Source organism: Eretmochelys imbricata, chromosome 3, assembly GCF_965152235.1.
Source record: "Eretmochelys imbricata isolate rEreImb1 chromosome 3, rEreImb1.hap1, whole genome shotgun sequence".
NCBI classification, from domain to species: domain Eukaryota; kingdom Metazoa; phylum Chordata; order Testudines; family Cheloniidae; genus Eretmochelys; species Eretmochelys imbricata.
Window position 1 is genome coordinate 7,789,119 of NC_135574.1, and position 144,179 is coordinate 7,933,297.

The window sequence follows — 144,179 nt, forward strand, 5'->3', positions numbered from 1 at the left end:
GGAATCGATACCCCAGTGCCCGTGAGCAGCCGATAAACCCTGACCGCCATGGAGGCGATACCCCGAGCGCCCCCCCCCCCGGGATATCGATGCCCCCTGGCGGGGACACGCCCCGCCCCCGCGCTCTCACCTGGCCTCCTGTGCTCCGGAGCCGCGCCCCGCGCCGCGGCCCGGTCTCCTCTTCTCCCGGCAAGTTTATTCCGTTTGCCATGGAAACAGCTTCGAGCGCCCTGGGAGAAGCAGCCAATCAGGGCCGGGGCCGCGGGGCGCCGGCTCTTCTACCTAGCAACGAGCCGGCTGCTTCTGATTCGCCGCTCTCCGGGGCGGTCCGACGGGGCGGGGCAGGGAGTGACGGAGCGAGAGGCGGAGGCGGGGCCCGCGTTCTATGCGGGGCGGGGCTGGCAGGAGGCCGCCGTGGGGGGCGGGGGAGGGGCTGCTGGCGTTGGCGCTGCCGCGGGGGTCTGGGGGGCGGGGCGGGGCGCGGCCGTTACCGTCTTCACCTCCTCGCGCTGCGCCGCCTCCCGCTCTGGGGGCGAAGCGAGGCCGGAGAGGCAGCAGGGCGGGTGCTGGGGTAAGTGCGGTAGTACTGGGCCTCGGCGTGGGGAGCGGGCGACTCTCTCTCTTCCCGCTGGAGCTGCCGCCTCGGGGTGGAGGGGATCCGCCGAGGTCAGAGCCCACAAACTACCCCCGTGCAGGAGAGGACCGGGGCAGGGGGGAGGGACAGCACCCCAGTGTAGGAGGGCGCTGGCAGGGGGGAAGGCCCCAGTGCAGGAGAGGGCTGAGCTGGGAGATGGCCGAGTCAGAAGCTTCCCCATCCCCAAAATCCCGGGGGAGTGAAAGAAAAGAAGAGGGCGAACCCCTCTTTCTGCAGGCTGCCTGTGTGTGAAGGAGCGGTTCCCCCCCACTCCCCACCTGGACCTGCAATGGAGGGTGGGGGGAATATTGTGTGGTTCCCCCCCCAATCTGTGTTTGAAGTGGGGTGTGTGGGGAAAATATAGTTTGGTTCCCCCCTTCCTTCCCCTCTTTCTGTCTGCTACGAGAATTGGGGGGAAGAATTGGGGGGGGGGTTCTCCTCCCTCCTGCTGTCTATAACTACAGTGGGGAAAGCTGCGTGGTGTGCGTCTCCCCAGTGTAATTGAAATGGGGGCAGATGTGGTGTGGTTTCCCCCTTAATCTGTAACAGAAACGGAGTGGGAGAGAACTGCAGTGTGGTTTCTCTGCCCCTGACTGTAATTGAAGTGGAATGTGGGGAGTGTCCCCTGCCCCATTTCCCCTGTATCTGGAATGGGGGGGGGGGTTTGAAGTTGCTGTCTCGTTCCCCAACATCTATGCTTGAAGTAGCGTGTGTGTCTGTGTCTGTCGGGGGAATACAGTTTAAGTCCTGGATCAGAGTGGAGTGAGGAGTACTTAGTGTTTCTGTGTTAAGTCAGGACAAGACCTAATGTAGCTTTGCAGACTGCAGGGTTCTTAACTTCCTCTGAAGCATCTGGTGCTGGCTGCTGCTGGAGGTGGGATACTGGACTACAAAGAGCTTGAGTCTGATCCAATATGACAATTCCTAAAGTACTCTTGTCTTGGGCTTTGTCATTTGCATTGTCCATGCCTAGACTGAAACAGGGTCACTAATGTAGTTAGGGCAGGGGTGGGCAAACTTTTTGGGCCGAGGGCCACATCTGGGTGGGGAAATTGTATGCAGGGCTGGGGCAGGGGGTTGGGGTGCGGGAGGGAGTGCGGTGTGTGGGAGGGGATGTGGTGTGCAGGAACGGGCTGAGGGCAAGGGATTGGGGCAGAAGAGGGTTGCAGGGTGTTTGAGGGGGCTCAGGGAAGGAGGTTGCGGTGCAGGAGGGGTGTGGAGTGAAGGGCAGGGGTGCAGGAGGGGTGTGGAGTGCAACAGGGGGCTTAGGTTTGGGGGGTGGGGTGCAGGAGGGGTTTGGGCTCCGGCCCAGGGCTACTTACTAAAGTGGCTCTGGGGGGGCAGTGGCATGGACAGGGGCCAGGGCAGGCTCCCTGCCTGCCTGCCCTGGCCTCATGCTGCTCCATGAAGCAGCAGGCACCGCATCCTAGCACGGCCTCTGGGGGGTGGGGGTGTCACAGGGCTCTGTGTGCTGCCGTTGCCATACCTCCAGGTAGCTCCCGCAAAGCTCCCATTGGCCATGGGTCCCCGTTCCCGGCCAATGGGGAGCTGTGGCAGGCAGTGCCTGGAGGTGAGGGCAACACATGGAGCCCTCGGCCCTCCCCCTCGCCCGGCTGCAGAGATGTGGTGCGGGCCGCTTCTAAGAGTGGCGTGGGGCCTGCGGCACCATGGGGGGCAATCCTGCGGGCCGGATCCAAAGTTCTGACAGGCCATAGTTTGCCCACCCCTGAGCTAGGGTTTGATCCATTAATAGTTTGTGAAGATTAGAAACGAGGGCTCAGGTTGCCATCTGAAACTGACTGGGAGCTAGTGAAGGCTCTTGAGCAAGGCCTGTTGTGCTCATGGTGACCTGGACCATGGAGGTGGGTAACAGCATTTTGTACCAGCTGACACCTCCACCTCAATAACATAATGGTCTTGAAGTGACAAATGCATGGATTACTCGGTCTAGGCTCTTGTCCAGGAGAAAGAGGTGAAATTGCCAAGCAAGTTGGAGGTGAAAAGGCATGTTTATACACTGATGTTTAGGTGACCAAGTAGTGTCGGTGCGTGGATGAATACTTGGTCTTGCAAGAGTAGTGAGGTGCCACAGGACCCTGAGGTTCAATCCACTTTGACAAATGGGGCTGTACACCTTAAGTAGAAGTTGGGGATGGTGTCTGGTTAGTTCTTCAAAGCGTTTTATGTAGGGATTGTCCAGTTTGGCTGATGTACATAGCAGAGGGGCATTGCTGTACATAGCACATGATGGCATATATTACATTGGTGAACGTGCAGGTAAATGTACCGGTGATGGCGTGGCTGATCTGGTTAGGTCCTGTGATGGTGTCGCTGGTGTAGATATGTGGGCAGAGTTGGCTTTGTGGTCCATGATTCTGCTACTTAAACTGTGGGAGTGTAAAAGGCTCTTTAGGCTTCCTTTACTGTGATGGTGTAGTTCTGTTAGAATTGTTGGTGGACAGATATGGCATATTTCTTGTGGAAATCTATTGAAATTCAGAGTCTTTACCTGTGTACTTCATCTGCTCTAGTTAATCTTCAAAACATGGTATTCATTTCAGTCAGTGTGGGAGGAATGGGCAGCGTGGGGACAAGGTCAGTTATTTTAAAATTATATTTTTATGATTACCATCTTGTCTTTTTTCCTATTTGTATTTTCATGGCTTCAATGGCCACAATCTCAAACAGCTAGAGGTAAAACTACTGCCTTATTCCATCTTAAAGCTTGAAATACATACATTTACTTGATATTTATTTTTTCTCACTTACAAAATGAGCATATTGGAAGCTTTTAAGTGCATGTACACAAATCCATGGCTTTAAATTTAACTATATTCATATAATGTCAATCAAATATCTCCACATCCACAGCACTCACCCACTTTCTAATACCTTTAGGTGAAAGAATAAGGGACTTAACCTTTTGCCTTTCTAATGTATAGAATGCTCTTACAGTCCACCACACCCAAATTAATGTAAACCCCCTCTTGGTTGCAAACCTGTTATGTTTGTCAGTTCTTTGATTCTTCTCTGAAATATTAACGTGACACTTGAGGTTCTCTTGGAAGTCTTGTTTGTACCAACAGTTATCTGGGTGGTGGCCTACATTGAATCTTTTGCAAATAGCAATTTGGTTAGAGGCTTGAGTTCTGTGCTTTAGGTTTCCATTTCTAATATTTTTTAGAATAAAGTGGTAGTGAGAACAGGGGCCATCTAGACCTGTCTTGTAGCTCTCCTACTTCATTTTTTTTCCACTTTGGCCCTCATTCTCAAGGCTCAAACCTTTGATGGAGGAGGATTGGCATACTGGATCAGACTTTCCATTTCTGACACTTTTACATCGTGAAGGGAGAGAAATAGCCCCAGGGAATGACAGCTGCATAAAGGGGTTCCCCAGCCAGCGTAAAACTGTCTGAAAACCATACACTCTTTCTTTCACAGCTCTCAGCCTCAGGATATTTTGGGGACAGGGATGGGTGGAGTATGTTGTGCTCTGACTTATTATCAGCTGTTGCAATGGTTTCTAGAGGGTCAGCAACTTGGTGCACTCAAAGCAAAAAGGAGGTGTGGAAGGACCTGGGGACCATTGCAGAGCAGGGCCTGATTGGGAGAGGCCTGAGCAATCTGGGTAGCCTGGAGTATATAGGAGCTAGCTCCTCTATGCTGAGGTACTTCTTGAACCAAGGAAGCAGCACTGGAAGAACCCTTTAAAGTGCTGATACTTGAAGGCAGAAGCTTTTGATTTTCTGCTCATGCCTCCCTAGTCAAACACACTAGTCCCACTCACATATATCACTGTATCTTCTTTCCTGCTCCCATACTTTGTTGGAGGTGGGGTAGGGTGAGTGGGGGCTATAGGATTTTCAAGAGACTAGTTAGGATGTGGTGACTGTGTAAGAGAATGAAGTCATGTTGGGAGGCCTTGGCTGGGGGGAATCCATTGCTTCTGTGCCTAGGCATCAGTGCTTGCAGTAGTTCCCTGATGCTGCTGCCTTGGTTCCCAGGCCTATTGAGGTAGCAGCATTATGGTATCATTTGATATGCTTCAGAGTAGCAGCCGTGTTAGGCTGTATTCACAAAAAGAAAAGGAGTACTTGTGGCACCTTAGAGACTAACAAATTTGTTAGTCTCTAAGGTGACACAACTACTCCTTTTATTTGATATGCTGATGCCTCAGAGCAGAGGCTCTTGCCTAGTCTGATGCTGCCTAATGTGCTGGTTAGCAGAGGCAATGGTGCTAAGGGAGCTGTTCAAGTGTCAATACTCCTCTACTTTCTCATTTACTTGTTCTCTTCTAAAGCTCCTGTCCTCCAGGACCCTTTCATTACGTCTGCTTTTTTTTATATTCCAGCTCATCTGCCCAGCCTGCCTAAAGGTTTACCAAGAGAATAGGCAGATGTCTCAGAGGCAGGCCAGTATAATCTGAAAACAAAAGTAGATGATTTGAGCAATCCTGCAACAGCTAATTTTGGCATAATTCAATTAGAATTATTCCTTATTCAAGATATTTTTTTTCAAAATTTGCCTTTTTGAGATTTATCACTGTATTTGTGTGTGAATTGTTTAGAGAAACAAAAAAGCAAAACTTCAAAATAAAAAACTTTAAACATTCAATCTGAACATTTGTAAATATTCCACTAAAAATAATTGCATAGAAAACTCAGTTGTAATTCTTCAAACGGCAGTTCCAAATTCGGAGGCTAAGTTCAATTGCAGGTGGAAGCTCCGTCTCTGTAAGCAACAGTAGCAAGGCCAATGGAGATATTCTTCCATAGACCTAGCTGCAGCTATGCTGGAGGTTAGGTTAGCATAGCTGCGTTCTCAGGGGTGTGGATTTTTCACATGCCTGTATGCTGTAGCTATGTAGATGCAAGTTTTTAAGTATAGACCAGGCCTTAATGTCTCTTTGATGGAAATATTTAGGATTCATCACATAGAAGCACTGGCACTTCCATTTCCCTCCTTCCCTATAGGAAGAACAAGCTATTTTTGGAGCACCTAGCCCTTTCTGTCTCAGAGAGAGACTGAAAAATCAGAACTGAAAATTGATTCTGAGTCTCTTGATTTAATCACTTGGCTTCAACACTTACAAATTACCTTAAATATTTATTGTGCTAATATTGTTCTATATTAACTATATTTTTAATTTTGAAGTTAACTATAGTGGTTTTACTGTTTTTGTTTTGTTTTAGGCTGTTATAGAACATATGTTAAAAGAAGAACATAGCTCAGCTACTGTTTTAACAGGATGGGTTCTATCGTGTGGGAATGTGGTTAATCAACTTGACACGTTAACCTAATACAACCTATATAATGTGAAAAGAAAAGACAAGATGTCCCATCTGTCTCGAGTGTTCTGTCGGACTGAGTGAATAAGACTCTATCAGCACAAATAGTATTTCAGTTTTTGAAGACTCTTAACAAACAAGCAGCAAAAATACTGGCATTAAAGCCAAACCTTCGGTACATGTATATCTGAACGTGTGCATTGGATAATCTGACAGGCCTCCGTGACTGGCTCATATTCACATGTGGAAGGATGGCTACTAGCTTGATGTTCTGCTCTCTTTTGTTCTTGGATGTTTTGGTGGGGCATACAAGTGGACACAGTTTATTTTCTTGTGAGCCAATCATCTTAAGGATGTGCCAAGACCTGCCTTACAATACCACCTTTATGCCTAATCTTCTGAATCATTATGACCAGCAAACTGCAGCATTAGCAATGGAGGTAAGAATTAATCTGCTTTCTTTCAAAAGTATGTATTTGATAGGCCTTTAATTGACCACGAGATTATTTTTGGCTATTGGGAATTAAGGAGAAGGATGGTTATATAAAGGATATTTATTACAAAGTTTCAGTATTTTGCCTGTTGTCTTATTGTTTGAAAAGTGTAAAGCGCCTAGATGCCATTTGCCTTACAAATCATTCCATAAAATATACTCTTAAGAATTACTACAAATATGTAACCACATTGTGTGTGTGTATATATTATAATATATAAAATGAACAATAAGTACAGCTGTTTACGTTCAAAAGTATTCAAGGGTTCCAGCTTTAAATATTTTTGGCTGATGGAGAATGCATATTTGGAATAATATGTCAGCAAAAGTTAGTTTAAAGCACTTTTCAATAAACTAATTTATACAGTAATGCTAAACAATCAATGGAGGACTTAGTTATAAAACTATATCCTTCTGATGTTTTGTGGTTGGATGGAAGAATATTTTTGCCTCCTCAGTTATTACAGATTGTGTTGTCTTGGTGTCCCACTAGTCTGATAGAAAAATATATGTATGTGCTTTCCCAGGTTACAAGAATATCGGTTGGCGAACCATTCCTTTAAGCTGCTTCTATTCAGGCAGGTGAATTGGTGAACTTAAACTTTCTTTGTTGTTGTAATGGTACCTTACTACTCTTTTTATATATAGAATAAATCCAGATAAGACTAGTTCAGTTATCTGCCTTGATTTCCGTTTCCCCACTACCACATTTTGTAGGACTACAGTACATCATCCACTTTATTCATTTATAGTATAATAATAATTCCCACTAATATATCTGATCTGTTCTTGAATATCTCTTGTGATGGTCCTTCAGTCACCTACTTGGGAGTCTTTTCTACTGGCCTCTTGTTTGTATACGAAGAATCTTTGTCCTTCCATTTACAGTGTCTGAGTAATTCCTTTTTGTAGAGCTTGGCTGTGATTTGACTAAAGCCAGTGGGCGTTTGACTGCTCAGCAGCTCTCAAGATTTGGCTTTCCAATGCAACTGTGAAGGAGTTGCGCACACCAGGGGTTCTCAACCCTTTTCTTTCTGAGACCCCCTCAACATGCTATTAAAAACTGCAGGGCCCGGTGGCAGGGGGAACTTGGGGCTCTGGGCCAGGGGTGGGACCCTTGGGCACAGGTGTAGTTTGATTTCTATTTTGGGCGAGAGGAGGCCAAGGGCCGGCAGGGCTCAGGCTAGCTCTGCACAGCAGGGTCCAGAAAGGGAGTGCTGCACCTCCCCCCCCGACTCACCTCAGCAGGCCACCGACCTGTTTGGGTCCGTGTGCTGGTAGCTGCTTCCTGAGGGCTCTCCAGGTCCCTGCCTGGGCAGCTCTGACCGGCTGCGTGAGCAGTCAAAGGGGTCTGGGAGCTGAGGAGCAGCCGCAACCCTGGGCACCAGCAGCAGATGGGGGAATGCCATAGCTGCCCACTCCATGGCACTGCCTGGCTTTGGCTTCCCACCTAGGATCTGGCCAGAGGGTGGGGCCTGAAGTGGGCTGAGAAAGAAGAGGAGGTGTGTGTGTTGGTGGGAGGGAGGGTGTGGAGCTGCCCACAGGACGGTCCTACTCTGGGGAAGGCACTGCAGTTTTGGGGGGCAACACCCTCATGCCCCCTCAACTCTGCTCGTGGGCTCAGGGCTTCTGCCCAAGTTGGGGCTTCAGCCCTGCTGTTCGCAGCTTCGGGTGGGAGAGGGAGGAGGAGCTCGGGTCTGGGTTTCATTTCCCTGCTGCTCCGACTTGAGGGGGGAGCGGGGAGCTGGGGGCTTCAGCCCCATGAGTGAGGGGCGCCAGGGCTTGGGGTTTCAGTTGTGGGGTCCCACAGACCCCCAGTTGAGAGAACCACTGGCGCACATGATCATGTGTCTTCTTCCTATATCCTAGAAATATAGTTTCCAAGTCACTGTATAGTTTTTGTTCCCTTTCTTTTCATATCTCTAGCTCTCCTATGTCCTTTCTAAATGGTGGGATCATGAGTTCTGTGTGTGATGGACACTGGTAATGTTAATGCTTTAATCTATAATATGGAATTTTATTCCATATTTTGCCTCTATAAATGTACAGTGTATAGCTAGTGCACTTTAATGACTGTAGGTGGGCACTGTGAATAAGGGTTTGTCCCTTATGCATTCTCCCCATTTCTCCCATGAGATAGTGACAATCTGGTATTGATGTTATGCCCAGTTACCAGCTGTTCAAACAACAAACTATATTGATCCTGACTAAGATTAGGCTACTGTTTTGTCTTCATAGCTGGTGATCTGTTAAGGAAATACGTTTTTAGTAACATGGGTTTTCTTAAAGAAATCCTGTTTGGCAGTGAGTTGAGATGTTGATGACATAAGACAAGACAGTTGCACGTATCGTACAGCATAATACTTGATACAGAATAATAAAGAGGGTTGAGAGGTGTTCGAAATGAGATAATTACCAGTTGCCCACCTTGGCTCAATGTGATAGCCTTGCAAATGAAAATAGGTTGAATAAAATAGCATTTTCATTTCCAAAATGTTTTTAAAATTTATATTATGTACTGCAAGACAAATACAATAAAGAAGAAAAAACTCCTCCAACAACATACTCGGAAAGTGATAATACCAACTCAAATCTCTATTGTAGAGTAAAAATAGTGAACGTTAAGCTGAATGCAGCTTTTCCATCATTCTGCTCCACAAAACTACCAGTACCAACTTCTTACCTTCTGATCAAATTCTGAGCCAATAAGGAGTTTCAGTCTTTGAGGTCAAAATCTTACCTAAGGCTTGAGAATATTTTAGGTCGGTCTTACTCTTTTTGTGAAGTTGTAGATGAGGATCTGGCTTGGGTGGTTTAGTCATCCAGACAATTTGAAATGGAGTATACGTTATTTACCTAATTAAACAGGGTACTTAGCTTGTGTGGCATTAGGCAGGAAACAAAACTGAGTCTCTGAGGGAGAGATCCTCTTTCTCTTGAAGAGGAAAAAATCCCTACTTAGACAGTTGTTGTTCCAACAGATTCCTTTTAGAAATTGTGTACAAAAGGGTTCTATCTGGTACATAGGGCCAAGTTCTGCTCTGTTACACAGTGAAACTCCAGAGTGACTCCACAGAAATCAGTGGAGTTATATTAGGACAAATGGAGAGTAAATAAGAGCAGAATTTACTTGTCTGAAATCTTTTAAAAATTATTTTCAGATTTAGGCTCATTAGAAAAACTTGCTTTTATAAACTGGCCAGAGTAGAGACTTTCACAAAGAGTTTAGACCAAGGATTTCCTCCTTTTGGTTTAGCTAAAGAGTTTTTATTTCAGATCCAGCAAACTGACTTCAGCCAGAGGAAGCTGAACAGTCTTAACTTGAACACTGTCTACATTTGAAAAACTGCACTAATCTATCAACATCAGCGCAGTTACAGTGATGTAAATTTCTTTTAGCCGTTTTCTGTCACAAGTTACAGGGATTAATTTAAAAGTTGAAACAGTTAAGCGAAATCAGTTTGTGTGAACTCTTGTATTAATTTTGAAGTGCAAGCTAAACTGATATAGGCAGCTTAAACTTATATAAGTGTTGTACACAAGTTATACTGGTTTTAACTAAATAGGTATAAAATCGCACCTTTAATTGGTATAACTTTATGGGGAGACCAGACCTTATGCAAGCAGGGCTTTGGAGTTTCTGGTGATAAATACAGCCTTCTGGTAGGGCTAAAGCAGTCTCTCGGAGCCTCCTTGCTCCATTACCTCTTTGTACTTGGAAGCAGATACAAGAAAACACTTCATCCTTCACTTTGAGCCTCCTAAGCTGATTTCCCTTCCTGTTCATATAGCAGCTTTTGAGCCCAGGTGGGAATTCTGTCTTCTGACCCAGCAGACTGAACACCATCCTCAGGGTGGGACAGCCACCTGTCTGGTTCCCTTTTGAAGGGAGTTAACTCATTCCCTGTCTGTTCTGCTGTGATGCATGTATAGCTAATCCGTGCTCTCATCCAATTAAAAAAAAATTGTCCATTTAAGTAGTGATCTTATTGAAAGCACACTATGCCTCTGTTCCATGATCCACACTGGTTACCACAGTGGCAGCCACATGGAGCAAAGTGAAAAAGTGGGTCAGTCTCCCATTCTGGGCTCTTCTGTGGAACACCAACGTAGTACTCTTTCTTGCCTAGTAGACTTAGTCTGTAGAATAGTAGGAGTTGTTGGTTTTATTTATTCCCTATGTTGACCTAGCCTAAATTTTAACATCTGCACGTAGCAAGAAGGAATTACTTGCTTTTTTGTATTTAGCCTTAAATAGACATTACAGGAATGATATTCTAGTAAAAACATGAGGACATTCCAATATTTGAATTAATAGTTTTCAACCAAATAAGAGTATCTGCAGCAGATATTTATAGACCTCTCCTTTCTTGAAAACTTCTTCACCTCTTTCTGATTTTGCGGCTTTGTTGTTCAGTGTTCTGCAGTGCTGTAACTGACCTTATGTACAGTGGAGTTGCATCTGATGCGGGGGTTAGGTTCTAAAGTCTGCACATAAGGCAAAAATCGCATATTGTCAAAATTATCCTTGAAAATCCCTTAAATCGCCCATAAAGTACAGTATACTGTATATGGTTTTGTGTATACAACCCTGTACAGTAATATGTATAATGTATACAGTAATGTACAGTATATAAAGAGTACATATGCAAAATGTAATTTTACAGTACTGTATTTTTAATTACAGGGGGTATTTACGGAGGGTTGTCAGGGCTTGATGTCGATCCAGGAGACAGGGGATGGAGAGCAAGTCGTAGATCAAGTGGTTGGCTCTGGTTCAGCTCAAAGTTGATTGCATAGGCTCATCTGCTGCTGGTTGTCTTTCCTTGAAAAACATGGTGATTGGCAACTGTCGTTGTCTCTTGAGCTGCTCAAACATTTCTTGATACGGTTTTAAATCATCCGTAATACTAAGTGTGACTTTGAGGCTTCATTCCATAGAGGGATCATATTCAGAAATTAAATAATCTAAGTGTTTTGCTGCTTGGAACGCTTCAGCAAATTTATGAAGATTCTAACTTGTTGGCTTTTCCTGTTCGTCGTCGTCAACTGTAGACTATTTTATCAGTTCCTCTAAATCTTTGTTAGTCAATGTTTTTCTCTGTGGCTCTCAATTAATTCTTCAATTTCTTCCTCAAGGACGTCGACGAAGCCATCGCCACCCACTTGCCTGGCCTCCTGAAAAATGCGTTTCACTCCTTTGTCAATTGTCGGGAAACCCTTAAAATCACTCACACATTTTCCAGAGGTTTCGCCAACATGCATTGACTGTTTCAGGCTTGATTGCATCACTTTTATATTAAACAGGCAATGGATGCAATCGGCAATGTTGAAGGACTTCCAACACTCCATCACATTAAAATTGGGATCAGCATCCATAGTGCTACATATCCGTGAGAACGTAAGCCTTGTGTACGTGGCCTTGAAACAGTGAATCATGCCTTGGTTGAGAGGTTGGCGGTGGTATTGGGGGGGAGAAAGACAACTTCAACGTCGTTATGCACAACCAGAGTGCTGAAGGGTGGCCAGGAGCATTGTCTACCATCAGCAACACTTTAAAGTCAAGTCCTTTCTCTTCGAGGTACCACTTGACCTCTGGAATGAAACACTTGTGGAACCAATCCAGATATAATGCTGCCGTCACCCAGCCTTTTTATTTGATTGCCAGAACACAGGCAGGAGATTTTTGTTCTTGCCTTTTAGGGCATGGCGATTTGCAGCCCTGTAGAGCAAGCCTGGCTTTATTAAATGCTCAGCCGCATTGCCACAAAACAACACAGTCACACGGTCTTTAGCTGCTTTGAAACCAGGGGCTTGTCTTTCTGATTTCGAAGTGTAAGTGCGGTTGGGCATCTTTTTCCAGAAGAGCCCAGTCTCGTCAGCATTAAAAACTTGTTCCGGAAGATAGCCCTTTTCTCCTATGATTTTCTTTAACTGTTCGGGGTAGGCGTTTGCTGCCTCTTCATTGGCAGATGCAGCTTCATCAGTCGTCTGCACATTTTTGAGGTCGAAGCGGTTCCTAAAACTGTTTAAGCCAACCTTGGCTGGCTTTGAATTCCTTCTCATCAGAAGGCTGTCCCTCTTCGGCGGGAGGTTTGAACAGCGCATAGAGGCTAAGAGCCTTTTTCTCGCAGCGTGTTGCCATCGATAGGCACACGTTTACTGTTCATGTCTTCCAGCCATAAGTTTAATGCCTTTTCAGGCTTCACTAAAGTCTTATCACGCACCTGGCTCGTCACCTTAGCAGTTATTGGAGCACTTGATGCCATGGCTTGACGAATTTCTCTCTCTCGAATCTTGATGGCACGGATGCTAGATTTGTTGCAGCCATATTTACATGACACGTTGGAGACCGACATGCCGTCTCTCAATAAGTCCAACACAGCCAGTTTTTCCTCCAGCATTGGAACAGATCTCTGTTTCTTCGGTTGAGCACCAGATGAAGTAGCTGGCTTGCGTTAGGGGCCATGTTGTATGAAAAATACATACAGTATCTTTAAACACTAGAATCACACTCAGTATGGCGAGATGCTCACACTATGAGAGGCATGCAGGAACTGAGACTGACTGAGGGAACAGCAGATTCACGTCTCCCATATCATGCTCACTCTGGGGCATATGCTCATTGAGTGGAATGGTGGGCGGAATCGCCTGCCCTATTTACAGGTATCTTGTTGTTGTTGTTTTTTTTTTTTTTTTGCCGAGCATGTATAGTTGAATTCGGGTAAGTTAAATGCGCATATGATGCAACTCATCTGTATTTTTATGGAGGGCTTCTCCACAGGATCTTCTTTAACATCTCTACATCTAATCTTACTAGCATGTGAAAATCTCAGGATGCCCCAAACAAAATGAAAACTCAAATCTTGGAACCTGGCAGTCACTACAACTGCCAGATATACAATTTTTGAAACTATTATTAGTGAGACTTTGTAGGATTCTATGAATTACAAAGGGAAAGGAGAAATGTAGGCCTGGAAGGGCCCTTGAAAAGTCAACTTGTCCAGCTCCTGTGCTGCGGCAGGACCAAGTATACCTAGATCATCCCTGACAGGTGTCTGTCTAACCTTTTCAAAAACTCCCATGATCAGGATTCCACAACCACCCTTGGTAGCCTATTCCAGTGCTTAACTGTCCATAGTTAGAAAGGTTTTCCAAATGTCCAACCTAAATCTCCCTTGCTGCAGATTAAGCCCATTATTACTACTTCTCCATGTTCACTGAATGTAGGACAATTGATCGATCCTCTTTTTATAACAGCCCTTAATATGTTTGAAGACTATTGTCATGTCCCCCCATAGACTTCTTTTCTCAAGGCTTATATCATAGGTTTCTGTAACCCTTCATCAAAGGTCAGGTTTTCTAAACCTGTTATCATTTTTGTAGCTCTCCTCTGGACTCCGTTTATCCACATCTTTCTTAAAGTGTTGTGCCCAGAATTGAACACGGTACTCTAGATGAGGTCTCACTAGTGCCAAGTAGAGCAGGACAGTTATCGTCTGTGTCTTCTGTTCAATCCTCCTGTTAATATACCCAAGAATATTATCCTTTTTTGCAACTGCATCATGTTGTTGACTTGTTCAATTGGTGATCCACTATAACTCCCAGGTCCGTCTTAGGCAGTACTACCACCTAGCCAATTATTTTCCCATTTTGTACTTGTGCATTTGATATGTATATGTTTTTGCTTCCTATGTGTAATACTCTGCACGTTTTACTGAATTTCATATTGGTAACTTCAGACTAATTCTATAATTTGTCAAGGTTACTTTGACTTCTAATCCTGTCCTCCCCAAGTGCTTGCACCCTTTCCAGCTTGGTGTCATCTGCAAATTTTATAAGCACACTTTGTACTCCATTATCCAAGTAATTAATTAAAACACTATATAGTATCAGACCTAGGACAGGCCCCTGTGGGATCCCACTGGATACATCTCTTTCCCCCTGTTTGACACCAAACTATTGATGATTACTGTGTGTACAGTCTTTCAATCAGTTTTGCACAAACTGTGATGCTTCTTGGAGTACCCAGGTTTGAGGCACCTTGCTACCACCTGCCCTTAGTGTGAGGAAGCCTTGTCTGTGCCTGCCAAGAGTCAGCTCCCTGACTCCACCAGCTATAAGTATCATAGAATATCAGGGTTGGAAGGGACCTCAGGAGGTCATCTAGTCCACCCCCCTGCTCAAAGCGTGACCAATCCCCAGTTTTTGCCCCAGATCCCTAAATAGCCCCCTCAAGGATTGAACTCACAACCCTAGGTTTAGCAGGCCAATGCTCAAACCACTGAGCTACCGCCCCCCCCCCCCCATACAGGCTCCCATCTCAGCCCATACAGGCTCTGTTTCCCTCTGCAGGTAAAAAAAATAGGCACACTCCAACCCCTAAGCACTCCAATCGTCCCCCTTGGAGTGTCCAGCCCTTGTTCTACTGGACAGGCTCAGAACTTGCAGATCTGCTGCTCCTAAAGGAACAGTATGCCAGCTTAGCAGTTTCACCTCCCACATCACTTCTCTACTCAATTCATAGTGTTTAGATTTGTGTATAGTGAACATAAGTGTTTAATAAAGAACAGATTCAAGAAGAAACAAGTAAAATTAATGGGAACGATTACATATATTTCTAGATCCTGAACTTAACAAACAAGACTTCTCCAGTTTCATAAAGGATAACTTGCCCAGAGTTGTTTTTTTTGATACCAGCATTAAACGGGCAGACCAGCTGTGATCCTCTGTTCATAAGACAAGCTAGGTGGCAGATTGTCACCTAGGTGTACCTCTGTACCTGCAGATATAGTTCAACCTATCCATTGTCTTCACTTGTAAACAGGGTATCCCCTGCTGTTTGTCTTTTCCTGGGTGGAATCTCTCCTGAACAATCACTTGATTAGCATTTTGTTCAGACTGTAAATAAGCGTTCATTGTAACGTATTCAATGCTCAATATACATGTAACCAGACGAGCAAATAAATTTCTTTCAGGCAGGAGATGATTCTCCTCTTCTGATGACCAGCCTCAACTTAAACATTAAAAGAATAACTTCTCTGTGTATACTTACACATTTTGCAGTGACGATCGGTGTGACACAGGCTTTCAATGGCAACCTTACATGGCATCCTTTGACAAACTGCCATTTGCCAGTGGGCACCAAGTGGTCCCTGAGTCACATCCACCTTCTAGTAATTTCCTCTAGACTACATTTCCCTGGCTTGCTTATGAGAATATCATATGGGACTATGTCAAAAGCCTTACTAAGATTAGGGGTATATCATGTCTGCAACTTCTCCTCCTATCCACTAGGCAAGTAACGCTGCCAAAGAAGGAAGTTAGGCTGGTATGGCATGATTAATTCTTCATAAATCCATGTTAGCTATCACCTATCCTCTAATGCTTACAAATTGATTGTTTAATAATTTGTTCCAGTATCTTTGCAGGCATCAAAGTTAGGCTGACTAGTTCTTCAGGTCCAATTTGTTCCTCCTTTTAAAAGATGGGTACTGTTTGCCCTTCTCTTGTCCTGTACTAAATTGTAAACTTTTAAGCAAAAGAAAATAGAAACAGCTGTCATTTCATGGGTTAAAAATACACTGTGCTCTCCTTTTCATATACTGCATATGCTCGATGAAAATGTTAAGTTCTTCCAATGAAGTTTCCTTATTTATATGCTTTCTAACTCAAAGTATTAACTATTGTCATTTCAGTTCCATTCTTTTAGTAGCCTTTTTCTTAACCATAAAGTGAAGACAATCCATATTTTCATGATGGGTTCTGTCTCTCTCTCTATTTGCATCATCAAATCACCTTGACTCAGCAAAGGAAAATGGAAATATTACGCATAGGATGCTGAATGAAAGCTTAAGAATGGGAACTGTAATCAGATCCACCCCCTCCTTCTTTACTCTCAGGAAAGATAAAGCTTTAGGTTTCCGACTGTGCTCCCTCAATATGGCCTGTTCAAATCTGAAAGGCAGTGGGGGGAGGACTTCATTCATTCAAGGGGTTAGAAGGTCATTGGGTCCTTGAGGATCTCTTAGCTGAATTGCTTCTTTTGACTGCTGACAAATGCCAGTTATTCCAGTAAATGTCATCCCAAATCCACTGTTAAGTATTAGACCATGCTGAAAGCTGTTACATCTCTTCTCTCCCTAAATGGAGCGATGGTAGATTGAATAGAATTTTCTAAATTTGTATACATTGTGTAGTTTAGTAATTTGCAATATTAAGAAAACTAATTCTATTTGTGGGGCATTGGATTATGCACGTAACTGGCAAACACTTTTCAAAGCACATTTAAACTACTACTACTAATAAAAACCCTCTGATGTGCTGCTCTGGATTAAATCATATTAGTCACATTGAGCTGTCCAAATTGTTGTGTTGTCACTAGGAGCTGTCCAGCACTGATCAGTACTAATTATTCATGCACAAATTATAAATAAGTGTGTGCCATTTTAGGAGGGTTAATATTTTTATATATTTAAGGCTTTTGTGTGTATAAATGCAGAAAAGGTGTCTATGTACACAATCTGTAGATATCTTTTTTTTTTTTTCTCTCATTTGTAGCAGTTTCTGTAAGTGAAATTCTGGCAACGGATCCATGTTTTAAGGCAGACTTTCTAAAACTTTTCCCCAGTGTGGCTCAGACTAACATAATATATCCCAGATGATCACTGTACATGATAACATGGACCATCTCATTCGGAAAGGTATTATCTTATGGCAATTACAGCAGGTGCTCACACATAAAAGTGACTGTAGCAAAATATTTACTATAATTTAGCTATCTTTTAATACAATTCAGTACCTTAGACAAGGATAGTCAAATCCATGCAAGCATCCTTATCCATAACCCTTAGGGACCAGTGAAGATGAATGGATCACTGGTAGTTCACAGGGATCCATAAATCCTCACTGGTCTTCATCCTTATCCTTAACCAAGCTGAATCTACATCCTTCAGTTCACATATTACACCGTCTGTAATATGACATGTACAAAATTAAATTTAGGGTCATTTAATCGAAAGTTGCCCCCAGGTTTCTAGTGCCATTCCAGAATGTGCAGTGTGGCTAGCCTTAAACCTCTGAAAACCAGGATATACAAAGTTAAGTACAGCCCATCCTTCCAACACAACCTTAACTCAGCTCTCATTTGAGTAATGCCCCCAACATACCAGTAACACGTTAGCACTCTATCTTCACAGATGCACAGAGCACATGAGTACTGTAGGACAAAGCCTAACATCTTTTCTCCGCTAAGACAAAACTTGAATGTTAGGTATAGCAAACAGAAGCCATGGATGCTCAAACACTAAGTCTACTCCACACAAATCATCCCACATGTGCTAAATATTACCACCCCTTCATCCTTGGCTTGAGGATTCTTTCTGAGACACTGTCTTCACTTATCCCCCACTAAGTCCTGGAGACTGCGTTCATGTATGCCAGCAGAGTTCTGACAGTCTCCTTGGCAAGAAGACACCCTCGTCCACCTCTGGCAACCTACAACGTTCAGTGCTGAAATGAGAGATCAAATATACATCGGGGTATACATACACCTATTTATATCATAGTCATAGCTCTGACAAACTAGTGTACTAATCTTGCTACCTTTCAATACAGTGACACCTAACCGTGCATGCAGAAAAATGCTGAAATTCAAATGTGAGGAACACAACACAATGTTATGTTCTTAGTCCTTCCTCAGTCTACTTACTGTAGATGCATAGCCTTTTTTTATACAGAACATTAAATTGTCTTGTCTGACCTCCTGCATAATGCATTCCTGAGAATTACATCCAGCTACTCCTGGATTGACCCTAGTAACTTCTGATTGACTAAAGCAACTTCCCATAAGACGTCCATTTTTGATGTGAAGACAAGAGATGAAGAACCTCTTCTCTTGATGGTTTTGTTAACCTTTGCCACCACTGTCACTGAACCATTTCGAGTGGATATTGCCAGCTCCAAGGAGGGCAGAGTTCAGGTTCCATTGCAGGGGTGGCATAAGAATTGCCATACTAGGTCAGACCGAAGGTCCATCAAGCCCAGTAACCTGTCCTCTGACAGTGGCCAATGGCAGGTGCCCCAAAAGGAACGCACAGACAGGTTATCATCAAGTGATCCATGCCCTGTCACCCAATCCCAGCTTCTGGCAAACAGAGGCTAGGGACACCATTCCTGCCCATCCTGGCTAATAGGTCCATCAATGGCTATCTTCCATGAATCTATCTAGCTGCCTTTTGAACCCCGTTATAGTATTGGCCTTCACAATACCCTCTGGCAAGGAGTTCCAGAGGTTGACAGTGTGTTGCGTGAAAAAATACTTTTTTGTGTTTGTTTTAAACCTGCTACCTATTCATTTCATTTAGTGGCCCCTTGTTCTTGTATTATGAGAAGGAGTAAATTACACTTCCTTATTTACTTTCTCTATACCACTCATGATTTTATAGACCTCTATCACATCCCCCCTGAGTCACCTCTTTTCCAAGCTGAAAAGTCCTAGTCTTATTAATCTCTCCTCATACGGAAGCCATTATATACCCCTAATAATTTTTGTTGCCCTTTTCTGACTCTCTTCCAATTCCAGTATATCTTTTTTGAGATGAGACCACATCTGCATGCAGTATTCAAGTGGGCATACCATGGATTTATATAGAGGCAATATGATATTTTCTGTCTTATCTATCCCTTTCTTGATGATTCCCAACATTCTGTTAGCTTTTTGGACTGCCACTGCACATTGAGTGGATGTTTTCAGAGAACGATCCACAATCACTCCAAGATCTTTCTTGAGTAGTAACAGCTAATTAAGGCAGCATCATTTTATATGTGTAGTTGGGATTATGTTTTCCAATGTGCATTACTTTGCATTTATCAACATTAGATTTCATCTGCCATTTGGTAGCCCTGAGATATGGGGCTGTGAACAGGAAGGATCTTCCCCTACACCCCTCTACCCATCCCCCCCCTCAGCCAGGACGGGGGTGGGGTGGGGTGGGGAAACATGGGGCTGACAGGCTCCCATCCTTATTCCAGTTAATTTCTCTCCATCTCATAACTCCCGCTCCTCTGCTCCCGAGTTCCTCCCATCCCTGGACCCTCCTAGCACTACTCCATCACCTCTTTCCATGTTTCCCCTCACCACTTTGACTCCCATATTTCCTGCTCTGCACGAGAAAAGTTTTAAGAATCTGAAAATGTTATGAGCATCTATTCTATATTAGGGGAGCTGTGTATAAGAAACCCCTTGACCTGATGACTGAGCGATTTGCTTTCCTTTGATCATACTCCGTTCCATTGTTCTGGAAACATGGTACATTATCCTTATTGTGTACCAGTCTTCCCTCTGTTTAATCAATGCAACTTTCCTTGATGATACTTTTAAAGTAAAATCTGAGTTTACATATTGTGTTTTTAACACTTTAAAAATCGCTCTTAAACCAGGTATTTTGGTCTCTGGGCAAAACTTGCAAAAGGAGTCCCTGCACAGTGCTGTCAGAAAGCAAGGAATGTGTACAAGGCACATTATCTGGAAAGTGCCAAGGGTAGGGCTTGAACCTACAGTGCAGAGTAGAACTCAAGTTCAATGACCACACCATGACAACAGCCTGCCTGGGGACCTTCTTGCTTCAACAGAGCCACTCTTGAGTCAGCATGTGGATTGTAGAGCATCTGGTATAGGTTTTGGGGGGGGGGGGGGCGTTAAACAGCAACGCTCATCCTAATGTAAGCTTAAAGATCAAGACAGAAAATACATAATGAAAACCCAGATTATGTGGCTGGATTCCTAAATGAGGAGCAAAGGGGAAAGAGGTGGACGGTTTCAATTGAAAAGCTTTTGTAGGTTGTTGTAGGCCACAAACAGAGTAAAATCCAGGCATAGATTTAAACTGTAATATGTGTGAAAAAAGCAGCTATTATGCTGCTGGATGCTGCCTTTTGCCTGTTCGAGAGAGAGGCTTGTAATTCTGCAGACTGGTAAATAGCAATTCATAGAAGAAGATGGAAGCAGTGAAGAACAAGAGGTTATTACTGAGGTGGTAACATAGGAGCCTACCCAGAACTGAAATACTAAACCTGATGGAACTAGAGCACTCTACAATTCAAGGAGGACTTACATGAAATTCTATGGCTAGAGCTGTTTAACAGCCACAGGAAAAGTGAAGGTTACCTTAAATTGAGATTCCACCCGTCTCACAATGCAATATGAGCAGTTACAGTAAGTTACGTGGAGAGCCATGACCGGAGGATACCAGTATAATTCAGGGAAACTGGGGTATCTAAAGCGAGAATTTTCAGGGCTGCAAGGAAGAATGGTAGGGTGGTGAGGAGCAATCCTCTGTCTTAGGGACAAACTAAAGGTTTGTCATTTATATTTACAGATTGTCAGGTGCTGTGATAACCTGAACACTACAAAACCAGGCAGGTATTTTTAAATGGCCTTGGTTTCCTTCTCTTGACTAATCAGCATTCGTCATCCCACTGAAATGCAATAAATTTTTCTTTAAAAAGACTAACTTAAGCCAATATTGTGTTCTGGTCTCTTGGATCCTCAAGTTGGGAGGGTAAAATTCTGCATAAATTCTTCTTGCACAACTGATAAAAATCTTCAAAATACACACAATAAGAGGCATTGTGGAAAAGTTCATTTTAAGAATTTTTTTTAAATAACTGCACTATTGTCTACAAATAAATGAAGAATGGAAAACATACTCCTTTTGGCATGTTTATGCCTTCCCATATACAAAGAAAGGGACAGAATTCTGCATTAAGATTTAACTGGAAATATGGAAACAGAATTTGGGTCTTAATGGGTATAAGATCTTTTGGACTACAATTTACTAAAAGCACATGAAGATCATTGGTTTTATTTAAGAATGCAATTTAAAACAGAGCTGCATCTTAATCAACCTCTATTTACAATAGGCTTATTTTCAGGGTCATGGATGGAGGCAGATGGGTTGGCACTGAAGCTAATTCTGCAGCATCTGTCAGAGGCTTAAAGAAGAATTATTGGGGAAGGTGGAACACATACACTAACTTATTACAAATAGTCAGATGACTGCTTAACTTAAAATATAGTCAAATTGTGCTAGTCATGGCCTGTCTGCATACAGATATCTCTGTTTTATTTATTTTTTTATTATTGCTTCAATCAATGTCATGATGTCTTGCAGTGTTCCTCCCAATTGCCGTAAAGGATGGTGATCCTACCATACTTAGTCTTATTTCCCCCGCCTCTCCCCACACCACACTCACAGCTTTTCCTGATCAGGAGAGAATTTTTTTTTTTAAAGTTGAGAGTAATATCAAAGTCAACAGTCTGAATCTGTCTTTTAAAAAAAAAATCCAATTGCTTCCGCTTCTAGAGTGCAGGGGGATAACTTGTTGGGTTGCACTCTGCCTTCCTGAACACTTGTGGGAAAACCTTGCTTTGGTGAGTTTGTAAATTTCTTTTTGTGTCTTGCAACATCAGCTAAACATACATGATGTTGTCTTTAGATCGTTGGTATGCTAAGAGCAAAAATAAAATTTAAAGCTGCTATGAAGACTGGAAGTCTCTCTTTGGTCTTAAAGAAAAATCTATAGCTCACTTAAAAATGTGAATGAATATCTGAGAGACTACACCCTCTCACTCAATAAAGGGCCTGCATGGGGCAACAGTACAGAATTCATTTTACAAGTTTCTTGATGCTGTAGTTAATATTGTAACTGCCTGGTCTTTCCTACTTTGTTAATGAGATGATCAGTATGTTCCAGACTTACTCCAAAGATTATATTTTTTACTAAACTTTCTTAGTATCCAAAATGGAATGTTATGCAGCACTTCAGATTTTACTTTCTAGATGAAAAATAAGCTTGGCTATTTCCCTTTTATGTCTGAGATTAAAAGAAATTCTAGTTACTCAGACAAGAAGACTTGTACATATGTTTTTTCATAGTTTACTAGCATTGAGAAGGACTGTTTAAAACAAAACCCTGAAGCTATCAATATAAATAATACAGAACCTGTTTGTGTTTAGCTTATTTTAAAACCTTATTTAGAGGGATTTTGTCATTTATGATAAAATAATTTCTTTGCTCAGTTTGACTTACTTTTTTTTAGTTTACAAATATATCATTCCACTAATTACCATACTAGACATTTTTCATGACAGCTGCCTCAAGAAAATGGGCATAAATTGACCTACCTAACCAACTCCTGAGTTTTCTCCCATTTTGCATTTTAATCCACTTCAGGTTACATTCATTATGCTGACTAGACAATCTTAGTCTTATCTCCAACAATATGTGGAATTTAGATGGGATTTTTATCAAGTTTTTCACACTAGATTAGAACTGGATTTCTTATGTTTTGGTTTCCCGCCTTACTCTTATGATGTCCAAGTATCCGATTCTGTGCACCCCTCTTTCCCGTCAAGTCCCAGCTATTTTTAGTCCCAGCTACTGTAAGACCATACCCTTTTCTGTACATATCCTCCTGGCAATTAAGATTAACTAGAGTCCTCAGGTTTATTCTGTCAGCAGGTCATTTGTAGTGGAGGATCTGACTCCTGAAACTCTCTCCACTTGGTATTTTACTGGAGCCTGAGTTGGTTGTCCTTCAAGGTATTGTGTAAGGTCCATGTTTACCTAGGCCTTTGCCTGAGTATGTGGCTTGGCTATGCAATTACGAATTGCTTGCTTCTAAATACTTTTTATAGTTTCAGAACTTTTTCCTGTTCAGTGAGAGAATTTCATAGACTCTTAAAGTGCCGACGAGAGACCTCTTAGGTTGTCATTGTTAGCACAATGATGCTTCTAGGTGCAACCACAACATAAATGATTAAGTGCTGTACAAACCACAGATCTTACAGTCTAAAACAGATTCTCGAACTTCATTTTACCATGACTTCCCTTCCGACAACAAAAATTACTACATTACCCTGGGAGGAGGGACCGAAGCCTGAGCCCTGCTGCCCTGTGAGGGGAGCAAAGCCAAAACCTGAGCCCTGCCCCCTGGCGGGGAGGGGGGGTGCAAAGCCAAAGCCCATGGGCTTCAGCCCCATGCAGGGGGCCTGTAACCTGAGCCCCGCCATCCACAGCTGAAGCTCTCTGGCTTCAGCTTTGGTCCAGGGTGGCAGGACTCAGGCTTCAGCTTTGGGCCTGGACCCCAGCAAGTCTAATGCCAGCCCTGACAACCCCATTAAAAAGGGGTGCGACCCACTTTGGGGTCCTGACCCACAGTTTGAGAACCGCTGGTTTAACATGATCCACAACCAGTGAATGAGAAAGAAGTGGCTTGGATAAGGAGACAGGGTTACAAATAAGAATTGCCTACATCTTAGCCAGTCAGAAGTAATCATGACTTGCCATCTGCCTTGCCATTATCCGGTTGTAGTTTACTGTATGCACCATCAAAGAGATGAGTTTTGATGGACTTCGAGGCAGACAAGATGCTCTGATGGTGGCTTTGAGGATTTTGGTTTTGAACAAATTTTGTACGAGTGCTGTTGTGTGGCTGCAAAATTACTCTAATCTGTGGCAGCAGCAGGAAAATGGTTTTGACAGGAGTGCATAGTGTGGCAAATTGCCGGCACTACTATGATGGGTCTTGCACTTTCTCTTCTTGGGGGTGGAGGGAGGTTCAGGGCACCATTTCTTGCCACTGAACTGGGCTGTTAACTGCCCCACTAGACTCCTTGAGGAGGGGAGTGGAGAGGGAGGGACCCGGGCCTGCCCTCTACTCTGGGTCCCAGCCCAGGGGCCCTAGGGTTAGCAGTAAACCACTTGAACTAGCAGTTCCTTCCCCTGGGCTACTTCCCTCTTCTGCCCTTCAGCTTGTGGGGCTTCCTACCCTCCCTCTGCACAAACTAGGTGTCCCTTTACATAGGGTCTTGGTCTTCTTCCAAACTCTCCTCTGCTTCCCTCCAAACTGCTCTCTGCTCCAACACCAATGCACTCTGCTTCAACTCCTCTTGTCTGATTGAAGCAGGGGTCTTTTATCAGGTGACTGGCTTCAGGTGCTCTAATTGGCTTCAGGTGCTTTAATTAATCTATAGCAAACTTTCTTCCCTCTACAGGGAGTAAGGCTCCCTTCGAACCCTCTCCTGCTGCCCTCTGGTCATGCTGTATCACATACCTTATTAAAATGCTGTGGATTGTGCTTGAGTTCTTGTCTCAGACATGCTTATTCTTCACCTATGCAGCCCCTCAGACCCCACCCTCACAGCTCCTCTTTTGTACCCTGCCCACTTTCAAGAAAAGAAATGAGTGTGTAAGGGACTTGTAACTCTACTCATTGAGGAGACTATGCCTAACTCCCATCCTTCCTTGCAGACCAAATATAGCACCTACATGCTTGGGCGTGCAGCCTCCTATGTGGGGGATCCTGTGTGACACCTGTGCTAGATTCTTTGAGGTGCTGAATACCCTCTACTCGGCCACTGAAAATGGAAGAACTCTGCACCTCTGAGCAGTGTGAAACTCTTTGCAGGGTTGAACCCTTAGCCTCTTGGAATGCCACACTTTTTCTATCTATAGAATAAGTTTATTATTATTTATTTAAAAGTGAATTTTATCAACTACATAAGATGTGAACTTGGGAGGGGTTGGGCAAATATGTCACCAAAACAAGTCACAAGAAGAAAGATGTGATATAATTAAGTGTTTTTATATAGAAGGTCTAAATGATCATTACACTGATCACATTTTAACATACCATATATGAACCCAGCCAGTCAAATTACTCCAAGAGCAATAAGGATAAAAGAAAAAACTGGACCCTTGATCTTATGTTCTGTATTCTGTGGGGTTTTGTGTGTTGATTAAATTAGTTGTGCAAACTCAATCTTTATTTTAATAGGATTCTCCTTCAGGCAGTCTATGCCTATGTACGGCCCAATTCAACAGTGTTCTGAGCTCCTCTTGCAATACTAATCAGTCTCAGCTCTCAATGAAGTCAATGAAAGCAGAGTTCTCAGCATCACGCAGGCCCATAGGATACTGAGATTTATTGGATCTTATTTCTCCACTCTTATACCAGTTTCGTATTGGTACTACTGTAGTTAACACCATAAATATATGTTGACCTAAAACTTGTATAGTAAAGTGTATATTTCAGCCTATAAGCTTTTTAAGTCGTGTTCAAAAACATTTAAAAAAAAATATCAGAGTGAAGCTTGAAGTAAGCGTGTGTGTTTTAATGTTTGCGTATTTAATAGCACCTTCCACATCTTGTTTCCCATAATGTGGATTTGGCCATGATACTCCTACCACTTTCTCTGTTCTGCAGAGCTCAGTTCCTATGGTTACCCAGCCCTTTGTGGTGTGACAAAGGTTGGCATTCTGATTCTCATGAGCCAAATTCTGCCCTTTGACTCCCCCCTTTTCACACCCTTGCTAAGCTTGGCCTGTTGCTAGGCTTTAAGGCCTGACAGCAAGGGGGTTCCCATGGTAACAGGAATGAATCTAAAAGGAAGGAAAGAGTGAATAGAAGCACAAAGGCCTGGTTAATTTGAATTTGAACAAGGAAGGAAGGCTTCTTGTAGTTCATCTTTGTGTATTGAAGGAACCTGAAATTTATCTTTTTTAAAAGTTGCTTTTCAATTTGTAAACTTGTTTATATTCCCTGTTACTTGATCTATAGAACAAAAGTTGTCATGTTTGAGGCATTGAGCAACAAAAAACATCTTTCTCTTTAAATTCAAGGACAGGATTCTGATCAAATACGTTTTTTTCTTTTTTCCCTGTAGAACCAAAACATTCGTTTTGTATCATCTTTCTGCACCATTATATTCATATATGGCTTTTGATTCAATATCAGTTTAAATGTTTTTGTTTGAGATGCTTTCAACATAAATTTTTGTGCAGCTTTTTTTTTTAAAGGTCTGTTTTTGTTTATGAAGTAGTAAACATCAATAGTTCAGAATCTGTAGAAAGTTACAAGTAAGGTCCCACATAGCTGGATCCCTCCAGGTGCAGAATCATTTCCTGCTGTACATCTAGTGTTTTTTTTGGTCTAATCTAGACATGTGTAACTCTGTAATATAATTGCATGGAAAAAAGCCAACAACTGGATTTTGGCCTCAAGCTTCTGAGGGTTTATTGTGAACAATTAGGAAAAATATTTTTTAAAAATTATGAAACATCAATTGCCTTTGAGACTTATTAGCTGCATATGTGTTGGAGATGTTGGTTAACAAGTCAATAGTTAGTTTGTGTTGAGATTTGTATTTAAAGCAGGACTAAAATCTGCTATGTTCTGGGCATGTTTTTAACCATGTTGCAAAACTAGTTGGTGGTACTTTTTTTTTTTTTTTTTTTTTAAATCTAAAGAAAACAAGCATTATTTAATCTAAAAGTATGTAAACCACAATTGCCTTTAGCCTTAATACTTCTCTTTGAATAGCAGCCACTTTTTTCAGTTTATATATTTGTTTAGTACACTGAAGACCTTCTCGGTCAACATCTCTGGTATATCTCTACTCGCTGAGGCAAAGAGGCCCATTATAGGGAATGGCTTCTCTAATTGTTCAGTAATTAAATACTTTAAACGGAATTAAAAATTTTATTAAAGCTAATGTTACTAAACTTGATCTTGGCTCTGAGGAATGTGTATCATGGTGGACTCCCTTTCTTTTAGAAATAGAAAGTAACCATTTAAAGTAAATGGGCTCTGTTTTCAGCTAGGACGTTTAGGCTGACTTGCAGGGAGTAACAGTCTGCAAAATTCCTTCTGACTAGAGATTAGGGATTAAAATTTTCAAAACTTCCATCTCTTAGGCATTCTTGAAAATTTCATCCAGTGTCCTTGTGCTTGCCTGTACAGCACCTGTTGCACAATAGGCATTACTTACATAATAGCAAGATTTGAAATGTTGATCCACAGATTCAGATTGCCAGATCAGTTGTCTCTATTTTGGATTCCATGCTTATGGGAGCAACCAGTCATATTGTATTCTGCTATTGTAAGTAGTGGTTCTGTGCCAGCTGCACTATTCAGCATAACCTCTGTTATTACATGCTCTGCACATATGGACGTCTAATGTTTTGTCAGAACATAAGCCCTTTGAGACAGGACTGGGCCGTCTTACAAGTTCCGTTCAGGGCACAGCATATTGCCAACACTCAATAAAATAGTGACAATGATTTGTATTCCCTTATTTTTTGCTATTGATATAATTTTCCTTTGTCTTTCACCTGATGCTGCAAGCTTTAATTTGAGCAACAGTAGTAAAACAGTTTTTGTCCTTTTGAGGCTTTTATGTCAGAAAACTATGAGGAAAACCTTTATATTTAATCACTGTTAAAATAGCACGGGCATTTAAAATAATGTGATAATGGCCAGTCAAAGGCTGTATAGCCTACTGCAGGATAGTATACTGTGTATGGAGCCCCTCAGTGGACGTTGGAGGATGCAGTTCATTACATAGTTTCCCAACCTTTCCAGGTAAATGTACTAGTTTACTTGAGTACCAGTATGTGCCCACTTCCTCTCTGTGTGTGGTTTCTCTTTTTCACCAACAGAAGTTGGTCGAAAAAAAGCTATTACCTCACCCACTCTGTGTCTCTAATATCTTGGGACCGACACAGCTACAACTACCGTGCATACAAAATTGAGCTAGGCTACTTACAGCAGTACATATAGTCCTTGTACCAAAGTCCTTACAGTCTAAGTTTAATATGACACAAATGGTCATAGTTAGTAATATTACTGAGCTACTCAATAAGACTTGTTTCAGAGTAGCAGCCATGTTAGTCTGTATCTGCAAAAAGGAAAGGCGTGGCACCTTAGAGACTAACAAATTTATTTGAGCATAAGCTTTCGTGAGCTACAGTTCACTTCATCGGATGCATGCATTGGAAAATACAGCAGGGGAATTTTATATACACAGAGAACATGAAACAATGGGTGTTACTATACACACTGTAATGAGAGTGATTAGGTAAGGTGAGCTATTACCAGCAGGAGAGAGAAAAAACCTTTTTGTAGTGATAGTCAAGGTGGGCCATTTCCAGCAGTTGACAAGAATGTGTGAGGAACAGTTGTGGGGGTGGGGGAAATAAACATGGGGAAATAGTTTTCCTTTGTGTAATGACACATCCACTCCCAGTCTTTATTCAAGCCTAATTTAATGGTGTCCAGTTCGCAAATTAATTCCAATTCAGCAGTCTCTTGTTGGAGTCTTTTTGAATTTTTGTTTTTGTTGAAGAATTGAGACTTTTAGGTCTGTAATCGAGAGACCAGAGAGATTGAAGTGTTCTCCTACTGGTTTTTGAAGGTTATAATTCTTGATGTCTGAGTTGTGTCCATTTATTCTTTTACGTAGAGACTGTCCGGTTTGGCCAATGTATGTGGCAAAGGGGCATTGCTGGCACATGATGGCATATATCACATTGGTAGATGTGCAGGTGAACGGGCCTCTGATAGTGCGGCTGATGTGATTAGGCCCTATGATGGTGTCCCCTGAATAGATATGTGGACACAGTTAGCAACGAGCTTTGTTGCAAGGATAGGTTTCCTGGGTTAGTGTTTTTGTTGTGTGGTGTGTGGTTGCTGGTGAGTATTTGCTTCAGGTTGGGGGGCTGTCTGTAAGCAAGGACTCCCAAGTCTCCCAAGATCTGTGAGAGTGATGGGTCGTCCTTCAGGATAGGTTGTAGATCCATGATGAAGCATTGGAGAGGTTTTAGTTGGGGGCTGAAAGTGACGGCTAGTCGCGTTCTGTTAATTCCTGCACTACAGGACAGGCCCAACAAAGAAAATAACAGAACACAAATCAGACGTCAAGAATTATAACATTCAAAAACCAGACGTCTCTGGTCAGTCGATTACAGACCTAAAAGTTGCAATTCTTCAACAAAAAAAACTTCAAAAAGACTCCAACAAGAGACTGCTGAATTGGAATTAATTTGCAAACTGGACACCATTAAATTAGGCTTGAATAAAGAATAAAGATGCTCAAATAAATTGGTTAGTCTCTAAGGTGCCACAAGGACTCCTTTTCTTTTTGCGAATACAGACTAACACGGCTGTTACTCTGAAACCAGTGGTACTCAATGGTTCCAGTACTCAAAAGTTTGCTCTTTAAAGGGTCTCTGGTGGAAAAGCAGTGTTGGAAGTTGAGTAGAATTTAAAGATTCTCAATTGCAAAGGATGAATATGGTTCTAGCCTAAAGATTCAATGAATGACAACTTGCTTTTAAAATATTTGTTCAAAATGGAAAAACGAATTGCTACCAGTAGCATTCCAGATGCGGAAAACAAAGTTGCTGACTCTTGTGATATTTGTTGTTTTAAAGCCCCAGCCCCTGCAGTCAGATTGATTAGGTTGGTTAATTTTAATGCTGTCAACTGGACCGCATAGAGGCCACCAAAAGCATTGTACCTCCATGATTATCTGTCCTGAGCCAAATTTGGTGCATTATGGGGTAGGATGCTTGTGAAGGACAGATGTCTGGAAGGTGTCAGACATCAGGTTTTAAGTCTTCCCATGGGGGCTGGAGGAACATGGGCTTCTTCCATCCTGTTTTCATTGGGCCAGAGCTGAAGATTCTCACAGTGAAGTTGGTAGGCATTTGGAGTACATGGCCATACCACCTTAGATAGCATTGAGTGGCTGGTTTGAGAGTGAGAGACCTGTTCAGTTAGAAAACTGATCTTTTCCTTTGACTTGAACTTGTACCATTTGATTTTGATCATTTGGAAATGCTTAATCTGAATGATCATTGAATTGTAGGACTGGAAGGGACCTCAAGAGGTCACCTAGTCTGGACCCCTGCATTCATGGCGGGACTAAATATTATCTCTAGACCATCCCTGACGGGTGTTTGTCTAACCTGCTCTTAAAAATCTCCAATGATGGAGATTCCACAACCTCCCTGGGCAACTTATTCCAGTGCTTAACCACCCTGATAGTTAAGTTTTTCCTAATGTCCAACCTAAACCTCCTTTGCTGCAATTTAAGCCCATTGCTGCTTGTCCTATCCTCAGGCTAAGGAGAACAATTTTTCTCCCTCCTCCTTGTAACAACCTTTTATGTAATTAAAAACAATTGGGTTTGTTTTGTCTGGAGAAGAGAAGACCGGGGGGGGCGGTATAAGTTTTCAATCTTCCTTCATAGGTCATGTTTTCTAGACCTTGAATAATTTTTGTTGCTCTTCTCTGGACTTTCCTCAGTATGTCCACATCTTTCCTGGAATATGGCATAAAGAGCTGGACACAATCATCATGAAGTAGAGCAGAAGAATTACTCCTTGCGTCTTACTTACAACAGTCCTGTGAATACATCCCAGAATGTTTGCTGCTTTTTTTCCACCCTTTTTTCCAACAGTCAAAGTCTCATATTTAGCTTGTGATCCCTGTAACCCCCAGACCCCTTTCTACAGTACTCCTACCTAGGCAGTCATGTCCCATTTTGTATGTGTGCAACTGATTGTTCCTTCCTAAATGGAGTACTTTGCATTTGTCCTTAATTTAATCCTGTTTACTTCAGATGATTTCTCCAGTTTGTCCAGATCATTTTGAACATTAATCCTATCCTCCAAAGTACTTGCAACCTCTCCCAGCTTGGTATTGTCCACAAACTTTATACTAGTGTACTCTCTCTACCATTATCTAAATCATTTGATGAAGATATTGAACAGAACTAGACGTGGGACTCCAGTCAATATGCCCTTCCAGCTTGATTGTGAGCTACTGATAACTACTCTCTGGGAACAGTTTTTCAACCAGTTATGCACCCATCTTATAGTAGCTCCATCTAGGTTGTATTTCCCTAGTTCATTTCAGAAGGTCATGAGAGGACACTATCAAAAACCTTACTAAAGTCAAGATACACGGCATTTACCGCTTCCCAGCCCCCATCCGCAAGGCTTGTTACCCTGTCAAAGAAAGCTATTAGGTTGGTTTGACATGATTCGTTCTTGACAAATCCATGCTGATGGTTACTTATTACGTATCCTCTCAGTGTTCTTAATTATTTGCTACATTATCTTTTTGCGTATGGAAGTTAAGCTGACTAGTCTGTAATTCCCTGGTAGTCCTTATTCCCCTTTTTATAGATGGGCACTATATTTGCCCTTTTCCAGTCCTCTGGAATATCTTGTGTCTTCCATGACTTTTTGAAGATAATCGCTAATAGCTCAGATACCGCCTCAGTCAGCTCCTTGAGTATTTGAGGATGTATTTCATCAGGCCCTGGTGACTTGAAGACATCTACCTTGTCTAAGTAATTTTTAACTTGTTATTTCTCTATTTTAGCCTCTGATCCTACTTCATTTTTACTAGCATTCACTGTTAGACCTCTAATCTCTTCTAACCCTTTTGGTGAAACCTGAAACTGTCATTTAGCACTTCTGGTATTTCCATATTTCCCCCCTCATTAACGGCCCTACCCTGTCCTTGATCTTCCTCTTGCTTCTAATGTATTTGTAGAATGTTTTCATATCACCCTTTATGTCTCTAGCTAGTTAAATCTCGTTTTGTGCCTTGGCCTTTCTAATTTTGTCCCTACATACTTGTGTTATTTTTTTATATTCATCCTTCACTTTTTGTAGGATCTTTTGAGTTTCAGATAATTGAAGATTTCCTGGTTAAATCTAGGTGGTCTCTCGCCACACTTTCTATCTTCCCCATTTCTTTTCAATCTTGGTAGAGAGGAGCCATGTTTCAATTCCTTCCTTCAGAATACTGACCACCAAAGTATTGTGTTATCCTCAGCTTTGTCTCTCTACTTATCAAGGTGTTCGGTTTGCCTTAAATGTTCTTAACAAGATGCCCCATTACTGATGATGCTTTTGCAGTGTGGGCTTCAAGTTTTCTCAATTTCACCCATGTTATCAACAACATATCTGAGGTGGGTGAAATCATCAATAATCTTGACTGGGTGGTCAATAAGATGCTAGAGCTTGTAACATGTTCAAAATTACCAGCTGGAAGAATCTTGGGTCCCCTTCCCCCCAGTTAATTTTCAGGTCAACTTTTGCCACTGATCTTTCCAGGGCTTTAAGTGCCACATCTGACCCATCCCTTGATTTGAGAACTAGCACGATGATATTAGCGAAATCAGTGTTGGTGAGGTTCTTATCATTAAGATGTATGTCTAAAATGCATTTACTGTCTGGTCAAGCACATAGGGTATGATGGTACTAAAATATTCTGAGGTGGCAGTGCATCTTTGTTAACCATGTGACTAATTTGGAAGAAGACAGTTCTTTACCCATTTACAAAACCACAGCTTGAAGAGTCCTTATTAAAAATATGGAACATTGTATAGAGCTTGTCAGGAAGGCCTGCATGTTTCAGGATCAGCCAAAGCAATTCCCTGTCAACAGAGTCAATGTGAACTGGGTACTTGAATTCTTGTGCCTTCTCAATAAGTTGGCGCATTGTAAAGACCTGCTCTGTTGTGGAGTGGCTGGGAGCGAGGCCAGCTTGTTGTAGTCTTTTCTTGCTCCTTAAGTTATTAACAGCTTGGGCCAACAAGATTAGAAGATTTTTTTTTTTTTCCCCCCTGGGATGGATAGAAGAATAATGCTCTGATAGTGGCAATAATATTGCTCCTTTTACATTTTCAGAATGGTAAAATAATACTTGGAGTCAGGTGACTACACTGGACTTTCATCTTACATTTTAACAGTCAGTTGCAGAGAGAAATTCAAAACTAATAAAGAACCCCAATTTTTTTGTTTAAAATCTCATGATTTTCAAGCCAATCTCATGAGTTTTGGAGATATGACACATGACTTTGGGATTCTTGGGGTTGGAAATACCAAAAAGAGGGATGTTCAACCTTCCCTTAGTGTCATGGAGAGAGGTGTGAGTGAGAGAAATGTTTCAAAATGTCTAAATTAGAAAAACTTCAATTCAACAATTTCTCTTGAAGTTGAGCTATTGGGTTTATATACTTTTCTCAAGATGCCCTGGTTACTATTTTCTTGCTACAGATGACACTATTATCCCACACACATCATACAAATTATATAAAATAAAGTGAGTAACAGGGCTTTGATTTGATAGCTGTCTCCAGTGGTCTGCTTCTGCCACCCTTACAATGAATAACACCTTATTCCAGAAATAATCTTATCGATTTTAGTGAGACAACTTGCAGAGTAAGGTATGCAATGTGAGGAAAAGTGTCAGAATCTGGTCTTAAGTGTCTAAGTTCGCAACTGGCCTGTCACACTCTCTCTGGAGTGGTTCATGACTGCGAGTGCCGACCTCAGAGCAGGCTTTCATCAAGGCAGGGCAGGGACCCAAAGCTGGTTATATGTTCTATAATTAGATTTCACCAACCCAATAACAAATGTGAACTCCTGAAGCACTCTTAACAGTCTTACCATGGAGTCACAGACAGTCCCCTTGGGCTTTCAAGTCTAGTTGGTTGCTATGCACCAGGGTGGATAAAAATCAATGATTTTGTTAAAAAAATTTTAAAAAATTAATTTTTTTATTTAGATTTTTTTGATAAAATGCTTTTTGAGGAAAAAAACATCTAAAGATAGATACATTATAGCTCAAAGATATCTCATAGTGGAATAGGGATTATACATTCTAATTCTATAATGAGAGACAATATATTTGTGTAATGTTTTAAGAAAACTTTTGTAAATTAGTTCGAATAGTTCATGGATTAGGGACTCAATTTTATGGGGTTCCACAGGCTTCTGTATAGATTTAGATTAATCTTTCTGTCTACCCAATGGGACTCAGTGCTCAGTCTAGAAGATACCATCAGAGATGCTTAGTTTTGCAGTTCTCAAACTGTGGATTTGTGTCTCCAGAGGTAACATGCCAGTTAACAGCAAAAATGTTTTAAAATAAATAATATATAGAGGTGAGAAATAACAGACCTCAACTTTATTGTCCCTCTGCAAATTTGTGTACAGAGTCAATCCCTTATCTCTCTCAAAGTGCTAAGTTTCAAAAAGTTCAGTGAATAGGTAGTTGGGGTGGAATAGGTTTGGATAAGGAGAAGAAGTCTGGAGATAAATGTGAGAAGCGAGGGACATATGCTTGTTTTGTTAAAATGTTATATGTTTGCTGTTGAAGAAAAAATCCAGAATACTTAATGTTGCTGTTTTAGTTAAATAAAAGAATTTAAACGTCTGTCTGGTGGCGATCTCCTCCTAATACAGCATGGCAAGAAAATCCTCCAACTATTAATGATTAACCTGTTGGGGATAGTTCACCTCGCAATGACTTCATAAATAACTGCTTCAATTACCTTTTGTAAATGAAGTAACCAAACAATCATTCATTTTCTGATATAGCTGTCAAACTAATCTGAAAAGTTTTTTCAAAATAAATCACTGTTTAAAAATGTATAGTGTGTACCTTCTAAAAATGAAACCTACATCTATCTCAGAGTTGTGAAGAATATGTATTAAGGTTATAACCAACAAGAATGCACTTTTATATAGAAAACCATGATTAAATCAAGTCTTCCTGACTAGTGATTTAAGTCATGTTTTAAATCAATTTGACTTAATCCAATCCACCCTGCTATACAACAGAGATCACAAAAGGTTCAGGTTGCTTCCATTCTCAAGAGACCAGTCATGTACCCCATGTCAATTTGTACCTCAGAGCATGTCTACACTTACCTCCAGAGCGATCAGTCCAGTGTGGGTTGATTTATCGTGTCTAGTGAAGACTCGATAAATTGACAGCTGAGCGCTCTCCCATCAACTCCAGTACTCCACCGGAGTGAGAAGCGTAGGCGGAGTCGATGGGGGAGCAGCAGCAGTCAATCTACCGCAGTGAAGACACCACGGTAAGTACAGGCAGGTCTCATCTAACGCTCATTTAACATGCGTGAATTCAGCTTTGCGTGGTTGGCAAAAACAACAACAACAAAAAAGACAAATAATTTAAATACTGTACCTGTAGTGCAGGCGATTCCACCCGCCATTACACTCAATGTAATTTTGACTATACGCAATTTTCGCTTTGCGCACTGACTGTGGAACGTAACCCCAGCGTAAGATGACTCACCTGTAGCTTGAAGTACATCGACTTGAGCTATGCTATTTTCTTTGTGTACATAAATGAGTTAGTCTATCGTTTCAAAAGGTGAAAGAGTTGTGGTAATCTGTAAGCGCTGAATGTCTTTTAGGGCTAACCCATGTTGACCCCTTGGGGTCTCTGCATCTGTTTTGTAGCTTTGGCCCTGAGACAGTCCAAACAGTAAAAAAGAGAGAAATTTTCTTGTCATATTCTTGTCATATATCCTTATTTCCCTCCAGAATTCAAGCCGATGGGACAAGCCCTTTTTGTATGTAGCTTGTTCATGGGTGCACAGGGGCAAATAGCAAAGTCTTTGTATTGTGATGTCCCACAATGTCCATTTAGTTTTGATAGTTCTTCCTGATGGGCAAGAGGTAATTCCTTTAATAGGAATTTTGCACTAGTAAATTTTTTTTATCTTGTTTTGAGCTGTAGTTCAGAACAAACATTTTACAGCTACATATCAAACACTGAAGTATTACCTTATAGCAGGGGTTACAGACATAAGTAGGGTTAATACATGCAGCAACTTACAAGCACTTCATAAAGTCTAAACACCTTGTTATAAGTCCAATACCGATCTCTTAACCGTACTAACACACAGGTGAGCTGGACTGGTTTCCCGCAATGAATTTCCGTGCTTTGCCAAGGCCTAAAGTCTGGCCTGGTTTGCCAGGGCTATGCCTTAAATGTCTTAAGTTCACATCTGGTCCATCTACTTTCACCCTTGTGTTAATTGTTCTTAATTATGTGCATTGAGGATGCTATGAGATCATAACTTTGAATTCATTAGGCCAAATTCATCACTTACTGACTTAAGTGGGAATAAAAGTGTTCAAAGTCAAGAAATTAGCCCTTTTTAATTTCTCTATGCTTATATATGTTAACCATAAAGTAGCTATTTGAAAACTCCTTATGTCCTAAACTGTGGCGATTCATACTTTTGAAAACTTTATATACAGCTTGAAATATTGCATATTAGGCAATTTTTATTTGAAATACAGTATACTAATGTGTTAGCCTTCAAGGTGAATCACTTCCTGTGAGATTGGTACTGCATAAATCATCTTTATCCTGTCACTAGTGAAAAGCTTTGGTAAGCAAACATTTTCAAGTGTATTTCTTCCCTAACAGCTTAACCAGGGGCTTGAAAAAACACGAACTAGTTCGTGGACTAAGCTGGTTGCCAAACTGAAATACACTAATTCCCCTTCTGGCCCATCTCCTTCTTTCTAGGCATTCCTTGTTCCTTGGTCCTGAAGACTTTTTGTCCTGTTGGCTGAACTGTGCCCCAATTTAATGCCAGCTTTCCCCTTCCTCACCACACTTCTCCCTCCCCCGCCTCCCCCAAAAGAAACACCAAATAAGTCATGCTGCTTCCTTCCTCAACATAATATTTATTTTATTTTATTTATTACTGGGCATCCTCCAAAAATAGACTAGCTTATGCTACTCACCCCTCTCCTCCCGCAAGTCCATAGAATCCTTTGCTGGGTGGCAGAAGTGGAGTACATGCTCTCTTCTGTGGTGGGTAGTGTTGGTGGATGGCCATGGTATGCAAAGCTGTGTGCTGGGGTGATTCCAGGGGTGATACCTCCTCTTCCTCCAGAGATTGAGGATAACAGCCTTTGCTCCCATTGCCCCCCAGCACTCAATTTCTGTAGCAGATCCCATCTCCCAACGCAGCAGTCACTGCATATTGGAGCTCTCTCTGCAGACATGATGCTGGTTACACACAGTTCATGTTTGGAAGTTACCTTTACAATCAAAAGGCTAGAATTTTTTTTCATTTAATGGGAGTTTTGATTCTGCAGAAGTTGCTTGCTCTTTCCCAGGAAAGATTCTTAATGGTCCTGGGCAAGTAGATTTTTCAAGCCCTGGGTTTAACACTGTATGAAATAATACCCAGTGGATACTAATTTGATCTTAATTGGATGCATTGATTTCCACTCCCCCCCCCCTTCCGTATTCGAGAAATTCTCATGAGCCCATCACAGCATGGGTGTAGAGTGAGAAGAGGAGTCTCAGCTGGCTGATCAGAACTCTAACATCTTTGCAAATGAAAATCGTTACCACGACAACACATCGGCATTCATCAGCTCCTAAAACATAAAGACCGTATTTAGTAGAAGTGCAAATTAAAAGATGAACAACTACCCTTTTCAGTACCTCTAACCAGGACTGAAGAATTAAAAATTAAGTGAGAAAACCATTCTGTTGTGAACAGATGGCTTTTCTTTATAGTCCTATAGACACAAATTTAACTTGCATTTGCTGCCTTTTGACCACTTTGATCTTTACACTTTCTTTTCAAAACCGAGAAATTGTGCTGTATACAGCTGTCTTCAAAAATTCCCCATAAGTTAGAGCACCAGTTTATTGTGAGGCTGCTGCCATGTATTGTGAGATGCCATCACTCCTCTCAGGAAATTGTGGGAGTTTGGGGGAAAATTCCCAAAAATCCCCTTGTTCCATCCCATAATCTACTTCTTTTTGCAGCATTTTTCTTTCTCGCTGTCCTCTTACTACCAGCCACATGGATGCCTTACTAATTAGCAGAGCTGTCCTGTCCATTTTAAGTACAGGGCAGGGCACTTTTTGGTGTTTGCACAACCAAAGTGGTAGTACTGAGTATGATTGCGAGAGAGAGACTCCAGCTGGTAGGGTTAGAAGCAGCCAAAGAAGGGACTGGTGCATTGGGGAGGGAGTAAAATGGTGTCCAGCTGTGCTCACCCATTCTGGACTTGGAACTGTGCAGGGAAGACACTCAGGGGGCACGGATTCAGATGGGGCCTCCCACCCTGTGGACTTGAGAGAAAACTGCAGAGTGGAGCCATCCAGACACTCCAGCTGGTAGTGGCAGAAACAGACAAAACAGGGGCCTTTGGCCCTTTGGATATTTAGAGAATTTTCTACAGTTTTGACTTGACCTTTTTTGCCCTGTGTTGGTTGGCTGTTTGCTCTCCCTCCTCTTCTCTCAGAGTCTCTTTACCTCACTTTACTCCATACCTGCCTTTGTTATCCTCTTCTACCCTGTTCTGTCCTCCTCACCACCTTTCCCTCCCTTAGGTAACCCCTCTCTTCCTTCCCAAAAAATTGTGGAACTAACATGACATTTTGTCATCACATGGTTCGCTGTGCTTTTATGTTGTACTCTTTCTCCACCCTACGTCTGTCTGGTCTATCATAGATTGTAAGCTCTTTGAGGCAGGGACTGTGTACTAATGTTTGTATAGTGCCTTGCACAGTGGGGCTCCACTTTTGGTTAGCCCTTAGGCAGTACCATAATAAATGAGAGAATGAACAACTGGAATACCTGAGGTATTTGTTGACCAACTGTACAGGGTGGAGCAGTGGTTTGGGGCCCATTCTACAAGCATCAAGTGACAGATCTGGATTGTGATGCAGGTCTGGGAAAACCAACAGTGTCTCAGAGCTTTTGAATACAAAAGGCCACATTCCTGGAGTTGTGTGATGAGCTCACCCCAGCACTGTAGCGCACAGATAACAAAATGGGAGCGGCTCTTTCAGTGAAAAACTGGTAGCAATCACTGTCTGGAAATTTGCAACTCTGGATCACTTCCAATCAGGGGCAATCAGTTGGGGGCTGGAAAATCGCTACTATGGAGGCAGTTGTCAGCCAGGTGTGTACGGCAGTTAAGCCCATGTCCTGCTCCTCAGAGTTGTCATGATAGATGATGACTAGGAAATAATAAATGGATTTCATGCAATGGACTTCCCTAACTGTGGTGAGGTGCTAGATGAGATGCATATTCCGATATTGGTCCCCTGACCTCTCCTCTGGGTACATAAACAGGGGTACTTCTCCATGGTTATGCAAATATTGGTGGATCACTGTGAATGATTTACTGACATCAGCTGGAAGTCCACGGTATTCACATTTTTAGGAATACTGGACTTTTTGGAAAGTTGAAAGAAGGGACCCCCTTCCCAGACTATCCTATTGACATTAATGGGATTGCAATGCCAGTTGTGATTCTCAAGAGTCCTTTGCTTCCCAGGCTCATGAAGCCATATACTGAGCATCTGGACAGAAGCAAGGACAGTTTTAACTATTGCCTGAGCTGGTGCAGGATGGTTGTGAAGTGTCCTTCTGGAAGACAGAAGGAGATATCTCATGAGGAGTGTGGACCTCAGTGAAGAAAATTTTCCTTTTTTATTGATGCATATTGTCTATTGCATAACATCTGTAAGGCCAAAGGTGTGGTGGGTGGGGGGGCATGCTTTTGCCAGAATGGAGGGATGAGGTGGACAAGCTGTCTGCTGACTTTGAGCAGCCTGATACAAGATGAATTTAGTGCCACCACAGGTGCTGTGTGATCGAGGGAAACGTTAGAAGCACACTTTAGCAGTATGCAGTAATCACACAATTGTTACTTTTGTGGTGATGCATATACAGTCATTGGTTTATCAATGAGTTTTTTTATCAGTGTGGACATTGCTTTGGGGGATTTTCATCTCTGTTGGGAGGCAAAGAAAATCTGGGGGTTCACAAAGCAACTTTTTTAAAGCATTTACAAAAATGTGTTGTGTTCTTTTTTTTTTTTAAAGAAGTGCAAGCTGAGGTCATACAGCTGCATCACAGTGAGCAGGGGTGTGTGTGTGTGTGTATGTATGTGTGTGTATATGTGTGTATATATAGTGGTTTTCATTATTGTTCCATGGCGTTGAATGCCAGGGATACTGCTGTTGGAAGGATTGGCGTCCTGGGGCCCTTGGGGCAGGGGGAAGTTAAGGGGTGAATGGCACCAGCCAAAAGGAATTGTTCTTTAGGATGTGTAGTGGCTGCTGGGTTGCTGACCGTGTAGGTGTTTTGATCAACTAGGGGCTTTAGCATCTGGGTCTGTTTCAAGAGCATCATGATGTCTTCGAGCACTCCTTGCTCCTTCTGTGGTTTGAAGCAAGGAAATTTCTGGTGGTGTTAGGTTGTGTTTTTTTTTTTGGGGGGGGGGGGGGACTGTTGCCTAGTACTGCCATTTCATGCTCTAGAAATAAAGCTGCTAGTTCAAAACATTGCATGTGGCCATGTGTGGCTGCCATTTTGAGAGGGGGAGTTGGGGGAATGGAAAGGAGGAAAGCCCTGTTTCAGGGGCAAACTGTGGCCAGCACTACTGGGGCAGTCCTACTAAATTACATCTACCTGAGTCCCTTTTATCAGTATTTGCTTGGTTTTATGGGTCCTGCTGTGTCTGAAAGAGCACCTGGTTCTTGATCAGAGCCAGAGTCTGAAGCTGAATGCCAGGGCTGAGAGTCAGAGCTAGAATCAAATTCAGAGTTTTGAGCTAAGTATCAGAGCTGGCGTCTGAGTCGGAGAACAGGTGCAGGGATCAGGATCGCGGCTGGAAAGCAGGCCTCAGGAGTCAGGCAAGAAAGCAGGGTCCAGTATAGCAGGACCAGTTGCATGGACAACTTCCTATGCCCCCTTTCTAGCTTAAATAGAACAGCCAGAGTGATGGGTGGGGCCAGGCACTCCTCCAATCAGGACTGCTCTGGGCAGTGCCTCTCTTAGGGTTAGGGTTCCATTAGCCACTGAGCCCGCCAGCCCCTGGCAACTCACCGGATGGCATTGGGGATACAGTGATTGCCTGGAGATTGTTCAGGATTGTTCAGGACCCATGGATCCTCTCAATAGGGCATTTATCTTTTCTTTCTGTAAATAATTTGTGGTATTTGTTAGTTAGATTAGTATAGATTTCCTTTATTTCTTGGAGTGTTGGTTCCCTCTTATTTACAGGTGCTGACACCTGGTACTGAGTTATGCCTCATCTTAGTGTTTAAGCCTTGTGCGAGCTGTAAGAAAGCTATGCTGGTGAGTGACACTTATTCTGCCTCCTTTAAGTGCCTTGGAGAGGGTCACATTAGAGACTACTGCCAGATTTGCAGGATTCCAAGCCCCAGACAAAAAAGTACAGAGAGATGGCACAACACCAACATGAACATAAGAATGGCTGTACTGGGTCAGACCAGTATCCTGTTTTCCAGTAGTGCTTGGTGCCAGATGCTACAGAGGGAGCAAACAGAGCAGGGCAATTTATCAAGTGATCTGTCCCCTGTCATCCAGTCCCAATTTATAGCATGCTTCTGACATGGTTAGGTGACTCATGGTCATCCTTGGAGCCTGAGGTAGGCTCATATGCCCCTCTTGAGGCAGATGGCAGCACTCTCATTCTCCTTCAAGGAAATTTAGTTATTGGTACCCACCAGATGGACAGAGATCGGGACCCTTGGAGCAGTAGTGGCCAGAGTTCTATGCTATACCCATGGCCTTACTGGAACCCATGGGACATGCCTCCTATTTCCAGATCCTCCCTGGTTCCTAAGACTTCTAGATCTGTGGACAGCAGGGATTTGGAGCAATCAAATTTTTGAATTGCTCCGCTCCAGCTCCGCTCCGGCACCAATAGTGACTGCTCCAGCTCCGCTACAACTCAGATTAATTTTTAACTAAATAAAAAAGTGTATACTGTAATTTTGAAAAAACATTATTTTTGTTCAGACTTTTAAAACAATTTAAATGTCATCAACAATGATACAAACTAGAATCATTCATAATTCATTCTGTAAAAAAATTATTGCACTAATTAAGTCCTCTTTCATAGCCTGCCGCAAATCATTTAAAATGAACTTTAAAGCCGAAAACAGTTGCTCTACACTAGCTTGAGTTGTTGGCATGCTCGAAGCAATTCTACAGGCAGCCTGAATGTGAGGTAAGTAGCTGTGAATGGCCTCAAAAACAGACTTAACTTTTAGCCTACCAATAGACTCCATCACCTCACAATCTTCCTGAAAGTTTCTCTCGAATAATGCTTCATTACAATTATGAATCACAGAAACTCGCTGGTGTCTTTCTTGTTTATCCAATTCCTTTTCGAAGGCATCATCTTCTGAAGAATTGGTGCTTGAATTATCTCCGTTTCCCTGTGTGGTGGTTGAAGACGTCTCAGGGATGGATGCTCAAACAAGTTCGGAGTGGAGACAGAAGTTTGAGAACAGCCTGCTATTTCTGAAGGATGTGAACTTTCCGAAACCGCAGATTCAATTGTTGATGACTCCTTTTGTTGTGTTTCGTTTTCTTCAACATCTTTCACAGAGTTCGAATGTAGCAATAGATTTTGTTTTTCGAGTCGTCGAGCAATATCAAGGAGCCCTTCCTTTGCCTTTGGTATTTCCCTTGAGGTAAGAAGAATCCGATACCGTGGGTCAACATAACTCCAGCAAGGAAATGAATATTGTCAAAAAGCTTCTCTTTGCGTTTCTGCATGGAGGACAGAATTCCTTCTGCTATTTGTCCACCATTTTCTTGCAAGAATTTTGACAGTTTTCGCTATTCCTTCATTAAAACTCCCAGGGTTACATCGACAGCTTGAAGATTCATGGTTGTTTGGTTTGGCTTTGCCAAGAGGTCTCGCAGGTTCTTCGCTTTGTCCCATTCAGCTTTTGTTAACTTCAGTTCTCTTGTTCCAGCTGCAACCACTTGTTCACAGTAAGATTGAAAAACGAGAAGCCAATCAATCATCGCAAATGTTGAACCCCAGCGAGTCAGAGTATCCAAGCAGAACACTTTTTGAATACTTGGGGTTCGTAGTTTGACAACGACTTGTTGAATTTTTGCCAGAAATTTCTTTGCATGTTCTTTGTTCAATCCATCCCAGATTGCCAACTGAAGAGTGTGAATACTATACCTCATCAATTGGACTTTTGAGTCGTTCTCATGAAGCCATGTTGGAAGTATGAGGCTAGGGTTATTAACCCATTGCACAGCAGCATTCATGTTGTATAGGTTATACAAGATAGAATCTATTATTTGCTCTATCATGTATAATGTTTCCAGCCTGATGAAGGAAAAACATATTTCTGAAAATGTGCTCTCTTTACTAAAAGGACTGTGCTTGCAGTTTTGAATCTGCTTTCCCATTAAAGTTTATTTCCAACGGTCTATCATACAACATCATTCAAATAAAATTATTTAAACAGGCGTCGTGAACTGTGGGGACTGGGCCAATTTTATTTAATATTTTTTAAATCTTCAACTATTTAACAGATATGACCCTGGAATATTATTTAATGCTAAAACATGCATTAAAATGGTACTCTTAATTTTGTATAATTAACCGTTTCCGAGAAAACTGTTTAAAAACTTTAATCTGCTTAGATACTTCAAATGATACAAACAATTTTACTTATTACTTATTTTTCAATTTTGGAATCATAAATTTTAAATGTAATAATAAATAACCAAAATTAACTTATTATGGTACATAATATTACCGCTCGTAGCCGGGTCAGTCGACAACAAGCCTTTCTTGAAATATGAAATAAAAATGACCAACCGCCAGTTCGGGATGCCTATGGTTTAAATAATTTTGGATAATGTAATATGGTAGCACATACTCACGCTAAGACACAGACATAATTTTATTACTTTATATTAAAGCGTTTTTGAGATATTAATCAGAAATTAAGTTTTCATCACCTCCTTGAAGGGATTGTAGCTCCCTTAGGAAGAATTTTAAGACACGTGTTGACAAACGTTTTTTCTTAGTGACCTAAGGATTCACCCCCAAAGTTGTGTTGGACATTTTCCAATCACTTTATATATAGCACAAAAATCACTCCTAATTTATGCAAAAATGTTTACTGTATATTTATATGCCTGCTGCATGTGACTTTTTCAGTAAATTTAAAGTTACAAACAAAGCTACCAAAAGACCGTTGAACAGATGACCTATAAAATAAGTCCGCCAGAGTGATACAGGAGCATGTACAAATGAACAAATGTACCAGTAACGGGAGCCCGTGTGAGAAATGAGCTTAAGTGGTTAATATCTCTTGTGATACATAAAAAAAAATGTTTTTGTTTATTGATATATTAAGGTATTTGAGGGGTAGCTGTGTTAGTCTGGATCTGTAAAAGTGGCAAAGAGTCCTGTGGCACCTTATAGACTAACAGACGTATTGGAGCATAAGCTTTTTCGGGGGGGGGCAATATACCTGTTTGTGATACCTTAAATGTTGCGTCTTGCGTCACACTTTTCCGTATTCGCAGCACTCAGTGCGTCTCGTTGATCAACCCTTACAAAAAAAGTATCCACACATACTAATCTAACTATCTAACTAATCTACGTGAGTACGTACTCACCTAACCTTGGCACAAGGTGGGAGCAATCTACAGTGTTGCCGGATGTCTCATAATTATCTGATTCTTTAATAAAACATATCTCCAAAAAAATTTGGTAATTTTGTATCTGTACGTTAAATCTTGATTTTGGCCAAAGTGAGAATAACTGTGACATATTACGTAAAGTAGATGTTAATATCAATTGTTGTTCAGTCTGAAACTTTTTGGCACCTTTAAGACTTTATTGCTAAATATCATTCATTTTGGATTGAAAATGGAAAAAAAAAACTGGCGTAGTCGAGATTTTCTGTGCTCCGGCTCTGCTCCAGCTGCGGGCAAAAACCTGCAGCTCCACTGCTCCGGGCTCCGCTCCAAAGCCCGGTTGGACAGGATGTATGAGCTCACATGAGGCAATCAAGGAGGTTGTCGTCCATACCAATGTCAGTATCAAACAAACCTCCAACAATTGCAAGTTTAGGAACCTCCACCCACTATACTGCAGGAGGATCAGCCTCAGTCTCCTTTGCATTCTTCCTCATCATCACCTGATGAGACTATAGCTCCTTGGGATACTTCATCTGTCCAAGATGACTATATAGGGCTTACCAAGATCTTTTAAAGAAAATAGCTACATGTCATAACTGTACAGCTAAGGGTAGCCTAGAATTCCTCCTTACCTGTAAGGGGTTAAGAAGCTCAAATAACCTGGCTGGCACCTGACCAAAAGGACCAATGGGGAAAGAAGATACTTTAAAATCTGGGGGGTGGGGGAGGAAGGCTTTATTTGTGCTTTGTTTTTGTGTGTTCTCTGGAGAAGCAGAGAAGCATCAGGTCAGAAAACTCCTCCTAAAATCATCCTAAAATGAGTCTCAATATTGCAAAAAGAGTAAGTAAATAAGGCAAGGTGCATTAGATTACCTTTTGTTTTTAGCTTGTGAATTTTCCCTATGCTTAGAGGGAGGTTTATCTGGTTTTTTTGTAACTTTTAAAGTTTTGCCTAGAGGGGAATCCTCTGTTTTTTAATCTGATTACCCTGTAAAGTTACCTTCCATCCTGATTTTACAGAGGTGCTTCTTTTACTTTTTTTTCTTTATAATGAAGTTCTGTGTTTTAAGAATCTGGTTTACCTATTTGGTTGGTATATTATTCTCAAACCTGTAAAGAGGCTTGGGGGGATATTTTAGGGAACAGGAACTCCAAGTGGTCCTTTCCCTGAATCTGTGTCTAACTCACTTGGTGGTGGCAGCAGTACCCATCCAAGGACAAGGAAGGATTTGTGCCTTGGGGAAGTTTTCAACCTAAGCTGGTAAAAATAAGCTTAGGGGGTCTTTCATGCGGGTCCCCACATCTGTACCCTAGAGTTCAGAGTGGGGAGGGAACCCTGACACTACATCTCATGATATCCCTGTTGAGGTGTTCCAGGAGAGTTTTAAAATTTGTGAACATTCTGGGTTTAGCAGGGCCTCCTAGAGTGGCTCTGCCTATCCTTGATGCCATACTAGAGGCTACCAAATCCTTGTGACAAAGGCTGTCCTTTCTGTCTATAACAGCTAAGAGAACTGAGAGAAGATATCAGTCCCTTCTCAAGGCTACGAACATTTTTATACCTATTCTTCACAAAGTTACTTCATTGTCTTGGCAGTCAATGAAAGAGCATGTCAAGGTTGCCCCCCTTTTGCCCCCAAAGGACAAGGATGCAAAAAAAATCATACATTTGGTAGAAAAATGTATTCCACACCTGGTCTACTATTTTGCATTGCTAACCAACAAGTTATTGGTTATTATAAGTCTGGTTATTGGCCAGATACAACTTCTCCCTCTGGAATAATAAGCTGAAATTCTTAGACAAGTAGCCAGAGGATGCCAGATAGGAATTCCAGGCTCTGTTAAATGAGGGCAAGGTCATGACTTTCACCTTTCTGCAAGCATCCTTAGATGGGCAGTTTGGTGGCTAGAACCATGGCATCTGTGATACCTATGTGCAGATGTTCATGGCTTCAATCCTTGGGTCTTCCACAGAAGGTCCAGCAGACAATACCTTTCAAAGGTCCTACGTTCTTCTATCGGACGGATGAGATACTCCATGCCTTTCCATACAACAAAGCAATTCCTTCCTCAGTTTCTGTAGAGATATTTGCCTTTCCTACTGGGGCAGCCTGAGCAATCTAGAAGATGAGGCAAAAATCGCCTCCTCCTTAGTTCTCTTCTTCGGTGGGTTCCTCCAGACAATCATGAAATCCCAAGCAGTCTGTTTGACTACCTTATTGAGAACAGAGTTCCAGATCAAGATGTTTCAGTTTTTACATCCCCAATTTTCTCAAACAGATTATCTCACTTTCTATGTGCTTGATCCCATATTACCACTGATCAGTGGGTCCTAAGTACCGTGGAACAGGAATATACCTTGCAATTTATTTCCATTCCTCCTCCCAACCCCCTTGTCTGTCCCTCTTCAGGGGCCACTCTCCTGAGGATGTCCTCTTCTAAGAAGTATAGAGTCTTCTCCATTTGGGCACTATAGAAGAGGTTCCCTCTTCTTCAGTGAGGGAAGGTTTTCTATTCATGCTACTTCCAGTTTCCAAAGGCAAAAGGAAGTTTCAGATCCATCCTGGACTTGCACAATTTGAACAAATATGTAAGAAAATACAGTTTCACATGGTCACCCTAGCCTCCATCATCCCCTCCTTTGATTCCGGCAACTGGTACACTGCCCTTGACTTGAATGATGTGTATTTCCATGTGGCAATCCATCAAAGCCATAGGAGATTCCTAAGATTTCTGGTAAACGACATCCTTTGTCAGTTTACAGTCCAACCCTTCAGCCTGTCTCCTGTCTTGTGGGTTTTTGTAAAATGCATGGAAGTGATAGCTGCATTCCTAAGGAAAGCAGGTGTATGAGTATTTCCTTACTCGGACAACCTCTCTGATACAAGGTCAATCCAAATAGAAGTCAGTTTATCCAGGATCTGAGCCCTCTTCAGTGTGATAGGTCTGATTAATGAGAACAAGGCAGTCTTTTCCCCTGTTCAGAGAACAGAATTGGTGGGGGTGATTCTGAATTGTTCCACAGCCAGAGCATTCCTACTTTGAATCAGATTCCAGTCAATGTTAAACATTTCCATATATCTTAAAGCCCATCTGCTTTTTACATTAAGAAGCTGCCTCACACATATAAGGTTTGGCATGCCAGATCTCATTTGAGGATGTTGCAGGGTTAGTTCAAGTCTGCACACACCCTGGTTTGTCACCCATTTGGCATGCTGATTCCAGTTCCTGCAGGAGTACTAGCCTCACTGGACTGGTTGATGGATCCAGCTAACTTATATATGGTAGTTCCATTCGACCCACTCTTACCCAGTTGACTCCGGTTATGGACATGTCTTTTCTAGGTTCAGGAGCTCATCTAGGAAACCTACCAACTTAGTCTGTGGCTTCATCAAGATTTGGCTCTCCACATAAATGTGTGGGAGTTGTATGCCATTCATCTGTCCTGTTGGGCTTTTCTCCCTCACATCATGGGAGAGACTCTGCGAGTCCTCAGACAACACTAGGGTAATGTTCTGTGTGAACAGATGGGGAGGGGCCAGATCATCTCTGTCAAGAGGCAATACATCTTTGGGAGTTTTGTATCACCAGTGTAATTCATTTAAAAGCCTCCCACCTTTCTGGTATTCAGAACAGCTGGCAGATTGCCTGAGCAGATCGTTGAGCTGGGATCTTGAATGGTCTCTCAGGTGGGCTATCGTGAGATTCATTTTTCAAAGCTAGGGGAGTCCCTCACATAGACTTATTTGCTACTTGTTTCAACAGAAAGTGCCAACTTTCTTATTTCAGGGCAAGTCTCAATCGGGAATCTGACGGATGCTTACCTACTGTCAGGGAAAGACAGACTGCTCTATGCCTACCCTCCCGTTCCTCTCCTTGTTGGTGGTCAAAATCACGAAAGATCACATTTGCATGATTCTCATAGCGCCCCCAGTGGCCTTGCCAACATTGGTTCTCCAGTTTGCTGAGCTTATCAGCCAGGGCTTCTTTGATACTACCTTCAGAACCTGATCTGATCTCCCAGGATCACAGCTGCCTGCTACATCCCACAACTCTCCATTTTACGGGTTGGTTTACATCATGGTTAATGCCTCAAGAGGTGGAGTTTTAGGGAAGTATAAAAAACATACTCCTGAATAGCAGCCATCTACGAGATACGCTTACCTGTTAAAATGGAAACTATTCTCCTTAGTAAAAGCCAAAGGGTGTTCCAACAAGTTTGGGATTGGTTGTTCCATCTGAAACAGCAAGGCCTATTGGTTACTTCCATCAGCATTTTCAGGGCAGCTATCTTTGCTTTTTACCCACCAAATGTGGGCCATTCAATGTTTTCTAATCTTCTTTCTGTCAGATTCTTAAGGGTCTGTTGTTGGTTATATCCCAATACTGTGATTCCAGTTTCTCCCTGGAACTTTGTCTGGTGCTAACTAAGTTAATGGGTCCACCTTTTGAACCAATACAACTTGCTCTTTGCTGTATCTCTCTATGATAGTAGTGTTTTTCGGTAGCTATTACGTCCTTGAGAAGGGTGGCGTAGTTATGAGCATTGGTAGTTGACCCTCATTACAGTTTTTTATAAAGAAAAAGTATACTTACATCTGCATCTGAAATTTCGGACTTAAGTAGTATCCTAATTCCACCTCAATTAAACCATATACTTACCAACGTTCTTTTCTTAAGCCCCATTCTCATAAGGATGAGGAGAGACTACATACCTTGGATGTTAGAAGGGCATTGGCTTTTTCCTGTGCCAGAACTAGGTCTTTTAGATTGTCATCACAGCTGTTTGTGTCAGCTGCAGACAGGACGAAAAGCCTTCCAGTCTCAACGCAGAGGATTTCATCCTGCATTTTATTTTGCATACGTCGGTGCTGTGACATTGCCAGTGTACCATCTCCAAGATCTTAAGCAGTTTTTGCAGCTTTTTTTTTTGCTTAAGTACCTATATCAGACATTTGTAGAGCTGAAACTTGGTCATTGGTGCATATCTCACCATTGCAGAGATGATGCCAAGTTTGGACAAGTGATTCTTCAGTTATTGTTGAGGTAGATTCCAAAACCCATCTCCTGATTGAACTGCTTGTTAGTCACCTGAAGCGAAATGGACATATACAATCACTCAAAGAAAAAAAACCGTTACTAAGCTGTTCTGTAAGTTTTTGTTCAAGATATGTTGCACATGTCCATGCCATGACCCACCCTTCTTCCCCTCTGTATCAGAGTTGGTCTGGTAAGAAAGAACTCGGGGGTCCAGGGCAGCTGCATTTCATACTATCATGCATGAGAACAAGGCAACTGGGCACATGCAATGCCATGATGGAGATTTTTTCCCTTGTGGTACCCAACTCTAGTGCACTGGGTATGCACACACTTGAATGGATGTGTGCAAAACATCTCGAAGAACAATAGTCACAGTACAGGATAGTAGCAGTGTCCAAAGGTCCCATGAGTGCCCATAGTGCTAGGTGCTGTACAAACATAATTAGATATGGTTTCTGTCCTGAAGAGCTGGGCACCTAAATAAAGACTAGCCATAAGTGAGCATAAAAACAGTAGCTGAAAAAATGAAGATGGAAGTAATAAGATCATGTAGTAACACAGGTTAATAACATTTGCAACTTTGGTTCTGAATCCATTTAAAGTCTTTTAATAAGCCATAACCCCCTTGTTTTCCGTAGTTATTTCTGTTCCTTCCAGCTTCCTAGGAGGAAAAAGATGTGCGGTCCACTGCCTGTTGTTTTGTAGCCAAGAAAGCAAATAACTTGTCAGGTTTTCAACCTTTCACCTCTGAAATCTACTTTGACAGCCTTGTGTTGGGTTAATTGTGATAGATTTCCTTTCAGTGCTGTAGTTAAGCATTGCTGTTAGTCAGCATTACTTATGCCTGTCATGAGGTGATACAAGAAATTAAACATTGTTGGATTTGCCCCCTACTTTCTTATTTTACCCTCTAGTTCCGATTTCATGGCCTTACCACTTATTATTAATGCTTTCTCTCCCAAAGAAACTTGAATACTTGGCTGGTCAGCAATTGTGACACATCTCACATGGCTTCACAATATCTAGATTTACTTTTTGAAGGTTAAAGGAAGTTAGCCTTTTCATATCCACTGGTGAATTTATAGGAATGACAGTGACTTCAAGTCATGCTCAGCCCAGTTCCCATCTAGGGATTCAGTTGTGATGACAGCTGAAATTCCAGCTGCCTGGCCTAAAGTGTGCATAGTTGGTTAGATAAGATGAATCGGAAAAATAGAATACAAAGTATCCTGCATGTGTACTTCGCAAAAGCAATAAAAATGCAGAGTCCTTTTCTGTGAAAGGAAAGACTAAGGGAAGGAATTCAGGACATGAGGATTATTATATCAGAGATAATCAGCTTTTGACTAGGAATAATGTCTTTAAAATCACACTATAAAACCATGTAATGTGTCCTTACCCCAAAAGGCAACCTGCATTGTTCAGCACTCTTGAAGGTGGGTGGGACACTACGAGTAGAATTTAACATAGGGGATCCTAGTAAGTAGGCAGCTAGCAATATGTGGTGGATCTGCACTTTATAGACAAGCAAAAGAAGAAAGCAAGTTTTTTTTTGGAGGGCAGGAATGTTAATTTCTTAGAAGAGCAGTGGTAGTCACTTAAGCCATGTCTGTACTACGGAAGTACTCCGATGTTACAGAAGTCGATTTTTGGGAACAGATTGTATAAAGTCGAGTGCATGCGTCCACACTAAGCACATTAATTCGGCAGTGTGTGTCCACAGTACCGTGGCAAGCGTCGACATTCCGAGCAGTGCACTGTGCGTAGCTGTCCCGCAGTCCCCGCTGCACATTGGAATTCTGGGCTGAGCTCCCAATGCCTGATGGGGCCAAAAATTTGTCACGGGTGGCTATTGGTAAATGTCGTCAGTCAACCCTCCCTCCGCGTAAGCAACAGCAGATAATCATTTTGCGCCCTTTTCCCTGGATTGCCCAAGCAGACGCGGTAGCACGGCAAGCATGGAGCCCGTTCAGCTCACCACAGCAGTTATGACCATTGTAAACACGTTGCGCATTATCGTGCAGTTTATGTAGAACCAGCACCTGAAAAACCAAGCGAGGAGGCGTTGGCAGCGTGGTGATGAGGACATGAACACATATCTCTCTAAAATCGTGATCCCCAGCAATTTGGAGATCATGGTGTTACTGGGGCAGGCTCACACTGTGGAACGCCGATTCTGGGCCTGGGAAACAAGCACAGAGTGGTGGGACCACATATTGTTGCAGGTTTGGGATGATTCCCAGTGACTCCGAAACTTTCGCTTGCATAAGGGCACTTTCTTGGAACTTGGTGACTTGCTTTCCCCTGCTCTGAAGCGCAAGAATACCAAGATGAGAGAAGCCCTCACAGTTTACAAGCAAGTGGCAATAGCCCTCTGGAAGCTTGCAATGCCAGACAGCTACTGGTCAGTCGGTAATCAATTTGGAGTGGGCAAATCTACTGTGGGGGTTGCTGTGATGCAAGTAGCCAACACAATCATTGGGCTGCTGCTATCAAAGGTAGTGACTCTGGGAAATGTGCAGGTCGTACTAGATGGCTTTGCTGCAATGGGATTCCCTAACTGTGGTGGGGCTATAGACAGAATGCATTTCCCTATCTTGTGACCGGACCACCGGGGCAGCCAGTACATAAACTGCAAGGAGTACTTTTCAGTGGGTGCTGCAAGCACTGGCGGATCACAAGCGATGTTTCACCAACATCAACATAGGATGGCCGGAAAAGGTTCATGACACTCGCGTCTTCAGGAACTCTGGTCTGTTTAAAAGGCTGCAGGAAGGGATTTACTTCCCAGACCAGAAAATAACTGCTGGGGATGTTGAAATGCCTGTAGTTATCTTCAGGGACCCAGCCTGCCCCTTAATGCCCTGGCTCATGAAGCCGTATTCAGGCACCCTGGGCAGTAGTAAGGAGCTGTTCAGCTATAGGCTGACCAGGTGCAGAATGGTGGTAGAGTGTGCATTTGGACGTTTGAAGGGTCACTGGCTCAGTTTACTGACTCACTCAGACCTCAGCGAAACCAATATTCCCATTGTTATTGCTGCTTGCTGTGTGCTCCATCATCTCTATGAGAGTAAGGGGGAGATGTTTATGGCGGGGTGGGAGGTTGAGGCAAATCGCCTGGCCGCTGAATACGCGCAGCCAGACACCAAGGCGGTTAGAAGAGCACAGCAGGAAGTGCTACGCATCAGAGAAGCTTTGAAACCCAGTTTCATGACTGGCCAGGGTACTGTGACACTTCTGTTTGTTTCTCCTTGATGAAAACCCGCCCCCTTGGTTGACTCTAAATTCCCTGTAAGCCACCTGTCCTCCCCACTTCGATCACAGCTTGCTTGCAAAGGAAATAAAGTCACTATCGTTTAAAAAACATGTATTCTTTATTAATTGATTATAAAAATAGGGAGATAACTCACAAGGTAGCCTGGTGGGGTGTGGGAGGAGGGTAGGAGGGAAGGAAAAGGCCACTTTAAAACTTGTTGAATGACAACCTTCTGTTGCTTGGGCTGTCCACTGGTGTGGAATGGTTGGGTGCCTGGAGCCTCCTCCTCCTCCCCCCCCCCCCCCGCATTCTTGGGCATGTGGGTGAGGAGGCTATGGAACTTGGGGAGGAGGGAGGGTGGTTAAACAGGGGCTGCAGCGGCAGTCTGTGATCCTGCTGCCATTCATGATCCTCCACCAGACACCAGAGCATGTCCCTTTGATCCCGCAGTAGCCCCAGCGTTGCCTCATGCCTCCTCTGATCTTCCTGCCGCCACCTCTCCTCACGTTCATCGGCCACTTTCCGGTACTCTGCTATTGTGTCCCTCCACACATTCTGCTGAGCTCTGTCAGTGCCGGATGACTGCATGAGCTCAGAGAACATTTCATCGCACATGCATTTTTTCGCCGCCTTATCTGAGAGCCTTTGGGACAGACGAGGGAGGCTTGAAACATTTGCAGCTGCTGGAGGAAAAAGAGTGAAGTATTTAAAAAGATACATTTTACAGAACAATGGCTATACTTTTTCACGGTGAACAACACTATTCACATTACATAGCACGTGTGATTTTGGTACAAGGTCACATTTTGCATCTTATATTGAGTGCCTGCGGCTTTGGTGTTAGAGATCACACACGCAGCGCCGGGCAACAGAATTCGGCTTGCAGGCGGCCATGGTAAGCCACAGTCTTTCAGCTTCTGCAACCTTCATAATGGCAGCACCCTCCTCTCCCATAGCAAGCAAAGCACGTTGAGTTGGCCATTTAGTGCTGAGGTTTTCCTGTTAACGTGCAGCAGCAGAAACCAAACTACGCCCCCATCCAATTCTCTGGGATGATTGCTTTACCCCTCACCCCACCACGTGGCTGGTATCAGGGAAGATCCCTGCTAGCCAAACGAGAACACCTCAGCGCCAATGCCCCCCCCCCGCAACTGCATGGCTAACTGCGGGGAGGATTTCTTTTTGGCCACAGGCAAACGGTCCAGTAGGAACAGCCACCTCTGAATGTCCCCTTAATTAAATTCCCCTATTTCAACCAGGTTACCATGAACGATATCACTCTCCTGAGGATAACACAGAGAGATAAAGAACTGATGTTGCTTGAATGCCAGCAAACACCGGAGCCATGTGCTGCCAGGCTTTGTCATGCAATGATACCAGATTACTTGCTACTAGCATGGCGTGGTAAAGTGTCCTACCATGGAGGACAAAATAAGGCTGCTCTCCCCCAGAAACCTTCTGCAAAGGCTTTTAGAGTACCTCCAGGAGAGCTTCATGGAGATGTCCTTGGAGGATTTCCGCTCCATCCCCAGACACGTTAACAGCCTTTTCCAGTAGCTGTACTGGCTATGAATGCATCCCAAGTCCTCAGGGCTACTTAATCATTAAAAAATGCTTGCTTTTATATTTATTATTACATGTATTATATTTTAAAAGATACACTTACCAGAGGTCCCTTCTCCAGCTTCATTGGGTTGGGAGGGTATTTCAGTCAGGGTGATAAAAAGATCCTGGCTGTTGGGGAGAATGGTGTGCTGTGTGCTCTCCTCAAGCTCATCCTCCTCCTCCTCATCTTCCCTATCTGCAAAATTCTCAGGTATGACGGAGAGTACCCCATCATCAGAGTCAACGAACAGGAGTGGGATAGTGATGGCAGCCGACCCCCTCTGCCCCCCGTAAAATTGCACGCAGCTCAGCGTAGAAGCAGCATATCTGGGGCTCTGTCATAGAATCATAGAATCATAGAATATCAGGGTTGGAAGGGACCCCTGAAGGTCATCTAGTCCAACCCCCTGCTCGAAGCAGGACCAATTCCCAGTTAAATCATCCCAGCCAGGGCTTTGTCAAGCCTGACCTTAAAAACTTCCAAGGAAGGAGATTCCACCACCTCCCTAGGCAACGCATTCCAGTGTTTCACCACCCTCTTAGTGAAAAAGTTTTTCCTAATATCCAATCTAAACCTCCCCCACTGCAACTTGAGGCCATTACTCCTCGTTCTGTCATCTGCTACCATTGAGAACAGTCTAGAGCCATCCTCTTTGGAACCCCCTTTCAGGTAGTTGAAAGCAGCTATCAAATCCCCCCTCATTCTTCTCTTCTGCAGGCTAAACAATCCCAGCTCCCTCAGCCTCTCCTCATAAGTCATGTGTTCTAGACCCCTAATCATTTTTGTTGCCCTTCGCTGGACTCTCTCCAATTTATCCACATCCTTCTTGTAGTGTGGGGCCCAAAACTGGACACAGTACTCCAGATGAGGCCTCACCAATGTCGAATAGAGGGGGACGATCACGTCCCTCGATCTGCTCGCTATGCCCCTACTTATACATCCCAAAATGCCATTGGCCTTCTTGGCAACAAGGGCACACTGCTGACTCATATCCAGCTTCTCGTCCACTGTCACCCCTAGGTCCTTTTCCGCAGAACTGCTGCCTAGCCATTCGGTCCCTAGTCTGTAGCGGTGCATTGGATTCTTCCGTCCTAAGTGCAGGACCCTGCACTTATCCTTATTGAACCTCATCAGATTTCTTTTGGCCCAATCCTCCAATTTGTCTAGGTCCTTCTGTATCCTATCCCTCCCCTCCAGCGTATCTACCACTCCTCCCAGTTTAGTATCGTCCGCAAATTTGCTGAGAGTGGAATCCACACCATCCTCCAGATCATTTATGAAGATATTGAACAAAACCGGCCCCAGGACAGACCCCTGGGGCACTCCACTTGACACCGGCTGCCAACTAGACATGGAGCCATTGATCACTACCCGTTGAGCCCGACAATCTAGCCAGCTTTCTACCCACCCTATAGTGCATTCATCCAGCCCATACTTCCTTAACTTGCTGACAAGAATACTGTGGGAGACCGTGTCAAAAGCTTTGCTAAAGTCAAGAAACAATACATCCACTGCTTTCCCTTCATCCACAGAACCAGTTATCTCATGATAAAAGGCGATTAGATTAGTCAGGCATGACCTTCCCTTGGTGAATCCATGCTGGCTGTTCCTGATCACTTTCCTCTCATGCAAGTACTTCAAGACTGATTCTTTGAGGACCTGCTCCATGATTTTTCCAGGGACTGAGGTGAGGCTGACTGGCCTGTAGTTCCCAGGATCCTCCTTCTTCCCTTTATTAAAGATTGGCACTACATTAGCCTTTTTCCAGTCATCCGGGACTTCCCCGGTTCGCCACGAGTTTTCAAAGATAATGGCCAATGGCTCTGCAATCACAGCCGCCAATTCCTTCAGCACTCTCGGATGCAACTCGTCCGGCCCCATGGACTTGTGCACGTCCAGCTTTTCTAAATAGTCCCTAACCACCTCTATCTCCACAGATAGTCCCGGAGCATCTGTTTGATTCTTTGGTTTTCTGGTACGCTTGTCTGAGCTCCTTAAGTTTCACGCGGCACTATGTTGCGTCCCTGCTGTAGCCTCTGTCCCTCGTGGCCTCGGAGATTTTTTGAAATGTTTTCATAGAATATCAGGGTCGGAAGGGACTTCAGGAGGTCATGTAGTCCAACCCCCTGCTCAAAGCAGGACCAATCCCCAATTTTTGCCTCAGATCCCTGAATGGCCCCCTCAAGGATTGAACTCACAACCCTGGGTTTAGCAGGCCAATGCTCAAACCACTGAGCGATCCCTCCCCCCATTGGCATTTGGTGTTTTGGCATTTTGTCTTTTGGAACGTAGTTCTGATAGCACAGATTCCTCTCCTCATACAGCCATCAGATCCAGTACTTCCCATTCGGTCCATGCTGGAGCTCTTTTTCGATTCTGGGACTGCGTGGTTACCTGTGCTGATGAGGTCCCCTAGCCAAACAGGAAATGGGATTCAAAAGTTCGCGGGGCTTTTCCTGTACACCTGGCCAGTGCATCAGAGTTCAGAGCGCTGTCCAGAGCGGTCACAATGGGGTAGCTCCCGGAGGCCAATACCTTCCAATTGCGTACACGCTAACCCTAATTCGAAACAGCGATGTCGATTTCAGCGCTAATCCCCTCTTTGGGGAGGAGTACAGAAATCAGTTTTAAGAGCCCTTTATGTCGAGAGAAAAAAAAGCTTCGTTGTGTGGACGGGTGCAAGGTTAATTCGATTTAACGCTGCTAAATCCAACATAAACTCGTAGTGTAGACCAGGCCTTAGATACTGTTGTGTAGCATGGGGTCTCTTTCTCTCTCTTTTTTTAAATGCTTATATTTGCGTTAAATGAAGGCTGGGATATGAGTGTTGATGTTCCCAACTTCTTCCATAAGGAAGCTCTTGGTTGGGAGAATGATGGTAAAGGCCAGAATGATTTAAGACAAAGTATGGCTTACTGCTGATGTTTTCCACAAAACTGCAGTCTGCCGCTATTTAATTATTTTCTTTTCTTTTCTAGCCGTTTCATCCTATGGTCAATCTGGAATGCTCCAGGGATTTTCGACCATTTCTATGTGCCCTATATGCTCCAGTCTGTATGGAGTATGGACGTGTCACTCTCCCATGTCGCAGGCTTTGTCAACGTGCATACAGCGAATGTTCCAAACTCATGGAGATGTTTGGCGTCTCTTGGCCAGAGGATATGGAATGCAGCAGGTTAGCAAATCTGTTTTTTCAGAACCACCATCTAAAAAAATTTAATGTGTTCCAGGATGTTTTAAACTGTCTCTTTTCCAGTCCAGCAGTATGTTTCCACTACAGACAATAACCCTATTTTTCCTTCCTTTGTTTAGTGTATCTGCCTGTTTCCTGGGAAGGAAACTACTTTCATATTTCTCTCATTTCCCCACACACGCCCACATGCTGAAAATATTTATATGTGATTAGGTTAAATTAAGTGTGATATTTTAAAGGGAATTAGTATGCCAGTTGCATTTTATTTTCTTCCCCCACACTGTTTTGACCAGTGCACCAGTCTGGTTAAAGCTGTACTAGATAGCCATAGCTAACATTTTATACTTTCTAAACCAGTCTTGTAAAATTGTACTCAACTGAAGTGAGTACATTTTAACCTTTTATGTTTAATGAGAGACTAAAATGTCACTTACAAGAAATCCTTATTTCAAAAAGCAAACACCCCTGGAGAGAATGCAAACAAAACAATTCTGTTTTACTTTAAGGCGGTAGCTTTGTGGCACATTGAGCAGATGATGATCACGCTCTGCTTCAGAGTGAAGCTGAAACTTGCCTCCTTCCTGATTTTTGATTTTTATTGGTCACTCCAGTGACTATAATGAAACACGGGCACAGATAAAAGGAAATGGCCCCTGAGTGGAGTGGGAAGGGAGCTGACCTTAAAGATCTGTAGATCTGTGGTGAGGTTAAAATTTAAGGCAGACTAGAGCTTGCTTTTTTTTTTTTTTTTTTTTTTTGCCAAAGCATTGCTACTGAAAGGGCTCCCTTGTGCTGATGAGAATCCAGGGGAGACTTTGAGACCCTAATGGAAAAGACTGCTCCAATTCTAGACTCTGAAGAGAGGTCTAGTCCCTCCAAGTCATCCTATTCCTCAGGTCCCATCCTAAGAATATGGGCATCCATTCCCTAACTGCTGTGTCCAGAAAATGCCACGCACTCCATCTGCTTTCACTTTTGGCACTAGGGAAGAGAGCTCAGTGTCAACATTACAGAAATCCAATGGTAACTCTTGTTTGAGCTACTTTTTAACAGCATGTAACCTTTTTCTCTATCCTTTAGTTCTTTTAAAAGTGGTATTGGTCTACACATGGAGTCCTACTGAGCATTCTTTGCCAGTTTCAAGTATATGTAAAAGTTTGGGGGGGGGGGACTGTTTTTGTTCGGGACTTATTCCTAATTTTCCAAAAAGACTGTTTTTTAAATTTAGATCTTGCCTAATCTAACTTTCCCATTACAAGTACAATAGTACTGTAGACAGTGTTGTTAGTGCCAAGCGTTCAAAAGTCATGAGTCAGACCCTCAAACTGTGCGTCTTTTTTTTAATTGTTGTCTTCCAGTTTTTGAACCAACCCACAATGTGTGTCTGTCTCTCTCTCTCTCAGGTTCAAAATGGAACCTTAAGCACATAAAAATTGGACCTCCTTGCTGGCTGCTCAAAGGAGGACTCCACTTACTCTCTTGTAGCCTCTGGGGTTGGAAGCTGCTATTCTATTAGCCTTCCCTCTTCCTCTATAGCTCTCAGCCCCCAGCCTCATTCTCCTCTTGTACCTCTTCAGTGTCCCTCCTCCTTTTCATGTTCTCATGTTCTACCCTATTTTTCCCCTGAATCCCTTCAACCTTTTTCCCTACACATCAGTATTTCCACTGCACTATGCATTACCCTGACCTATCCCGCGCTCTCCTATGCCTGGCTCTTCACATACCAGTATCTCCGCTCAGTCTCTTGCTCACCATGTTCTCCTGCTGCCTCTGTTTGGCTTTTCTACCAATCCTCGCAATTCCTTGTCTCCTCAGTGTCTGTTTAGGTACCTAACCATAGTGGCTTTAGTCTTACTGAAAACTATGAGAGTTGGTGACCATATTACTAGACAGCTTTACTCCCAGAGAGTCTACCGTCTGCTTGCAAAGACTCTCATCAAATGGCAATTGCCTTGCCCAGTATCCACCTCATTGAAAGAAATGGGAGGTGTACACCTTGGATAGGAACTTTCATGAGAGAAGGCAAGAATGGGGCAATCAAGTGACAGATTTAAAGAGTTACAAGACTTGCAATAAAATTGACTTGGCAACACTGGGTAGAGAAAAGAATATACTTTTTGTTTTTAAGAAAGGTGTATAGCTGCCATCAGATGCAAAACTAAAGCTCTGCCTTAACTAAGGTGCTCCTGGCACACTACCATAATATTTTGCTTGGCAACTTTTTTAAAATTAAAACATGAAATCTATAATCTTGTTTTATGGCAAATTAAAGCGGTCATTTTTACCAACACTGTAAACTGTTCATGTTAGGAGACTTGGCATCTTTTGTGTCTACAGCACTAAACGCACTGACAGAGCTTAGGTCCTAATTCAGCAAAGCATTTATGTACATACTAAGCATGTGAGTAGCCCTATTGTCAACTTTGTGAGACTACTCACCCTGAAATTTAGGCATCTACTTAAATGCTGTGCTGAATCAGGCTTTACTCAGTAATACAGAGGGAGAATGAAATTATGTCCATATGATTGATGAATTACCTTTTTATGTTGATTTTTAGTTTTCCATCCAGTTGTTTTCTAAAGCTAGAGACATAAAGCAGAACAGGATATCTAGAGTATGGGTAAATATACATACATAATTCCCATATTTATTTATTTATTTTTTAGATTCCCGGACTGTGATGAGCCTTACCCTCGTCTCGTAGACCTCAATTTAGCTGGAGAGCCCACAGAAGAGGCCCCAATGGCAGTGCAGAGGGACTATGGCTTTTGGTGCCCCCGGGAGTTGAAAATAGACCCTGATCTGGGTTATTCTTTCCTGAGGGTACAAGACTGTTCCCCTCCTTGTCCAAATATGTACTTTAGGCGTGAAGAGCTCTCCTTTGCCCGATATTTCATCGGAGTGATTTCCATCGTCTGCCTTTCTGCTACCTTGTTTACTTTTTTAACTTTTCTGATTGATGTCACAAGATTCCGCTATCCAGAAAGACCCATTATATTTTATGCTGTCTGTTACATGATGGTGTCATTAATTTTCTTCATTGGCTTTTTGCTTGAGGACCGAGTAGCGTGCAATGCATCTAGCCCTGCGCAGTACAAGGCTTCCACAGTGACACAGGGCTCTCATAACAAAGCTTGCACCATGCTTTTCATGGTGCTGTATTTCTTTACCATGGCTGGCAGTGTTTGGTGGGTCATTCTTACCATCACATGGTTCTTGGCAGCTGTGCCAAAGTGGGGCAGTGAAGCAATTGAGAAGAAAGCATTGCTCTTCCATGCCAGTGCATGGGGCATTCCAGGAACTCTAACCATCATCCTTTTAGCAATGAATAAAATTGAAGGTGACAATATTAGTGGCGTGTGTTTTGTTGGCCTCTATGATGTGGATGCATTACGATATTTTGTTCTTGCCCCCCTCTGCCTGTATGTTGTGGTTGGAGTTTCTCTGCTGCTCGCTGGCATTATCTCCCTCAATCGGGTTCGCATTGAAATCCCATTAGAAAAAGAGAACCAGGACAAGCTGGTGAAGTTCATGATCCGGATTGGCGTGTTCAGTGTTCTGTACCTCGTTCCACTCTTGGTTGTAATTGGCTGCTATTTCTATGAGCAAGCTTTCCGAGGTGTGTGGGAGACAACATGGATACAAGAACGCTGCAGAGAATATCACATCCCATGCCCATATCAGGTGAGGAAATTGATACGGGATATTCAGGAATACAAAAAAATGAGAAGTGAGGGGATTCTGTAGGGATTTAACTATCTATTGCTGAAAAGCAGCTGCTCTTCCTGGTGGGGAGGGTTATTGCCATTATTTGTTGTATTAATCAATGCATTTGATCTTCAAAAAGGCTATTACAGAACAAATCTGTATATGCAGCAAATGTGCAGTGCACCTTTTTGACAGAGCCTTGGAGCATTATGACCTTTTTGTTATAGTCAATGAGATTTATAATGCTTTTCTCTTAGTTTCTTGGGTTTTTTGTTTGTTTTTTTATTTATGGCACCCACAAGAGGACAGAGGAAGGAGCCCTTTTATACCAATTCCAAGAGCAGGGTCATGGGGCTTGTCTTTTGAAGGGGTAATCAAGTGTTTGTTTCAAACCTTGCCCTAAAGGGAGGTCTGATGTGCAACTGAATTTCATCAATGGTCTGCTTATTAACAATTTTTAAAGGTTTTGTGGTCTTCTGTACCTGTATCTAATGATGTTTTAGTGATTCTCAACTAGGGGTACACGTATCACTGGGGGTATGCAGAGGTCTTCCAGGGGGTATGCTAACTCATCTAGATATTTGTCTAGTTTCACAATGGGCTACATAAAAAAAACTAGCAAAGTTAGTATAAACTAAAATTTCATACAGACAATGACTTGTTTATACTGCTCTAAATATTATACATGGAAATGTAAGTACAATATTTATAAATCAATTGGAATATAATTATATGATAATGAGAAAGTAAGCAATTTTTCAGTAATAGTGTGCTGTAACACTTTTGTATTTGATTTTTTAAGTGAGGTGAAACTTGGGGGTACGCAAGACAAATCAGACTCCTGAAAGAGGTACAGTAGTCTGGAAAGATTGAGAGCCACTGTTTTAGACCACAGTTTTCCATGTCACTTTCAGGAAACCTACATATGTGTCAAACAGTTGCGTAAAATCTTATCTGAAGTAACCTGTACAGAAAGTCAGAGTTTGCAGTTCATCACGTTTATTTTTAAAGAATAGGTTTGGCTTGTCAGTGTTTGATACAGTTACCATGTAAGCAAATACCATAGCGAATACTAGATGCCAGACTCTCCACTGTGACAGGTTTCAGAGTAGCAGCTGTGTTAGTCTGTATCCGTAAAAAGAAAAGGAGTACTTGTGGCACCTTAGAGACTAACAAATTTATTAGAGCATAAGCTTTCATGAGCTACAGCCCACTTCACTGTCCACTATGTTACACCAATTTGGTGGTGGTGTAATTAGATTTAGAAAGGAGAAAAATCGGACACACAGAGAGTAGTTGATCATATGAAGCCGAATTTCTTTTATTGTGCTAAAGTGGTTGTGGCAAAACATTGAGTTTCTAAAGTATTCAGATTTGTTAGTTTCTAGGGCATGATCTCTGTTTTGCATCTCAATGGAAAACCTTTCAAACAATACTTTATTTGAAGGGGGTTGTATAACAACATGAGTTCCATTAGGTGTCTGCGCTTACACTGGTATAAATACCATGGCAGCGTTCAGCTCTAAAGCAAAGTTCATGTTTTAGTGCCGTAAAAATATCACTTAAAGGTTCGGAATACTTTGTATGGCTTGATGATATTCCTTTCTGACTTGTAACCCTTTATTGTTTTTTCTTACTTACTCAAAAAGTAATAGAAAGTAATAGAAAAAAAATTAAGTACATCTGAAGCAGGAAGCCTACTAAAAAGCAATGGGGTCACTGGACGATTGAGATGCTAAGGGACCACTCAAGTGAATAAAGCCATTTGAAGGGCCCTTGAGAGATCATCTAGTCCAACCCCCTGTGTTGAGGAAGGACCAAGTATACCAAGACTATCTCTTACAGGTGTTTGACTAAACTGTTGTTAAACTTCCAATGACAGGGATTCCACAACCTCCCTTGGAAGTATATACCAGTGCTTAACTGTCCTCATAGTTTAAAAGATTTTCCTAATATCTAACCTAAATCTCCCTTGCTGCAGATTTAGCCCATTACTTCTTGTCCTACCTTCAGTGGACATGGAGAATAATTGATCCCTTTCCTCTTTGTAACAGTGCTTAACATATTTGAAGACTGTTATCCAGACCCCCCTCAGGCTTCCTTTCTCAAGGCTCAAAATACCCAATTTCTTTTAACCTTTCCTCCATAGGTCAGGTTTTCTAAACTTTTAATCATTTCTGTTGCTCTCCTCTGGACTTTCTCCATTTGAGCCACATTTTTCCTAAAATGTGGCACCCACAGTTCGGATACAGTACTCCAGCTGAGGTCTCACTAGTGCTGAGTAGAGTGAGACAATTGCCTCCTGTGTCTTACAAAGAACATTCCTGTTACTACATCCCAGAATACTAGCCTTTTTTACAACTGCATCACATTGACTCACATTCAGTCTGTGATCCACTGTAATTCCCAGACCCTCTTCAGCAGTACTACCTCACAGCCAGTTTTCCCCCGTTTTGTAATTGTGCATTTGATTTTTTTCCTTTAAGTGAAGTATTTTGCACTTGTCTATTGAATTTCGTCTTGTTGACTTCAGATCAATTCTCCAATTTGTCAAGATCGGAGAGTAGGATTAGAATTCAAAACAAAGTGCTTGCAGTCCCTCCCAGCTTATCTGCAAATTTGATAAGCATGTTCTCTGCTCCATTATCCAGCTCCTTAATGAAAACATTGAATAGTACTGGACTCAGGACAGACTCTTGCGGGACCCCACTGGATGAGTCCTCCCAGTTTGATAACAAACCATTGATAACTACGCTTTGTAGTACAGTCTTTCAACCTTTTGTGCACCAACTTTATAGTAATATCATTCTAGACCACATTTCCCTAGTTTGCATGAGAATGTCATGTGGGTCTGTCAAAAGCCTTACTAAAAATCAAGATATATCCTGTCTACAACTTCCCCCCCATGCACTAGGTCAGCAACCCTGTCAAAGGAGGACACTAGATTGGTCTTGTATGATTTTGTTTTTGACAAATCCACGCTGGCTATTCCTTATTACCCTATTAGTCTCTAGGTGCTTACAAACTAATTGTTTTATGATTTGTTCCAGTATCTTTCTAGTATCAAAGTTAGGCTGACTGGTCTGTAATTCCCTGGGTCCTCTTTTTTTTTCCTTTTTTTTTTTTTTTTTTTTAAAGATTGGTTCTATGTTAGTCCTTCTCCAGTCCTCTGGGACCTCACCCATCCATGAATTCTCAAAGATAATTGCTAACTGTTTTGAGATTGCTTCATCTAGTTCCTTAAGTATTCTCTGGTGAATTTCATCAGGCCCTGCTGAACTGAATATATCTAATTTATCTAAATATTTTTTAATCTGTTCTTTCCCTATTTTGGCTTTGTAATGTATAAAATTGGATGGGATATTGCTTACTCAGAATTCATGGAGTATTTTAAAGATGGAAATGTGTAGCATCTTAATGAGCAAAATCCTGGTTAGTGGAATAATGTCAGCATGTAGTAAAAATACTACTCAAATCTCCAGCAAACCATTAACATTATAATAGCTCAGCAGGAGTTGTTATATTGTCAATGGAAGAACAATAATGGTTCTATTCACATCAAATTGGGTCGAAGGACCTGTAGACCCTATGGAATATTAGAAGGGTTTTTCTTTTAACCCTTGAAACTTTTTCTTAAGATAAACATGCTTCCCCACTTAAACTATCCAGGGCCCTAATTTAAACAGATTTACAAAATAGCAATCAGTTGATTTATCCTTGGATGGTCAAAGCTATTGAGAAACAGATTAAGGTTTGGGGCCAATCTTAAGATTTTTAGTATGTTTTGATAGTCTTGCATATCTCTTTTTAAATAATCTTTAAAATGTTTGAATTGTAGGGGCTCTATTTTGTGGGGGAGGGAGGAGTTTCCTGAGGTCCTCACTCAGTCTTTACTCGGGCAACATTGAATGATTTCCGTTATTTATGTCTAAATAAGGACTTCTGGGTTTGTCCCATTAAGAGTAAACTGTGTTACAGTTAAGAGACTAGCACTTGATCCCATGGCACAATGGTTTGCTAAAATGCTGACAAGGTTTCTATAGAATTACATTATTTTATTTCAACTACAGAATAGGAATAAGAGATATAGGAGATGTGGCTGGGGTATTCTTGTCTGCTGCAACAGCCTATAAGGGCCATCACAGCCAGGATTCTAATTAAGGCAAGCCCTCAGGGTGCTCTAAGCTACATGAAGGGCTAACCAGGTCTTGGCAAGCCCCAGGTCAGAGACACAATCACCTTTATGCTGTCACTTTGAACCTTGTATTGAGTGTAGTTCAGGCTCTGGAATGAATTGGTTCATATAATCTTTATCATCAGTGCTTGTTTTGGAGAGCAGCAGTACATTTTCCTGTGGAATGTGAGCATGTGCAGTAATCTGTTACGTTCTTTTGTGACTTGTTTGGTTCTATTCTTTGTCCTCCAGGTATTAGTATAAAAGTATTCTAGGTCACATTGTGCTGTTTCAGCCAGTCTGAACTGCCATTAAGATCCCACATACAAACATGCTTCTGAGGAGATTTGCTGGAAGTTGGATGGAGGGCAACATTTCAGATTTGTGAATTCTCACTAAAGAAACAAAAAATAATAATTTCAATCTATGACTTGTTAGTAACAGAGACAATCACTAATGTAATTGAAGAGGATTTACTTGCATTTTACTTATGTGACAATTTATTTTAAAAAAAAAGTGGTATGGAGAAAGGATTCAGATTGTTACTTAGATATGTTTTAAATGTCCTTAAAGCGTATTTTTTGGGAAATGTATTAAATTCATGGGTTTTACCTTAAATGGATGGGGTAGGAGTGAATTATTCCTACCAACTTTTATAACCCCCCTTTAATATACAGTTAGAAAAATCTCAAGATCTCTGTAGTACAGCATATATTTTTAAATGTGAGGTGGGAAAAAATAATCTGTTACCAGAAATAATTAGTTTAGTGGCCTCTCATATTTAGGACTCTAGCCACAATAATTTGATCTGATCTAGTAATTCTGCTTCCAGTCAATAACATTTCTCTATGAATTGTAATCTAAAATTGCTTTAACCTAAAGTTAATTTTATTAACCCTTCCCATCTACATCTACAGGTGTTTTTAGATTTAAGGATATATCAGTTTTTTGTTCACCTACATGTCAGAAGTTTCTTATTTTCAATATATTAATGCAATTATTTTTTAAAATACCCTTATTTAGCTGTCTTTAAACTACAGAATTCTAGTTGAGCCAAAAACCTTAACTGTATATTGCTTTTTGTAAGGCGGTCGCAGCGGTCTCCCCATCTATCAGGGAGGGGGGCCATGGCCCCTTGCTACAATGCCTCTGGAGTGACTCAGTTCAGGGGGGAATTAGCCAGCCATTAGGCCCAAGCCTGCAGTCCAGGCAGAGCAGCAATGAGTCTATCGGCGCCAGCCCTAAGTCAGGGCGGGGTAGCAAACAGTTAATGGGTCTGGCCTGCAGTCAGGCAGAGCAGCAGTGAGTCTAAGGGGGCTCAGGCCCTTGAGCAAGGTGGGGCACCAACAGATAAGGGGCTCTGGCCTTCAGTTAGGGTAGAGCAACACAACAGTCTCGGGGGATCAGTTCTCTGGTGGGGCAGACAGCAAAACCCTCTGGCATCCTAGCTCTGGTGGACGACAGACCAATGCAGGCCTCTTGGCCTAAAGGTGGGAGGCTGCCATGCTCTGGGGTAGGGCAGCAGGGGGTAGGGCGACGCAGACCCACCTGACTCCACTGCATCCTAGCCCAGGGCCCTAACAGTGGCAGAGTGTTCCGCCACTAGGTCAGCGGGGAATCCAGCCACAACATGCTGGCCAGCTGGCAATCAGTAATGCAGCCGAAACCTATTCGGCTTCCCTGGTCTCCTTCCTACACTCCCATTCAGGAGGTACCTGGATTCTGGGGTCATCGTTTGTCTCGCCGGGGTAAACGGCTAATGGTAGCCCCAACAGCTCCGTGGTGTCTCCAGTGCCTGGCAGCTATCTGGGGGAAGGCCACACTCCCTTGATACGGTTTTAGACAGTTTTGGCTCATCAGTAGCTAATGCCTGGCTTTGTACCTTTTGTTTTAAAAGGTATATTCATAAAAGATAAACATTTCAAAAGCACCTATATGCTATTTTGGTAGGGGCTGGGTAAGGGTGATTAGTGCTTCATTTTCTGCCTCCTGTCTTATGATGATTGTTTTCCTTAAAGCCCCAGCTCCTGGAGTCAAGTGAATGTGATCATTTCAGCCTTCATTCTTACAGAAAAAGTATGTTTCTAGCCCTCATGGCTATGGAGAAAGCTTCAAAATGTGATCTCAGTGCACCCTAAAGACTCAAAAACCAGAAGGCAAATAAAAAACACCAAATCTATTATTTTTACATAAACTCATGATTTTAAAACCAATCTCATGATTTTTGGTAAGCCTAACTCATGATTTTTGAACTTTTGGGGTTGGCAAAACTGCATCTCCTCCTTCTTTCCTGAACAAACAGAAGGAAGTTAACACAAAAGGTATACAAATATTCCTGTAGAGTCCCTTCAACATTGGGGATCCCTCTTGAAGAGGGAATCCGATGAGCATATGACAGGGTAGAGCAGGGGTGGGCAAACTACGGCCCGTGGGCCTATCAGAATTTTTAATCTGACCCTCGAGCTTCCGCTGGGGAGTGGGGTCAGGGGTTTGCCCTGCTCCAGCCTGGGGGGAGGACCTCAGGGGTGCAGGTGTAACCCATACACCTTCTGGATGTGGTGTTCTGTCCCATCTAGTGGCACTGAGACCACTTAGAGAGAGTTAAATGAGTCTGCTCTACAGCCTTAGCTAACAGCTAGTTGGCTTTTAGCTCATATGGTAGAGGCTCATGCACTAAGCTTCAGTGGCCCCAGGTTCGATCCCACCCACCGATGATTGGGGTCTGTCGGTGTTATACAGGCTCCGGGCAGCACTTACCTCAAGCAGCTCCCGGAAGCAGCGGCATGTCCTCCCTCCGGCTCCTAAGCATAGGGACAGCCATGGGGCTCTGCACACTGCCCCTGCCCCAAGCACTGCCCCCACATCTCCTATTGGCCGGGAACCACAGCCAATGGAGCTGCAGGGATGGCACCTGCAGACAGGGCAGTGCACAGAGCCACCTGGCCGGTGCCATGCCTCTGCATAGGAGCCGGAGGGGGGCATGCTGCTACTTCTTGGAGTTGTGGGGGCGGCGCCTGCACATGGGGCATCACATAGAGTCGCCTGGCTGCTCCTCCACGTAGGAGCTGGGGTGGGGGACATGCCACTGATTCCAGGTAAGCGCTGCCTGGAGCCTGCACCCCGATCCCCTTCCAAACCTCTCGGTCCCAGCTTGGAGCACTCTCCCGCACCCCAAACCCCTCATCCCCAGCCCTGCCCCAGAGCCTGCTCCCAGAGCCAGAGACCCCACCCCTAATTTCGTGAGCATTCATGGCCCACCATACAATTTCCTCTACCCAGATGTGGCCCTCAGGCCAAAAAGTTTCCCCACCTCTGGGGTAGAGTAACAGGGGGCCCAGAGCCAGGAATAACACCAAGGAGTCCTGAATCCATCATCTGCTGCAATCATTAGAACTGTATAGGACACATTCCATGCTGCATTGATGGTAATGGGAGTTTTGCCTAAGTTTAAGGGTAACGGCTACAAAATTTAGCTCTAATTCTGCAAGTATGTTCTTCTTCATAGAAAATTAACAGGTAAAGGTGAATTATTCCTTCGAAATTGCAGGCTATAAAATCACACACAAATATAGTACATAATGAGTGTTTACCTGGATTTTTTTTGAACTTTAACATGGAAGTTTGAATTGAAATGCAATTTTTAATTTGTAACAATGTAGCTGAATCACACTAAGGAAGTTTTGTAACAGACTTTCTCTTCCCATGGCTGCAGTGAAGTGTAACCCCAGTTGACACTACTTTACTTTCATGCACAAGTGCTTTAGAACAATTGCACTTGCAGAACAAAGAGGAGAAAAAAACAGGAGGCATGTAAACATCTTGCCGAAACCAGTGACCAGAAGTAATTTTTTGAGTGTTGAATCCTCTGCATTGTGGGATGCAGAATAAATTGGGATGGTGTTTTCACCTTGTTTCCTTGAAGAAATATGCAACATTTGCAGCATGTTCCATAAATCACAGGAGTTGCCAATATTTTTTTTTAAATACGAAGTGTCTCCGTTGTTTTGACTATCTGTGTTACTATAACTTTTCAAAGAACAGAGGGAAGGGAGTTAACTTGAATACAGAAAAGAAGCTTTGTTAAGAAATGTACTATCAGGTTGATTTCTAAAACATTTAATGTCATTTGTGTATGGCACAGCGATTAAAAATATGTATATATATAAATCTAGATTTTCCTTTTCAAAAACAAGGTATTATTTAGAACTCCTCATAGTAGAGGTAATGGGTTTGCTTAAATCTGCCCTAAGAAGCTGATGCTTGTTAAATGTAATTATCCTATTCTCAAAGAAGGCTCCATTTAAAAGGGAAAACCACGATCTAAAGCTTTGTCTATACTGGACTTTCGTCGGTAAAACTTCTGTCTTTCAGGGGTGTGAAAAAAAACACACACCCAAAGTTTTACCGATGACAAGCGCCAGTGTGAACAGAACTTTATCAGTGGGAGAGCTCTCTTGTCGACAAAGCTACTGGCTCTTGTTGGGGGTGGAAATTTTTTGTCTGCACAGCTGTGTCGCTACAAGGTGGTAGTGTAGACATAGCCTAAGTCTTTCTGGAACTCAGTGTACTCAGAGGTCATTCAGCAAGTCCGAATATCAAAATAGACTTCTTTTGTATCCCTCATCAACTAAGTTAATAAAAATAAAGTCGACACAGAAGATATTGCACCACTTCATAGAGGTGAATCAATTAATTTCTCGTATCTACTTCAGATTTTAAGAAAAGCATTTCATTCAAACTAATTGCCCAAATAGCTCACTTGTAGCTCCAACGATATCAGTTATCCTGTCTCCATGTTGCACTTCTAAGAGGTCGTCTACACTAGAAGTGCTACAGTGGTGCAGCCACAATATGTCTGGTGAAGACTATGCCAATGGGAGAGAGAGCTCTCCTGTCAGCATAATAAGTCGACCTCCACAAGAGGTCTCCCACAACCATAGTGTTGTCCATACCAGTGCTTAGGTTGGTGTAACTTACGTTGCTTGCGGGTGGCTTATTCACACTTCTGAGTGATATAAGTGGCAGTGTACACCAAGCCCTAGTCACTCTTGGGATGTAAATGAAGGGAACACATGTTCTCACATCACCTCAGCATGCAGATGTCTTGCAGTATATTAAGAATACAGACTGAAGGCAGTCATTCATGCAGTCTGACAAATCTGTGGCAGAGAATTTTTGAAGATTTAGAAGAGGTCGTTTTTCTTCCACTATAGTATCCAGACTGTTTGATCTGTATATGGGTAATTTTTCCAAATATTTTCCTATCTTCTCTTGTTAATTAAGAGTCATCTTTCCTTCTTATTTGTTGAATGTTTTGTATACTAGTTCTTGTCAAAGAAGGACTTTAAAAGGAATTCCTCGTTTATTAATATGCCTACTCTCTCCCTGAACTACTACTACTTACTCTGATATATTTTTATGGAGGCTCTTTATTCCCACTCACCACTTCAGCTATCATTAACGAATTCTTCTTTCCTCCATTATTTGAAGCTCAGATTCATAGACTTCAAGGTCAGAAGGAACCATCATGATCATCTAGTCTGACCTCTCCTGCACGTTGTAGGCCACAGAACCTCACTCACCCCCTCCTGAAGTAGGCCCCTAACCACTGGCTGAGTTACTGAAGTTCTCAAAACATTATTTAAAGACTTCCAGTTACAGAGAATTCACCATTTATACTAATTTAAACCTGTAAGTGACCTGTACCCCATGCTGCAGAGGAAGGCAAAAAAAAAACCCCACGGTGTCTGCCAGTCTGACCTGGGGGAAAATTCCTTCCCAACCCCAAATATGGCAATCAGTAGGACCCTAAGCATGTGGGCAAGACCTGCCAGGCAGATACCTGGGAAAGATTTCTCTGTCGTAACTCAGAACTCTCCCTATCTAGCGTCCCATCGCTGGCCGTTGGGGATTTTTGCTACTGGTAGTCGCCAATGGGCCACATGCCATTGTAGGTAGTCCCATCATACCATCCACTCCATAAACTTATCAAGCTCAGTCTTGAAGCCAGTTAGAGTTTTTGCCCCCACTGCTTCCCTTGGAAGATTGTTCCAGAACTTCACTCTTCTGATGGTGAGAAACCTTCACCTAATTTTGAGCCTAAACTTGTTGACGGCCAGTTTATATCCATTTGTTCTTGTGTCCTCTTAAATAACTCCTCTCCATCCCAGGTATTTATCACTCTGATGTATTGATAGCAATCATATCTCCCCTAAGGCTATTTTTGATTAGGCTAAATAAGCCAAGCTCTTTGAGTCTCCTCTCATAAGATAGGTTTTCCATTCCTCAGATCATCCTAGTAGCCCTTCTCTGCACTTGTTCCAGTTTGAATGCATCTTTTTTAAACATGGGAGACTAGAACTGTATTCCAGATTAGGTCTCACTGTTGTCTTGTATAATGGTACTAACACTTCTCCGTCTCTACTGGAAATACCTTGCCTGATGCATCCTAGGACTGCATTAGCCTTTTTCATGGCTGCATCACATTGACAGCTCATAACCATCCTCTGATCAACTAATATACCCAGGTCTTTCTCCTCCTCTGTCATTTCCAACTGATAAGTCCCCAGTTTATAGCAAAAATTCTTGTTGTTAGTCCCTAAATGCATGACCTTGATTTTGCAGTATTACATTTCATCCCATTTCTAGTACTCCAGTTTACAAGGCCATCCAGATTTTCTTGAATGATATTCCAGTCCTCCTCCATATTGGATATACCTCCCAACTTTGTCGTCCGCAAATTTTATAAGCACATGCTCGCTTTTTGTGCTAGTAATAAAGGGCAGTAATAAAAATGTTTAAGATTGGTCCCAAGACCAATTCCTGAGGAACTCCACTGCTGACCTCCCTTCAGCCTGACAGTTCATGTTTCAGTATGACCCGTTGTAGTCTCCCCTTTAACCAGTTCCTTATCCACCTTTCAGTTCTCACATTAATCCCCATTTTCTCCAGTTTAACTAATAGTTTCTCATGTGGAACAGTATCAAATGCCTTACTGAAATCCAGACAGATTAGATCTACTGCATTTCCTTTGTCTAAAAAATCCATTTCCTTCTCAGAGAAGGAGATCACGTTGGTCTGACATGATCTACCTTTTGTAAAACCATGTTGTATTTTATCCCAATTACCATTCACTTCTATGTCTTTTAACTACTTTCACTTTCAAAAGTTTCTTCCAAGACCTTGCATACAACTGAGGTCAAACAAACAGGCCTGTAGTTTCCTGGATCACTTTCTCTTTTTAAAAAATAGGAACTGCATTAGCCATTCTCCAGTTATAGGGCACAACCCCCAATTTACTGATTAATTAAAAATCCTTGCTATTGGGCTTGCAATTTCATACACCAGTTCCTTTAATATTCTTGGATGGAGATTATTTGAGCCCCCCAATTTAGTCCTATTAAACTGTTTGAGTTTGACTTCCACTTCGGGTGTGGTAATTTCTACCTCCATATCCTTGTTTCCACCCTGCCACTACCTCTAAGATCTTCATTAGCTTCATTAAAAACTGAGGCCAAGTGTTTGTTTAATTGATGGGCCGTGCTTAGATAATCTTTTATCTCTACCCCATCCTTAGTGCTTAGTGTCCCACTTCTTCTTTCTTTTTCTTATTTATATAGCTATAGAACCTTTTACTATTGGTTTTAATGCCCCTTGCAAGGACCAGTTCTGCTTGGCTTTTGGCAGTTCTCACTTTTCCCCTACACTTTCTGACCTCTAAGAGGTAGCTTTCCTTGCTGATCCCTCCCATCTTCCATTACTTGTAGGCTTTCTGCTTTCTCTTAATCACCTGTTTGAGATGCTTGCTTATGCAGCTTGGTCTGCAACCCCTCCCTATGAATTTTTCCCCTTCCTCGGGATGCAGGCTTCAGATAGCTTTTGCAACCTTGACTTAAAGTAATTCCACGCCTCCTCCACATTCAGACCCTGGAGTTCTTCAGTTCAGTTCAGTCCACTTCCCTAACTAATTCCCTTTAACTTTTTAAAGTTTGCCCATTTGAAATCAAAGACCCTTGTTGCAGATCTGTTTTTGTTTATCCTTACGTTTAGTTTAAACTGAATTAGCTCATGATCAGTCAAGCCACGGTTGTCCCTTACAACTAGTTCTTCTGTGAGGTTCTCCCTACTCACCAATACCAAATTTAAAATGGCATCACTTCTTGTTGGTTCAGCAACTATTTGGTGAAGAAATCTATTGGCTATCACTTCCAGGAAAATCTGGGCCCTATTATTTTTACTAGCATTTCTCTTCCTAGCTATATCTGGGAAATTAGTCTCCCATAATCTCACAATTCCCAGTAGTATTTATTTCAGTAAAAACATTAAAGAGGTCTCTATCCGTATCCAAAGCAGACCCTGGTAGTCAGTGCTTGGAGTATGCTACAATCAGGAGAACCTATAGTAGCTTTCTTCCCCAACGTGATTTTGGCCCTAACAGACTTTTATCCATTCTATCACTTCTAATTTCTTTACAGTCTACTTCATCATTAATATACACTGCTACTCCACCACCTTTGCTTCTATTTCTCTTTCCTGAACAGCATGTACCTTTCAATACTTGTACTCCAGTCATTACTACTATTCCACCATGTTTGTGTTATACCTATAATACCTGGTTTCACTTCCTGCACCAGTAGTTCTTCAAGTGCTTGTTCATGTCAAATCCAATCAGGTGTGTGTGAATGGGAGCCAGAAGATTTTTCCCCTAGCAGTATCTGTCAGGTTGTTCCGGGCACCCCCTGGAGTGGCGCTTTCATGGCACTCAATATAGGGCCCTACCGACCCGCCATCCCCTCAGTTCCTTCTTACCACCTGTGATGGCTAGCTGGAACTCCCCATTGCTCTTGCCTCAGCAAGCACGTGCTTCTCAGTGTCCCTTTTTTGTGTGTATAGTTAGTGTATGTATTAGGAGATAGTTTAGTAAGTTTCCTTTGGGCACGTTCCCCCTACCCCCCAAAAAATGTTCTGGGGTATGCCTCTGTCCCCTGTGGTAGGTCTATCCCTAAAAGCGATGAACACATTTCATGCTTAAAGTGTCTTGGTGAAGGTCACCTTCGTGAGAGCTGTAAGATCTGCACAGGGTTTTGCCCCAGGACCCTGAAAGACCGAGAACAGCGCCTCCATATCTTACTCCATGGAGGCAGCACTTTGGCCTCAGTCAGAGCACGGCGCAACAGAGCCAGCCTCAAGCACCAGTTCTTCAGTGTGCAGTGCTCTGGCACCATTGACACGTGAGCCAGTGCCGAGGAAGGACTCTTCTGGAGACCCTTGGCACCGCCACAGGTCAGCGCACAGGACCCAGACTTCCATGATGCACCAGTCTCAATCTCCATTGCCCCACAAGAGGAAGGTCGACAGAGTGCACTCCCCAACCAGGTCTAAGGACCAGGCAGTCAGTGAGCCACTCAACTGGGGTTGCATTGACTCCTGCCCCAGCACAGGTCCAGTTGAGTCCAGACCCTCATCGCTCACCAGCCTCCCATCATGAGGACTTGGAGCTCCCCTCCACCCTGGAGGCGTTTGAGGCCTCAGTGGACCTCCAGGCACTTACAGCACCAGCCTCTCCTCCAAGGTGGGAGAGATCGCCTGCACTGGTTCAGGGCCCGGTGAATTTCATGGACAAACCGGCGATGATGGCAGCGATGTGTGCACCATCCCTGATGCATCGGCCCATGGCACTAGCTGCTCGCATGGAGGAGCCACTTTAGTCCCCCAGTTGGCATAATTCATCACTGGCACAGAGGGGCTCTGCTCCTCTGTGATCTTCCCAGTCTGAGACCTCGAAGTCGTAAGTGGAGTAGTCACGCTCTAGTAGGAGCAGGAGGTCCCGCTCTTGACATGACCGCCATCCCTACCCAGTGCCATGGCCGAGTCAGTGGCAAGCTTCTCAATGGCCCTTCTGGTCACCCTGGGCCTGTTATCAAACCCAGGAGCAGAGTCATGGGTCTAGACCGACATCGGTGGTCTCTGCGTCCTTCGGGCAACCGCATACATTAGGCACCGGGAATGTCAACGGTTGCCCAGCTGTCCTCGATACTGACATTGATGATTCTGGCATCAACAACTCCGGCACTGACTGCGGCACCAGAGAATCCTAGCTCCTCGGGACTCCAGAGGAGCTGAGGGCAGAAAGCAATCTCTGGTACTGGCCCCCTGTTGTCCTCCTCATCTCCAGATGAGGTGGTGGCTGGCTCATCAGCCGCTCCAGCTTCGGAGGACAGCAGGGTCTTACAGCAGCTGCTGAGATGGGTGGCCCAGAACCTGAGCATTAAACTGGAGGAGGTGGTAGAGGAGACCGACCCAATGGTCGATATCCTTTCCCCTCCTGGACCATCTCGTATTGCGCTGCCACTGATCAAGACCATCAGCAACGCCACTAGGACCCTGTGGCAGACCCTGTCCTCGTTGCCTCCAACCGCTAAAAGGTACGAGCGGAGGTACTTCGTCCCCTCAAAGGGGTATGAACATCTGTATACTCACCCCCCGCTGGACTCCCTGGTAGTGGACACTGCTAACCAGCACGAGTGACAGGGCTACTGGGGCCCTCCCCGAAGAATCGAGAGGCCAAAAAATTGGACCTCTTTGGGAGGAAGGTTTATTGAATGCAGGGGGCGGGTTGCAACTCAGTATTGCTTACCATCAGGCAGTGGTTAGCAGATATAACTTTAACACCTGTGGGGCCCTGGCAAAGTTTGCTGAATTCGTGCCCCTGGACTCTCGAGTAGAGTTTTCTGTGCTAGTAGAGGAGGGCAAACTGATTTCTTGGGCATCCCTGCAGGCAGCCTTGGACGCAGCAGATGCGGCTTCCTGCACCATGGCAACTGGGATGGCCATGAAGAGGAGTTCCTGGCTGCAGGTCTCTGGCCTTCCATAGGAAGTACAGCAGACAATCCGGGACCTCCTGTTCGAGGGTCAGACTTTATTCTCAGAAAAGACTGACTCTTGCTTGCATAGCCTCAAGGACTTGATAGCCACCCTGAGATCCCATGGCCTCCATGCCCCTGCTAACCTACGGAGGCATTTTAGACCTCAGTTCCTCCGGGGGCTATCAGCTTCAGAGTAGGCAGGAGGGGTCTTGCAGGAGGAATAGGTACTCTAAAAAGAGACCTCATCCCTTCTCTGGCCAGTCTAAACCTGCCTCAGGCTAAAACCAGGTCTTTTGAAAGATGTGCATGAGGATGGTGCACCAGTACAAAGACTGGATCCATCCCGCCTTATCTTTTGTCTCGACAATCCCCTTTCTACCCTGCGTGGGCCTGTATTATGTCGGACAGCTGCGTGCTCCCTGCTGTAGAGAGGGGATACTCCCTCCAATTCTCTGCCCTCCTGTCCATCAACCACCGCCTCCTCCTCCCCCCCCCCCCATCCCTCTTCAGGGACCTTTCTCACAAGCAACTCCTTGTAGAGGAGGTTCAATCGCTCCTCTCACTGGGGGCAGTGGAAGACGTTCCTCAGGAGATGAAGGGCAAGGACTTCTATTCCCAGTATTTCCTAATACCGAAAGCCAAAGGCAGGCTCAGGCCCATCCTAGACCTGTGAGAGCTCAACAAATTCATGAAGAAACTCAAGTTCCCCATGGTCTCTTTGGCTTCCATCGTCCCTTCCTTGGACCCAGGGGACTGGTATGCCGCCCTCAACTTGAAGGATGCATACTTTCATATAGCGATTACACCATCCTACAGAAGGTGCCTCAGGTTTGTGGTTAGCAACAACCACTACCAGTTCAGTCCTCCCGTTTGGTCTGTCAGCAGTGCTTTGTGTGTTGACCAAGTGCATGGCAGTCATGGCCACATTCCTACACAGGCAGCAGGTACAGATATTCCTGTACCTCGATGACTGGCTGATCAAGGGCTGCTCCAGGGCTCAAGTGAAGGCATCAGTTGACTTCATAAGAATGACGTTCGATGAACTGGGCCTTCTCCTGAACATGGAGAAATAGACTCTGTCCCCTGTTCAATGAATAGTATTCATATGCGCAGTACTGGACTCAACACAAGCCAGGGAATACCTCCCAGAAGCAAGGTTTTGGCCCTGGGCGACATCACTCGAAGTCTCAGGCAGTTCCCCACAACCACAGCAAGGAATTGCCTTCAATTTCTAGGACACATGTCCGCTTGTACCTATGTGGTGCAACATGCTAGGCTCAGACTCCGGCCTCTCCAATCATGGTAGCCCTGGTGTATCAGCCAACTCAGGACAGTTTGAATAGGGTTGTGACTGCCTTGTCTGGTCCTTGACTCCCTCAGTGGTGGCTCGACCTTCAGGTAGTGTGTGCAGGGGTCCTCTTCACCGGTCCTCAGCTATCCCTCTCACTAGTGACGGACGCGTCAGCCTTGGGCTGGGAAGCACTGGGAGACCTCAGGACACATGGTCTCTGTTCTCAGGCGGAACTCGTTCTCCACATCAACGTCAGAGAGCGGTGCACCTGGCATGCCAGACTTTCCGAGCACACTTGACAGGGAGATGTGTATCAGTTATGACAGAAAACAACATAGTGATGTTTTCTATCAACAGACAGGGGGCAGAGTGCACTCTCCTTTCCCATGTGCCAGGAAGCCCTCAGGCTGTGGGACTCCTACAAACATTTTACCTCTCTGGAGTACAGAACGAGTTGGCGGACTATCTCAGCAGGTCATTCCATGGCCATGTGTGGTCCCTGCCACAAAACAATCAGTCTGAACTGCCACTGCATATTGAGTGGATGTTTTCAGAGAACTATCCACGATGACTCCACGATGACTCCAAGATCTTTCTTGAGTGGTAACAGCTAATTTAGACCCCATCATTTTATATGTATAGTTAGGATTATGCTTTCAAATGTGCCTTACTTTGCATTTATCAACATGGAATTTCATCTGCCATTTTGTTGTCCAGTTACCCAGTTTTGTGAGATCCCTTTATAACTCTTTTCAGTCCACTTTGGAATTAACTATTTTGAGTAGTTTTGTGTCATCTGCGAATTTTGCCACCTCACTGTTCAGCCCTTTTTTCAGATAAGTTTATGAATACGTTGAATAGTACTGGTCCCAGTACTCACCCCTGGGTGACTATTTTCCTCTCTCCATTCTGAAAACTGACCGTTTATTCCTACACTTTGTTTCCTATCTTTTAACTAACAAACCAGCAGAGAGGCAGGTTTGTTGCCATTGATAGCAGGGGAGTTCACCTGGTTGCAGCCACTTCCCGAATTCCTCCTCGGCTTAAAGAGGGTGTCTGGACCAATCAAGGGCCACAAAGGAAGCTGTCAGTGCAGCCTTCTGAGGTGGTACTTACTGTGGTATTTATCTCCACAGGGTCTATTGATGATGCATACAATCCTATCACAGCTGCTGGGTAGTGGAGATGTCCGCCATCCCACAGACCTGGGTTCTAGTCCCTGCAGAACCTCACACAGTTCTCCACCCTTGATTTGAGGTGATTGTTTTGTGGAAGGCAAGACTCAACATAGGAAAGGGGTACGCTGTCTTTTTTCCAGAACAAAAGTATTGTTTTGCCATATGAGTTAAATACACTTAATAAGCAAAGATCAATTGTAGCTGTAAGCTGCAACTAGGGCACATAAAAATTATGGTGTAAAATATTTATATAAATTGATTTGTTTAGTTTAAATAAGAAATTTTATTTCCATGTTGCTAATTCTTTACCTTCTTCCCATTTGACCGTTTTAAAATGCTAATGTGTTTTGTAGTTGCTTGTTGAGTTTCCTTACTGTTAAAGAATTTCAGATTTTATATGGAGATTTTTTTTCTAACTCTTACTGTTAAAATGCTCATCTGTGCTGAAAGAGGCATGTCCTGGGCCTCCTTAACCTCTTTACTTTGAAATAACCCAAACTCAAACACAAAACCGATAAGCAAGTAGCTTGTGCTATCATTTCCCCAAATCAAGAAAGCTAAAATGCTGTAACCAGGCAATATTCCTCCATCCGGGTTTGCAGTTGAAAGTCACTGTCTGTCATAGCTGAATTTAAAAAAATTTAGTTCATTATAAAATTTAATCTAAAGTTGCAATAGGGTTAGCACAATTTTTAAATGAAGCTTTGTAAAACTAAATTTGATCTAAATCTGAGGTTTAAATCAATGATTTCACTCCACCCTGGCTATATCTGAAAGAATATCTGTAGACCTGCAGTTCTAGTATATACAGTGTTGCCAGCTGTGGAGAATGACTGGAAAATATTTATTTTTTTATAAATATGTGCACCTCAGTTCACCTATGGATTTTATTCTGCTGTGGTAGCATAGAGGTAAATCAAAGGAGGCTGTAAAGGGGAAACCAATAGGAAATGAAACAATGGTAAATATAAATTATCAGACTACTATTCAAGGGTCCTCAGGGGAAAAAATGGAAAAGCTGCTAATTGGGGAATACGCCAAGCCTGGCTCCAAGTAGACTGGCAAAGTTTACTCTTCCCAGGCCAAACCTAGGCTCAGAGGGGATGCTAGACCCTCAAAGATGCTAGCCTAAGCAGGAAGCAGTTGTCAGCACCTGCTGGAAGTTAGTCTCCTACAGAGAGGCAGAGTGTGCTGCACCAGTGCAGTCTGCTTCTCCCATCCCAGAAATAGAAGTAACTGAGCTGAATGAAACTTACTGAAGTTTGCAAGGAAAGATTAAGGTTCAGATAAGGGGAAATATGCTTATAGACCTTTATTGTTTTTACCCTTTACTCTGCCTGCTGCATACGTTTTAGGTGAACAAATAACGCTTTGTTTTGAAGCTGTTTTTGAGTCATGTTAATCAGCTTGCTGGTTACAGGTCCCCAGAGAAAAAGGGCTTATAGGTAACAAACAATTGGGATTGTAGTGTTAATGTGGTTGGGAAATGGGGGCTGCCCCCAGAAATCCAGTCCAAGAGGGGCTGTGCTGCAGGGTTCCTCCCTTTGAAGGAGGTGCAGGAAACTACAACTGTCCACAAAGGCGTGGACTTGAGAAGGACTAAAAGGGGTGTAAAGTGCATCTTGCCCTGTAACCGTTACACCAACCTGCCGATTTTATCTCAAGTCTCACAATATATGGTGTTTTCCATAAAACCCCAGCTCTCAGTCACGTGACTGAGAGAATCTTACTTTCCTTTTTTATGTTTATAGTCCTCATGGTGATGGAGCAAAGCTTGAAAATATGACCTGAGTGCATTTTAACATCTCAGAAGCCAGAAAGCAAAGAAAAAGAACCTAAAATGTATTTTAATTTAATTTTTGAACACTTGAAGTTGGCGATACAGTGTACAGCTAAAAACAAACTTGGAAGGCAAAGGACTACATGGTATGAAAATGCAATAGGATGCTCCCTCTTCATACAAACATTATAGCTCTAGCTCTTTTCTCCCAGATATATGGCCAAGGAGGTAAATACATTTATTTGGATAGCAAGGGAAAGTTTAACCTATCCCAGGAAAAAGCATTTTTCTCTGGGGGCCAGTTAGTAGAGATGGGGCCAGCTTGAGCTGCATAAGTAGATCCACAAGAAAAGGCAGGTCCAAACTCTCAACTAGGATATTCAAAGTCTCTAATTATTTTTCTGTTAGTTAATGGTTGACTTTCATCTAAAGGAACCAGTTGACACTCGTCCCTGATGTGTGGCAGAATCCTAGCATGATGTCTGTAGTTACGAACAGTGGTTAGAATGGGAAAAATGGGTTGCTTTGGTTGAATGTCATCTTCTGTTGCAAGCTGTTTCCATGAACTAAAATATTTCCTTATAACCAAGTTGGGTTTTGAGATGGTGATTCCATTGATGAGCATGATGTTCTTTATAGAAAGTCTTTGCTGCAGTGAAAAACGCTTTCCTTAATCCTCAGAATAAATATTCCTTATATCCAGTGATCAGCTCTAGCAGTGCTGAAAGACTTTCGCTGAAGGCTTGGTCTTCGCATTCTCATCCCAGGAATACAACAGAAGTTAGCATCAGAATTCCTGATAACTGTATTCTCTGACACCTATGACAAACTACAGGGCTTGAAGGATAAAAACATTAGAGAGCTAGTTATTAGACTCTGGTCATCAGTTATGACCTTTATAGCACTCCCTTGAAACACCTTTTCAAGAGAGAGATCTATGGAGACCTAGAAAACCTGGGGGGTGGGGGAGAGGGAACAATAAGCTTGCTCCATATGGTAACTTGGAATAAAAAAAGTTTGCTTTTTAGTCTCTTTTTGGGAGGGGGGGTCTGTATATATTCTAACCATTTTACACAGTTTGTACATGATCCTGCACCCACTGAAGTCAATAGTGTTTTTGCTATTGACTTCAGTGAGAGCAAGATCTTTTGCTCAACTTTTAGGAATTTTCTTTTTGTACTACTTAGTTATCTTTTAGCTTTCCAGGTAACCACAAAGCTTGTGCTTCTTAGTAGACAGAGAAGAGTTGCCTGACGTTTCATGTCAGTCCAATTTGAAACAGAAAGGTAGCCATGTGACCTGATACCTTTCAAAGGTTTACTGATAGAACAACAAGATAAGACCATGTTACAGTCAGAAATTGTTTTCCAAACACTATTTAATTGGGAAAATAGCAGCACATGACTGTAGTGTGAACAGCTCAAAAGTAAAGACAGTGACTGAGGTTGTATGAGAATGGTGATACTGTTAGAACAGAGTCTCTTCAATCCCCCCCTCCCCCCCCCACTCATCTTTAAGAAAAGTCTGGCTTGATTTGAATTTCATTGCCTTTTGTCCTTGGGAAAATCTCAGATCCTCAGCATAGTTGTGGAATTGTGCCCCAAAGGACGGGGACAGGTGTTAGGCACTCAATAGTGGTTTTGAGCTTTAACTTCACATTTACAGCAAGCTCATTAATTTGCTATTTGATGCATAAAGCAGCCATGATTGATAGTTGGGCAAAAGGGAAAGATATTCAGAGATGAGTAAACATCCTAAATTAACAGTGTGTCTGGGTTGCAGAACTGTATTTCCCTGGAGGAATGCTGAAATTAATGGGTTTTTTTTTAACCTCTGTATTGAACACCTGCCACTGTGTGTTTAAACCTTTTGTTACCCCTCTTAAAATAATGTCCTTGTTTACTTTCAAAATTATGTAGATACCATGGAAAATACATTTTTCTTTTTGATTTATCCTGATCCAGATGCTTATAGTTCCTTACAGCTAGCAGATGGAGACAGAATTAAGTCTTTTGATTACAAAATCTCATCCATACATACACTGTCCTTACCAGTTGACAGAACTCAGTTGTTGGTCTCTGGCAGGTGGAATGTTAAAACTCTTGCTAGCTGAGGGAGAGACCTGCAAAAAGAAGTGAATGGAGAAGATCTCTGTAGCCTACCAGTCTTTCAAGCTACACCCTGGCATGTGGCTGCCACTGCAGCACCATATCATGAAGCATTGATTGCCTCCAGGCTCTCACTGCCATGGGCAAGGAACAAGCTCTCACTGGAGTACCCCAGGGCTGACTCTTACAGGAGCTCCAGATTCAGGAAGTGCCTCCACTGCCAGATGCTGCAGGCCCTTTCTGGCTTAATTGTAAGAGAAGCACAAGTTCAATCTTTCTGAGAAAAGGAGCAGGTGTGAAGGATAAGGAAGAGTCACCAATCTTGGACCCTTCCCTAAGTGGTGAGACTTGCCTTCTATAAAGTTCACCCCCATAGTCCTTCCTTTCTGGGCTCAGCATTTTGGTACCACAGGTCTTCAGACTTTTGGAGAGGCAGCACGTACAATATGGCATGCAGGGGCTGGCCACCAGGGTTGATTTAGATAAGGTATCGTTAATGAACAGGAGCAGCAAATGGGAGTTCTGCAAAGGAGTACTCCAGGTGGAGGAGGAGTGACGACATGACCCTTAGGGTGAGTGTATTGTGTGCACTTGGTTACCTTGGGCCTGCTTGATTGAAGTTTACAGTGTGGTCTTTTGGGGGGGCTGTGTGCTGAGCCCAGTGGCCTGCTAGGCAAGGCTGAGAGCTTCTTAACAAGGGTCTAACCTGCCTTCTTTTGAGCCCTAATCCCTTAGGATCTCTTGATAACGGAATGGGACTAACTCAGGGGAGAATGGGTTAAAAAGCCAGCTCATGGGTGACCAGAGGAGCTAGCAAGCGGGAATTTCCAAGAGAGTTTAGAGATGGAGTGTGAGCCAGATAAATAATAATAAACCTAAGTAAATAAATAAAACCTAATAAACCTTCTCTACATTTAGGCTAATACCACTACCCCACTCCCCAAAAAATAAACACACATACGTATGTGCACCAAACAAACAAAATTTCCTGCAAGAGTGAAAATAATGCAGGCAGAAGTCTAGCAGCAGAGTGGGGGCTATCCAGTTTATTGCACTGTTTGTGGCATCTATGATTTCTAGCCTTGTGGGCAGGTGGCATGTGTGTGCTTTTGGTGCCAGCAGCTAATGGCTCTCAGAGACTGAGTATGGGCTCTTGAGACTAGAGTGGCTGAACAGAAGCCAAGGGAGACAGAAGACAGACAAGACTTTCTGGGAAACAGTAGAATGGTGACAGCCTCTGTGCTGTTGAGGATGAAAGTCTGAAGGAAAGAACACCAAGCTCAAATGGAGGGAAACAATCCCATAGCTGGGACCCTCCTTCCAGTTGTCATAGTATCATCTCACACTGAAGATACCTCTCCAGGGCAGGGGACCCCTATTATTAGGAAGACAAGTACTAGTAATGGGGAATTCAATTATTAGAAATGTAGATAGTTGGATCTGTGATGACTGAAAGGACCGCGTAGTAAATTGACGACTGGGTGCAAAAGTTGCAGACCTCATGAAACATCTAGTCAGACCGATGTGCAGTGCTGGGGAGGAGCTAGTGGTCCATGGTACAGTAGTTACCAGTGATGTAGGGAGAGGTAGCCGGGGTCCTGGAGGCCAAATTTAGGCTGCTAGGTAAGAGATATAAGCCCAGTACCTCCATATAGCATTCTCTGAACTGCTTTCAGTTCCACACGCAGGACCAGTTAGGCAGAACTGCAGGGTCTACCATGTGTGGAGGAGATGATGGTGTTCAGAGGAGGGATTTTGGTTTACTAGGTACTTTTGGAAAAGGAGGATTCTATACAGGAAGGATGAACTCTACCTAAATCAAAATGGAACCAGACTGCTGCCATATAAAATTAAAAAGGTTGTAAAGGAGTTTTTAAACTAAGGGCTGGGGAAAGCCGACAGGTGCGGAAGAGTACATAGATTGGACAGACACATCCCTTCGGGAAGGATTTATTAAAGGGGATATTCTATATCCTAGTAAAGAGGTGAAGTGGAAATTGATGAAGGTCAGGTAGGAACTGAAGAGAGAGAGTCTCATTCAATTGCATCACATGATGGCAGACAACTAAATACTGATAAATTTTGTAAGTGCTTGTATGCAAATACAAGAAGTCTAAATACTAAGATGGGTGAACTGGATTGTCTGGTACTAAATGAGGATATTGATATAAAAAGCATCACAGAAACTTGGTGGAACGATGATAATCAATGGAACACTAGTATCAGGATACAAAATATATAAGAATGACTGAGTAGGTCACACTGGTGGGGGAGTGGCAGTATATGTGAAAGAAAGCACAGTCAAATATAGTAATAAAAATCTTAAATGAATCAGACACTATGATGGAATCACTAAAATTCCATGCTTCAATAATGAGAGTATAGCAGTAGGACTATACTACTGACCACCTGACTCGGATGGTGGTTGTGAAATGCTCAGGGAGATTAGAGAGGCTACAAAAACAGAAAACCCAGTAATGGGAGATTTCAGCTACCCCACATTGACTGGGAACATGTCACCTCAGGATAGGATGCAGAGATAAAATGTCTGGACACCATTAATGGCTGCTTCTCAGAGCAGCTAGTCCTGGAACCCACAAGAGGAGAGGCAGTTCTTGATTTAAATGGAGACCAAATGGAGCATAGCATCTTGTCCAAGAAGTGAGTATAGCTGAACCATTCAGGTAATAATGACCATAATCTCATTAAATTTAACATCCTTTTAGGCGGGAAAATACCAAAGAAACCTGTAACAGTAGTGTTTTTCATCAAAAAGGGGAACTACACCAAAATGAGGAGCCTAGATAAATGGAAATCAAAAGGAAAAGTGAAAATGTCTGCAAGCTGCATGGGAACTTTTAAAAACACCATAATAGAGGCTCAAACTATACGTGTACCCCAAATTAAAAGAAAAATGGTAAGATGACAGTCACCATGCCTAAACAGAGTAAAAGAGGTGATTTAGCGACAGAAAGACATCTTTTAAAAATTAGAAGTCAAATCCACCTGAGGAAAATAGAAAGGAACATAACTCTGGCAGGTCAAGTGTAATAATTAGGCAGGCAAAAAAGAATTTGAAAAGCAACTAGCAAAAGACACAGAAACTACCTGCAAAAAATTAAGTACTTCAGAAGCAGGAAACCTGCCAAACAATCAGCTGGGCCACTGGAGGATCAAGATGCTAAAGAAACACTCAAAGAAGACAAGGCTATTGCAGAGAAGCTAAATGAATTCTTTGCATTGGTCTTCTCTGCAGAGGATGTGAAGGAGATTCCCACACCTGAGCCCTTCTTTTTAGGTGACAAATCTGAGGAAGTGTCCCAAATTGAGAGGTTAATAGATGAGGTTTTGGAACAAACTGATAAACAATAAAAAGTTACCAGGCCCAGAGAGTATTCATCCAAGAGTTCTGAAGGAGCTCCCATATGAAATTGCAGAACTATTAACTGTGGTATGTGACTTATTGCTTAAATCAGCCTCTGTAGCAGATGACTGACAATAGCTAATGTAATACTGATGTTTAAAAAAGGCTCCAGAAGTGATCCTGGCAATTACAGACCAGTAAGCCTATCTTTGGTACCAGGCAAATTAGTTGAAACTATAGTAAAGAACAGAGTTATCAGATGCGTAGGTGAACATGATGTGTTGGGGAAAAGTCAACACAGCTTTTGTAAAGAAAAGTCATACCTCACCTATCTTTTAGGTGTCCCTAAATCTCTGACTGCTGGAATCTGAGACTGGGCAACAGGGGACTGATCACTCAAAATTTCCCTGTTCTGTTCTTTTCCCTCTGAAGCATCTGGCACTGGCCACTGTCAGAAAATGGGATACTGAGCTAGATGGATCACTGGTCTGACCCAATATGGCCATTCTTATGTTCTTGCATTCAGTTCTGTTACGCCTATGAGAGAGACTTGACTTGTCAATATTTTTAGGTCATTGAAAGCCCTTGACAGCCTGATAAGGAGAAAGTGTCCTTATGTTTGCTTTTCGTATTATACATTTGTTACAATGTACGAGGATTCCCTCGCATCTGCAAAGCTGCCGAATAGGAAACTAAAGAAACAGATTGTCTCAATTATTTGCTTGAAGTTCCCTGATAACATATAAGATTGACAGAGAAGTGTGAGTGGCAGGCCAGCACTTGTAATGCTAAATAAAAGTCTGAGACTCGGGCTCATGCTACAGCACTAAAAAATAGCTGTGTAGATTTTTCTGGCTAGGGCTCTGAAGGCTAGGAAGAGGGGTGGGGGCACCACTTCAGAACCAGAGTTCTAGCCAGCTCCTGAATGTTTACAGAGTTTTTTTTTTTTTTTTTTTTTTTTTAGTGCTGTAGCATGAGCCCCACAAGCCTGATTCTGTAAGCCAAGCTCTGAGACTTGCTACATCTGGATCCTACTTGCTGGGTAAATGTACCCTGTGTCTAAATCATTTGTGTAGGTGTGCGAATGTCCTAAATCATAGAAGATTAGGGTTAGACGAGACCTCAGGAAGTCATCTAGTCCAACCCCCTACTCAAAGCAGGACCAACACCAACTAAATCATCCCAGCCAGGGCTTTGTCAAGCCAGGCCTTAAAAACCTCTAAGGATGGAGATTCTACCACCACCCTAGGGAACCCATTCCAATGCTTCACCCTCCTAGTGAAATAGTGTTTCCTAATATCCAACCTAGACCTCCTCTACTGCAATTTGAGACCATTGCTCCTTGTTCTGTCATCTGCCACCACTGAGAACAGCCGAGCTCCATCCTCTTTGGAACCCCCCTTCAGGTAGTTGAAGGCTGCTATCAAATCCTCCCCCTCACTCTCCTCTTCTGCAGACTAAGTAAGTCCAGTTCCCTCAGCCTCTCCTCATAAGTCATGTGTCCCAGCCCCCTAATGATTTTTGTTGCCCTCCACTGGACTCTCTCCAATTTGTCCACCTCCATTCTGTAGTGGCGGCCCCAAAACTGTACTCAATACTCCAGATGTGGCCTCACCAATGCCGAAAAGAGGGGAATAATAATTTCCCTCGATCTACTGGCAATGCTCCTACTAATGCAGTCCAATATGTCGTTAGCCTTCTTGGCAACAAGGGCACACTGTTGACTCATATCTAGCTTCTTGTCCACTGTAATCCCCAGGTCCTTTTTTGCAGAACTGCCGCTTAGCCAGCCGGTCCCCAGCCTGTAGCAGTGCATGGGATTCTTTCATCCAAAGTGCAGGACTCTGCACTTGTCCTTGTTGAAGGAGATGTCATGCCATGTAAGTTGCTACAGTATGTGTCATGAACCAAAGCCTAAAAGGTGATATGAAACAGGAATGCCTTGGACATAGTTCACTAAAAAGTCTTTGAAGTCTATTCATTGTAGTTGGCAGATTATCTTCATACTGTTGTTGTTTTTTTACTTAAATAAATGCAACAAAGAAAATCTAAGGTTGTTTTTTTAAAGTGAGAAGTACTATAGATGCAGTTTCATCCTCTGAAGAGGATACCCATAGTATCTTAACCCATATAACATTTTGTGCAATTGTTTAAATAACTACAGTTGAACTTGACTTTAAACTCTCTGTGAACTCTTCACTTCGGGATTTGGATTGGTCAAGTCAAACTTCATAAAAAGCCTGTGCTTTTTCTAGCATTTTCATGTTCCTACTTCTGATCATCAGACTGTCTAGTTGTCATGCTGTCTGGAGTGGCTCATAACCATGACTGCTGACCTCAGGGCAGACTGTCAACAAGGCAGGGGAGAGACCCCAAATGGGTTATATGTTCTATAATTAGATTTCACCAACCCAGTAACAAATGTGAACTCCTGGAGCACTATAACAGTCTTGTCATGGAGTCACAGAAGATCCCTTTGGGCAATCCAGTCTATCCTGCCACCCAGGCAAGCGGGACTTAGTGATGGGTGCTTTACACCAAAGATCATAAAAGATTCAGGTTGCTTCCAGTCCCAAGAGACCAAGTTATCTCATCTTAAGCATACTAACACACAGGTGAGCTGGACTGGTTTCCAGCAATGAATTTGTCAGTGCTTGGCTGAGGCTTGGCAAGAGCGGACACCTGGTCTGCCAGCGTGTCACTAGTTAAAAGGGATTTTATTTTAAGTGGGACCTTTCTTTATGCCACGGAGATGGAGTGCATGTGTGCCAGATTGTATTTAACGCTTTTCTCTCATGAGTGAGTTACAGTACAAGTTCTTTCAGTACTGATTTAATAGAGTTCTTCATTAGTGTGGGTAAAGAAGACAAAATCCTGTGACAGTGCTTCATGTTATGCAATTCTTGGTGTTTCTTGTCATCGTAATATTTGTTTTGTGCCGTTTAACGAGGCCTAGATCAGCAGATGCAACGAGTTCTGTAGAAAAGTCAGTAGGAGAGGTGCACACGCACTTTTAATCCTTTAATAGCATTTCAGTTTTTCCCTTTTAACAGTCTATATCAATAGTTCAACTTGGGGGATTTTAAAAAATAAACTTTAGTATTTGCAGCAGGTTATAACAGTAAGCCCCTGCTGACTGACGTAGCTTTTATCCACTTTTCTGGTATGCTGAAAGAAGAACCAGAATACTCTTGGATGCATCTTTTTTCAGCTACTTTTTATAGTGGTGATATTTCCTTAAAATATGCTTTTTAAAAGAAAAAAGCTTTCTGTGACTCTTGAGTGAGTTGTGACTTGGTATCTTCATTCTTCCCCTCCCACATTGGATTTTATCTTTTGTAAAAGGTTTTGTCAAAATGTCTAGCTCCCAAATGATATTTTCAATTGCACTTAAATTTCAACCCTTTATTTTACATTAATACCCTATTTTTGTGTGTTCTTGTAGGAGTGCTTCAGCTAGGGTTGCCAACCCTCCAGGATTGGCCTGAAGTCTCCCGGAATCAGCATCGATATCCCAGTCACTATTGAAAGCACGCCGGGAGATTTTAATAGCCTATTTTAAGAAAATGACATTATGTCGTGTGTGGGGGAGGGGGCGGGAATCTCCCAGAATAGCTTCATTCAGAGTTGGCAACCTTAGCTTCTGCTCAGAGTGAGTGGATGCTGCTGCTTTAGATGTTTCCACAAATCCTCACTCTTAAAGTAGTGTGTGGACCCAAAGGCTTTAAAAGCAATTAATGTGTAATCCGAGTCACAGTCTTGATGTAGTGCATGAGCTACAGGGGAAGAAAGGAAAACCCTCCTCCTCCATTTCTGTTTTGTTGCCCCCTGTTGTCAGACTGTGATCTGGTCACTCTTTTAACATTTTCCCTAACTTATTCATTCATTTAGTTCATTTTAGTCAATGGGCCCTACTAGCGGAGTAAGACACATCTGATTGTAAATATACACAGTATGATGGGCCCTTAAGGTAAAGCAGGGTTTCCTAAACTAGAGCACTCCCTGTAGAAGATGGCGGAGAGTGCAGCTAGACCTCTCATTTGCTCTCCAGAGTCTGACACATCATTGTTTAAAAATATCAGTCTCTAGCTGTTGTGGTTGTGGGGGGAAAAACTTTCAAAATGTGACCCAAGTGTAAAAAATGCAGTGATGTTTTCCGAGTTTGCAAAGAGGTTGAAGCAATAGCTCTGAGGTGTAAACTGCCCAATTAATGTCAATGGCTGCTAACTCAGAGCCCAATGATGATGCTTTTAAATGTTAACATTGTTAACAATTTCACTGCTCATCAAAACGTTAGAGAAGAATTTCAAATTACAAAGAGCTATCAAATAAAAATTTGATATGTTCTAAATATACAACTTAATTTAGTATTCTAAAATATAGGGAGACTTTAGCAGCACATGGCAGGGTTGAAGAGGGTTGTGATTGTTTTCATTTTCCTCAATTTAGCTCTTGGCTTTCAAAAGTTTGGGAAATGCTGCCAAAAAGGATTCATGCAGGAGGAGAACTCTGCCTGTAAGCCTTATTGAAAAGGATTCATCTAAATTGGATGAGTGGAATCACAAAAGTTATTATCAACATCTGAAACAATATTCCCCTTTAAGAATTGCCTCTGCAGATCCCTGGTCTTGGGGAAATACACACCTTGAACTGTCTGAAAGGCTCTCTGACTACTCAGTTGCACTGTTTCTCAATATTTTCAGGTTGATAACTCGTTTTGTTTAAAGTCAAGAATTTTCACAACCTCCTTACACTTTTATTGTGAAAGTATGACTATGCACACACAAACACCATTGATTGCAACCCACTGGTTGAGAAGCACTGCTATATTGGATTCCCACTTTCACTGTGAATCTAGACTTTAGAGGATTATAGCTCCTACCACTATCAATTCCTTTCCTACCACTTTGGCCAGCTGATCTGAGCACCACTCATTCTTTTTGACTGTGTTACTGGACCATTTGTTCTTTGACTTTTCAAGGTCTGTGTGTTGGGTTGTAGCTTTATCAATGCACAGACACATTTGTTAATAGGACTGCAACATTACTTGGTTCTGTGCTGGTCATTACCTCTTTTTATATCTTAAGTGTAAGGAAATTGAAGGAAATTCTTGTCTAGAGACAAGGTGGGTGAGGTAATATCTTTTATTGGACCAACTTCTGTTGGTAAGAGAGGCTTTTGAAAGCTTGAACAGAAGTTGGTCCAATACAAGATATTACCTCACTCACCTCATGTCTCTTACTAATATTCTGGGACTGACACAGCTACAGCAACACTGCATACAACAATGTCTTCTCAGTTACTGATTGTTCTCATACAAACCCTGATTAAAAGAAATCTAGATTAAAACTGTATATCGAGTAGCAATAAAATGGCATTGAAGTACATATAAGGCATATCTTTTGGAGGCTCTGAGAAGCCCTTCATTTATTGGCAGGACAAACTTCCTGTTCTTTTTCATCCATGTCAGAAACTTAAATGACTTATTCCCTACTTTCTGACAGTGGGATGTCAAGGAGCTCTGCCAGACAAGCCAGCAAATCCTGATACAGCCAGTGGGAGGAAAGGATGATATTGTAACCATTTATTAGATTAGGTGTAAGGACAGATCTCTGTGGCATCTAGACTGCCCAGTATTCCCCAAATCATCCTCCTTCACAGATTTTGTCGTCCTATTCACTGTCTCCTTCCAGGAGATGAAAAGAAACTGGGAATTCTGCCCATTCTCTCCTCCTCACACAGTTTACTCATATGGAAGTTATATGAAGTTTTATATCATTGTCCTACAAATTCAGTCACAGCATTGTACATCCTCATTTACATTTGACCTAGACAAGTTATGAAACTTGAGGAAATTCTTATTTCAGATCTATAAATCATGCTATATTGATTCACTTCTTTGCCAGAGCTCTTCCCCAGGAAATTGCTGCTGTTGGCTATTCTCTGAACTAGAGATCTGCAGATACAGTACTTGGAGGAGTAAGTAAAGGTTCTCATATGTGCCTGGAATCCTTGGAGTATATTGCCTCTGCAGATTCATAGTCACCCCAGTAGTCCAATAATCTAGATTCCTCAGGAGAGAGAGAGTAGAATCTAAGGTCTCAGAGTTTCTAACCTATTTGGAAGCTTAGAAAACCAGAGGATCATTGGAACAAAGATCAAAGTACTGCTGATGAGGCATCTAGTAAAGTTAAGATATTTTAGCCACTGCCTGCAAACAGAAAACTTCCACTTCTAGAGATGTTGATGTGTGGCTTAATCAGATTAAAGTAGTAGTAGTTTCCATTACATTAAGATACTCTGCTGATTTATATTTTTGGAGAATGCTTTGTGCTTGAACAAAATGGTGGTAGGAGTGTGGATAGTTCAAATCAAATATGTAATTTCATATGACTCAATACTCTTAATGTCTCAAATCCTATGATGCTTGACGACTGTAAATTGTACTTTTTCCACTCTCTGCATAAGGGCCGCATAGCATAACTGGAAATCATCTGGACTAAAATTAAATGAAATCCTGAGGGTAAATTCTGGTTGGGCTTTGCATACTTCGACTCTTTAAAAAATAAAATAAAAAAAACAGTTCCTGTGAAAGCATATGATTGTATTAGATTTGAAATTATGTAAGTGCCAAACATTTTGGAAATGTGCTATGAGCTTTTGGGTTTTAAACCTCGTTTTCTCAGTTTTATGGTTGTAGAGGAATAATTTCAAGTTTGTTATGCTAATTGTAACAAGTGTGGTAGAATCTATGGAGGTATTGGACTCGGTTTAAGGCACATACATACTCTTAGTTTGAATGGGTTAAAATAGAAGTCTATATATTAAACTTCAGTTTCCAGAGGTGAATGTAAGGGTTTTTTTTTGTTTTTAAATAGTGTTTCTTTTTCCTTTTTTTTTTTTTTGGGGGGGGGGGAAGAGACTTAAAGTACTTTAAAAAAAAATCTCAAGCGAATAATAAAATTTGAGGGTTTTAGTTAGTGGGGGGTGGTTTTTGTGTGTGCACGCACACACATATATATAGTGACAAAGTCCCTCCTCTGCCTTGGTGGGTCCTGCGTTTATTGGCGGATTTGCTTGCCTCAGAGGTTCACGGCAGCCCTCAGTTTGGCCGCTTTTGTGGCTCAAATCTGCTGTTCGCTCAGTTAGCTTCATCACTGGCCAGCATGGGGAAAAGGAAGAACAACAATCCCCACAGTCTCTGCTGATCCACGTAGTGGATCGGGGAACAGGCCAGAGACCTTCCCCTCTGGTGGAACCCACAGTCCAGGTCAACTCCTCCGGTATCAAGTAGGGAGTTGGAGGGATGGGGGGAACCTGGGGCCTGCCCTCTACTCCGGGTTCCAGCCCAGGGCCCTGTGGATTGCAGCTGTCTACTGTGGCTCATGTAACAGCTGCGTGACAGTTACAACTCCCTGGGCTACTTCCCCATGGCCTTCTCCCAACACCTTCTTTATTCTCACCACAGGACCTTCCTCCTAATGTCTGATAATGCTTGTACTTCTCAGTCTTCCAGTAGTACACCTTCTCACTCTCAGCTTCTTGCTCCTCGGTCGCACAACACAAACTGAAGTGAGCTCCTTTTTAAACCCAGGTGCCCTGATTAACCTGCCTGTCTTAATTGATTCTAGCAGCTTCTTGATTAGTTACAGGTGTTCTAATCAACCTGTCTGCCTTAATTGTTTCCAGAAAGTTCCTGATTGTTCTGGAACCTTCCCTTTTACTTGACCCAGGGAAAAGGGACCCACTTAACCTGGGGCTAATATATCTGCCTTCTATCACTCTCCTGTAGCCATCTGGCCTGACCCTGTCACAATATATAATATGTGTGTGTGTGTGTGTGTGTGTTTATATATAAAGTTTCACCTGGGACCCTTTGGAAATCCACCAAGCATGGATGCGCTGAACCCAAAAGTGCTGATATAATCCAGATGAATACATTTGTATTAAAGTATTGGCTTGCACTTAATCTATGCAGTGAAGATTCAATTATTTTCAGTAGTAAACAATGATGCCTCATTTCTATAGGACTAGGAGATACTGTACATTCACAAGTCTACAAGATTGTTGTTAGGGTACAGTTTATAATTGGCGTGGTTTTTAAGTTTTATTCTTTTGACCATTTTTATCATAAGATTTTCAGATAAGGATATTTTGGGGGAAATTGATTAGGTTTCTTCACACACAGGGTTGTCTAGTAGGTAACAGCAGGACCAACATAAAACTCCTTGAAGTTGGAGTTAACTTCAACTCCTGATTGAAGTTAAAATGATGGTATGCTGTGATTCAAGCACTGAATTAAGCGTGGTACTTTTCAGAGCATATCCTGTGAAACAGGCATTATAATGATCAGTAGATCATTGGGGGCTTTGGTAGCAGAGGCATAACTTCATAATATTAATACAATGGACTAAATTCTGTGATGGTGTAAATCCAATAAGTCATTTATAGTTATGTCAGTAGAGAATTTGGTCCAGTATGCAGGGAATAGACTCTTGTATTTACAAGTCTATCCAAATCTTTTAATCTTCATTAGGAAATGATGCTTCCTACCAAGTTAGTGCCCCATTTACATGTTTCAAAGCTATTCAAATTGTATAAAATGTACTTCTTGTGTAGTAATTAGGCTATTTTTTTGAAAGCTTAATTCAGGATACTTGTTTGATATCAACAGAATGGTCCACTTAAAAGAGAAAAAACAAAGAAACAAAAACCATCACCATAATAGGGTTGTGTACAATACCACCTAGAAAGCTTTCAGACCAGTTTTGTATGGTTAAATGGATAAAAATATGGAGAAGTCTATAGTATTGTCAAAGGCATTCAACATCAGTGGTTTCTCTTTGGCGGAAAGTGATGGAAACTAGATTAAAAGAGATGCTGAGCAAACTAATGACAATGGGAAAATTGAGCTCACTTGATTCAAACAGGAACTCAAAGAAAAGTCTCATGATAATGCTCATTGTGTTTCTGGTTTAATCATTTTTTAAAAAAATCTATGTCCATGATGAAGGAATGCCATATAGTAGTTAAAGAACAAGACTGGCTGTCATGAATTTTGGTTTGTATTCTTTTTTGCCATGGATGTGCAGTGTGACTTTGGGAAAGTCACTTAACCTCTCTGTGCCTCCATTTTTCTCATCTGTAAAATGGGGATGATTATACTTGCCAACATCAAAAGTAAATGCTACTATTTGTAAAGGGCTCTGAGATCCTTGGAAGAGAAGACACTACAGAGATGCAAAGAGTTATAATAATTACTACTGTATCTTCACTGGTATGTACATCTACTGACATGCACATCAGAAAATGAGATGCAATTGAGTAGACAGTAGTTCATCAGCCACTCCATTGCTTTTATAAAGTTATCTTGATAAAATAGCTGCTGAACCCTGTTTGATGACACTCCAGTTGAATTTTCTTCCTGTGAAAAGACCTCTTTATCATTGTTTGTTTGCCCAGTGTTAATTTAGGGCATTGTATGCATGGTATTACGTTCAGATCATCACACTGCTTTCTGATTTTACTCTAAGTAAATATTTATATTGCTAGTAAACAGGAAATGAGTGTTTTATGTTTAAGACCATATTGCATGAAGCACATCTCTGGTAGTGGTATTCTGCTCCTCAGATTATTTCCTACATCATTTAATGGCACATCGTATACTGCCAGTGGAAGCTTTCAATGAAGGTTGACCAGAAGTTGGAGATCCTGAGATAGGAAATGGCTTCCTGATTGTGGACATCTGAGACTGAGGGTATTTTTTTAATTGTGACGGTTTTAGTGAAAGTGTCAAGTGAATAGTTCTGGGATACTATAGCAGTGCAAAGCAGAGAATGCAGAGTGAATTAGCTCTACTTGCAACTATGGGGTGGGGTGGTTCAGGCAAAATTAGTTCTTTTGAACTTCAGCTTGAAATCTTGTTGGTTTTTTTTATGGTTCATGTCTTGCGGCTACAACTCAAGAAGTTCTCAAAATGTACTGATCATAAATTTTGTCAAACGAGTGCCCGCATTGTTTGTTTGTTTGGTAATAAGGACTTAGTATAAGCTGTGATTGTTTCTTCATGAATCATCCAATGGGGAGTAAGAATAAGAATCGTGTAGTAGCATCTTGCTGACAAACCAAGGCTCTAGGGGATGGAAAACAAGAATCTGCTCCTCACTGGAATAAGAGACAAGGGGTTGTTGAATATGTTCCGTGATGTGGAGGTGTCTGTATTATTGATTTTCCAACAGAAGTTGGAGCACATGGGTTTATGTAGTTTATCTCTATTTGCAAATTATAAAGGCTCATTTTTTAACCTATAATATTTCAAAATTGTTCAGCAGACACCACACCAGACCAGAAATACAAGACCTCGCAGCAGTTGAATCGTTTGTTTTTACACTGCACCAGCCTGCACATTATTCTGTGAAGTTCTATAGAACTGTGAAACAAAGGAACCCTGATGATGTTTACTTTGGCTCAAGGCTGAGACAGTTATTTTAAATTAGTTAATAGCTGGAGTAGCAAACTATATAATGGTGTGCAACATGTTCTTTTCTGTTTTCCTCTCTCTAGATCTCTCAGATGAGTCGCCCAGACCTGATTCTCTTTCTGATGAAGTATCTTATGGCTCTAGTAGTTGGGATCCCTTCTGTCTTTTGGGTTGGAAGTAAAAAGACCTGCTTTGAATGGGCCAGCTTTTTTCATGGACGCAGGAAAAAAGAGTGAGTGCTGTTATGTGAAAGACTTACCAGTGTAATATTGGCAAATAAACCCTTTCTCGCCTGTAATCCTGAGAGAGCACTTCGAGTTAATCCTGTCCAAACCAGTTCCTTCTTGGAGAGGGGGATGGCAGCAGAGGCAACTTGCCTAGAAATGCTGCACTGTTCAGTATATCTGAAAAGCAAACAAAAAAACAAACAAACCCATCCTGTATTTGCACCCGATTGTTTTCTCGATAACAGAATCAAATTAACATTCTTCATCTATTATGAAGCTATTCTGCTTCCTTGTTCTTAGAGGAAATGGGATATGCCACAATACTGCACATTTTTGTCACTTTCTGAAGTGTGCAGTAGTATAGCTTCCTTCTCTATAAGCACCATCTCTCTAGCTAGACAACTGATCCTTTCTATTGAAATGAAGCAAACATGTTTTCCACCATGATTCTGCAGCAGTTGTGTACACTTCTTAATCCTTCTATTGTGCATTGAAGCCCCTACCAAACTGCAGTATAATACAATTAATTCCAGTGAAATCTGTCTTAAGTGACATCTCAATGGACTGACAAATCGAGTGCTTAACACTAAAGTGGTCTTCTACTAAAAATGGAGGAAAATTGCACTCAATATAGTTGGGGCAGATTTTAAGACAAAAGGTAACCTACTAAATGTGGTCACTTGTATAAGATTCATAGCAACTTAGTATAATTAATAAATCTTTTATCTACCTAAATACACCCTTTCAACTAAGGCTGTGTAGAGACTAAGACAATATTTCCTAGCCTGGACATCCCTGGAGGTGACAGACTAGTCTGAATGGAGTAGGAGATAGGGTGGAGGATCTGAGCAGTGGGGTAGAGAAAGCTGCATGATACCAGTTGCTCTATCCTAAACATTCTCCTTCAGTTAAAGTACTGGGTGGCTCCTTGAAGCTTTCAGGCTTGTTGCCATGTTCCTGTGGTAGCCCTTACCGGTGCAGGAGAGTACGCACCAGCCTTCTGGCTCAAGCTGCTCTCTCCTGTTTGTATTGCAGATAAATCAGCAGTGAGAGGCAGAGCTGATTTGTCTTCACAGAGCTGTCAATGGACAGCCCCATGCTAAGTAGACAGTGTAGCATTTTGATGAGTGGGAGAATGAGAAGAAGGGGCCATCAGGTGAGGGGGGAGACCCTAGGGGAAGGGAAACAAAAACGAGAGCTTAAAAAAAGGGGGGGTTTTCCATTCTACAAAATGACTAAAAAGAGATCAAATGGATGGAAAAATTACTGGCAACTCTGCCAGAGCATAGCTAGAGGATACTAAAAGTGCACCCGTCCACCAATCCCACACAGAGGGGCTCCAAAAAACCAGGCTGGGAACCACAATCATTGAGCTAAGGCAAAGACAGATTCTGTATACTTTGTACTTCACAAAATATGCTGCTTTTACGGACATTTATAATTCAGTTTTTAAAATATCATTCTGGGGAAGGTAGTAACTTTTTCTGTTTATGTAGATGACTGCTTCTGCAGGAATCTGGGCATGTTGATCTCCTGCACTATCTCAAGGATGTTCTTGTGGCGATATCTCTGAACACTCCAGAGTTAAGGCCATAAGGGAATTCCAGGTTTAAAAGAAAATTACACTGCTTCTAGTTCTTGCATGATCCATAGGATTCATGAAGCTGCTGGGGTCATGTGAGGTAATGGCAAAGCTTTTATTTACATTGCAATTATGTTACCGTATGCCCTACATGCCTGTGCTAGAAGAGCAATTACAGGTTACAGGGCAATTCTCTAAGCATTGGCCAAAATGTTCAGATTGGGGTGCTTAAAATTAGGCAACTCATTCCATATGTAGGCATCTAAATAAGTGGCCTGACTGTTCTGCCTCACTGCTCTTAAGGTACAAAGTTGTAACATTTTGACCATGATGTGTGTATTAAAGCTACATGTTTAATGATAGCATAGGCCGGTTTGGAAGAGCTGTTGTGATCACTTTGCTGTATTTTTTTATTTTAACATTAATTATTCCAATTCCATATTTTGACTAGAGCTGTAAATGAGAGCCGCCAGGTGCTGCAGGAGCCCGATTTTGCTCAGTCACTTCTGAGGGATCCTAATACCCCCATTATCCGAAAATCAAGGGGCACTTCCACTCAGGGGACTTCCACTCATGCTTCATCTACTCATCTGGCTATGATGGATGACCAGAGGAGCAAAGCAGGCAGTGTCCACAGCAAAGTAAGCAGCTACCATGGCAGCCTGCATAGGTCCCGTGATGGCAGGTGAGTTCCATGCATAGTTTAAAATTCTAGTGTAAATGCAATTAATTAGCAGGGGGAATCCTGGTCACTACCTGCACTTTTTCATTTGGCTATGCTTTGGCCACCATGAGGTTGGATTCTGAACCTCTGCTAATATTCACCTTCCCAAACTAGTGATTATATCCTCTCCATTTGGTCCTTAAAGAACTTTAACATCTGGGTTGGAAAGAGGAAATGCACCGTAACTTCTTTCAGTCATTATGAGTGTATGAATTAGTCAGAGTATGAATGCAGCCAACAGCTCTTTCTCTACTGAGACAGAATGTGCCATGTGTGTACAGTATCTACTACCTGGGAAACAAAATCTTTTCCAAGTTCAGTGTAGTGTTTGAGCACGGCTGCTCTATACACTTCTGTGAGTTTGACTAACTGAAGAACGTTCCAGATCCTCAGCTGGAGTAAATTGTCGTAGTTCTACTGAAATTAAAAAAAAAAAAAAAAAGTAGCTTAGTTGAAGTGACCATTGGGTAACCTGTATTTACTCACCAAATTATTATTCTCAATGTGTGAATGGTGCTATGGTAATTATCTTTATCCTCATTTTATAGATGGGGGGGAAACATAGAAAGGTAAAGCAACTTGCCAGAGGTCACACATGAGTTCAGTGGCAGAGCCAAGTAGAATGAGTCCTCCTGTTTTTCATAAAAACATAGTACTATATATAATCAAGAGTTATTTACTTACATACTTACACACACTCTCCCTCTCTCTCTCTTGCCTGCGGTAATAATGAAATTGGCCTTGTTTTTATAAATTAGGTATACCCCCTGCAGCTACAGAGGCATAGAAGACAGACTACCTCATGGCAGCATGTCACGACTGACTGATCACTCCAGGCATAGCAGTTCACATCGGCTCAATGAACAGTCACGTCACAGCAGCATCAGGGATCTCAGCAACAACCCAATGACCCACATCACACATGGTACTAGCATGAACCGGGTTATTGAAGAGGATGGAACCAGTGCTTGATTTGCTTTCAACATAAAGGAGAAGCTCCTACAACAGTGTTACTTGGAGTCCATTTCTCAGTGATGTGATAATACTCAGTATTCTCATGCTTCCCATTGGTGCTGGTTTTTTGTATCAGGAAGCTGAAGTTTGGCTTTGCCTTTTTAAAGCCAGCTGTCATTGTGCTTACATCAGTGCTAGGATGCCCAATGATCAGCAATCTGGAAATTAACGAAAGTAAAAGCTAGTGGTAGCTTCATTTTGAACCTACCAGTAGATAATTATTAATAATTTATTTGATAACTTGTTATTTTCCCATCATATACCATAGCTGGATTTCTTATTAGAAAAATCCCCAAATACTTTGAATTTCAATAATTGTTACCTTTGAATACTCACTGGCGAGGTCATGTTAAGAGTTCCAATAAGCAGAAGGAAACTCTTGAATATTTGGAGGAGTTCTTCCATGAAACCCTTTTGTCTCTGATTAGATAATAAAGTGGTACTTGTCATCAAGCACAGAGGGAGGGCTGCATATTAACTACTGTACAAAGGGCATCTGTAAGAAATCAGCAGGCATTTTTTAAATAGCTATGCTGGAAATAAAACAAAAGAATGAACATTTGGCAGGAAGAATGGAAACTCCAGTGAAGATGGTCAGTTCTTACAGAATTGTTCAGGCTCAATTGTTAGGGTATGGGGAAGGGAAGGCATGATTTTTTTAAATTGGTATTGTCCTTGCCTTTTTACCAAATACTGTTTAAATTTTCTGCTTGTTTACAATTTTTCTGTGGGGAGAGGTGGAAAACTCAATTTGAAGCCAGTTACCTAGATAATATTCAGCTACCCATTTTTAAATTAACATACAAAAACTGTGAGATTCCCTGTTCCTGACCTCTCAAACACACGATGGGGGAACCCGGATTTTCTCTTTAAACTAGATTGTTTGACCTCTCTCCTTATGGACCTGTAAGAACAAATCCTGATCCCAATCTCTGCAGCTTGGGTCTGGAGGGGTGGGTGAAATGGATGCAGGGAGTTTATGTGGGAACCCACCAGGAGACTACAGAAATATTCTCTGTGAGAGATCCCTTTATACTGAGTTGTTGTGGAGTGGGAGGTTTAGAGGTAGGTGGGAGAGTACTGAGGAAGGAGTGCAGCAGTGGATCCATGAGTGCATAGATCCACCAGCCAGATTACACTTCTGTGGAAAGGAGGTGAAGGGGTGGTCAGGGTCAGGAACTGCTGCCGCTCTGTAATCTTGGAGGTGGAGCAGGTTTTCACATTCCTCCTCGGTTTAGGTGGAGTGTGCACTGGAGAGAGTATTTGGCCTATATGATGGGTCTCTTCTATCCAGCTCGCCACTATCATTCGGAACAGAGAATTCTCTGATTTTTATGGAAACATGAATAATTTCCTCTCCTTTTGCCTTTGTGGACATTGCAGGCAAAGTCAAGTCATGTTTTAAATGGTACAGTTGATCTGAAGTAGTTTCAGGTATCGTTCACCATGAAGAAACACTGGTTACATTTGAACCTACCTCAGTCATTACTGTAGAATACTGCTGGGAACTGTACATTTTTTCATTGTCCTAATATTCATTCCCCTTTTGACCTGTTTGAGGCATGTTGAAAAGACTTCGTATGTGCTTGGATGGCATAACCTCAGGGGCAAAAAAAAGGGCAAAAACCCAGGATATGTACTTCAGAGGTTTTTTGGAGCAACAAGACTTAGGCTGTGCAACCATTATTCATTTTAATTATTCCCCAATGACATGACAGCAAATCACTTAGCCATGTTAGTTTTTAAAATCAAAGGTTGTTCTGGGAGTCGCCATGCCTTTAAAAATCTGTTTGCTATAAATTGCTTTTCCCAGCCTGGCCAGGCTTTGCTCCAGAAGAGAGGCATGAACCAAAACCAACTTCAAATAAAAATTTTTGGAAGCTTACTCTATACACTCCCCTCTATGTAAATCCATTAATAGTGATAAAAGTTAGTGTGCACACATGCCTGGAGGGCAGACTAGACCCTATGATTTCTGTTGGATTGGCTGTATTTATAGCTAACTGCCACAGTCATGTATTATGTTAAGTCTCTGATTATTCTATATCCTCTCTTTTAAAGTAGATGGGTATGAGATGTGTTTAAGAGTGGCTTTTAGGGTGACAATCTTCCAATTCCATATCGTCAACAATGGTGAAACATGTTCTTGTTTTAAAATTTAACTTCAACTGAGCAACTTTTTTTTTTTTTTGCAAAGGGATGTTATTTTGTAGGAATTTGGATTTTCAAGGGGAGTCCATTATCTTCAACTTTTTAAATGTTGTAACTGAAAGTGAAGTTTTTACATTGATCTTTATTGCTATGTTTGCAATAGTATTCTGGTTTTGACAACGGTTTTGCATTATGCTGTGACTTGTTTAACTGTGGGAGGGGGATTTGGAATGGTTGAGGTTAGATCCATGGTTTGTTTGGGGTTTTTTTGTTTTAAATCTCTGTTAAATTTTGGGGGGGGGGAGAATAGTGTTTGTGGTTCCAAATGTGAGAGTTTAGACTTTCTTGCTTACCTATTCTGTACATGGAATGCACAGCCTAAGTAGTGATTCAAATATAACATTCTGGTCCCAGTTGCTGATTTCCCCACCACCCTATTGTAGTCCCAACCCCACATCCTATTAGTTTCAAAACTGAACTAATATAATACTGCATCATATTTCTAAAGCACCTGTCTTCTCACAATTTTAGATTCCTTTAAAAATGATGAATTAAGCATCACAGTACTTGTATAAAGTTAGTATTAGCATTATCCCCATTTTACAGTTGGGATAACTGAGGCAGAGAGAGTTTGTGTCACCTAAGGTTACAAGGAAGGCTGTAGCAGTGCTGAAAATAAAATCAAGATTTCCTGATTCCCAGTTTTAGGCCTTAGCCATAAAACTATCTATGTTTGTATTACTTCAGTTACAGCATCATGTCCTCAAGGAGTGAACATCTTGGATCTTTCTACTACATGCTGGCCCAACCTGCTTTCCTCTGAAACTTCATGCCAGCATACTTCTGTTCAGGGCCAACTCTACCCTACATAGAGAATAGGTGATTGCTGGCGGCAATGAAATGTTCAGTAACCACTTGAGTTGTATCTCTGACTGCAGGCTGTTAAAGTCAGGCATTTGCCAGATTGCCTATGGCAACAGCATCCCTAGCGCTGGCAATGTTCTTCATTTCCTAGTCCTTTGGCTACTATGTCTTCAACGTGCTTCACCCTAACGTCTATGGTTTTAATGAAGCTTTGCATAATGAAGATAGAATAATGATGTCACAGGTACAAGTTCGTCTGAGAGTGCAATATTTCTCAAGGACAGTGTTTTGCCTATTGAATCACAAACTATTTGGGGCTTGTTTGGAAAATGTTTTGGAAAACTTCAAAAAAAAAAAAAAAAAAGCTGCAAATTTGGTTGTAAAGCAGCTTGCCTGCTCTCAAATGCTGTAAATTGGTATTTTCTTAGTTTTAGTTTTTTAAATGTAACTTTTGTTATAGAGGCTTTCGTTCTGAGCTGTATATAGCATATATTTGAAATATGGGTGATCAGAGATTGATTACAGGATACAGTTTACCTATAGACTTCTGGTTTGGAAGCATCTCAGGTTAGTAGTAATGTAAGGACTGCTGCTGAAATCAATCTGGTGGTCTCAGTCTAGTTCCTAAGGGGCAGGCATCCATGTCATAACCCTCCATCACAATTTAGTACCCTTACAGATTTTTATTAGAGAAGCTGAAGATAACATGGGTATAGAGCATAGGTGGGCAAACCATAGTCCGCGAGCTACATCTGGCCTGCGGGACCCCCCTGCCTGGCCACTGAGCTCCTGGCCTGGGAGGCTAGCCCCAGCCCCTTCCCTGCTCTTCCCTCTCCCCTGCAGCCTGAGCACACCGCACCGCCAGACTCTGTCCTGCCGCTCTTGCTGGGCAGCGTGGCAGGCTCCAGCATGATAAGGGGGCGGGGAGCAGGGGGTCCAGGGGCAGCAGTCAGAGGACAGGGAGCAGGGGGCAGTTGGATGGGTTGGAGGTTGGGGGAGCAGTCAGGGAGCGGCAGGGGTTGGATGGGTCAGGAGTCCGGGGGGGGGGGGTAGTCAGGGGACAGGGAGCAGAGGGCAGTTGGATGGGGTGGAGGTTTTTTGGGGGGGGGTCATGGGATGAGGAATGGGGGGTTGGATAGGCATTGGAGTCCCAGGGGACCTGTCAGGGGTCGGGTGTGAATAGGGGTTGGGGCAGTCAGGGGACAGGGAAAAGGGGGGGTTGGATAGGAGGTGGGGTCCCAGAGGACAGTTAGGGGTGGGGGTCCCAGGAGGGGGCGGTCAGGGGACAAGAAGCGGGCGGGGGGGGGTTGGAGGAATCAAGCATTTTGAGTGGGGCAGTCAGGGGGAGGGGACAGATGGGGGCGGGGGCCAGGCTGTTTGGGGAGGCACAGCCTTCCCTACCCGGCCCTCCATATAGTTTTGCAACCCCAATGTGGCCCTCGGGCCAAAAAGTTTGCCCACCCATGGTATAGATACTGCATTACTGTCCTCTTCAGAACTGGTCCTGCCAAGTTAACAGTTGAGATACAAAGATGAAGGGTGAGAAAAACTTACCTTGTACTGTACTGTATTGTTCTAGAGACCGACTAGAAGATTGACGTCTCTACTGCTGTCAATCTTGGTATCTTTTACAAGCACTAAACTTATTTAAGGTCTGAGCCACTCGCTCACTCAATCTTCTGTATATTTCAATGGAAGAGCTGTCTCAGGATGCCTTGCAGGACTCCACCATTAAAGCAGGAGGAACGTTGCTGGCAAATTAATATCATATGTAGATAGATCATTGCTACCAGAGGTCCAACTTGAGCTGTGGAATGTTAAAATTCATATCAGATTACGCTTTTGTGCTGATGTACTTATCTTATGACTGTGTTACGTTGATTGCTGATGAATAATGACTCTGAGATGGGTTATCTTAGAAGTTTTCAACTGTAATTAACTGTTCTAGGTTCTCATGATGAAGACCAGTGCATTTAATGGCATTCTCATCTCTTCAAATGTTTCTGTTGAGATTCTCATGTATGTATTGTAACATCATCCATTTCTGAATGAGGGGGAAAGCTTTAGTGTTTGTGAGATTTTGTATGTAGTGGTTGCACTTTTGTTATTAGCATGATATCGTACCTAAAGTTAGCTGGTTTTACTTACTTGGCTCTTGGTAGACTTGTTTACAGTAGGCCAGTATCAGTTTTGTAATATTTGATTTTTAGCACTTTAACATGAGTGGGCAGACAGATTACCCTATAGTAGATGTACATTTTGATTTTAGACCTTATAAAATTTTTAATAAAATGACATAAAAATAGTTTTAGTTGGTCTCTTTTAATAGGCTTTGATTTTATTTTTTCAAAATTCATATAATTGTATATTGCTTTAAAAACATTTTGGAGCCAGCTCTTGCTTAGCTGCTGCTTGCTCGATTTACGTACTTCTTTTTACCATAGCTACCAGTAGCCTGATCTAAAAGAACTAAACTCTAAACCTCGATCCTGAAATAACTCCCATGCTAGAGGACCCTGTACCCTTGCAGTATTCCAGTACAGTCATTGGGAGTCTGCAGATGTCACTGCAGAATTATGCTGTAGTTTGTTCCACCCTTTTACAAGAAGGGACTATTCACTAGATCCTATTCATGTACATGGACTTTTATACTGCTCTGCCTCTTAAAGATAAAGCTAATCACCAGCTGGGGTCAGGAAGAAATTCACCCATAATATAATGTAGATGGCTAGGTGCATCGTCAGGAGAGTTATGTCTTTTTTGGAAGAATGTGGTATTGGCCAGTATCCAAGGCAAGATAACACACACACTAGATGGTCTGTTGGAGTAAGGCAGGTCCTATATTTGTGAAAGATGCAGTAAAATTCTCTTCTTACAGATTCTCTCTACTCATGAGTTTATAAAACTGCTGCTTCTCTCGTCCATGTGTTGTTTGATAATTGTACTGATAAAAGTGACCATCCACAGGGGGATGGAAAATAGCCTTTTCCACCCTGTGGGTTTCTGAGAGTAACACTGATTTCCAGAAGGGGCTTCAGGAGTAAACACTACTATCCCCCTTCAAAGAAGAAAAATGTTAACTTCTACAAGTGGCACACTGCAGGATCCATACATTTCCTTGTTCTTAACTATTAGTCCCTTGCACTCACCATCCTCTCCCTGGAGAGGTCACTGGGTGTTAGAGAAATTCTAGGGAGGAGTCCACAAGAGAGAGAGAAGTCTGGGCTTCCTAGGGATCAACCTGCCTGGAAACCCCATGTGCCCACCACCATAAGCTAGTAAAGGTAGGAGAACTTTCTAGACCCCCTGGAGTGTACAGCTATACTCCAGAAAGCCTGCTTTGTCTACTGTCTTTAAGGCTAGATTGCCCTCCTCAAGGAGACAAATCAAGACACATCAGAAAAGCAAGATGGCTCTTCTTCGAGTGATAGTCCCTATTGTATTCCACTGAGGGTTTACGCACGTGCACTGTACGTCTGGAGCCAGAGATTTTTCAAGTAATAGTGTCCATTGATCCACACATGCACCCTTGGCTTGCCTCATAGTTTCGTCCGAAGTGATATGGGGCAAAGCGGACCGACCGAGTCTCCAGTTTGTTCTTACTGCCTCATGGTCCGTGTCAGAACTCTAGGGTCCTCTTGCACTCAACGCGCTTAAAAATATACAGTTGTACATGGTTAGTTTTACAGTTTTTACTGTTTTTATAGTAGTTTTTAGTAATTTGATAGTTTTGAGGAGTAGGATTGGGTTTTCTTTTTGGGGAGTTTTTTGTTCCCTGTGAACACCCAGCCCCATAAGCATGTGCAGGTACTGGACTATGCTGAAAACCTCAGGCTTTAAAATCCATGTCTCCTGCCTGTGTTCCTTCTTGATCAGCAACAAACATCATCACTGCCTCTACAGCTTGGAAGAAGCCCACATTTCATCCAGGTGCAGTATCTGCTAGTCTTCCCAAGCTGTTACCCGAGAAGGTTTGGCTCTCCGCCTCCATAAGCACCTCATGGAAGTTGCCATAAGACCTCATTTTGGACCTGTACACCAGCCAGAGGCTTCCAGAAGTGCGCCTCCAATTACAGAGTCTGAGGCTGACACTGGCAGTACCACCACTGTGGACCCTGTACCAAGACCTAGTCCGGAGGTAAGGAAGCATGCACGTAAGCATGGCAGTAAGTCTTCCTCTAAGCTGAAGAAGGGAGAGGCTCCTTCCCCGAGTTCCAGACATAGGGATGGGAGCATACCCTAAAGCACACAAACATGAAGAGAAGCTGCATAAATTGACGGATCTGCCAGTACCAAATGCAGACCCGCACAAAGTCAACATCAGCATCCATCGGAGTCAGAGAGCCATCTGCTCTGGGAAAGACCATTGCTCCCCTTCCAGTTCCAGGGACTCAGTGTCCTTGAATCCGTGGAGGTTGGGAAAAGCGCCAGATCCCTGGGAAGTGTTTTGCCTTGGTAGAGCCATGGTCCCCATGACTTCTGAGGCCCTCCCTCTACTTCCGGGGAGACATTATCTCCAGCACCAGACATGCCACATCTTAGGCACTCCTCACGTCCCACCCCCCGGCGGTGTACATGCTTCTGCTGGGTCCAATGGTACTGCCAATGGAACTGGTCTCTTGAGTTTTTGTCCTCGGAGGACTCAGATGAGGGTCAGGGACTGTCCATCTATTCCTGCATTACAAGTACCAATGGAGACAGTCTACATCGTGGCAGTATCTTCCATTCCAACTGCTGCAGAGCCACTGGTTTCCTGTGCTGTGGAGCCTTCCTCAGCACCTTCCAGTTCAGTCCTGCTGGCCCCCATACCTTCCCTCAGAACCATTCCATTCCATCAGGGAGGCTTCACCTATTTCACTGTCTTGGGCGCCTTCAAGTAGATGGCTGAACTGGTAATGGAAAATGAGCTGCTCACTCTGGCTCCAAAGGTGCCGCCAGAGCAGGAGAAATTCCGGTTGTTCTCTCCTGGTGTGGCAGTGGTTTTGACATCCTCTTTCTCCTCACCCCCGCCCCCGATCTCCTGATGACTATGGCCAATTCCAGTATCTCCTGCGTAAAGTGACTGGAGAGCTTCACATTCCCTTGGAAGAGATCCAAGGTCCTCAGCATAAGCTGCTAGATATACTTCACTCATTGGGGCCAAGCAGAGGTGCTCTGCCAATCAAAGATCTCATCCTTAAACCAGCTTGCACAGTTTGGCATACACAGGCCACATACTTACCCCAAAGGGGGCAGAAAAAAAGATATGTACCAGCCAAGGGGTCTGAGTTTCTGCTCCCACACCCACCTCCCAATTCACTTGTGGTCCAGGCAGTGTCAGAACAGATTAGGCAACAGCATCCACACTCCACCCCATCCCACAGGGAGGGCAAACAACTGGACCTTTTAGGCCACAAAGTCTTCTCTCCATCCAGCCTTCAAGTCAGGAATTCGAGTTATCAGGCTTTTCTTGCCAAATACAATTTCTGGAATTACAGCAAATTGGATAACTTTGTCAAGAAATGGCCACACCAGGACCAGGCCTGCTTCCAAGCAACGATTAAGGAGTGAAAGCTTGTAGTGAGGGCCTTGCTCCAATCAGGTAGATGAGGCAGGTACCTCACTGTGCTCAACGGCCATGGGCATCGTCACCAGGAGGGAGTCGTGGTTCCATTCCTCTAGTTTTCCCAAGGAGATACAAAATACCATCGAAAACTTCCCTTTCGATGAATCCCATCTTTTCAACCAGAAAATAGACGATTCCTTCCACACCCTCAAGGATTTGAGAGCTACACTCTGTTCCTTGAGTATTTACACACGAGCACCAAAACGTAAGTTTTACTGCCCACAGCCCAGACAGCATTACAGAACCTCCCAATTTTTCCATCAGCGGCCTTACAAACCACACAGGAAGCATAAAAAGACTCAAAGATCTTGTCCTCCAGGATCACCCTTGCAGTATTCCTCCTCCCAGATGCAACCTCCACGGAAGAGGTATTTCTGAAGAACTCTAGAGAGCCGTCAGCCACCTTGCCTGCTGCCATACAACTACCCACCTCCTTTGGGGGACATCTAGCACTGTTTTTCCCGGCTTAGCGTGAAATAACAATGGGCAAGTTGTTGCTAAGTGTAATCCACCATGGCTATACAATCAAATTCATCACTACCTCATCCACAACCCCCTCCCTGATCCCTCCTTAGGGACCACTCTCACTACAGCATGCTCACCCTGGAGGTGGACTACTTATTACAAAGAGGAGCGATAGAGTGGGTTCATCTGGACTATTAAGGGATGGGGTACTATTCAACTTACTTCCTGATACCCAGAAAGAACGGTGGGTGGAGACCTATCCTGGATTTTCATCATCTCAATCGCTTCATCACAAACTCAAGTTTTGTATGGTTACTTTAGCAGCCATCATCCCGTTGTTAGAAGAAGGCACGTGGTTTATGGCTCTCAATATGCAGGATGCTTATTTTCACATAAAAAGAAAAGGAGTACTTGTGGCACCTTAGAGACTAACAAGTACTCCTTTTCTTTTTGCGAATACAAACTAACGCGGCTGCTACTCTGAAACCTATTTTCACATAGACATCCATCAGGCCCACAGACTGTTCCTGAGGTTTACGGTAGGGCCTCAGCACTTTCAGTACAGGGTCCAGCTATTTGGACTCACCACTGCTCATAGGATCTTGTGGGCCTTACTGTTATAAAAAGCCAGTTAGGTGCAAACCAGCTGAGCGGCGAACAGCAGAGAGGCTAACAGAGGGAGTTTGCCTGGGATCTGTCTGAGAGGAGGTACGCTAAGGGATTCATTAGGGAGGCTGTGTTGGTGAGTATCCGAGTGTCTGTTGTGGTGACAGTTTGTCCATGTGCTTGATTGTTTGTTTGTTTGAAAAGTGTGAATTGGGAGTGCTTTGTTCCAGGTGAGCCTTGAGTGAGCCTGACTGTTATAAAAAGCCAGTCAGCAGCGAACAGCAGAGAGGCTAACAGAGGGAGTTTGCCTGGGAGTTCACCTGGGGAGAGCCCACTGAGGCTTTCATCTTGCCGGTTTCTCTGAGTAGTTACTACAACTCCTGAGGAAGCTCATAGAAGGAAGGTAATATGGATGGGGAGCGTTCAGCTGTTGTGACCTGCACTGGATGTGCCATGTTTGTCTTTCTCCCACAGGACAGAAGCGACTTTGTCTGTACAAAGTGCAAGCTGGTCCCCATATTGGAAGAGAAGGTTCAAGGTCAGGAGAAACGAGTATCGACCCAGCCTTGCATAAGAGAAACTGAAGATTTCCTGGACAGATGTCAGGATATGCTTCTACGGGCACAACGTTCTGAAGATTCAGAGCAGGCTGCGCAGTGGAGACAGGAGGACGGTGAAGAGGAAGAAAGGGGAGCATCCATGTACCAACAGCAGATACAGGTAAGCAACCATTTTCATGTTCTCTCCACAGGTACTAATGCGGAGAATGGACTAGATGATACATCTGAGGGAAGGGAACAGAAGGAGACTCTGCTGATTGGAAGGCATGAGATGCACTGCCCTAGGGATGGGGGTTCCACAACCACTGCTCCCAAGAGGAGAAGGAGGCGGGTGGTGGTGGTCCGGCACTCTCTCCTCAGGGGGACTGAGTCATCTATTTGCCGCCCTGACCGGGAAAACCGAGAAGTCTGCTGCTTGCCAGGAGCTAGGATTCATGATGTGACAGAGAGACTGCTGAGACGCATCAAGCCCTCGGATGGCTACCCCTCCCTGCTACTCCACGTGGGCACCAACGATACTGCCAAGAATGACCTTGAGCGGATCACTGCAGACTGTTTTGCTCTGGGAAGAAGGATAAAGGAGTTTGAGGCACAAGTGGTGTTTTCGTCCATCCTTCCCATGGAAGGAAAAGGCCTGGGTAGAGACCTTTGAATTGCGGAAGTCAACGAATGACTACGCAGGTGGTGTCGGAGAGAAGGCTTTGGATTCTTTGACCATGGGATGGTGTTCCACGAAGGAGGAGTGCTAGGCAGAGACGGGCTCCACCTTACGAAGAGAGGGAAGAGCATCTTCGGAAGCAGGCTGGCTAACCTAGTGAGGAGGGCTTTAAACTAGGTTCACCGGGGGAAGGAGACCAAAGCTCTGAGGTAAGTGGGGACGTGGGGTACCGGGAGGAAGCACGAGCAGGAGAACGTGAAAGGGGAGGGCTCCTGCCTCATACTAAGAAAGCAGGACAAACAGCAAGTTATCTCAAGTGTCTATACACAAATGCAAGAAGCCTGGGAAACAAGCAGGGAGAACTGGAAGTCCTGGCACAGTCAAGGAATTATGATGTGATTGGAATAACAGAGACTTGGTGGGATAACTCACATGACTGGAGTACTGTCATGGGTGGATATAAGCTGTTCAGGAAGGACAGGCAGGGCAGAAAAGATGGGGGAGTTGCATTGTATGTAAGGGAGCAGTATGACTGCTCAGAGCTCAAGTATGAAACTGCAGAAAAACCTGAGTGTCTCTGGATTAAGTTTAGAAACGTGAGCAACAAGGGTGAGGTCGTGGTGGGAGTCTGCTATAGACCACCGGATCAGGGGGATGAGGTGGACGAGGCTTTCTTCTGGCAAGTAATGGAAGTTACTAGATCGCAGGCCCTGGTTCTCATGGGAGACTTCAATCACCCTGATATCTGCTGGGAGAGCAATACAGCAGTGCACCGGCAATCCAGGAAGTTTTTGGAAAATGTAAGGGACAATTTCCTGGTGCAAGTGCTGGAGAAACCAACTACGGGCAGAGCTCTTCTTGACCTGCTGCTCACAAACCGGGAAGAATTAGTAGGGGAAGCAAAAGTGGATGGGAACCTAGGAGGCAGTGACCATGAGATGGTCAAGTTCAGGATCCTGACACAGGGAAGAAAGGAGAGCAGCAGAATACGGACCCTGGACTTCAGAAAAGCAGATTGTGACAACCTCAGGGAACTGATTGGCAGGATCCCCTGGGAGAATAACATGAGGAGGAAAGGAGTCCAGGAGAGCTGGCTGTATTTTAAAGAACCTTATTGAGGTTACAGCGACAAACCATCCCAATGTGTAGAAAGAATAGTAAATATAACAGGCAACCAGCTTGGCTTAATAATGAAATCCTTGCTGATCTTAAACACAAAAAAGAACCTTAGAAGAAGTGGAAGATTGGAAAAATGACCAGGGAAGAGTATAAAAATATTGCTCGGGCATTCAGGAGAGAAATCAGGAAGGCCAAATCACACCTGGAGTTGCAGCTAGCAAGAGATGTTAAGAGTAACAAGAAGGGTTTCTTCAGATATGTTAGCAACAAGAAAAAAGCAAGGAAAGTGTGGGCCCCTTACTGAATGAGGGAGGCAACCTAGTGACAGAGGATGTGGAAAAAGCTAATGTACTCAATGCTTTTTTTGCCTCTGTCTTCACGAACAAGGTCAGCTCCCAGACTGTTGCACTGGGCAGCACAGCATGGGGAGGAGGTGACCAGCCCTCTGTGGAGAAAGAAGTGGTTCGGGACTATTTAGAAAAGCTGGACGAGCACAAGTCCATGGGGCCGGATGCACTGCATCCAAGAATGCTAAAGGAGTTGGTGGATGTGATTGCAGAGCCATTGGCCATTATCTTTGAAAACTCATGATGATCGGGGAAGGTCCCGGATGACTGGAAAGGCTAATGTAGTGCCCATCTTTAAAAAAGGGAAGGAGGGGGATCCTGGGAACTACAGGCCAGTCAGCCTCACCTCAGTCCCTGGAAAAATCATGGAGCAGGTCCTCAAGGAATCAATTCTGAAGCACTTAGAGGAGAGGAAAGTGATCAGGAACAGTCAGCATGGATTCACCAAGGGCAAGTCATGCCTGACTAATCTAATTGCCTTCTATGATGAGATAACTGGCTCTGTGGATGAGGGAAAGCAGTGGACGTGTTGTTCCTTGACTTTAGCAAAGCTTTTGACACTGTCTCCCACAGTATTCTTGCCAGTAAGTTAAAGAAGTATGGGCTAGATGAATGGACGATAAGGTGGATAGAAAGCTGGCTAGATTGTCGGGCTCAACAGGTCGTGATCAATGGCTCCATGTCTAGTTGGCAGCCGGCATCTAGCGGAGTGCCCCAAGGGTCAGTCCTGGAGCTGGTTTTGTTCAATATCTTCATTAATGATCTGGAGGATGGCGTGGATTGCACCCTCAGCAAGTTTGCAGATGACGCTAAACTGGGAGGAGAGGTAGATACGCTGGAGGGTAAGGATAAGATACAGACGAACCTAGACAAAAAGCTGAAAACTCCAAGCCTCTTTAATCTCTCCTCATATGGGACCCGTTCCAAATCCCTAATCATTTTAGTTGCCCTTTTCTGAACCTTTTCTAATGCCAGTATATCTTTTTTGAGATGAGAGGACTACATCTGTACACAGTATTCAAGATGTGGGTGTACCGTGGATTTATATAAGGGCAATAAGATATTCTCTGTCTTATTCTCTATCCCTTTTTTAATGATTCCTAACATCCCATTTGCTTTTTTGAGTGCCGCTGCACACTGCGTGGACATCTTCAGAGAACTATCCACGATGACTACAAGATCTTTCTCCTGATTAGTTGTAGCTAAATTAACCCCCATCATATTGTATATATAGTTGGGGTTATTTTTTCCAATGTGCATTACTTTACATTTATCCACATTAAATTTCATTTGCCATTTTGTTGCCCAATCACTTAGTTTTGTGAGGTTTTTTTTAAGTTCTTCAGTCTGCTTTGGTCTTGACTATCTTGAGCAGTTTAGTATCATCTGCAAACTTTGCCACCTCACTGTTTACCCCTTTCTCCAGATCATTTATGAATAAGTTGAATAGGATTGGTTTTAGGACTGATCCTTGGGAAACACCACTAGTTACCCCTCTCCATTCTGAAAATTTACCATTTATTCCTACCCTTTGTTCCCTGTCTTTTAACCAGTTCTCAATCCATGAAAGGATCTTCCCTCTTATCCCATGACAACTTAATCTACGGAACAACGACTTCACTCCCTCGCTGTCCACTGGGCCTTGCTTCTACATGCAGAGGATAAGACCAATCAGGAAATCTCCTAGATTGTTTGTTTATCACAGTAGCTGAAAAGGTTAAGGGGCAGGCGATCTCCATACAGCAAATCTCCAAGTGGATTTCGGGGTGCATTACACTGTGCTACCAGTTGTTGGGAATGCCTCCACTCCTCGGGTGAGGGCCCATTCCACAAGAGCCCATGCTTCGACCATGGCCTCCCTCCACGATGTGCCGCTTCGGGACATATGTAGAGTGGCCACGTGGAATTCACTACATACATTTGCTGTGCATTATTCATTAGTGCAGGACTCTGCAACAGATGCCTCATTCAGTGTAGCTGTCCTCCGCTCAACCCTTCTATCCTCATCCTCAAACCCCACTCTGACTCAGGTACTGCTTGTAAATTACCCACAGTGGAATACTATAGGGACCATGACTCGAAGAAGAGGAGGAGGATACTGTAACTGGAGATACTTCAAGGTGTGTTTTCTACCTGTATTCCACTTCCCGTATTCCTTCCCCTTTGTTGCGGATCTCTTGGTTTCATGGTGGAGATGGAACTGGAGATGCCGTCAGTCCATCCACCCTTCATCACCTCAGACAAAACCATGATGGAGGCCAAGGGCACGTACACGGACCAATGGACGTTACTACTTGAAAAATCTCTGGCTCTGGACGCATGCGTAAACCCTCAGTGGAATACAGATAAGGACCACACATCTCCAAGAATCTCCAGTTTTACAGTTAAGTAACCTCCTCTTCATCCACAGCTACTTGATGCAGGAGGAGGAGAGTGAGGAAGAACATCAGCTACCAGGAGAGGAGCATCCAGTCCCTGCTGCATCTTCTGTTCTGCCCCTGACAAGGCTGTGAATCCACCCATATTGGCCTCAATTGGTGAGTTTAAGGTATTCTGGTACCTGATGAAACACATAGCAGAAACCTTAGATATACCCCTGGAAGTAGTTCAAGAGAAGCAGCACAAATGATTGGACTTTTTCCATCTTTCAACACCAGGGACCATGCCCTTTAAAGATCTCGTGGAGCCCACAAGAACTACTTGTCATACCCCTGCATTCATCCTGCAAGGTCAAAAAGAGCTGACAGGTGGTACCAGATCCCTGCTAAAGATATAAATATTTCTAAGGGCTTGTCTTCATGTACAGCCACTGTAGCGCTTTAGGAAGACACTACTATGCCAACAGCCATTGGCATAGTTATCTACTGCCTCTTGGGGAGGTGGATTATGTCAACAGCAGAAGCTCTCCCATTGACATAGCGATGTCTACACAGGTGTGGATATTTCACACCCCTAAGTGACATAATTATACTGATACAGGTCTGTAGTGTAGACCTGGCCTAATTCCATCCTACACCTGCCTCTTGTAGTGGCAGCAGTACCAGAGAGATCAAAGCAGCAGGGACTTCTCAAGAGAGAAAAGGACCCCCAAAATTGGACCTCTTCATCTGCAAGGTTATATTCATCAGCGAGCCTCCAAAGGAGGGTGGCTGACTATGATGCCCTTCTCTCAAAATGTGATTCCTAAGAGCACCCAGATTTGAAATAGATCATCTCAGAGGGACAACTGACTGCCTGTACTTCTCTGTAGGCTGTGCTGAGCACAGTGGCCACTGCAAACAGTGATGAGGAAGATTGTCATGGTTTCAGTCCTCCAGAATACCCATGAGGTCCAGGAAACAATCATGGACCTCCTGTTTGAGGGCAGTGAACTGTTCAGCGACAGATCAAATGAAACCTTCCACACTCTAAAATACTTGAGGATGACTGCAGTCTCTGATATTCTGTCTTGACACCAAGGAGGAAGCAGCCATACCAACAATCATCCTTTAGACAGCACTTTATCCAATTTTACAGTCAGCTACGGAGGACCTCAGAGCCACTGAGGAAGAGAGATACCACCTGACACAGCCTTCTGCCTCCTGGGGCTTCCACCAGGCAGCCTGTTTGATTCCAATGTCCTATCAGTCCAAAGGATCTTTTTTTTATTCTATACTCCCCTTTGACAGCTGCCTTTGACAACTGCTTTTTTTAATTTTCAAGTTGCTTGGGCTGAGATTACTAAGGTCCAGCAGGTCCTAGAGATTGGAAACCCTAGGTATCTCATTCTGTTTCAATCCTTTCCCGCTCCCTTTTCAGGGACCCTTCTCACAAGAGTTCATTACAACTTGGAGCAGTGGAGGAGGTACCCGTACAGTTCAGAACAGGAGGCTTTATTCCTATTTTCTGATCCCAAAGAAGAAAGAGTTGGTGGCCTACCCTGGACCTTCCATGTCTCAACCCCTTCATCCACCATTTCAAATTCAGGAAGACGACTCAAGTCTTAGATCCTCAGGACTGATTCATGGCTCTTTAACCTGAAAGACTACATGTAACCTTTTCTGATAGAGTTAAGGGTCATAGAGGTTATCCAAGTGGATCTTCAGCTGTAAAAGGACATGTTCTGAGTCAGCCAGCGTAGAGACACCTAACCATATTAGAGCTCAGTCCACGAGAACTCAAGCAGCCTTTGCTGAATGGTTGGGGAATATCCCTACAGCTGAAATGTGTAGAGTTGCTAAGTGGAGTTTGATCAGCATATTTACAAGACACTAGTCCTTACTAGAGGCTTGCAGATTGGGAGCAGATTTGTCCTGCTATGATTATTTAAGTAGGACTCCTGTTACCCACCTCCAAACAACTAGATAACTGCTTGTTAGTCCCCAATCTGTGTGGACAAGCACTCGCAGAAGAAAGAATAGTTACTAACCCTGCAGTAGCTAACTGTGGTTCTTCAAGATGTGTTGTCCACACAAATTTCATGTCCCATCCTCCTTCCCCACTACTGCAGAGTCCTACTCCTAGGGAAATCTGTACTGCCAATGGAACTGAGACACTGTTGGGCTCACTACACCCTTTATGCCTTCAGGTGAAGGGGGAAAGGGAGCCGGGCACTTCGGGTGTACGCACAGCCCCAATGGACACTTCTGCTCAAAAGACTCTGATCTTGTGTGCATGGGGCATGTGCACATTAAGAGTGGAATCTGTGTAGCCAGCATATCTGGAAGAACCACAGTTACTGTGGAGTAAGTAACCATTCTAGTCTGTTGCTTGTTACTTTTCTGTTTGTCTTCTATTATAGTATTTGATTTGTGGTTAAGGCTGATCTTAATGCAGTTTGTGTCTGTGCATATGTGCCAGCTGTTCCATATTCCCACATCCCACTATCAAAGCCTGCCCCAACAGTAATGTTTTTATTCTCAAACACTGGCCTACACCCCTCCATTATGGAATGCAATCTTCATGTTCAACTCATCAAAGAGAAGCTGGTATCTCCCCTCCCACAGTTTCACTTTGCAGTTTGCACTTTCTGCCAGGGCCTTTCCTTCACACTCCCCAGTTATTGAATCTCGTTCATCATTTTTCCTAAAACCATCTGGCGCATTTAATAGCATCCCCACATATCTGTTGACATAAGTGTTTCAGTGAAGTTAATTGGTTGGCCTGTACATTTGTGAGCTTGGGAGCCTGGACAGCTGGATAGAGCCAGACCTAAAAAAGGTGAAAAGATCATAATGGTCTAAGATTGTGGTTTTTAGAATGCTCTCTTCAAAAAACACAAAAATAGGCCATCGTGTCATAGTATGTTGGGAAGAAAATGTCAGCCCATTTGGCAATGTTCTATATTAAGAGTTTTTTCCCTTCAAAGTACGGCTTTGATCAGAAAAGTGATTATGTAAAAATGGTGCCACCTTTCTCAACAGCTGACTTTCAGAGTCCAGTCTATTGGCATACCTGTAAAAAGTAACCATTTGATACTTTTGACTTGTCAGCTCTCCTGAGCCAAGGCAGCTACAGAAGAGTGAGCTGGATTCTATCCCATCTCACGCAACAACAGTATTATTCAGTACGTTCTGATTTCAGGCCTAAATTCTATCTACAATTACACCTGAGTAACCTCAATAAGGACAAAGGGATTTAGTGTTGTAAGCTGTTATTTTATTGCGTGGCTTGCAATAGTTGGTGTTTTTCTTATAGCCACAGCTCCTGAAGCCATGTACTTACCAGCTTTCATTAAAATTTAAAAAATATTTAGCCCTTATGGTTGCAAAGATGAAAAATGAGACCCAAGTGTCCAGTAAAAGCTCTAAAAACCAGAACACACACAGAAAAACCACAAAACTTTTTTTTTTTTTAATCCCCTGATTTTTAAGCCAATCTCATGGTTTTTGGCTGCCTGACTCTTGATTTTCCTAATGCTTGGGGTTAGTAATACTGGGGGTTACACAGGTGTTACTGAGCACAGAAATTAAGCCTAAATGGCTTTATTCCTGGAGAAGGATTATGACCCAGAAATAATCCAGTTTGACTTTCAAATGTAAGAGAGGTGGGTGGCAGCTAGAAAAAAGTCTTTGCATGTAATCTGAGTAAATTTGAGCTGGAATCAGAGAAAAATGAATATGGAACCCCACTGTGCTATTTTATTTTTTGGGGAGAATCATTCTTCAGAGTAAATTCTTAGCTATTTGGTGCTTAGAATCTTAACTATTTTGAAGTGTTTTGTCTTGGAATACAAAAAGCATTCTTTGTTTTCTCTCTGGTAGGCTTTTTAAGCTATTTTGTTTGACACAATTATATTATTTGCTCTCTCTCCCAATCGCATTGGCACACTCGTACTGCAATCAGCTTCTGTCTTTTCAAAAGAGTGCTTAAAAATCCCTTAAGGCCCTGAATTGCAAAATAATCCAGACAGAGATCCCACCTGGAAGCTATCAGAAATAATGAGCCCTGGCATAACTTTTAAAAATTCTTCCAGTGCTTTCAGAATCCTCAGATCTGGTCTTTAGAAACATTGCAGTCAGATAGAGCTCGTTCAGCCAAAATACATAAAACATCCATCTGGTTTATAGAAAATGGGATTAGACAAAAATAACTTGGCTTCTTATTTCTTTTGAAAGTGTCTGAAAATGTAGCTGTCATGTCACACTGCTCTTGCTTTCATAACTTCTTCATTTGTGAATAAGGGTGATGAAAGAGAACCTAAGAACTGCCATGCTGGATCACACCAATGGTCCATCTAGCCAGTAGCCTGTCTCTGTCAGTGGTCAGTACCAGAGCTTCAGGGGTGTGTGTGTGTGTGTGTACAGAACAGGGCAGTTAGAGTGATCTACCCAGCCCAGACACTTCTGTTTTTCCCTGTGGGTGCTCCTCCCCCACTCCCTTGCCCACTCCCAACTTGCTGCTCTCCACCCTCCCCTGAGCGTCTCCTGCCAGCCACGAAACAGCTGATCGGCAGCCCCGCCAAATAGCTGTGGCTGGTGGGTGCTGAGCACCCATTGTTTTTTTTTTCCGTGGGTGCCTAAACCCTGGAGCACACATGGAGTCAGCGCCTATGCTACCCAGTCTTCCTCACCCGGTTTCTGGCAATCAGAGGTTCAGGGCGGCCCCAAGCATAGGGTTGCAGTGCTGATGGTCTTGGCAAATGGTCACTGATGGCTCTCTCCTCCATGAACTTACTTAGTTATTTTCTTGAACCCTGTTACACTTTTGGCCATTGCAACATCCCATGGCAACAAGTTGCACAGGTTAATTGTGCATTGTGTGGGAAAAGTACTTCATCTTGTTTGTATTAAACCTGCTGCCTATTAATTTCATCGCGTGGCTTCTGGGTTTTATATTGTGGGAAAGGGTAAATAACACACTTCCCCCCCCCCACACACACACATACCTGTCATGATTTTATAGACCTCTATCAACTGCCCCTTAGTAGCCACTTTTCTAATCTGGACAGTCCCAGTCTTTTAAATCTCTCCTCGTACGGAAGCTGTTCTATACCCTTGATCATCTTTGTTGCCATTCTCTAAACATTTTCCACTCCACCATATCCTTTTTGAGATGGGGCAACCAGAACTGGACGCAGTATTCAAGGTCTGGGGACACCACAGACTCCTATAGTGGCATTGTGATATTTACTGCTATCTATCCCTTTCCTAATAGTTCCTAACCTTCTGTTAGAGCTTTGTGTTTTGTCATTCACATGCCATCTGTTCTTTAAACAAGAGAAACAAGTGGAGGACTGGCCGCTTCATGAGGTATAGAGCCTTTTCCCTTCTTAGGCCATGTGCAATGAGTTTGGGGGGTTCCCTATTGCTTTTAAAGAGAGGGTCTGTCCCATTTGGGGGTGGGATCTACAGCAAGCCAGTCCAACCCCTTAATGGGACGATATGGGAAAGATTTACTTTTCCAGTCTCCTTTTGCAGGAGCTATCACAGAATATGAGACACTTCCATAAACATCTAAAAGAATTAGGAAGTAGACATTAGTGATGGAAAGGGACCTGTTCCAATACATCACAGTCCCCATACCCGTGATTGAATAGTATGCTCCGGGACTGGCAATTTACACTGACCGTAGCTGAGACAAAGCCATATTATTTTTAATCTCATTCTATCTAGACTGTGTCCTTTTAAATACATCTTCAAAGAGCCCTGTCTCCAGAAAGGACTCTCGAGCTCTCTTAGGGGGATCTGATCTGTTGGACAGCCCAACAAAACACTCCTCACAACTGTTAAACTCCAGCAGCAAGCAGCCTTGTGTGATTGATTGGATGCGGTTTGGTGAACGAAGAGTTAAGGTTTGTCTTAGATCTCCTTTAATTGTAGAGCAAAATTAATTAATCCTGCCAAACTCTATTAGTGTATGAGCCGGGTGAAGCGAAACAACCGTAATTGAAGTGACATTTTTGCTCAGGCAGCCTGTTGAACTGTGATAGATTAGCAGTAAAGAAACCAGGAGTTGATGAGATTTTAGTGATTAACAGGTGTCACATTAGCACTGATTCTGTCCTGGGAGTATTCACTGGTCAGCCAGGCACACAAAAAACACATAGAGAAAAAAACATTAGACACAAACCAGAAGACCACATTTGCTTTTCAAGCATGTGACTATCTCTCATCAGCTGCTGTGGGAGTTCCCAGATAAATAATATCTTGCTCTGTTCTAGGACACGGTCTGCAGGACCCATGGTGCCCTTTACAACCTGTTATTCTGGAAATGGTTAAAATGGACTGTCATAAATATAAAGGGAAGGGTAAACCCCTTTGAAATCCCTCCTGGCCAGGGGAAAGCTCCTCTCACCTGTAAAGGGTTAAGAAGCTAAAGGTAACCTCGCTGGCACCTGACCAAAATGACCAATGAGGAGACAAGATACTTTCAAAAGCTGGGAGGAGGGAGAGAAACAAAGGGTCTGTGTGTCTGTCTATATGCTGGTCTTTACCGGGGATAGACCAGGAATGGAGTCTTAGAACTTTTAGTAAGTAATCTAGCTAGGTATGTGTTAGATTATGATTTCTTTAAATGGCTGAGAAAAGAACTGTGCTGAATAGAATAACTATTTCTGTCTGTGTATCTTTTTTGTAACTTAAGGTTTTGCCTAGAGGGGTTCTCTATGTTTTGAATCTAATTACCCTGTAAGATATCTACCATCCTGATTTTACAGGGGGGATTTCTTTATTTCTATTTACTTCTATTTTTATTAAAAGTCTTCTTGTAAGAAAACTGAATGCTTTTTCATTGTTCTCAGATCCAAGGGTTTGGGTCTGTGGTCACCTATGCAAATTGGTGAGGCTTTTTATCCAACATTTCCCAGGAAAGGGGGGGTGCAAGTGTTGGGAGGATTGTTCATTGTTCTTAAGATCCAAGGGTCTGGGTCTGTAGTCACCTAGGCAAATCGGTGAGGCTTTTTACCAAACCTTGTCCAGGAAGTGGGGTGCAAGGTTTTGGGAAGTATTTTGGGGGGAAAGACGCGTCCAAACAGCTCTTCCCCAGTAACCAGTATTAGTTTGGTGGTGGTAGCGGCCAATCCAAGGACAACGGGTGGAATATTTTGTACCTTGGGGAAGTTTTGACCTAAGCTGGTAAAGATAAGCTTAGGAGGTTTTTCATGCAGGTCCCCACATCTGTACCCTAGAGTTCAGAGTGGGGGAGGAACCTTGACGTGGACATTCATGCAACAGTAGGGCCGAGGAAATAAGCATTCTGAAGTAAGTAAATTCCAATGTTACAGTTTCTACAGAAACGTTTACCCAGCTCCATGGCACATCCTGTGTGTGTTATGGTAGAAGCAGACTAGGTAACACTAACTTAAATCCTGCCAATGGACCCCACCACTCCTGGAGCCTCAGTGGGGCCGCTAGAGTGGATCTGATTGCAGGCTCATGGCCTCAGTTAGGATAACAGGAATAGAAAGGAAAATGCTACATCGGTGCACTGCGTCTGAGTTAACCATTGGAACGCCAGCTTCTTGACTCTTCTATATTAACTTCGGGTTTTTGTATTTAATTTGCCCTCACCACCCTCCAAGAAAGGAAATAAAAAGGGGGACGGCATGACATGTGCAGGACGAATTGCTTTTCTGATTCAAACTCTATTTGCCTCCTTCAAGCACTGGGCAGTGCTAGTTAGTAAGTTACATTTTAACAACGTGCTCCATTTGAGAATCTCAAAGGCTTTTGTAAGCACAAATTAAATTAAGCAAACACACAACACCAAGTAGGGAGGGTATTAAATCCTTCAGGACAAGAACCATATGTGTTTGTACAGCACCTGGCACAATGCGACCCTGATCCTAACTGATCCAGGCACTACTTTAATATAAATATGAATTATCCCTATTCTGTATATGAGGAAACAGAGAGCCAGGGTGGTGTCGGAACTCGGAATAGAAGTCACGTATCCTGACTTCCTGTCCAGTGCTTCAGCCACAAAAACATCCTTCCTCCCAGGTATGTAGCAATGTGTCCCTTCTATTCCACCCTACTTGGCTCCTCACGAGTGCTAGGTCACTTTGATATTACTGTATAATGGTCTGATCAGCATTCTATGATAGTAGAGGGCATGAGCAGATAGGAACATGTTTTTTAAGGTCTCCTTTGAGAGACCCCACACTTGCTAAACTGCACAGAACTTTGCTGTGAGGAAGATGAAAGGCTGAGTTGACCCTGCCCAGACTCAAAGCCGTCGTTCCAGGGAGTCTACTCCGAGGCATTTCATTCTAAGGCTTAGGCCATTAAGCCATCTCCTCGGGCTCTGAGCAGTAATCTGAAGTGCAGAGGCATAGGATAATCCAAGATTAAGAAATGCAACCAAAGATTTCATGACTACAGCATTGGGGGAGGGGAGGGAGGAATGGGAGGACTGAAAACTTGTTCTTTAAATAAAACAGACTAATTTTGACTCGGGTGCAAGGCCTTGAGTCATACCTTCCATCCTATCAACCCCACTGTATCCATTATGGATAAAGCAAAAGGGACTGGTGTTAAACTAGTTCTACCATATATAACCCTTTTGTCAGTGTGAGCGCCTACCCAGCATTTCTGGGGTCACTAAGTACCTTCCTTGGATGCCAGGAATGGACAGTGCTTCCCCGCTTGCAAGCACTGTGTCTGTATGAAACAAGGAGAACTATTAGGAGAAAAGAACCCAGCATCAATTTGGGCAGATGCCACAATGCCATCTATATGAATGATAAACAAAACACTCCCCTGCAGTAACTTTGGCCATAGTCCATTAACTCAGTTCTCCAGCTGCCAGATATCCCTCTATCACATCGCTTTCCCCTTCCCCACCTACTAACCCCCACTCATGGTTTGGTGTAATTGGGTAGCAAAATCCCAGAGTCCTGAGGTGCACTCAGGCAGAGCTGGCTCCAGTCCCTTCAAAACACTGCCTGGTCCCGTTCTGAGGCTTCACCACCTAACCCAGCTATCGTGATTTCAAGAGGGGCCTCACCGGAGTTCACTCAGGTGTGCTGCTGCAGCAAACAACCGTCTGGGTTGCATCCTGTTAAGAAATTACCTCTGCATCCACATCAAAGCATCCTCCCAATCGCACAGGGTCCTCAGTAACAGCACCTATCTTTTACACAGTGCTTTTCTTCAGCAAATGTCAGTGTGTTTCACAAGAGGTGACACTGTATGGAATGTGTGAGACTTTTTATGATATTGAAACCAATATTCTAAAATGGCAATAAATCTTGCCAGATCTGCCATGTACAGTATTCGTGGGAAAAAGTTATAATTCGCTAAATATGGTCATCACATTTATATGTTTGTATCATCTTTGTATTGTGAGTTATAAATGTGTGGTATACCTGTATATCAAACTTGTCCTGTGTTTCTGGGTGGCACCCCCAGACAGATTGGCATCAGCACTATCCAGCTTGCCTGGTGGCCTATCAAAAGCAATGAGCTATACAATGAACCCATTGAAAGGCGGGGGTGATACCAATGAGTCAACAGGACATGTAGGGACATGCCTGTGGACAGAGGGGTCTGCTTTTCCATGTCCATGTGCTCTGAGTTTTTATTTAGGACAAAGGCAGTACCAGCCACATGACAAAGGATATAAAAAGGCAGCTGCATCTTCTCCATTTTGTCGTCAGTCCTGCTTCCTACCTCTGGAGCAACTTGTCTACAAATGGAAGCACTGAACAAAGGACTGAATGACCCATCCAAGCTGTGGATGTGTTCCAGAGGGACTTCCAAGCCAGGAAACTCACCAATGCTGCTAAGAACCTGATATATGGATTCTGAAGTCTTATGTATGTATCTGACTGCTTTGATCAGTTCACAACTCTCGTCCTTTTCTTTTTCTTTTTTTCTTTTCAAAACCTTTAGTTTTAGATAATAAACGACTGGTTGGTAGCATGGTATTTTTGTGTAAGAGCCAAACTAATATTGACCTGGTAACATGGCTGACCCTTTGGGGTTAGAAGAATACGTAGTGAGCAGAGTTGTAAATAGCTTATCACTTTATTGGACCCATGTACTGATTGGGAGCCAGAGAACTGGAATGCAATAAAGGGGGCTCTGTGATTCCTTTTTTCAGCTTCTTGATAACCAGTGTGGGAGATCAGGAGCACAGTTTGTGACTGGTTGGTGAATCTAACTACAGTGTTAATCTCCAGTTTGGGAGAGTCTGCTTTCCTCTTTCTAGCCTGCCCTGACTTTTGCACTTCCAGTGAGAGCTACCCTAGGCATCCCGGGTCACAGTAAGCATCATTATCCCCATTTTACAGATGAGGAAACTGAGGCACTGGGAAAGTAAGTGACTTCCTCAAGGTCACTGAGCTGGAGAGTCGCCAAACTGGGAATAAAACCAGGGCGCCTGAATCCCAGTCCAGGGTTCTACCCCCTAGACCACACCGCTCCCCAAACCAGGGCAAAGTCTGAACACGTTCCCCCATTACCACAAATTATGCAGTTACGTTTCCTGTATTTGGGGAAATTGCAAGGGTCAGCACAGCTGGTGTGCAACAGATGAGCCTCACCCAGAAAAACCTACTTTGCCAACAACTAGAACACAACCCTTGAACAGAATGCTTGCCATCAGATAGGAGCCCTTTTCTTCTCCTGCTTCACTTCCACCACCCAACCAATTCTGAGTTAATTTGGAGTTATGTTTCAGAGTGGTAGCCGGGTTAGTCTGTGTCAGCAAAAAGAATGAGGAGTACTTTTGGCACCTTAGAGACTAACAAATTTATATAATTTAATTTAATAAATTTGTTAGTCTCTAAGGTGCCACAAGTACTCCTCATTCTTTTTGGAGTTATGGTGACTCCCAGAATGTCACTGCAGGAATTCTGGACACAAACCTTATGTATGTGAAGCAGTTCTGTGGCGATTCTTCTCCTGTTCCCCAATAGATGGGGACAGAGAGCTCCTTACTCTCTAGAGCTTCGAGCCACAGGACTTACGTGTATATCCTGTCTCAGTCCTTTCTCCTTGGTCAACTTCAAAGGTCCCATTGACTTGAACGGCAGTTAGATCAGGCCCTGGAACTTCGGGCATGTTTGTGTCTGATTTTAAAATGTCATTCCATAGAGCAGTCTTCTGCTGACAGATGGGAATTCCCCTGGCAGAACTGTTTTAAATTCTTTTAGGAAAGGAAATGGATTATTACAGACTTCTGCCCTTTCGTTTTGTATTTTCAAGTCAAAACTGCCTTCTCGATCATCTCACAAGTGTTTGGTGAATGGGCTTCTACTTTCAAGCTTGACTGACCACTGAGTTGCACTGTAGAGAGAGGGAGTGCTGCCTAATGGCTAAGGTAGGGATCTGAGAATTGGGATTCCCCAGTTCTATTTGCCAGCCTGGTGCTGTGTCATTGCATCGTCTTGTGCAGATCTCTGTGCCTATATCCCCCTCTATACATGGGGGTTGATGATACTTCCCTACCTCCCAGGGGCACTGAAAGCTTTAATTCCTTGTTTGCAAAGCACTTTGAGATCCTTTGAGAGGCACGATAGGAGTACAAAGTATCTGTTTTTAATGGGCCCTCTGGAATATGCCTATATTTCCAAGCTCTTTGACTCCCCCCACAGTTAACACTGCGTCATGGCAGCCCTGTCCCTGGCCACTGTACTTGAGATCGAATACCCCCCGCTCATCCCTCCCCCGGTCTGTAAAAGAGAGGCTCCACCGATTGTCCAAAAGACATTACTCAGAAGCAATACAAAGCTCTCCCAATCCCCCAGGGGCTGAGCAAACTGGGGTGGGCTAGGGCAGGATCTAGGCCTTGAGCTGGGATGGGGAGCCACAAAACTTCTTAGATTCATTCATAGACTTGCAGACCGGAAGGAACCATTATGATCATCTAGTCTGAAACTCCTGCATAACACAGGCCGTAGGACTGCTCTGAATTCATTCCTGCTTCCAGTCCAAGAGCAGTGGTTGAACTAGAGCGTATCTTTCAGAAAAACAGCCGGTCTCAGTTAAAAACATTTCCAGCAATGGAGAATCTGCCATCAACCTTGGTAATTTCTTCCAGTTATTAAATTATCCTTACTGTTGAAAATGTGCTCCTTACTTCTAGTCTGACTCTGTCTAGCTTCAACTTCCAGCCTTTGGATCCTGTTATACCTTTGTTTTCTAGTTTGTCAGCCCTCTGTTATCACATTTCTGTCCCTATATAGGTACTTACAAACTGTGATCAAGTCACCCCTTACCCTTCTCTTTGATAAGCTACATTGACCGAGCTCCTGGAGTCTCTCACTGTAAGGTATATTTTGGATTAATGGAGAGAGGCCCTCCCACAGAGAGTGGTGGGATGGAGAATGGGGGTCTGGAGGGAAGAGGCAGGGAGCTAGGAGTTTTGTGACGACTTTTGTAGGGGGATGTGGGGCTTTGGTTGGATTGGATCCAGGTCCCACTGCATTTGAATCCGCCACTGTGAGTGTGCTACACCCTAGGAATGGAGGGACTGTCCCATTTGGACCTGACAGACTGTCCCTCACAGCAAGCCAAGTATTTGAGAAATGTGAATTTCAGCCACATCAGACCAACTTCCTCCCTTGGCCTATATGACTGCAGGCTGCCAGACCAGGCTACCCTGTTGCAGGACAGTTCAATGAATCCTCTAATAGATAAAGTGCCTGTGGATGGCGCTGAAGACCATGTGAAGTAGTCCCTGGGTTTGGCAGGACTAACAAGGGTGCCTCTGCGTAGCAAGTCTCAGAGCCTGGATCAATACTCACTACGGTGCTAAACACAGCTGTGTAGATGTTGGGGTTCAGGCTGGAGCTCAGGCTCTGAAGCCTCTGGAAGGGGGCGAGCGTCCGAGGCCGAACTCCAGCTCAAGCCCACATGTTCACACAGATACTTTTAGCACTGTAGTGCAAGCCTGAGTCTGTCAACCTAGACTCACTGCCATGGGCCGCACAGTGTCCCTAACGGGTCTTGTAGTGCACTGTAAATGGCTTCTTGGGTACTCTGTGAATCTTCAGCCAAGGCAGGGGCTTTTCCTCCCCTCCACACACAGGCCAGGGGAGGGGGCTGAGCAAGCTGCCAGGGCAATTTTCTGTTCCCTTTCCCCTCACAGGACCGGGAGGCTGGTTGCATGCAAGGATCTTGGAGGACTAGGGAGTCCTTGGGTGCTGCCAGCCACAATATCACTTTGTCCCCAGGCAGGCAGAGCGCTGCTCCCATGTGCTTCTAGACCAGCTGCTATCACCCACAGACTAAAAAGAACTAGATGAATTCATGGAGGATAGGTCCATCAATGGCTATTAGCCAGGATGGGCAGGGATGGTGTCCCTAGCCTCTGTTTGCCAGAAGCTGGGAGTAGGCAACAGGGGATGGATCCCTTGATGATTATCTGTTCTTTTCATTCCCTCTGGGGCATCTGGCACTGGCCACTGTCGGAAGACAGGACACCAGCTAGATGGACCTTTGGTCTGACCCCGTATGGCCGTTCTTATGTTCTTAGACTAAGGGAGGGCAGAACAAATATCTGGAAGCTGGATATTTTTGTATTAGTATCTGAGAATATGTTGTTGGGACGATATGGCTGATATTACATCACCCCATCCCTAGAGCCTGCACTCTGCATCCCCACGATCCCTGGTCTGCCAGACCAGCCTGATGATTCTCACCATTGCTGCTTTCCCCTGGTCATGCCTTTCATGGATGGAGAGAGGGCTGTGGTCTTAACGGGTCTGGAAGCAAGAAAATTCCCATTTACAATCCCAAATCACTGCACAGCTTTGGGTTAGTCATTCCAGCCAGAGGTTTCCAAAGTGACTAATGATTTTGGGTGTCCAATTTGAGACTCCTTAGCGTCCTCATTTTTACAAGGTATGTGCTCAGCAGTGACCGAAAATCAGGCCCCTATATTTGTCTCAAGTCAGGAAGCCAAAAAGTGAGGCATCAAAAAGGACAAAAAGGCAGACTCGATCTGAAATGTTTGGCCTTCATCCTCTCTACCTCAGTTTCCCTATCTTTAAGATGGGGATGAGAATCCTGACCTACCTCACTGAGGTGTAGTGAGGATTAATTAGTGTTTTTTTGTAAGGCTCTTTGAAGATGTAAATTACTATGTAAGTGCTGAGCATTACGAACTACAAGTAACCACTCCCCTACAACTTATGCTGAGAAGCAGCTGCTACTAATCCTTAATAAGAAACCTTGTCTATCCAGGAGAGCAATCAGATTTAAGGCATTCTGCCTGTCGTAGCAATACCTTGGGATGATAATTTTTCAGATTTTCTTTCAAGAAAAAAAAGAGAAATAACAGGCACAGATGCTAACTTTGTAGGAAAGCCTCAATGACAAGACAATGCCTGGCCTACAACATTACCTACAGAATTGCGATCCGGTTCATAAACAGAGACAGCCTGACCCAGTGGCACTGCTGGCTCCCAGTCCAGTGGTCCCCCTTAAACTGAAGGGAGTTGCGTTCACGGAGAGGTGAGCATGCAGGGCTTTACAGATGTTGATCACTGAGTATTATTTATTATTTGGATACTTTGTTCAAGGAAAAAACCCAGTCCAAAATTCAAACACCCTCACCTGGTTGGTGAGAGCTTAAATTGCAGCCATACGTCATTAACATTCATTCCCAAGGGATAAAATCCCCATCATCACACTGCAAACAGGAAGCAACTCTAATGTTAGCCACGGATGAATGGCAGAGGCAGGTTTCATGTCTGATTTGAGATACACAGGCCCTAACTGAGCAAAGCATTTAGGTCTATTTTTTATTTTAAGCACAGGGGTGAAGTCAGTGAGATTTAATCATGTGCTTAAGTACTGTGCTGCATCAGAAATCAACATGCCACAAGGAGTGCTAGAGAGATGAGGCAGGTGAGGGAATACTTTTTATTAGACCAACTTCTGTTGGTGAGAAAGTGACTCTGGAGCTTACACAGAAATTGCTTGTGTTTTCTTAGAGGGAATATGCAGCACAATAGCGCCATCTAGTGCATTTTGAAAGTGATGTTCCCTTTTCAATGTCAGTAACTTGCTTAGTCCTGATCTACACTATGAGTTTAGGTCAAATTTAGCAGCATTAGATCGATTTAACCCTGCACCCGTCCACACAACGAAGCCATTTTTGTCGACTTAACGGGCTCTTAAAATGGATTTCTGTACTCCCCGATGAGGGGATTAGTGCTGAAATCGACATCGCCGGGTCAAATTTGGGTTAGTGTGGACGCAATTCAACGGTATTGGCCTCCAGGAGCAATCTCACAGTGCTCCATTGTGACCGCTCTGGACAGAACTCTCAACTCAGATGCACTGGTCAGGTAGACAGGAAAAGCCCCGCAAACTTTTGAATTTAATTTCCTGTTTGGCCACCGTGGCATGACCATGCAGAGCTCATCAGCAGAGATGACCATGGAGTCCCAGAACTGCAAAAGAGCTCCCGCATGGACTGAACGGGAGGTACGGGATCTGATCACTGTATGGGGAGAAGAATCCATGCTATCAGAACTCTGTTCCAAAAGATGAAATGCCAAAATATTTGAAAAAATCTCCAAGGGCATGAAGGACAGAGGCTATCACAGGGCCCCGCAGCAGTGCTGCATGAAACTTAAGCAGCTCAGGCAAGCCTACCAAAAATCCCAAGAGGCAAACGCCCGCTCGGGGTCAGAGCCCCCAGGCATGCCACTTCTATGATGAGCTGCATGCAATTCTAGGGGGTGCCCCTACAGCAACCCCACACCTGTACGTGGACTCCTGCAAGGGAGTCTCACACAACAGGGATGAGGATTTTGGGGACGAGGAAGATAGCGCACACCAGGCAAGCGGAGAAACAATTCTCCCCAACAGCCAGGAACTGTTTATCAACCTGGAGCCAATACCCTCCTGTCATAAATATAAAGGGAAGGGTAAGCCCCTTTAAAATCCCTCCTGGCCAGAGGAAAAATCCTCTCACCTGTAAAGGGTTAAGAAGCTAAAGGTAACCTCGCTGGCACCTGACCACAATGACCAATGAGGAGACAAAATACTTTCAAAAGCTGGGAGGAGGGAGAAAAGCAAAGGGTCTGTGTGTCTGTTGGTATGCTGCTTTTGCCGGGGATAGACCAGGAATGGAGTCTTAGAACTTTTAGTAAGTAATCTAGCTAGGTATGCATTAGATTATGATTTCTTTAAATGGCTGAGAAAAGAATTGTGCTGAATAGAATGACTATTTCTGTCTGTGTGTCTTTTTTGTAACTTAAGGTTTTGCCTAGAGGGGTTCTCTATGTTTTGAATCTAATTACCCTGTAAGGTATCTACCATCCTGATTTTACAGGGGTGATTCCTTTACTTCTATTTACTTCTATTTCTATTAAAAGTCTTCTTGTAAGAAAACTGAATGCTTTTTCATTGTTCTCAGATCCAAGGGTTTGGGTCTGTGGTCAACTATGCAAATTGGTGAGGATTTTTACCAAACCTTTCCCAGGAAGCGGGGTGCAAGGGTTGGGAGGATTTTGGGGGGAAAGGCGTGTCCAAACTACGTTTCCCAGTAAACCCAGTTAGAGTTTGGTGGTGGCAGTGGATATTCCAAGGACAAAGGATAAAATTAATTTGTACCTTGGGGAAGTTTTAAGTTTAAGCTGGTAAAAGTAAGCTTAGGAGGTTTTCATGCAGGTCCCCACATCCCCCCTAGAGTTCAGAGTGGGGGAGGAACCTTGACAGCTCCCAACTCTTCCAACCCGGGCTCCCAGACCTTGAAGGCAGAGAAGGCTCCTCTGGTGAGTGTACCTTTGTAAATATAATACATGGTTTAAAAGCAAGCGTGTTTAATGATTAATTTGCCCTGAAGGCTTGGGATGCATTCACAGCCAGTACAGCTACTGGAAAAGTCTGTTAACGTGTCTGGGGAAGGGGTGGAAATCCTCCAGGGACATCTCAATGAAGCTGTCCTGGAGGTACTCCCAAAGCCTTTGCAAAAGGTTTCTGGGGAGGACAGCTTTATTGCGTCCTCCATGGTAGGACACTTTACCATGACAGGCCAATAGCATGTAGTCTGGAATCATTGCATAAGAAAGCATGGCAGCATGTGGTGGCGGTGTTTGCTGGCATTCAAACAACATCCGTTCTTTATCTCTCTGTGTTATCCTCAGGAGAGTGATATCATTCATGGTCACCTGGTTGAAATAGGGGAATTTTATTAAGGGGACATCAGAGGTGGCTGTTCCTGCTGGACTGTTTGCCTGTGGCTGAAAAGAAATCATCTTTGCTGTTAGCCACACAGTGCGGGGAGGGGTGAAGCGATCATCCCAGAGAGTTGGGTGTGTTGGGGGTTTAGTTGGGTTTGTGCTGCACGTTAACCCGAAAACATCAGCCCCTCCTTTTAAATGGCCAATGTGTCTTTTTCAATTTTAAACTCCCTTTTTTCCCCCCTGCAGCTGCAAATGTTTCAACGCTGTGACAAGCATCTCTGTCCCAGAGGCTAGCGCAGATAAGAAGGCAAAAAAAATGCACTCACAATGAAATGTTCTCTGAGCTCATGCAGTCCACCCAAACTGAAAGAGCCCAGCAGAATGCGTGGAGGCAGACAACGGCAGAGTCCAGGAAAGCACAAAATGAATGCGAGGACAGGAGGGATGTGCAAGAGGATAGATGGCTGGAGCAACAGGAGAGGTTGCAGGATCAAGAGGAAAGGTGGTGGCAGCATGATGAAAGGAGGCCGGATGCAATGCTGAGGCTACTGGAGGATCAAACTGATCAGCTCCAGCGTATGGTTGAGGTGCAGGAAAGGCACAGACCACCACTGCAGCCCCTGTGTGACCAACAGCCCTCCTCCCCAAGTTCCATAGCCTCCTCACCCAGATGCCCAAGAACGTGGGGGGGGGCCCTCCGAGCACCCAACCACTCCACCCCAGAGGATTGCCCAAGCAACAGAAGGCTGGCATTCAATAAGTTTTGAAGTGCAGTGTGGCCTTGTCTTTCCCTCCTCCTCTCCTCCCCCAACCCACCCGGAGCTTCCCTCCTCCCCCACCGCCCCGGGCTACCTAGGCAGTTATCCCCCTGTTTGTGTGATGAATTAATAAAGAATGCATGAATTTGAAACAACAATGACTTTATTGCCTCTGCAAGCAGTGATTGAAGGTGGGAGGGGAGGGCGGCTGGCTTACAGGGAAGTAGAGTGAACCAAGGGGGTGGGTTTTCATCAAGGAGAAACAAACAGAACTGTCACACCTGGCCTGGGCAGTCATGAAACTGGTTTTCAAAGCTTCTCTGATGCGCAGCGCGCCCTGCTGAGCTCTTCTAACTGCCCTGGTGTTTGGCTGCGCATAATCAGTGGCCAGGCGATTTGCCTCAACTTTCCACCTCACCATAAATGTCTCCCCCTTACTCTCACAGATATTGTGGAGCACACAGCAAGCAGTAGTAACAATGGGAATATTGGTTTTGCTGAGGTTGAACAGAGTCAGTAAACTGCATCAGCGCGCTTTTAAATGTCCAAATGCACATTCTACCACCATTCTGCACTTGCTCAGCCCATAGCTGAACAGCTCCTGACTACTGTCCAGGCTGCCTGTGTACGGCTTCATGAGCCAGGACATTAAGGGGTAGGCTGGGTCCCCAAGGATAACTATAGGCATTTCAACATCCCCAATGGTTATTTTCTGGTCTGGAAAGTATGTCCCTTCCTGCAGCTGTTCATACAGACCAGAGTTCCTGAAGATGCAAGCATCATGTACCTTTCCTGGCCATCCCACGTTGATGTTGGTGAAATGTCCCTTGTGATCCACCAGTGCTTGCAGCAACATTGAAAAGTACCCCTTTTGGTTTATGTACTGGCTGCCTTGGTGATCTGGTCCCAAGATAGGGATATCCGTTCCATCTATTGCCCCACTACAGTTAGGGAATCCCATTGCAGCAAAGCCATCCACTATGACCTGCACATTTCCCAGAGTCACTACCCTTGATAGCAGCAGCTCAGTGATTGCATTGATTTGCCCACTCCAAATTGATTCCTGACTGACTGGTAGCTGTCTGGCTTTGCAAGCTTCCAGAGGGCTATCACCACTTGCTTGTGAACTGTGAGGGCTGCTCTCATCTTGGTATTCTTGCGCTTCAGGGCAGGGGAAAGCAAGTCACAAAGTTCCATGAAAGTGCCCTTATGCATGCGAATGTTTTGCAGCCACTGGGAATCATCCCAGACCTGCAACACTGTGCAGTCCCACCAGTCTGTGCTTGTTTCCCGGGCCCAGAATCGGCATTCCACGGCATCAGCCTGCCCCATTGCCACCAGGATGGCCAAATTGCCAGGGCCCGTGCTTTGAGAGAAGTCTGTGACCATGTCCTCATCACTCTTGTTACCGCGCTGCCATCGCCTCCTCACCTGCTTCTGCAGGTTCTGTTTCTGCATATACTGCATGATAATGCGCGAGGTGTTTACAATGCTCATAACTGCCGCAGTGATCTGAGCGGGCTCCATGCTTGCTGTGGTATAGCGTCTGAAGGAAAGCAGAGTTGCAGGGGAAGCGGCGGTTGGATGACCAGTTTTGCAGACCTTCTGCACCGTCTGCTGCCAGGACACAACAGCTGAGTGGGCTTCACACGGTATGGCGAGACGAGCAGCCGAGCAGAGTTGCAGCGGAAGCGGCCCTGCAAGACCACCAGGAGAGCAGAGTGGCAGCGGAAGCAGTGGATGACGATGGTCATATAGAGGACCTGCGAGGTGGATTCATAGCATCAGGAGTGCAGAAGAGCAGAGTTGCAGCGGAAGCGGTGGATGACGACGATAGTTTGCAGTCCTACTGCACTGTCTGCTGAAAGCAGTATGGCGCCCGCACGGAAAAAAGGCGCAAAACAATAGTCTGCCATTGCTTTCACGGAGGGAGGGGCAACTGACTACATGTACCCAAAACCACCCACGACAATGTTTTTGCCCCATCAGGCATTGGGAGCTCAACCCAGAATTCCAATGGGCGGCGGAGACTGCGGGAACTGTGGGATAGCTACCCTCAGTGCAACGCTCCGAAAGTCGATGCTAGCCTCGGTACAGTGGACGCACTCCGCCGACTCAATGCGCTAGTGGGAACACACACAATCAACTGTATAAAATCGCTTTCTAAAAAATCGACTTCTATAAATTCGACCTAATTTCGTAGTGTAGACGTACCCTTAGACAAAGTGAGTGAAGTAATATCTTTTACCTGGACCAACATCTGTCTCTCTCACCAACAGAAGTTGGCCCAATGAAAAATATTACTTCACCCCCCTTATCTCTCTAATATCCTGGGACCGACACGGGTACAACAACAGTAACTTTCTTGGCATGACGAACTTTAGAACTGTTTTGAAATACGTCATGAACTGGTGCTAAGGGCAGATCTCAAGGGATGTATACAACAGTGTTACTGTCCCTTCCTGATCCATTTCAGGCTGCTCCCTGCTGTGAGGATGATTTTGCCATAATTGTACAAAGTTTTCCTTCCTTACTTTTCAGTGGATGCTTCTTGTTGTTTTGTTTATTTGTAGTATCATAGCTCCAAGGAGACTTAGTCATGGGTCTGGACCCCCCTGTGTTAGGGGTTGCACAGAACAAAGCGATGGTTCCTGCCCCAAAGAACTTACACTACCAAGTATAAGATCAGGGAAAACAGATGGATGCAGACCCCCAGGGGCATTCAGGGGAACAAGGAGACACTGTTGATCAGCATCAAAGGCAGTGGTTTCAGCACATCAGCAACCTAGTCATTGTTAAGATTTTGTTATAGGCATCATGGCAGGGGAGGGTTTTAAGGAGGGTGTGGCAGGGTAGGGGTAAACCCTTTAAGGTCCTGCCAAAATGCTGGCTGCAGCCTGCTCTCTGGCCAGGAGGCCAGGGGTAGAGAGACAGGTATTCAGCAGGGAGCCCAGCTGCAAGCCCTAATGAGGGCTGGCTCAGAGGAACATGCTGCGCTAAGTACTGACAGCTGGGCTGAGGCACGAGAGGGCTATAAAAGCCCTGGGCAAACCTCAGTAGGGAGACTAGCCTGGGAGGAGACAAGAGGGCAGTATCTCTGTCTTCTTACCAAAGAAGGAAGTCCCAAAAGCCAGGAGACCCTGGGGAGGGTCTTGGGGGGGCACTAGCTGTTGGGGGATCTGGGAACTGCACAAACATTGTAAATAAAGACACTTGGGTGATCCAGCAAAAGAAGACGTGGAAGATTCTTTATTATACCAGCCTAAGCACAGGGCACAGGCTCAAGAGGGAGAAAGCCTGCAGAGGACCCTGTGACAGAGAGTAATGAGAGAGCTTTGCAGATGTCTATGGGGAGTTCCTCCCAAGAGTGAGGGGCAGCCTGGGCAGAGGCACTGGAACGGGAGGCCAAGGGGTCATGGCCCATCCACTTTTTGCCACGGGCCCAGCCCCCTGCCCCCCTCTTCCACCCTAAGGCCCTGCCCCGTGACCAGGCCAGAAGCCGGAGCTGGGCAGGGGATCCAAGGGGCAGGGACATGGGCAAGATCCCTGGCCTGGCTCCAGCTTGGGTGGGGGCGGGGCCTCATGGGAAGAAGAGAGGTGGGGCCATGGATGGCGGGGGCCACAGGGCTGCCTCAACTTTTAGGAAGAATCCTTCTCCCCTGAGCCGGGAGAAAGCGTGAAGGTGCTCGTCTGAAGAGTTAAACAATTGAGCGAATGATGAAGGCTTGTGTCACAGGCTGATTGGTGGCGGGAGCTGACAGCTTGAGTGTGTCACCTAGCCAGGTTCAGCGTGGGTTTATGGGTTCAGTTGCGCACACAGAAATCATCAAACCAAGGGTGCCAAACCTGAGTGGTGCCGCATCCCCATGTGCCAGGCCGCCACGCCTGGAGCGGGAGCTGGGCCCAGCCCTGTGGGACAGGAGCCACCGCTGTGGTACAGGCTTGCTCTCCAGCTTCCCCTCCCCCCCCTCGGGGCCTCCCCTCCACACTGGGCCAGGACTAGGCTTGTAATGTTGAGGCAGAGAGTGCTGCTGTGGATGGTCAACGCCCCTCTTGTCTACCGCTGCAAAGTCACGTCCGAGAAGAGTTTAGTATAGCGCACCCGCTGAATCCGAAGGCTACGTCTGCCCCTGGATCAGGGCTATTCTTACCCATACTGAAAGTACGCAGCTGCATAGGGCATTAGGAAATTTGGTGCCCCAAATTTCCTGATGCCCTATGCAGCTGCGTCCTGCTCTGCCCCAGCCCCGCCCCCACTCCCCTGAGGAGTGTAGCAGGGCCGGGCCTGCACTCACCAGCGGCGGCAGAAAGTGCAGGGGCCCGGCCCCAGCCGCGCCGCTGGTGAGTGCTGGGAGGCGGTTCCCCCAAGCCCCCCCGCCCCACAGAGGCCTGGGGCCCCGCTTCCCCACTCCCCCCGCGGGGGGGGGCTGTGTAGGGCCCCAGAATAGCTAGGGACGGCCCTGCCCTGGATGATAGGTAGTGCGGAGGCAGACAGTGAAGGGCCTTGAAGGTGAAGACAAATAGCTTGTGCTTGAGGCAATTGAGAAGAAGGAACCAATGGAGGGATGCAAAGGGAGGGGAACCATGGTCAAAGCGAAAGGCTAAGAGAAGGATCAATGCAGCAGCATTCTGAATAAAGAACAGGAGTACTTGTGGCACCTTAGAGACTAACAAATTTATTTGAGCATAAGCTTTCGTTGGCTACAGCCCATTTCATCGGATGCATAGAATGGAACATATAGTAAGAAGAGATAGAGATAGAGATATAGATATACATACATACATACATAGAACATGAAAAGGTGGAGTAAGAGGCTAATTAATTAAGATGAGTTATCAGCTGAGCGGAGCAAGACTGCATTTGTCAAGGCCAGAGAGACGGCTGTTGCAGTAACTGAGACGTGAGATGAGAGCCTGGGTGAGCGTTCTAGCTGTGTGGGTGGACAGGCCAGGCCGTAGCTTAGAGATGTTGCAGAAGAAAGAATCTGCAAGCTTTACAAATAGCTTGGACGGGAGGCTCTAGAAGAGGGCCAAGTTGGAGATGACGCCTAAGTCATGGGCCTGAGTGACAGATGGTGATGGTGTCCACAGGTACTGAGAAAGAAGGTCACAGGGGAGGGCTTTGGGTGGGAGATTAACAGCTCTGCTTTAGCCAGATGGAGCTTGAGCTGGTGGCTAGACATCCACGAGGAGGTGTCGGAGAGACAGGCTGAGATTTTAATTTGCACAGAAGGTGACAAAGCTGGACTGGAGTTGTGCCATGTGGGTTTTTTTCATTTTCCTCTCAGCAGCCCAAGGACCCAGTTCTTGGAGTTTCTGCAAGACTGTTGCAGGGAGACCATAATACTTATAGGTTAAAATAGGCAGCAGTAACTGCAGTGAACAAGATAATGTGTGATGGCAGTAAAAAATAAATAAATAAATAAAATCTGAAAGCACTGTGTGATACAAGGAACTCAGTGACTTCTCTGTCACACGGAGCAACAACCCCCTAAATCACAAGACCAGGGTCTGGGTCACCAGATCCTTGCCATGCCCTCACGTAGCATGGTGAGTAGTTGGCTTTTCCACAGGAAAAGGTTGTGTTGTTTCTGTTTATCGACAAGCTAGTTGACTTGTATAGGAAAAAGAAACCCCTATGCATCATTTTCCCGCCTAATCTGTGTTTATTTGTCTGTTCCTTTGGTCTGTGAGCTTCACAAGGCAGGGATTGGGCTGTCCCTTCCTGAATAGCTGGAAAGCCGCTAACACGTGGTGAGTGCTGCCAGGAACAAACAGACCTACATTTTCAAAAGTGATCAGTGGTTTTGAGTGCCTCCATTTTGTGGGGCCCAACCAGGGCTGGTGCAACCACTAAGCGAACTAGGCGGTAGCCTAGGGCACCAAGTGGTTGGGGGCGGCCAAAAGCAAGCTCTGGGGAGGCGATGGAGCAGAGGTAAGCTGGGGCAGGGGGGCGCGGGGAGGGCCACCTGCAGCAAGTAATGGGGGGGCGGCACACAGGGGAACCGCTCACCGCCCCAGCTCACCTCTGCTCTGCCTCCTCCCCTGAGCCCCGCCCCGCTCTGCTTCTCTCCCTCCCAGGCTTGCGCGCCAAACAGCTGATGGGCGCTGCAAGCCTGGGAGGCGGGAGAAGCGGCGGTGTGCTCGGGGAGGAGGTGGAGCAGAGTTGAGCTGGGGCGGGGAGCCGCTGCACGTGGCTCCCTGGGCCAAGGGAGGGGGTGGTGGGGAGCTGCCACAGGGCTGGGGGGCAGGTGCAAGGTGGAAGTTTCATCTAGGGCGCAAAACATCCTTGCACCAGTCCTGGGCCCAACCTGAGACACCTTCAAGGGCACCCACTTGCTGAAAATCAGGACTCTTTAAGGTGGCTCAAATTGGGCTTCCATAAACTGAAGCCCCCAGCAGCACTCTGGAAACGATTAGGCCTTAAACAAGCATTAGGTTGAACTGTTCTCCATTACCAACGTGTGGCAATTTCCAATTGAGTCCTGCATATGTTATTTCCTGGGCCTTATTTCTTATCGCGCCTCCTGCCCTATTATTATTATTATTATTATGATAGAGTCCAGGGATAAAGTGAGAAGGAGGGAGAATGTGCTGGGCTTTGTACAAACAGAGCAATAGACGCTCCCTGCCCCAGAGAGCTTCCAGTCTAACTAGGCAAGACGGAAAAAGGGTCAGGGAAGGAGACAGAACACAGCATGTCCGTGCCACTTCTTTGTTGGGATGGGGGGTTAGTTTGTTGAATCTTTGGGTGGGTTTTGAGAGGAGGGAAACTAGATCAATGGAAATTAAAAAGGCAGGGAGGGGCCCAGGGCAGGGAATAAAGGAGGAAGGAGAGTATGAAGGGCAGGCAGAGCAAGGCCAGATCAACCTCCCCTTTGTTTTTTTCCTCATACCCCCCTCTCATCCCCTGCCACTCTCGCCATGTGTGAAATGACACCCAGATTCAGCTCACCAGCTCCCTCCCACATCGTTTGGGTCCCCCACTCCATGGCTTATCTTGGTCCATCTTTTAGACTGTAAGCAATCTGGGGGAAGGACTGTCTTTATCTGTGTCTTGTACAGCATCAAGCACATGTCTTAACAACAGTATTACACATCAATAGGATAGCGATTTACTATGTAGCTCAATACCTTGGCAGGGAGCAGATAAGACACTGTCCTGGTCCCCAGGGAAGTTTGCATTGTGAGTAAGATAGAGATGAAAAATACATAATAGAAGACCCACAGTGAGAGAGACAGAGAGAGAGAGGAAGAAGAGGGGTAGCAGGAGGGACCAGCACAACCAGCAGTGGGCAAGTCAGTCTAATTGCTGGTTTAGAAGCCACCTGGCTAGTTATCCTGGAATAAATGAAGCAATGTGAAATGAATACCTTTGGTGGATTAGCTTCATGGGTGATGTGAGTCTTAATGAGGAATTTGGCAGACCGATAAAGGAGCAGTGTTGGGAGCTGGAAGTGGTCTTGGCCAAGCCTCCTTGGCTGTATGGGAGGTGGCCCTTTGCAAATCTTCCCGTGTGTTGGGGAGGGGGTATGGGAGGTGTTAATTGGTCAGGGACTCAACTCCATGCTCTGGGTGTCCCTCAACCTCTGACTGACAGAAGCTGGGATTGGATGACAGGGGATGGATCACACAATAATTACTCTGTTCTGTTCATTCCCTCTGAAGCACCTGGCACCAACCACGGTCGGAAGGCAGGAAACTGGGCTAGATGAACCATTGGTCTGACCCAGTATGGCCGTTCTTATGTTCTCATCCTAGGGCTCCAACGAGGATGCAGAGAACCCCTCTGAGGATAAAGAAAACACATCCACTTCCCTCATTTCCATCTACTGGGACATCAGCTCCAGGGCAATACCTCTGAGCCTACCTGAATTACCGCTGAACCTGCTTACTCCTGATGAGCCATCCCTGAGCCAGAGTGGGAGATGAGTCCTCAGAGACAATCACTTGCAGGTTAAGTGATGAGCCACATGCCATTCAGCTAGGGTTCAGACAGACCACAGGCAAGGACCCACCTGGGTGATCTCAAAGCAGGTATATAGGCTCCTAAGGGAAGCAGGCTGCTCAGCATCACTACCTGGCCAGGAGCTTTCCCCTTGCCAGTAGTTTCAACAGACTGTTCTTGGTCCTACTCCAGCTGCCTTGGCTCCTACTCCTGCCCTCCCCAGCCCCCGCTATAGCCTACGCCTGTTCCATGCTAACCAGCCCCTGCTCCAGCCTGCATCTGCTCTTGCCTTAGGCATCTACCCGGCAACTCTGACATCCAGCTTCTGCTCTGCCAACAATATCAGCCTTCAATGCCTGCTTGTTAAATGATCAAACAAGCACCTCTGTGCTTCCTCCCAGGCTGTCCCCATCCATGGGAGCACCCCATAAACACCCACAAGGAAACCCCACTGTCCTCCTTCAAAGCCCTGATTAAAAGGCTCTTCTGCCGAGTAGCCTACAAAAAACTCAACAACAGCAAGGCAGCTGGTGTGCTGAGACTACTGCCCCTCCCGCTGACCAGCATAGTTCCAGTGGTTCCTTGGGCTCTCCCAGCTGTCTCTTGTCTGATATGTAGACTGTAAGCTCTTCAGGACAGGGAACGTGTGTGTGTATGTGTGTGTGTAAACTCCACAACGTGCCTGATCTTTACTGCCTAAAATATTACAATTGGGTGAAATTCTGTTCTAACTTCCACTCCTCCTGGGCCTGTCCTGTGCCATATGGGAAGGGCAGAAATAGGGCTGGAGAGGGGGCATCAGTCATTTACTTGCATGACCCCTTCTCTGAAGTTCTCTCTCAAGCCCCTGGGACATTCCCCCTGTTCAAATTTTGCCTTAAAACTCCTCCTCTTTATTCTGGTTCTCTTGAAACAATAGTAAAATGCCCTGGTGACTCCAGGGGGACCAGGCTTAACTACTCTGTGACCCTGTGCCGGAAGGATGCTGCATGGAGCTGTGCTGGAATACGACAGGGCTGGCAGGTAGCTCCAGAATTATTAGATCAATGCAGGCTGCAGGGATGAACTCTGACTTCCCATTCTGCAGGCACGGGAGGCTTTACCAGTGAAGAGGCAGGAATAATCTATATCCTCTAAGAGACACAGCCTATTGATTTTTAAATTTCTTCTATTAATGTTTAATGCTCTTCATTGTTTGGTCCTCTTTATCTCGCGGGGTGATTTGCCTATTGCATTCCCAGCTTTGTTTGCACAGTTTCCTGCTACCTGCAGGTCCAGCTCCTGTTACAGCTCTTGTGGAAGGAAGGGCTATGTTCTTCCGTTGCCACTTCCCACAGAGAGCAGGCATGGAAGGGAGCTGTGTTGCTTAATGGGCCAGGCGGTCCTTGTTCCTAGTGTAATCCCCTGGGGAGTGTGTATTACAGGTCTCCCACTGTGCCTGATCTGCAGAGGGTCTGACTCAGTTACAGCTCTACTTAGCGAGCCTGCTTCTTTAGCTCAAGTTGGAGCAGTTCTGGCCTTTAGCACGAGAGATCCCCAGTTCACTCCCTGGTGTGTTGGCCAAGATGGTGAATGGGCCTAACACAGAGCAGTCCTGCTGCTCCAGTGCCATGCTGGGGCTTTAATTCTGTACTGACGAGCACCTATTCTAGGTATTCCAGGAAGGTCTCCCATCCAACCACCTCCCTGAGCTTGTGAGATCAGGTGGTGGTACAGCCTAAGACCGCATGGCTACACACTGATCACCAAGCAGTCATCTTGCCTGCCCCTCACCAGTGTATTCCCATGTGTTTTGTCTTTTCCAATTCCAAATGTTCCCACCACTTCCTTTGGGAGACCATTCCACAGTTGAATCAACCTTATTGTTGAATCTCATCTGTCTGTCTAACGAGGCGATGGTAACCCGTCCATCACTCTCTAAGCACCGCTTATGGTGCCTTGGCACCCCTGCTGTTGTAAAATAAGGAAAGAATGCTTAACTAGCAACGGAAATTAATTAATTGAGACTGGGGCGAGCAGGTTCACTTAAATGAAGAACCCCCACCCAGGATCACCTAGATCTCAAACTGAACTTAGACTGACTCTTTTTGGGCTGTGAGTATGTGTATTATGGTAGCACAGAGAGGCTCCAAATGAGATCAGGGTTTCATTGCGCTCAGTGCTGTACAAACACATATTAGGCTCTTCGCACCCAGCACTGCCTTTTGACCCGTCTTAATGTAAGGAACAGAGATTTGGCCAGCCACAAGAAAGGAAATCAATATGCCCTCCACCATAGAAATGAAGACGTTGAGTGTCACGCTGCCTGGTATGGGACCCAGCTAAGAGCGCCACTCTCAGGTCAGCCTGCCAGAATACAGGGCACATACCCCAGGCTGGCGGTGTATTCTAACAGAAGACTTCACCAAGCCAGTAACAAATGTGTGCTTCCAAAATATTGTACTAGTTATTATGGAGCCACAGACAGTCCCCTTCCGGCTTGCTAGCCCCTCATGCACCACCCAGGCAAACCAGACTTCTGTGATAAATGATTATTAAAACCAGAAATCACATATATTAGGTTCTTCCAGTTCCAAAGAACCAGACACCCAGCCCAGGTCAATATATACTTCAGGATCTTACCAAATACCATGTTGCAGTCAGTCTTTAGTAAATGACTAAAGATGTATTAATAAAAGAAGAAGAAAAAGAGAGAATTATAAATGGTTAAAGTGAATCATATATGTTACAGTTGATTTCAGAGTTTGTACAGCAAGATACTAGCAGTGATGTTAAATCTGCCCATTTGTCATAAGTCTCTTTGGATCACCCAAAAGATTGGTGGTCCTCCGTCCATTGTTCAAAGCTTAGAAACCATAGTCCGGAGATGTGGAACAGGGAAGAGGCCAAGAGATGATCTCACAGTCTCCATGTATATCCTCAGCCCACGTGCATGGAATATTATTGTCTCACAAAAGGAGTCAGGGATCACTTGTTCTATGTGCCCTGATGAGTCACTGGGCCTCCAGTGTCCATATGCTCTCTGAGGCATCCTCGGGAGGGGCCCATTGGAAGAGTTGATTCTCTGTAACGGCCCAGCAACCATGACTGGCTGGTCTTGGGGTAAATCTGGCTGGAGGGTGTTACCCACGCGCACAACATGTTTGAGGTACATGCAAACAGCAAAGATTCATAATTTCATATACAATGATAAAATATGCTTCCAAACAAGATAACATTGCTCAACAGGTTACAGTTTTCCCAATCAGACCTTGCAAGAGATCCTTTGTATCAGAGTTAGCACAATTGTGCAATGGTGGTGATACCTCAGTAGTGATACCTTCGTGGAAACATGGTCATCTTTCTTTTTGTACAGCA

The 144,179-nt window shown here is 43.8% G+C and overlaps 1 protein-coding gene across 2 annotated transcripts; it reads left to right on the top strand.

Annotated features, from left to right (window-relative positions):
* The first annotated feature begins 485 nt into the window (after positions 1-485).
* FZD3 (frizzled class receptor 3) lies at positions 486-100,132 on the top strand. 2 transcript variants are annotated; one of them, XM_077812341.1, is made up of 7 exons: positions 486-571; positions 5,827-6,362; positions 57,464-57,660; positions 60,346-61,363; positions 96,711-96,859; positions 98,888-99,121; positions 99,919-100,132. In XM_077812341.1, exons 2-7 carry the CDS (start codon positions 6,174-6,176, stop codon positions 100,130-100,132), a joined length of 2,001 nt encoding a protein of 666 aa, XP_077668467.1. In that variant the 5' UTR covers positions 486-571; positions 5,827-6,173. The 2 variants fall into 2 exon arrangements, with proteins under 2 accessions (XP_077668467.1, XP_077668468.1); XM_077812342.1 differs by lacking the exon at positions 486-571 and adding an exon at positions 579-666.
* Positions 100,133-144,179: the final 44,047 nt, after the last annotated feature.

What these genes read in the sequence shown, in the direction of transcription:
- FZD3 (XM_077812341.1), top strand. Translation starts at nt 6,174, where the DNA reads ATGGCTACTAGCTTGATGTTCTGCTCTCTTTTGTTCTTGGATGTTTTG. An exon ending in CTGCAGCATTAGCAATGGAG is followed by an intron (nt 6,363 to 57,463) that starts GTAAGAATTAAT and finishes TTTCTTTTCTAG; the next exon opens with CCGTTTCATCCTATGGTCAA. An exon ending in GAGGATATGGAATGCAGCAG is followed by an intron (nt 57,661 to 60,345) that starts GTTAGCAAATCT and finishes TTTATTTTTTAG; the next exon opens with ATTCCCGGACTGTGATGAGC.